Genomic DNA, 144,179 nt, shown 5'->3' with positions numbered 1-144,179 from the left:
ACCCAGATGCAGCAGTGGCTGGTGGAGCAACCTTGTAGATACCCCTGCCAGCAATGAGATGTTTACCCATTCACTGACTCAGTTTTCCTCCTGCAGTTAGCATCATTGTGTCTGTTTTGTGAGATAGAAGAGGTCTTTGTGGACTGGTGTTGTGCATATGGGTTAATGGGTTAATGTTGGACTTTGGGGTTTGGACAGCACTGGGTTGGGATGTTTTCTTGATGTGAACTTAACCTTTATATAAAACTCTCTTATACATGAGTTTCTGTGGATTTCTTTCTCTAAAGTACCCAGACTAACACAAGAGTTTAGGTTCAATTCTTTCCAAAGGAAGAGAAAATGACTTAAAGCACACTTCTATTCAAAATAATTGAAGCAAGAAAGTAACAGGGTTATTTATTCCATGGGTTTAAAAGAAAACACTTTATTGGGGGCTTATGAAATTCATCACAATTTATACATATATATATTGTGTCAAGCACATTTGTACATTTGTTGCCATCATCATTCTCAAAACATTTGCTTTCTATCTGAGCCCTTAATACCAGCTCCTCACTTTTTTCCTCCCTCCCCACTTTCCCTTCTTCATGAATCCTCGATGATTTATAAATTATTATTATTTTGTCATATCTTACACTGTCCAATTTCTCCCCTCACCCACTTTTCTGATGTCCATCCCCCAATGAGGAGGTTATATGTAGATCCTTGTAATCGGTTCCACCTTTCCACCCTACCCTTCCTCCACTCTCTCTGTATCACCACTCACACCACTGGTCCTGAAGGGATCATCCATCCTGAGTTCCCTGTGTTATGAGTTCCTATCTTTACCAGTGTACCATCTCTGATCTAGTCAGATTTGTAATGTAGAACTGGGATCATCATGACAGTTGGATGAGGGAAGGAAACACTTAGTAACTACAGGAAAGTTGTATGTTTCATCATTGCTACACTGCAGCCTGACTGTATCATCTCTTCTCCCCACCCCTTCTATAAGGGGATGTCCAGTGTCCTACAGAGATGCTTTGTGTCCCCAGTCTGCACTCCCCCTTATTTACAATGTTATGATTTTTTTGTTCTTTGATGCCTGGTACCTGATCCCTTTGACACCTCGTGATCTCACAGGCTGATGTGTTTCTTCCATTTGGGCATGTAACTTCTGAGCTAGATGGCCGCTTGTTTACCTTCAAGCCTTTAAGACCCCACATGATATATCTTTTGTTAGCCAGGCAACATCAGCTTTCTACACCACTTTTGCTTATGCACCCATTTGTCTTCAGCAATCGTATTGGGGAGGTGAGCACACAATGGTATGATTTCTGTTCTTTGATGCCTGATACCTGATCCCTTTGACACCTCACGATCACACGGGCTGTTGTGCTTCTTCCATGTGGACTTTGTTGCTTCTCATCCAGATGACCACTTGCTTACCTTCAAGTCTTTAAGACCCTAGATTCTAGATCTTTTGATAGCCAGGATCCATCAGCTTTCTTCACCATATTTGCTTATGCAATCGCTTTGTCTTCAGTGATTGTGTTGGGAAGGTGAGCATCATGGAATGCCAGTTTAATCTAACAAAGTATTCTTGCATTGAGGGAGTACTTGTGTGGAGGCCCAATGTCCATATGCTACTTAATACTAAACCTATAAATACATGCACATATATGTATTTCCCCATCCTCACATATAAATATATATACATATGTACATGCCTTTATTTAGACCTCTATACATGACCATTTGCCTCCCAGTTCTTTGCTCTGTTTTTAATTTCCTCTTGTCCCACTATCATGCTCAGCTTTTATTTGGTTTTCAGTAATTCCTCTCGGTTACATTATCCTTGATCATGCCCTACCAGACCTTTTAAACCCTCCTCACCACAGATTTGGATCCCTTGTTGTTCCCTTGTCCCTGGGTTTGTTAACAACACTTCCTTTCCCCACAACTCACCCTCTCCCATATCCCCCAGGAACTGTTGGTCCTGTTGTTTTCTCCTCCAGATTATTTATCCATCCTATCTTATTTAGACAAACCTGTGGAGATAATAACATGCACAAAAACAAGACAGAGAAAACAAAACAACTACAAGAACAAATAAGAGCCTGTAGTTAGTTCAAGGACTCTTTGTTGGCCTTTAGGAGTATTTTCTGGTGGAGTCTCATGGGGTGCCACACCCTTGTGCCTCACCCCAAAATCTAGTTTTGCTACTGTGGTAGTTTGGACTTCGTTGCTCTGTTCCCCTTGGTGTTCTGTTGCATTCCATTTGAGTTTGGCCTCAAATCCGCACACTATGTCTCCAGTGTTGTCCTATGTAGGGCTATGAGTCAGTGAGGGATGTCATGTCTCATAGTGGAGCCGGCCCTATGTGCTTCTCTGTGGATTGGCCGCTCTAAGTGGGAATATTGTCCTCAAGGATCAGTGGGTCAGGATGTGCTCCACTTTCTCTTCCTCCCCCTTTATTTGCTCCCATGTGCTCTGATCAGACATGTCCATCTATTTATTCCATGTTAAGGAGGACATTATCGTGTCAGAATTCTATTTCATGGGTTTCTGTGATGTGTGTGATAGGAAATTTTACAGCTATTGGCAATTTTTGAACACAATAATAATGTAATGCCACTGAATTATGCAGGAGAAGAATGTTGAAACTATTATTTTGTTGCATATACATGTACCATGAGAAAAATAAGTTAAAAAGTGAAAGATAATTTTTCACATATAATCAGAAACTGATGGAAAGCCTTGATTTTACAAGAACACTTTAAAAAACAAGCTGAAATATTGAACCAGAAAAGAGATGATTATATAAGCAGAATTTGAATTTAAAATATTACTAGCAATGGAAAAGTCCTTATTTATTTATTTATTTATTTTTACCCCCAAACCATTTTATTTGGAGTTAATAATCATATCAATTCATAGTTCAAGTGTATCAAGCAGTATTTGTACATTTGCTACCAAAATTAGTTTCAAAACACCCTCTTCCTTCTTGAACTACTTGGCATCAGCTCCCTTTTATCCCACCCCCCACTGTAGGCCCCAGAATCCCTTATTCTCTTTGCTATCTCTATATGTTCATGTATTCCGGGTTTCATCTAATGTAAAACAAAAAAAAATAACAAAAAAATCTAGAATGTTACCCAAAAGACAAAATACATCTGAGATAAACCCAAATAGGAATTGGAAATTGAGGAAGCAGGCAGTCCCAGTGCAGTTTGCTGTCCTTCCCCAGAGTCCATCATAGACCAAGGTGTGCTTTGTACCAAATGTGTCAGTGTAGCTACTGGAATCAGCCTTGCTGTCTGACTGCCTTTCCCAAGGCTTCTGGATCCAAAATCACTCTTTAGTCGCTGGCATCCTACAACGTACCTTTACTACTTTCTTCTGAACACATGCTAACATTCCCCAAACTGATTGTTATACACATTACATGGAATAAAAGAAAACAAGAACAATAACACAATCAGCTCACTGCCTTCCAGTAGATTCCACCTCATAGCACAACCCTGTTTTGTTATCTCTGTTAGTGAGGAGGGAACACTGTTCTTCAACTGCAGCACATACAAGGGATGCTTATACACCTCCAGCCATGCACTGGCCGCAGAGTGAGACCGCTGCCTGTGCAGACTGGTGGCCACTCCTGATGATGAGCTGACTCTGTCTCTTCCCTGGGTGAGCAAACTACTGTTGTATACAATGCCTGTGTGTAAGCTGAGCTTTTGCTGGTGACCTCGGACTTTGTTTTAACAGAAATATACTGTTAAGACATCCTTACAGTACAAAAGAAGGGAAAATACAAATGTAAAGAAAATATGGTTATTTTTATCAAGCTACCTTTTCAATTGAGCACACTAGAAAAATATATTTAAAAAGAAGACCATCAAAATGTTAGTAAAGGTATTATAATACCATAAATGATGCCGCAGAAAAAGATGGTATCATTAACCTAAAAACACAATGTAGGAAATTCTATGGAAACCAAAATAATGGGTGGAAAAGAACAATTCCTGACAATAGTATATTAAATATGATTAAACTAAATACAGAATACACAGAAAACAAAGTAGCTATTGGAAGGTCAATAACTATATCCCACTGGCACCAAGTGAATTCTGACTCATAGTGACCATCTAGACCAGAGTAGAACGGCTCCTTGGGGCTTTAGGCACTATAAAAGTTTTTAACTGAGAAATTGGCAAAAATTTAAATGAGATACATATTAGATAACTATATCAATGTTAGATTTATTATTTAATGTGTAATCTTTTATTAAAATAATTTTGAACAGTATTCAAAATAAAAATATTTTACATTTGTCCTGCAACTAATATCTTTGAATGTTCTATTTCTTTTTAAAAATCCTTTTATTAAGATCTAATCCAAACCTCATACCATTCTATAGTTCAATCGTGGAAGCAGTGTTCACAATCACTACGACAATCAGTTAGAAAACATGTTCTTCCTTGTTGAACTCCTTTCTATTAACTTCTCTTTTCTCCCCACCTCGCTTGCTGAAGCCCCAGGGAACCCTTATTCTACTTATTGTCTCTGTAGATTCACCCATTCTGCACTACATAAATTGAAAAACATAGAAAAATATATCAAGAGAGTCAAAAATGCAAAAACAATGATTGAACACAGCGAAAATAAACCCTAAATGTATAAAACAAAACCAGAAAATATTAAAACCCAGATTAATCACAAAGGATATCAAAGGGGAGATCAAATGACAAGTTTTTAACCATCCAAGTCAGATGAGTCATTCTAACCTTCTACAGTCATCTCTTCAATACTCTCTCTGGCCGCCAGCTTGTTCCATCCCTCAGTCATGGTGAGAAGGAAATCAGTGGAGGTGTATTCCCTGTGAAGATCCTGCAAATGTGTTTGAGCTTCCTCTGTCATCCACAGCCTTCTGTAGGTCAGAGTCTCACAGTTTAAGCTCTGACACTATTCCCTCTTTTGGATTTGGATTATGTAATTTACAGTCCGTGTAAAACTCTGGAGAGCCTCATGTGTCTCCCTCAGAATGTCTGGTGCATTTTATCTGCTGACCTTGCACTTAGCATCCCAATGTGAAATCCTCTATGCCACTAGGGAGAGTGAACTTTTATGTAATATTTATTTTTTATAATGTTTATTACTTATGTATTTCACTTTGAGTTGCTAATTATTTGCAAGGCATGTAGTTGTAACTTAATTAGAAATGATATATTAATTGTACTTTAAGTGTTAAATAATTTTAGCAATTTTTAATTTTAAAATGGCATAACATGATAATTTTAGGTAATTACACTTGACCGACCAAAATTGATCTCAATTTTCTGCACTTCACTCCATCAGAGATGTTGTTGGATGCTTTTGAGTCAGTTTTACTCACAATGGTTCTGTGCACAACAGAGAAAATAACTAAACTGCCAAGTCCTGAAACATCCTCACTTGCTCTTAAGTTTGAGACCATTTTTGCAGCTGCTCTATCTGTGCATCTAACTGAGTGTTTCCCTATTTTGGTGACACTCTGTCAAACAGGATGTCCTGTTCAAATATGTGAGAAATCTCGCTGCTCTCAATGAGAATAAAGAGCATTCTCACATATTGGTCTGCAATTTCCTCCTCTTGTGACTCATTTGCTATCTTTTGGAATCAAAGTTGTCCTTCCAATGATTGTTCCCTTCATTGTGACTCCTATGAATGACCTATTTATGAATTGCCCACCAGAGAGGTCATTCCAGTTCACCCCTTGTCAGTGTGGGGCTCTCTATGCCTGGAAGCATTGCTTCAGCATAAACAGGGACAAGGGGTAGCAGGCGTCACTAAGGACAGGTCACAAGTTTAGACCCAGACGTCTCCACAATTATTTTCTCAGACATAGAGAACATGAGTCAACCACTACCCACAATGCACAGGGAATAATGCAGACAGACACCTCCAGAGACCCGACCATGCACTTTAATAGAGCCATGAGCTCAGGGCATTTCAAATTATTCATTTCACTCATGAATCTGTACATGCCTGTATTTCGTTGTCAACAGATTTTGAGTCACAGATAGTGTGAGGATGATAATCTCTTTCTCACAAAGGAAATTGGGGCATAAAGGATGCTAATGAAGGTCAGTGTCACTTTTATTATTAGTACTGCAAACAAAGAATGCTAGTTCTTCCTTTCAACCTTGCAGCAAGGAGAAAATTTAGAGAAAGAGAAAAAACAGAAAGGCAAAATTGTCTCTGGAGATGCTGGGAGCAAAGAAAAAAGGCCCTAATTCCAACAGGAAATCCTCCCTGTAATCCATCTGTGCCTGTCTAGGGCTGGGTGTGTGTGTTCAGTGGGTCCTACGCGCCCCCTGCTGCCCAATGTCTCCTCTGCAGGTAGGTTTGTGTCTGGGCTCACACTGACTTCCCTTCACTGCGTTCCTTGCACAGTGATACATGTCCATGTCCTCAGCAGTCACAAAGTTCAGCTGCAGGGAGAACTGATTCTTCTATGTGTCTCTGGTGATGGAGAGTCAGCTTTGGAAGGATGGGTTATAACATGTACTACCCTCATAGCATATCTCTCCCATCCACTGCATCCCCTTCCCTGCGTGCTGGCCAATCCAGTTCCAGCAGTAACCACTGCTTGTGATGAACACACCAGAGACAGTGCAGGTGACGGACAACTTCTTGGAGAGCTTCACCAGTCCTGGACCTGTCTCTTGAAGCTGCACCTGGGACAGGACACCTGCAAACAAAACATATGGTGCCTGTCAGTCACTTGAAGTCACACCCATCCCCATATACCCAGGTCAGATATCTGAATCTCTCACCTTGGGGAACTGTCACCAGGCACAGGAGAACATATAGCAGTAGCATCTTTAGACTGCAGCTCTGATTCCCAAGAGACTCACAGCCGAATCTGAAGAGAACTGATAGCTTTCCAAGCCTAAGGGTGAAATTGTACCCTAGTGCCTGAGAATAATTTGCATGTGAAGGAGCCCAGGCCTTATAAACAGAAAGTGATAGAGCTCAGACTCCCCTCTTCCTACTGAGCCCATTGTAGGGTAACCATTTGTTTGAAATCATAAGTGTGTTAGTCAATAGGGAGAAGAGGTCTTCCCCAAGAAGTGTGTGGGAAAGGTCAAAGGAAATCCAAGGATTTCTGAGCTCAGTGTTCTTTCTTTCCTTCCAGCCCCTCATAGTCCGTGCCCTGCCTTGGGCTCCTCTATGTCCTGTGCCCTAGAGAGTGGGCAGGATAGAGTTTGTTGAAACCATCAATTAATTGGAAATTGGACCCCAAGAAACCTTCAAGCCTCACACTCTTCAAGATCCCTTATTTATTTTTCTGTACACCCATAGTACTTGGTAGTTTTCCTTGTGTGGAAGCAACATCTTTGAGAAGCATACATACCAGATTAGTCCCAAGGAGTTAGGGTTGATAATTCCTCAAGTGTCCAACTCTTCTATGAAGCTATTCAGTTCCAATTTCCACCCCTTCCTCCCTTGAGGAGATCCCCTCATGCTTCTGGGTTCCAAGAATCACTGCAACGTCCTACAGAAATTCATGAAAGTGAGGAAATTAATCACGTGGTGGTGGGTTCTATTCAGTCCAAATTCCAAAGGCCAGGAAAGGGTAAACCAGGCGCTAGGTCCAAAGGACACGCTCCACTCCTAGCTCTGCAGTTTATTTATGCAATATGACCTGAAGCCTCTGGCAGAATGTTTCCAGTCGGCATTGTCCCCTACTAATCTTATGCAACTGGGATTTTAACCACCTTGGGCATGGTCATCACCAACCCCACCGCTCTTACATGCAAAACACACACTCCATCCCCGAGCCTGATGATCGAGGTCAACCTCAGTGTAAATAGAGTTTCAAGTGGCATAGGGTCTCAGGGAAGAACATACCACCTAGAAAAGTTGGGCCCCAGGCAAGACAGTATTCAACTCTGTAGCCTCTAAAAATGCAAGATTCTGAACAGAGACACCCCCCTTTGTTTGCTGGAATATCCACAAGAGTGCAAAATCAGTCAGGTCATGATTTCAAGTGCAAAAATTCAGGAGCATAGTAAATGGAAAACAGTCATTTAAAAATAGGATCAGAATATGAATAAGAGCCAAGAACAGTATTTTACATCTTGAATCAAAAGACATTTTCACTCACCATTAAAATTACATCTGTCCATGCAGCTGATCCTCAACATTTAGAGAATGAGAGCAGACACTCTTTGAAATGTCCCTTACCCAGGGGTCTCTTGTTCAATTGAAATGTGAGCATCTCCAACCAGAGACAGACTCTCCATTTGTGCTCTGGGCACAGCCCCATCACGACTGCTCATTGGTCTCACCTTACTTTTATTCATTAAACTCAAGGATTGTCTAATTTTGAAAAATTGTTCATATTATTGACTATAGAAACTGTGACACTATCTGTAAACATGCAGTTTTAAAGCTCAATCCCATTAAGCTTCCTTCCTCCTAACAAAGTTGAAAACATTTTTTCCAGAATTAAGGTTGACACCACTCATTTCCTGGTGAATTAGAATCTGTATATCTCCAAATTAATATATCATTTTATAGTGGGGAAATCCAAGCACAAGGTGTTGGTCACCTGGACTTCTTTGGGCCAGAATTTGCTGAACCGCATAAGCAATTGTTTTGAAATGAAGATGCATTGATTTCACTAAAATCCAGTGGTTCAATCACAGGACACTCTAGCATTTTTTATTTGGAGATAATTGAGTCAATTCCCTTTTCACATGCACACTCGCAGTGCATCACTTGATCCTGTTCATTTCACCAAACTGCCATCATACCATCTGCTCTTGGTGCTTGTCTGACCAATTTAAGCTTGAGACCATGATGTAACTACACACTAGTTCAGGTCACCTCCATCTCTCGTTTGACTGCCACAATCGTCTCAGATAATTTCATAGCAGTGGTTAGTAGGGGTCTCCTTAAATGTCAACCTCATGAAATTACCCATCTGCACATCACTTTCCTAACAGGTTTGGTACATATGTTCTCAGTGAGCTCCTGAGTGTTCCCTGCACTGTGAAGATTCTGGAAAGCCAAAACGCTGGTGATGGAAGGCCTGCACATTTGTGAGTTGGAGATTAATCCCAGTAATATCCTCCTAACTAAATATCATCTCACCATAATATTTCACAACAATAATGCTACTATAAAATATTTCTTACAAGCTCATGTCTGGTCTTTATGTGGTCTAAGACTCATATATAGGAGCAGACATGTTTCTATTGTTCTCCCTGATCAAGGGGTGATCAACTCCCCTCTGCCTGCCCCAGTACTGGTATTGGGTTCCACCCACAATGAGCTCAGGAATATCTAGGGCAAGATACCACCCATGTTGTTATGTATATGATTGATGAGGTTTGCTAGCCCCAAGATTATTGAAACGTTTTTGGGAATACAAACTCTCTCTCTCTTGTTCCTGGCTTCACAGTAGAGGTAATGCCTTGCATGCTTTGTCTACTGCCCTTTATTATTTCCCTTTAATTGTGCAATTGCTCCTCAGGATGTGAGACTGGACCTTGCCAATGGCTCCCTAAGCTAGGGAGCTAGAGGAAACTCTCCCAGAGGAGAGCGCAAATTTATGCGATGGTTGTGCAACCCCCATCTGAAGCTAGAGTGCGTTTAGGGAATAGTTTTGAAGTGAGAATCTGGTTGGGGGATTGGTAAAAATTTAAACAAAAATGGGGCAAAATGAAAGCTAATTAAAAAAAAGTATGTTATTATGGTCACCCACTTACTGAACAAACAAACAAACAAACAAGGTGCAGCAGTAACAAAGAAAAGGATGCTGGGTTTTCAGCAAGTAGTGAAATGTATAATCCATGGTTCCTGGGGCGGGGTTGGGGGTGTGGTGAAGGGGCAGATATCTAGGAATCCGGCAAAAGGTTGCTACAAATTTAAGTAAGATACACAGGCAGGGGGAACATATCCTTATGGAGACCTGGGATGTGTGGACAAAAGTGAAAATGGTTTCAGAACCTCTGCAGACAGAGGAGCAAAAGAAAGACTATCCAGTGTAGTACAAAGTCTTGTGTGAGTTATCCACATTCTTGAAAGCAGACTAAGTCACTCCAAATGAGTATGAAATAGTCGGGGAAGCTTTAGCAGAGACTGAAAGAACAGAATCTGATTCTAAGGAGAACCTAGTGGCCAGAAGAGCCTCTGCACCCCCTGAGTAATGCTGCCCTGGGAGATCAAAAGCCATGAACCAACAGAGGAAGCCAGATTAGCTTTCCCTGTTCCTGTAATGGAAAGGCAGCCTAATGCAGACAACCCAAAGGATATGAGGAGCGCCATTCGAGTGGCTTTCCCTTTGAGCTGCTGAAAGACGTCCAGCAGGCAGCTGCAGGCGAAGGTGCTGACTCCCCTTTGCATTTAGCATAACTAAGTCACTAGCTGCGGTTGGGTGTCTGGTCACCACCAAAAAGAACACTTTAACCAAGTCTTGCCTTTCTCCATAAAATTACTTACAGCACCAAATTTGGTCATTTGAAATTGCTGAAGCACAGGCTCACTTGAACATAGAGACAGAGCAGATATTGGGGACTGGGAATGTTATCGCCTTGGAAGCGCAATGGCAGATTACTGAATAAGCATTGTCACAGATATGTAATGTTTGTCTCCAGGCCTGGAAAAACATAATGCCATTTGGGGAGAAGCAGCCCAGCCACACTTCTATACGCCTGTGTAATGAGGGGCCCCATATAGGTTTTATGTCCCTTTTTCGGGATGCTGTTCGTAAGAACTTCAATAATGAAGACACGGTGGATAGTCTAATACAGACTCTAGCTTAGGATAATGCTGATATCTGTCCCAGCAAAGAGTAGAGCAAAGCTTTCAGACTTCCTTAAGATTTGCAGAGGAATTGGGTCCGAGGTACAAAGAGCAGGCCTTCTAGGGCTGGTAGGCATAATTACAATAAGCCTAAGGTGGGGGAGGGTGTTTTAACTCTAAAACGGTTTGACATTTTCAAAAGGAGTATGAGCAAAGCCCATCATTTCGCCAGGCAACTGAAGGTGGCACCGGGTCAGGGCCCAGCTGGGTTGAAGAGAACCTGGACTTTGCCACCGCTATAAAAAGGGAATCGTTGAGCCATTGAATGCCGCTCAAAATTCAGCAGTGAGGGGGTTCTGTCAGTGAACACTACCCACCCACGAAAGGGGGAGATGGGTGTGCTGCAAGCCCCACCCAACAAAATTGACGGACATAGTTTCTACCCAGCCAGCACACACTGCATTGAACCTCAGTCAGAACCTATCACTGAGTTCTGCCACCAGAGGGAGCTCAAAGACATATTTGACTAGCCAAAAAGATGTTCAGCTTTACCAGAAGGACTATCAGCAGTTATTAGGACCTGTATTTGGGGACCACTGCCAAAAGGATCAAAAGGCTTTTCTAGGAAATCCACCCTAAATGCTCAAGGCATTTAAATTGTTACTAGGTTTGTTGAGCAGAATTATGAAGGGGAATTTTGAACTATGAGTTAATCTGAAATACCACGGATGATATATAAAAAGGTGATTGCATCGGCCAATTATTTTTGGTTCCTTGTGGTCCTATTGATAAAAACGGATCTTACTCGAGAAAGAGCACCAGAGGAGTCAAATGTGCCCACAGCTAGTGGAGTGTTGTGGAATGCTGTTCTGTGTAAGCAAGCGCGACCCTACATAGAATCGAGAATTGAAGGCAAAGGTTTTCAGGACTTTTAGATTCAGCAGTGGATATCACAGTTATGATCCATAAACAATGTTAAAAGCATGGTCCTTAACCACCCCTGGCTTCAGCATGGGCGAATCGAAGAAGTTAACCAGGATAAGGTATGGCATCGTGATAAGATCCTACAGTGCATGGGGCCTCAAGGGCAGTTTGGTTCAATTAATCTTGTAGTGACTTTTACCCCTATTAACGTAGGGGGAGGAATCTGTTGCAACAGTGGGAGCGCTAGATTGTGAACACGGGGGTTTCCATAAGACAAACGAAACAAAATGGGGAAAGCTCTGCTGGGCAGACCGTACATAGTGCACATCCCCATGCACCCACCCACCACCCTGCTAGGCTAGCATCAAACAAATTGCTCAACGTCAGTAATCCAAGTGCCTTGGAAAGTACTCTCTGGTCAGTGAATTTTTACGTAAAACCATTTCACTGGAACCTCGTTTTGTGTGATGGCAGATTTAAAAGAACACCGTGTGGCGGAGAAATTTTGTTTCTTCCTAGGGGAGGGGGCAGGGAATGTTGCAAACACTCATGATGTTGAACACAGCTTCCACGGGCTGTGCTATGGAAAAAGCTCAAGTGTGCGTGTGGTTTTCTCATTTCAAAAGAGTTGAAATGCTGATTGATGACACCTTGTTCTGATGACCATTAACTTCCCGAACGGATGAAAATGTCAGCTCACTGTGCACTTGGAGTTAATCAAACCAGATCAGACTATTAATCAAGCTTTCTAATCAGAAGTTCTGAAAAGATAGTGTAACATCTGTGACCAAAACAGGCCTGATCCTTGGCAGATAGGGGACTGATTCTGCCACTACGACAATGCACCTGCTCACGCACCCATTTCAGCGTGGCAGTTTTTGCAAAAAAAAAACAGCATGCCTCTCTTGCCCTACACACCTTGCTCACCTGCACTCGCTCCATGTGAATTCTAATTTCTGTGAATGCAGAGGGACATGAAAGGACAGGGATTTGATGACGTAGAAGCGGTGAAGGAAAAAAAATGAAGGAGGTACTTTCAGCCACCCAAACATGAGTTTGAAAAAGGTTTCCAAGAGTGAAATACAATTTTACAGTTATGAAGTATAAAGAAAAGTACACATTTATTTCAGGTATTACATGTAATGGAAAGTACTTTGAAGTTGATAAGGTTGCTTTGAGAAAAAAAATTAGAAAAAAATGTGTTATTTTGGTATACCCTCCTCATCCGGCCCTGGATTCCTCCACCAAATTACATAGCACAGAACATGATGAAGAGTATGGGTCATAAGGGAAGAGGCCTTAGAAAGAATGAACATGGAGATCTTTCTCTAATCGAGGTCACTCCCCAAAATGACTGCCAGGGCCTAGGATATTCAAATTTTTAATTGGGACTTCTCTTTTAAGACCTGAACACATTAAACTATCTTGGAAGTCAAATGACCCAATATGGATAGAACAAAGGACCCTTTATAAAGAGAAAGAACAGGCTTTGCATGCCTTAGTCCAAGAGCAGCCCAGAGGTCATATTGAAGAGATTCTCAATCCGCAGGTTAGTAAAATGTTACTTATCTAAATGAACACATTCTAAACCAAACCAACTGCCTGAAATTGCTCACAGTGCCTAAAAGCCTCCATTATTAAAACAGAAGGATGAGATGAAAGGCAATTATGTAGAATGCACTTCATTTAGCTTCATTAATGCATTTTTTTCTTTGCCCCAAAGCTTCTAACAAAACCAGTGCAGAAAAACAGCTCTCTGCCCCTACAGAGAAAGCAGATCAGGAGAGAGATGGCGGAGCAACCACAAAGGTGTTTGGAATCCCGGATTGTTCATCACTCTTGGGAGAGGCTATTGGCTTTCTGTCTTAGCAGGTAAGAGAAATTACAGGCAGATTCCTTGGCTGAGCATGTGATCCAGGAAGAAGCAGTTGCTGAAAGCATGATGTGGAGACCTCTTTCCAATTGCTGAAGCTTTCCAAAAAATAAAAATGTCCTTTCAGATTCTTGAGAATGGCAATTTTTCCTTTCTTAGACTTATAATCATTTCAAACATTGCTGATGTTGCCAGAGAGACACTTCCAAACTCTTCAAAAACTGAACACTTTATGCAAAAGTGACTGGACAGTTACAGGCTGTTTAATTACTAGAACATCAGAGCGTGGACTTGCAAACTCAATTGATGTTCAATAGTGACTCTAACATTGCAAATTTTATATACCCCCTATCCCTGTAATGTAACCTTACTTGTGCTTCAATTATAAATCATTTGTAAGAATTTAAGTGAAACATATCATTAGATAATAAACAGCTAAAAGATAGGTTCAGTACATTTAAGATTGGGTTAAAACATCCCCTGGCTCTAACATGATTAAACAATTGGTGGAGGAGCTGGAGGAGCTCGACTCAAGAGCCTGAGCTTAAAGTATCTCTCACCACTTAGGTTCTGATCGGACTGTATTACTTGTTGCCATTCATTTTGTTTTGGCAGTCAGAAGGCTTCTGATGTATATAGAGAAGCCATTTTGCGGCTGTAGCCCTTTTTAATTTAAAACATAAAAGAAAAGGGAGAGGGAGTTACCTGCAAAGAGATGGTCATTAGTTCCAAAGCAAACTTTTACAATAGGGACAAAGACTGGGAAGCCTAGGATCAGGGGAAGGAGAGAAGGAAGAATATTAGGCATGTGCAGGTAACCAATGCCCATGGACTGCCTCCTAGGTTTTCAAGACCCCTGAACAAGGCACTAGGTGTTATGTGTTCTGTTGCCCAGGTCACTGGAAAAGGGATTGCCCTAATGGGAATAGGCCACCATGAGGGCCACCTTATCAATGCAAAGAAATTGGCCATTGGGCAGCACTTTGTCCTATTGGAGACACCCAGGAGGGGAGGTGCCCCAAGGCTAGTGTGCAGCTGCTAACTGAGGATTGAAATGGTCTGGCCCAGAAGGCCCAGCAGCAGGAGATCACATTTACTGGGCTGGAGCCTCAGGTGAGCATAGATGTGGCAGGTAAAGGATTGAATCAGGGTTGTATCCTCTCAGCACACTTATTTAATCTGTATGCTGAGAAAACCATCAGAGTAGCTGGTTTGTATGAATAAAAGAGCAATGAGGAGAGCTAGGGTGACAGACCCCATCTTGCAAGAAGGATGGGAAGGAATCACAATGTTGTCTCCAGCTGGGTGATGAGGGTGCTTCCCCTGTGGAGGTGACCTGTGGGTCTAAAATGGATATATTCCACTTTGCATATTCCTGCCCTCCATGTCAGACACCTCCAGCCTTATAACCCTGGAAACCCAAGGCAGAGGGAGGTGCGGGCCTTGGGACTGCTGGGAGGGACAGAACCTGATCCTAGTAACATCCTGCAAGAGAGAAAGAGAGAAGACAGTCACTAGCACTAGCATCTCTCCCACGCAGAGCACTGAACGCTGGCTCTCCACTCAGTGCATCTTTCAGTCCACACCCGGGGAGGAGTGGTTTCAAACCCAGTGTGAATCTGCAGCCCAAGGAGAGGAGTCTGGGCCCTCACAGACGGTCTCTCCTTACTGTCTTGGGGGAATGATGTCCAGGATAGAAAGTACCTCTGTCTCCTTAGCGAAGACTTCGAAGAATCTGATCTCCCTAATGGCCCCTTCTCAGTAGACTCTCAGGTGCGTCCTAGCACCCAGGTCTGCCCTGTGCTTCCTGCTGCCTGAGGAGAGGAAACAAATCTCAGGAAGTGTCAGCTTTACTCGGAGTGTCAGACAAATCTGAGCAGATTAAAGCCAAAGATGAGTGTGTCAGTCTGAACACTCATGGTCAACCTGGCCCTTGTAACCGTCTATCTGATAGTGGAGCTCTGTTCAGAAGAGAAGTTACAAGTCCAATATGGAGAACATTTCACCTCCGTCAATTTAATAATTTTTCCCTAAACATTTCTCTGATCTGCTCTGATCTAAACTAAAGAAAACCATCAGTGTGTTAACTCTTTCTCTCTGAGGAGGAGGCCTTGGGGTTCAGGGAACACCAAGAACCGCTGACATAACAGCCCACAAAGTCAATGTCCCACATCTCGGTTTTAGAGTAGTGACTGGGGACTTTAAACCACACAAGGTGCAGCTAATTGTCTCTCCCTTTACAGAGTGATGATCATTGAAGACACATGGAAACCATTCATCCAATGCTGTAATAAATCATGGATACGAGTCTCCTGAACAGCAAGACCAGAAGAAATAGATGGTGCCTTGCTATCAGTACCCACTTCTTTGGAAAAGATAGTATTAGAATGTCTTGGGTAGAGTGGGATAAAAAGTGAAACAATGCACACAGAGAGAGAAATTAAAAACAAAAAAACTAGGCTTCCTGGTTGGGTAGACTTGTGGAAGTCCTGAGACCATGGCTACCAGCATCCCTTCAGGTGTGGGACTGAACTCACCCCTTGGAATAACTTCCAGTCAAATAATCCACAACCCGACCAGGGAGCAATAGTCCTGGGGAGATACAATTACCTTAGAATAATCCAACTTCTGCTATTAAAAGGACAACATTTATCCAGGGTAAAATTCACAATGTTTGGAAAGAAAAGGTAATTGTAGCTGGAGTTTGTGTGTATTACAGTCAATGAAATGAAACGAGAGTGTATGAATAGTTGAATTCGCATTAACCTTCTCAGTAAACCTTAGCGCAATCCACAAGAACGTGTAAAGATCAAAATAGAAAATAATAATAAAATGTTTCCCTTCAGTTCTCCTCTGATGGGGAGAGATTACCTCAGGTTGAGTTGACGGTTATGCTAAAAACATCTAAATCTCGATTCTCAGAGACAGGAAGAGGACTAAAAACCATGACACTGGGGAAAATGGGATAGGGGAGGCCCCAAATTCTGCTAGGAAAGCTGTAACTCCCTCCCCATGCACTGACTCTTGAATCAGGGTTATGTGTCTATTTGGCCTGAGACCCTGTGCCATACATCCCAACCTTCCCTTCATGGTGGTTACAATCTTGTCTCCCATAGCTTCCCTGACCTACTTTTATCTGCATCACCACATGCATCAAATAAGTGATATAGTCCTGTTGTGGGGACCCAGTTACTTGTGATAATCTCTTGAAGAGTGAGTCATTGTTTTATAACATCCTTACTCCTTATGACACACCTCATGTAGTAGTTTGTACATTTAGTCTTCAATTTATCTCAGGATAAACAAGAGTGTAGTCTGAACACCATGTGCCTGGACTCAACCCAAACCCCTAAACCTGAATGCACAATGACACTGGTGTCTGTTGAACAAGTTTCTCTTTCTCTCTGTCATCTATCTATACATTTTCCTTTCTCTGCTGTCTATCTATCTATCTATCTATCTATCTATCTATCTATCTATTTATCTATCTATCATAAATGTATTAATTGGTCTAAAACTATCGATTTAGCTATCAATTTTCTCTATATAGCCTGTCCATATCTTGTATCTCTCATCTATCTGTATTTCTATTATCTATCAATGTTTCTGTTTCTATTCATTACATGCTTAACTTTATTCCTCAAATAAATTCCAGCTTAATGGGAGCAGTATGTTTTGTTTTTGGTTGAGTATGCAATATATTGGTCATTAATTCTGGTTTGGTAGACCCATTTATTTGTTTATTTATTAGATTATTGATGTCCTCATGGCTTTTTATTTAAATGTTAAGACCATAATTGAAAATATTGAATTGAATTACTCCACTATTTGGTGGAGCTCTGCTGTCACTTATTTATTGCATTTAAAATATTAGCCAAAATTTGAGTGATATATTTTGAAGGAATAATGTTATATTCTCACCACCTGTCTGTTAGTTCATCATACTGTGGTGGCTTGTGTGTTGCTGTGATGCTGGACGATATGTCACTGTTATATCAAATGCCAGCAGGGTCACCCAAAGTGAACAGATTTCATCAAAGCTTCCAGACTAAGACTAGACAATGCAGAAGGACCCCCTACTTTCCTCTGTGGAAGAAGTTTTCAACATCTTATGCATAAATTTGAAGCATTGTTGAATACTGACAGCATAAGGAAAGGAATTAGGAAATCATTGAAGCTACTGCTAGAGGATGGGCCCCTCGGGTTCGAGGGCCCTAAAATGTGACTGAAGTGGAGCTGGTTTCTTGGAGGGGAGTCGGCCATGAGGACGTAATTTGGGTAAAGCCTCTGGGAGTGGAGCCGTCAGGATCTTCATTTGCTGATGGGACATGACTCAAGAGAAAAAAAGTCTTCTAATGACCCAAACTGATCATTTGCATACTATAAATTTAGGAAAATTGGAAGGGGCCAAAGATGAAATGGGATGCTTGAAGGTTGCTTGGTATCCTAGGCATTAGTGAGCATAAGTGGACTTAAATGGTATTGCAAGTTGATCAGGAAACCATAAGATTTACTATGCCGGGAACATCACAATGAAGAGAAGGGGATGGCATTCGTTGTCAGAAAGGATCTTGCTACACCCATCATGAAATAAGGTACTGTTGTGATAAAATTATATCCGCCTTCAAGGAAATCCAACCTATAAAACTATTATCAAACACCTGAAAAATGCATTTGCTGTAAACATCAACATAAAAATAAGTGAGGCATAACACTAATAATTAAAATTATATTATATGTGCTCCTTCCTCCCCACTTTCTGCTGTTCCTTGGGGGAAACAGTGCAATGGAGAAATATCCCCAGATCACAAGAAACCAGCCCTGAAACCATGCATCTGCATCTGCAACTGCTCCTGGGCCGTGACCTGTGATCTGTGGGTTCTGAGTGCCCCCTGCAGCGCAGGTCTCTCCCAGCAGGGAGTCTGTGTCTGGGATCACACTGACTCCCTCTCCCTCTTTTCTCACAGAGTACTAGATGGCCTTGCCTTCCATTTTCTAACCTTCTATTTGCCAATAAACTGTGTTTTTGTCATTGTCTCTGGAGGTGGTAAAGAGAACATTCATGGTGTCTGCATAGTTTTAAGTATGGAGATGGAAGTATTTACACAGAGAGCTAAGGAAAGGCTACATACCAAGGTATTTCTTTTGTGTGTGTGTCTGTGTGTGTGTCTTTTTTTATAACAATTTATAGGGGCTCATACAACTCTTATCACAGTTCATACATATGCATACATCAATTGTATAAAGCACATCTGTACATTCTTTGCCCTAATCATTTTTTTCTCCTCTTTTCTTTTTTACATTTTATTAGGGACTCATACAACTCTTATCACAATCCATACATATACATACATCAATTGTATAAAGCACATCCATACATTCCCTGCCCCAATCATTCTCAAAGTATTTGCTCTCCACTTAAGCCCTTTGCATCAGGTCCTCTTTTTTTTTCCCCTCCCTCCCCTCTCCCCCCTCCCTCATGTGCCCTTGGTAATTTATACATCATTATTTTGTCATATCTTGCCCTATCCGGAGTCTCCCTTCCCCCCTTCTCTGCTGTCCCTCTCCCAGGGAAGAGGTCACATGTGGATCCTTGTAATCAGTTCCCCCTTTCCAACCCACTCACCCTCCACTCTCCCAGCATCGCCCCTCACACCCTTGGTCCTGAAGGTATCATCCACCCTGGATTCCCTGTGCCTCCAGCCCTCATATGCACCAGTGTACAGCCTCTGCCCTATCCAGCCCTGCAAGGTAGACTTCGGATCATGGTAGTTGGGGGGAGGAAGCATCCAGGATCTGGGGGAAAGCTGTGTTCTTCATCGGTACTACCTCGCACCTTAATTAACCCATCTCCTCTCCTAAACCCCTCTATGAGGGGATCTCCATTGGCCGACACTTGGGCCTTGGGTCTCCACTCTGTACTTCCCCCTTCATTTTATATGGTATATATATGGTATATATATATATATATTTATGGTATATATATATATATATTTATATATATATTTATATATATATTATATTTATATATATATATATATATATATTTATATATATATATTTATATGGTATATATATATATATATATACACACGCTGTAGAAATCCACATCCTGAGAGCGTCAGGACACGTGAGGGGAGGGCAGCTGTACTCGCTGAGCCAGTGACTCAGAATATTTAGTTGAATCTTCTCTTTATTTACCAGTTATGAACTTAGAGATGAGAAACGAAGAAAATTACTTCTTGTGAAATTATCATTTCAATACCGTGAAATCAAATCAGCCCTTCGAGGGGGGAGGATAAGAAATACCTTGGTGGATGAACTATCTGGAGGAAAAACAACTGGACCGACAGTTCCGGCAGGACTTGGGGTGGGGGGGTAGGGGACTAAGGAAGTGGTGTTAAGAAACACAGGGACAAGGGAAAAACATGGGACCCCAAATGGTAGAGAGGGGGGAGTGGCAGGCCTGGTGGGAAATGATCAAGGGTAAGGTTACATAGAGAAGAGGTATACTCTAGCCCAGGTGGTGACGAAGTATGGTAGTAGGGCAGGAGGAAAGTCAAGGGAGATGGAGGAAAGAGCTAGGAGTCAAAGGGCATTTATGGAGGTCTAGACAAAGACATGTACATGCAAATATATATAGGAGGATGAAGAAATAGATCTATGTGTCTATATTTATAGGTTAAGTATTAAGGTGGCGGAAGGACCTTGGGCCTCTACTCAAACACTCCCTCAATGCATGAATACTTTCTTTTATTAAATTGGAACTCTATGATGCTCACTCTCCCAACACAACTGCTGGAGCCAAAGTGGGTGAACAAGTAAATGTGGCGAAGAAAGCTGATGGTGCCCGGCTATCAGAAGAGATAGTGACTGGGGTCTTAAAGGCTTGAAGGTGAACAAGCGGCCATCTAGCGCAGAAGCAAAAAAACCCACATGGAAGAAGCACAACGGCCAGTGTGATCACGAGGTGCCAAGGGACAAGGTATAAGGCATCATGCAAAATATATATATATATGTGTGTGTGTGTATGTATGTGTATTAAATATTCTAAGATAAAGAAAGGATGTACTGAAATGAAGGGAAGAAACATGGACAGGCTAAACTATAAACTACACCACAGGCATGAAGGTCAGAGCCTTACTGCCCAGGTGCTATAAAAGCTTCAGCCTCAATCAGAACACACAGAAACTCCCTGTTCTCCCACTTCATCACCATGTAGATTCCCAGCATCACAATCCTGCATTACAATTTAGAATGGGAAGAATCTGCTCCTCTGAGGAGAAACAAAACAAAACAAATTACATATAACAAACATGGCTATCGTCTAACTCTTGCCAGATTTGCATGAATCCCCGCAAAACTCAGTTCTGAGAAAAGGGTGAAAAATGTTTCTACCACGAGGAAACACTAAATACTAAGATAAATTTTCCTTTATCTGAGTACATCCATCTCATTTGTAGATTGGTTTTCTGTGTTGCCATACCTCAAATTTAACTCATTATTCGTATTGAAGGTTTTTAAATGTTATTTTATGTTGAAAACTGAACTGAGTATTTTTCAACCTCTCAACCAATTAATATTCTTTGTTAAATCGCTGTAGCTTGTCCAGTAGAAGTGCGCAGGACACACGGGTCTGGAAATGGAGTGCTGTGTGAAACAGAGTCCTTCTTCCTAGAAGAGGAGACCGTGGGACAAAATGCTCTGCAGAGCACATTGAAATCTGCAAACTGTGAGAAGAATACAATGGATGGATGCATGAATTGTGATAAGAGTTGTATGAGCCCCCAATAAATTGATTTTTTTAAAAGAAGAAAAGAAATGTCTAGGACATAATGATGGTGACAAATGTACAAATTATCTTGATACAATTGATGAGTGGGCACAAGAACTATAAGAGCTTTCAAAATGTTTTTTTTTTTTTCCAAATAGTGAGGAGACTTAAGAGATGATCACATTCTAATAGAGAGTAAGTGAGATGTAGCAGTGAATAAAGAAAACATAAATGACAATTAATTAATTTCAAAATATAATGAAAGTAGTATGTGAAGCCATAAGGTTCAGGAAAATCTTCCAAGTTTAAAAGACAAAATGAAAATTATTTATGATTCCACTAAGTAGCATCATAAAGAGCAAACTTGCCATTTTCCAAAAGAGTTCACTAGAACTAGAATTCAGATTAGGAGCCCCAGGAAGAAACATGTGTTTAATATCTTTTTAGGGAGAATCCAGGCTGCATCATATTTGAGAATGACGTGTTGTTTTGTATATATATCTCCCATTTTGACTAAAGGTCACCCTTTATAGAGACTGGAACTGCCCCCATCAGCATCTGTAAACTGTAATCTTTTTGGACACAGATCATCAGTTTAATTGTGCAAGGGGCCAGCTGGTGGGTGGTACCTGCTCACCTTTCCAATAGCATCCACGATCTTGAACTTTGTGTCACCAGGGATTGCTACCTCATCACTTACAAATATATAGAGAAACACAGTTTACAGAAACTTTTAATTGACATGGATAATGTTTAACTGTAAGCAAGGGTTTTCCCATCTCAATCCTATCCTCCACCTAATCTGGGCTGAGAACAGTAACCTCTGTCAACAGCTAAGAGCCGGAAATAAAGGAAGAACCTGCTTTCTGTGACATTCATAAAGATGACTGCATTATTTTCATTTCTTTTTTAGTACTGTTATACCTGTCTTACATTTATATTTGTGCTTATGCATAATGAACCACATAGATTTCAACAGATGAAATATTTTGTCTATCATACTGTTTATTAAGAGAACATGTATTCACAATCTATTGAAAAAACTGATTTGTTGGTCCTAGTTTGAATACAAAAGAGAAATTACTTTTGCCATGTTCACACTCAAAATCCAACATTCATTATAAAATACGTAATAGATAATGTAGACAAGAGTCTTGAATGACTACCGGGTATGTAATAAAATCCCCAGAAAAGGATAGAGGCAATGGTCTTAAACAGTATTGGAAGTTGTCTCACATGTGAATGTCAGTAGGTTGAGAAATACCCAACTCCATATAATCAATATTAGAGCTATATCTGAAACATCTATAGGTATGGTAAGAGGGAAAATAAAATAAAAAACTAGGTTTTCTACATAAAAATTTATCAAGAGTGTGCCAGGCCTAAGAATGGCTTGCCATTTTGTCAAACTGCAGTGGACACAAAGGATCACGGAACACATCGCCTATATTATGCAGAGATATCTAGCCCAAAGAGGAGCTCCACTTAAAATGAGGAGCACAAGAAATAGTCTGTCATCTCTAGAGGAGAATTTTCCAATTAGAACACCCAATGGCAATGCTGAACCTTCCTTGAAATGCAAAATGGTTAATATAATTTCTACCCAACATACCCCCCTTCTCCTTCCCTCAGGATCATAGTCTTCCAAAAGTTGTGAGAAAAAAAGAAATCTTGTTACTTTTTAATTACATTTCTCAATGAACTATTTGAAATTCAATTATCTTCTTTTAATCGATTAAAAGTTCTTCTCTCTTCCCTGGCCTCCTCAGAATGGTATGATTTACCTTTAAAATAGAGAGCCAAGAGGTCATTTCCTGGCAATATTCAGAAAAAGGATTGAGATCTTCTTTTCTATCATTTTTCAGCCGGATATTAATACACATTTTCTTCCTGTCATCACTTAAATCCAAGGAATATACAGAGATAATAGTATATGAGTTTATTAGCTCAAAAAAAGTAGATTGGCTTAATTCTGGAAAATTACACGTTACTACTGAAAATGTTCTCCGAAGGATATCAATTTAATAATAATAATAATAATAAGCCACCATTCCTTGCAGGTATAGGGCACATATGGGTAGGTCTCATTGAATAACAGGTAATATCATTCCAACATTTCTGAACAATGCCAAATACAAGAATTTAAAAATAATTACTGAACAATCCTGTACAATAAGTAGTCTACTTACATCAGACTATAAGCTAATGTTCACTTTGGATGAGGCAAGATAAATGATTTCTAACAAAAGCTGCCTCTGCAATCATTATATTAGAAATAATTATTATGAAAATATATAGATAGGTTCTAGTAAATGGCAAAATATTTCCAAAAAATTTTTATAACAAAAATAAGGGAGGGTGGGCACATTTAATATAAATACTGAATACATATTGTGATGGAATTCTAATAATGCTGGCTTCAGGGAATAACATACTTTCTTGAATGAGACTTTTTGGAAAATCAGGGGTTAATTTGCAGTTATTTAAACTGTTTAATGAAGACCAAAAACGTGTGGTTGAATATATAAAATAGCTATCAACACAGGTCATTTTAAAGAAGAAAACATGCATCAAATGAGATTTCAGCAGTTACATTCTCACTTCAGGATGCCTGCTGCGCGCTGAGTCTTTGCAGCTGCAGTCTCAGCCACAGCTGTGGTTCCTTTGGCGGGAACCGTCTCTCCCTGGCTCCTCCCCGAGCCCCGCCCCAGGCCCGCCAGGCCTTGTTGCCTAGTCAGACACCTGTGTTGGTGCCTCAGCAGAAATGGGCGGGGCAAGAGCTGCCTTGAGAGGAAGTGAAGGCAGAGACCCTACTGCTCCCTGACCCCGCTAGCTCCTCCCCCTCCGGGTCACGCCCAGAAAGGGCCGGAAGTGGCGGTGTCTTATACTGAAATGCCTCTCACCGTGAGGATCCACGTGTCTCATGCTCTCCTCACGGTGCCAGAGAAGCGCCCACAGCCTGAGCACCTTTTTGCCGGCGCTCCCAGGTGGGAGGCGCTGGTCTCCGGGACATGTATGTGGGCGGAGGACATTTTAGTCCAGCTGACTAGGGTGCAAGCGCCCTTTCTCTCCCCCAGGAACCCTGCCAGCGCTTCTCTTAGTGAGAGGTGGGCGGGTGTCCCTGAGGCAGGTCCTATTTCCCTGCTTTCGGATTGGTTGGGGTTCATGGTGGGAGTCCCTGTTGGAGAAAGGGGATCCCGGCTGGGGTTTGGGCCTTCGGGGTTCCCTGATTCTCTCTTTGCGGGTCTCCTAACTCCCCTCCTTCCAACAGCGGAGCTTCCTCCCGGACTCCTTGCGCCTCCTCAGCCCAAAGGTGAGTCCCGGGGTCTTGTTCTGCTGACCTCCCTCTGGACCCGACCAGAGTCTGTTCTAGGCCCAAGATCTCTTGCTGGTCCATGACAGAAACGTCTTCCCTGTCTTTAAAATATTGATAGTGGCCTTTTTTCTTACTCCTTGTTTATATTTTTATCTATATATTACTGTTTTTTTTCCTTCCCACTAAAATTTGTTTCTGTTCCTTGTGGTTTCTGTTGGGTCTCACAGTTTGTGAAGCACAGGAGTGGATCCCTACAGATAAGAAATGATGGGAGGGTTTGTAGGGGATGTCCGGTTGGGGTGGGTGGTGGTGGTGTCTGAGTTGGGGAAAGGGAGGGCATTTGGGGGGCAAACAATGAAGGAAGGAGGGAACTGAGCACTAGAACTAATAGTGACAACAGAAGTCTTTTAAAGGTGATTTAATCATGGTGGGAAAAAAAGACAATGTTCAATTGATTGTTGTACTCATTGTAAAGTTCTTCTTGAGACGTTTGAATTGTTGAATTGTGGGATATGAGCATTAAGTGCCCAAAAGTATTTAAAAAGAAAAGAAGGTCTCCATCATGAAAACTATCCAACTAAATAAACTATGCATGAGTCAAAAACTAAAGCGAAACAATCAAACCAAACACTAGGTAGTGCCAACGTGTTTGACTTCTTTCTCTGGGATGATAACGGAAGTGGCCCTGAAACGGGCCCTTGGGTTTTGAAAGTTGTGAGGCTGAAGGACAATTTACTTGGAGATGGTGTGGTGGGCGTTGGCCTTGGTGCCCTCGGTCACGGCGCGCTTGGCCTGCTGTCCAGGTAGTAGCAGGTGCACAGCTGTCTGGATGTCCCAGGCCGTGATGGTCGAGCAGTTTGGAATATGTCGTTGAGCTGCCTGGTGGGTGATGTGCACGAAGGTGTCAATGGTCAACGAGTTCACGATGCCCATGGCCCTGGACGAGATGCTGGAGTCTGCGTGGACCTAATTGAGCACCTTGTGCACATACACAAAGTAGGTCTCCTTGCTCCTTCGCTGACATTTCTTACTGTGCTTCCTCTGAGCCATAGCTGCAGCCTCCTTGGGGCCCCTCCCCGGGCAGGCAGGGACTTAGCGGGGTCAGGTGGGTTGTTTGACTGGGACTGAACACCTGGAAAATGTAACACAGGTGTCCTAAGGCGAGCTCAGGGAGGACAGAAACTCTTGTGGAGCAGAAGGGCAAAAGCTCCATGGATCTTGATTTTCAGTACGAATACAGACCGTGAAAACGGGACCTAACGATCCTTCTGACCTTTTGAGTTTTAAGCAGGAGGTGTCAAAGTTAACACAGGAATAACTGGCTTGTTGCGGCCAACCATTCACAGCGACTTCACTTTTTGTTCCTTTGATGTCAGCTCTTTTTATTGCTGTGAAGCAGAATTCACCAAACATTGGATGATTCGCCCACTAATGGGATACGTGAGCTGGGTTTAGACTGTCTTGAGACAGATTAGTTTTACCCTAATGGTGATGTGTTGTTTCTATGGTCACCTTGCTCAGAAGGAGAGGAACCTTAGGTTTCCATTGTGTGTCTGGGCTTAGTTGAGGAGCCAATGAGGCGAAGCTGCCTTCTGTGGGATTAAGACAGAAAGATTCTTAAACTGCAGGAAGGATAGGACACCACCAGGGAGCCTCCATTGGGCTTGGATAACCTCCAACCCTGTTGGCCTGGGCTGTGGCTGTCTGTGGATGTGAGTCCCTACTGTATGCTGGGACCAGAAAGGTGGCAGCTCCCTCGCCCGCCTGTCACTCACCTCATGTTGTTGGGGATCGTGGTGCTAATCTGTTGGTAGACAACCTGTTCTTTGTCGGGGTTTCCTATGGAGCACAGCAGCTCCCTCCCTGTGATCTATTGCTGCCCTAACAGGACCTTCCAGTTGACCTCCCAAGTGGCAACGAGAAAAATAAGTCCCCACTCGGTCCCAGTGGAAGGGGACAGGGCTCCTAATAGAGGTGCCCAAGGCGCATGTGCTCATCGCAGCATCTCCAGCCAGTTCCCGGAATGGGCCTCCTGGTCAAGCTCCCAAGTGGTGGAGAGAAAGTTGACAAAGCCCCACCTGATGCCAGTCTATCCACCTTTTGCAACAGGAGCAGCCTAAGGTCGCAGGTGAGGCCAACAGGGACATTGATAACAGGTTATTCCTTGTCTCCTAGAAAGTATTAGTAAGGGTTCTTTCAAAACTACTTTTATATGTGAGCCCAATAACTTAAACAAAACAGGGGGGGAAAGTGTGTATTCATCCTATGTGAATAATCTGGTCTCTAGATGCCAGAATCTTTAATTTTTATTTCTCTTACAATTAGGCTGGAAGGGTCTCATGAAATTTTATTTTGATTCAATTGCACATAGACCTTTTAAGCAGCCTGAAACCCACTCAACTATCATTAGTCTCTTGTTCTGCTGGATCCTTTGATCTTCCAGCTGACCCCTCAATGTAGAGGCCTATATGATTTACACTTCCCTTGAAAGACAAAATGTCACAACCGATGACTGCGTGCTGTCCTTACACTAGAGCCCACATTCATGAAAATGCTCTGTCATATGGCATCCCGTGTGGAGCTTAGAGAATTGCCTTCAGCTGACCTCCAAAAGAATGGTATAATGAGGGGTAGGAAGTCCTCACTGATTTTGTTGTCACCTTGTTTGTTCCTTTTCTTTAACCTAAAGAAACCTCTTCCCTCTTTTAATAAGAGAAATAACTTTGTAAACATAACTAGCACACTAGCATGTCTTTGTGCATGTCTTGGGTGTTTATTTGTGGTTTCTGGGAATGGTGTCATATTAGCTGTCATGGAGTCAGTTCCATCTCACAGGGACCGAGTGAACAACAGAACAAAGCACTGCACTCTCCTGTGCCAACCTCACAATTTAGGATGAACCCATTGTTGCAGTCACTTTGTTAGTCCATTTAATAGAGGGATTCCTATTTTTCACTGCCCCTCTACTTTACCCAACTTAATGTCCTACTCCTGGGACAGTTCTCTTGATAACTTGTACAAAGTATATTATATGAACTTTCACCATCTTTACCGCTAAGCAGTCCTCTGATATTACTTCTCTGATATTGCTTCTGCCAAGACAGACTTGTTTGTACCATGGCTATTAATGGTACTTGGGGTGTTCTTGGCCAGAACTACAACTCAACCGCATTGATTATTCTTCTGCCTGCGTAATTCAGTGCCCACCTTTCACATGCAGAGGAAGCCATTGACAATAGCATGTTTTAGTCAGGTGAACCCAATCCTCAAGGTAATAATCTTTTAAAAATATATCATTTTGTTGGAGGCTCATGCAATTCTTATCACAACCACATTACAAGCACATATGTGCATTGGTTGTCATCACCATTCTCAAAACACTTGCCTTCTACTTGAGCCCTTAATATCGGCTGCTCATTTCCCCCTCCTTCCCCACTACCTCCTACCTCATGAACCCTTCATAATTCATAAATTACTATTTTGTCACGTTACACTGTCTGATGTCTCCCCCCCACCCTCTCTGCTGTCCATCCTCCAGGGAAGTGGCTATACGTAGATTCTTGTAATCAGTTCCCCCTTTCTACCTCACATTCCTTCCACCCTCCAGGCATTGCCACTCTCATCACTGGTCCTGAAGGAATCATCTGTCCTGGATTCCCTGTTTCTAGTTGCTATCTGTACCAATGTACATCCTTTGGTCTAGCCAGATTTGTAAGGTAGGATTGGGATCATGATAGTGGGGGCAGGAAGCATTTAAAAACTAGAAGAAAGTTATGTGTTTCATCGTTGCTACCATGCACCCTGACTGGCTCATCTCGCCCCCCACAACCCTTCAGTAAGGAGGTGTCCGGTTGGCTACTGATGGGCTTTGAGAGTCCCCTCTGTACTCACCCACATTTACAAGGATATGAGTTTTTTTTTGTTCCTTGATACCTGATCCCTTTGACAACTCGTGGTCATACAGGCTGATGTGTTTTTTCCTTGTGGGCTTTTGTTGCTTCTGAACTAGATGGCCACTTGTTTATCTTTGAGGTTTTAACACAACAGATGCCATATCTTTTGATAGCTGGGTACCATTAGCTTTCTTCCTCAATGTAATATATTTCCAACACTGTAAAGAGGTGTTGTTCCCCTGATTCATCCAATGCAAAGTAGCTGTAGATCTCCTGACTTACTATCACCATATGGGTGTTTTGGGGGGATTTTTTTTCATAAACTAACTTTTTCTGGAAGGAGTTAAAATTACTCAAGCTTAGATTAAGAATATTGATCAAGGTAGGATTCAGATCATGACAGTGGAGGGGGGTGAGAGGAAGGTTTTTGGAACTTAGAGAAAAGTTCTATTTTTCATTGTTTCTACATTGCACCCTGACTGGCCCGTCTCCTCCCAAAGACCCTTCTGTAAGGGGATGTCCAGTGGCCTACAAATGGGCTTGCAAACCTGGCTAGACCAGATGATGTACACTGGTACAGATAAGAACTGGAAACACAGGGAATCCAGGGCGGATGATCACCTCAGGACCAGTGGTGTGAGTGGCAATACTGGGAGGGAATTGGGAGGGTGGGTTGGAAAGGGGGAACTGATTTCAAGGATCTACATGTGACCTCCTTCCTGGGGGGCAGACAACAGAAATGTGGGTGAAGGGAGACATGGGACAAAGCAAGTTATGACAAAATTATAATTTATAAATTATCAAGTGTTCCTGATGGAGTGGGGAGTGGGCAGGGAGGGGAAAAATGAGGATCTGATGCCAGAGGCTTGGGTGAAGAGCAAATGTTTTGAGAATAATGAGGACAGCAAATGTATAAATGTGCTTTACACAATGGATGTATGTACGGATTGTGATAAGAGTTGTATGAGCCCATAATAAAATGATTTTTTTTAAAAGAAAGAATGTTGATCAAGTACGTCCAACCTTGTTCTTTAACCAGCCTGCCTCAGAGCTCTGAGATTGAAACCTGGACTTAATACCTAGGGGAATGGTGAGCCTTATATTCCAAATATTTATAACAACTAGATATGACAGAGTCAAAGATAAATTGTGTATTTTTCTAGTAACCTGACTTGCATACTATTTTTATAGGGGCACAAACATACACCCCTGTCAAATAACTGCCACTTCACAACTCCCTGACTAAGAAACTCTCTGAGGGTTGAAAAGGGCAATGTCAGTGACATCAAAGGAGGATATCCGACTAGCCATGTCAGGCTAATGTCTCTCTAATTTATCACAGCTTAGCCTCTTCCCATCACATTCGTTTTGTGTTCCTACCCCTCCGGGCTCCTGGTTGAGCAAGTTTCACAAGTTGTGCCAAGATACTAGCTTTTTATCTCTCCCTAGATGTCCAAAACTATGGGTGAGATGTGGGTGTTATAGTGAGATAATCAGGGGAAAGGATAAAAAAATGTAAAGGGGAAGAAATTGTTGTTAGAAAGGTACACAGATAGTATCAGCACTGAAATCATTGATCACACCTCATAATTCTGTAAAATTTTAAAGTACATTGTAAATGTTTTTATAGCAATAAAACTAGCATAAGAATATTATAGCAATGAGTTTACTGACTTGGCTTGAAAACAGATTCTTCCTGAAAATTCACCTATTTTGATAACAAATTAAAGTGTGTGGGTTCCTCTTTGAAGTCAACCTTTCAAAACCTAGGTCAACACTCAACTTAAGCATTGAACTCCCAAGGCTATACAGTAATCCAGGTTCATAATTGCCTTTCAGGAACACCTGGAATCCATTCATCCTCTGAGACTAGGAAATACCTGCTTCTGTTACAGGAATGTCAAGGAAGGGGACCTGATGAAGAGAAGAATGGACTCTATTAGGATAGCGTGGGCTCTGTCTTTAAAACAAATACCTCAGTTTTTATCCTAATCTTCAGCTCAGGGGCACGGGGTGGTCACTCCTTAGGGCAAGAAGTGCAGGCCAACACCCTGACATACCTAAGTGATCACTCCTCTTCAGTTTCAGGTTGCAGATTGGCCACACATACCAAAATACAGTCCAGTCTAGGGAGCCAGAAACCTGGGACTGCTGTCTTGCACACTTAAGCATCACAAGGATTTGAACTTCCGAATGGTTGTGAACCAAATTCATTCACCTGACTCCAAATTTCCTCGTGTGTCTGCTTTTTATTTGGAGAGTGCATCGATTTGACTTCCTGAAGCTGTACTACAAAATGGTGAGTACGACAGACACCTAGGGCATTTGCATTATACAGAGTAAGGTCAGATAGGAATCACTGGAAACCTTGAGGTCAGATTATAAGGTAAAAGTGTGATGGGCAGGGGACAAGGGATGGAGCTTTCTGAAGCAGTCTATTGCTATCAAATGCATATGTGGTTCCAAGCACTGGATAACTGGTCTTCCTTATGTGCCTTGAGGCTTGTTATATAAGGTATCAGTATACCAGACTGGGCCTTGGTTTTTTGAAATGTGCAATAAACTTCCTGAGTAGAGTCCAGATATAAAGGTCTACCAGAGGACATGAATTCTTAGCTCGTTCAGAGTCACCATTGCTTCTTCACTACAGTTTCCTTTATTCCATCAGGCAGTGAAATATTTTCTTTAGATTTTTAATGATGGCAGATTTGGCTCTTACACTGTTGGACGTATCCTCTCATGGCTTCATCAAAAGAATGAGTCTGATTGAAATGTGTTCAGTTGGTCAATAAGCCGGAATTCCTATTCCTCATATTTATTTATGTTGATAAAAAGCCCTGCAGAAACATTCCTCACTGGTAATGTCCCTTTGTACAACAGATAAAATCCTTCCTAGGCTTGCAGTTTCTTTACCTTGCCTTACATAATTAACACAATTATTGTGCTATTATTAAAAACACAGCCACTGAAGGTGGTTTATTTTTCTTGAACTTTAAAAAAAAAAACAAACAATTGTGTCTCTTTCTTCAGAGGATCCCATTCATAATATGTCCTATGTATTGAGGATGATACATCATTATCATTGCTTTTTAATAGCATTTGTCCTGTACTTCTTCCAAGAGACCAAAAACAAAAGATACAAACTCACTGCCATAGAAATGATTCCGGGAGGGACCGCTGGGCCAGTCGGGCTGCAGGAGCAGATGAGGGTGATGAGGCGGTGCAGAGGCCAGGACGGGCGGCCCCTTCAGGCCCCACTGCTCAGGGCTGGCCCCCAGCTATCCCCGCCGGCTCCCAAGGGCCCGTGCTGGAGCCCGCAGCCTGGGGGTGTGCACCCCGCCCTGGGGGCTGCTGTGCTGCTGCTGCTGCTGCTCGGTTTCTACCTTCTTGACCCAGACCTGGACTACGGGCGACTGCGAGGGCCTGCTGTGCTAGACGGAGCCCTGCCGTGGGACCACAACAGCTCGGCCTGTGTCCCACTGCGGTCGCTGCTGCCCAAGTGCGAGCTTTTGCAGGTGGCCATCGTATGTGCAGGCTCTAACTCCAGCCGGGATGTGGTCACCCGGTCAAATCCCTACTCTTCTACAGGAAAAACCCCCTGCACCTCCACTTGGTGACAGACGCGGTGGCCAGGAATATCCTGGAGACACTTACACACGTGGATGGTACCTGCCATCTGAGTTAGATTCTACAACGTTGATGAGTTCCAGTCCCAGGACTCCTGGATCCCAAACACCCACTACTCTGGCCTCTATGGACTCTTGAAACCAGTGCTGCCCGGTGCCCTGCCCTCTGACCTGGCCCGGGTCATTGTCCTCGACACAGACGTCACCTTCGCTTCTGACATCACGGAGCTCTGGGCAGTTTTTGCTCACTTTTCTGACAAGCAGATGATTGGTCTTGTGGAGAATCAGAGTGACTGGTACCTGGGCAACCTCTGGAAGAACCACAGGCCCTGGCCCTCCTTGGGCCTGGATTTAACACAGGCGTCATCCTCCTGAGACTAGACCGGCTTTGGCAGGCTGGCTGGGAGCAGATGTGGAAGCAGCTGCGAGAAGAGTGCTTCTCACCCTGTTGGCCACCTCTTTGGCTCACCAGGGCATCTTCAATGCTGTCCTCAAGGATCACCCAGGGCTGATGCTGCTGCTGCCCTGCACCTGGGACGTGCAGCTGTCTGACCACACGCTGGCTGAGCACTGCTACTCTGAGGCGTCAGGCCTGAAGGTGATGCTTGGAACTCGCCAAAGAAGTTCCGGGTGAAAAACAAGCATGTGGAATTCTTCCGCAACCTCCACTTGACCTTCCTGGAGTACGACAGGAACCTGCTGCGCAGAGAACTGTTGTGGCTGCCCAAGCCAGCCCCCACCTCAGGCTGCGCAGCTGCAGCACGCCCTGGCACAGCTAGATGAGGACGCAGCCTGCTTTGAGTTCCAGCAGCAGCGGCTCACTGCTGCCCGCGCGCACCTCACCTTCCTGCCTTTTGAGCTGTCACCGCCCAGGCGCCACGACATCACCCTGGTGGCCCAGCTCTCCATGGACCGGTTGCAGATGCTGGAAGTCCTGTGCAACTGACCTGGCCGACGCCGAGGCCCAGCAGTTCCTGCGCTTTGTGTAGGGCTTGGTGTGGCGCGACGTGGCCTACCACATGGTGTACCCGGAGGGGCCCCTCTACCCGGTCAACCATCTGCGCAACGTGGCCTTGGCCCAGGCCCTCACGTCCCACATCTTCCATAGACTTCCTGCTGGCCCACTCCCTCAGGGCCTCCCTTGAGCAGCTGGAGCTGGGGGGCCGCCCTTCGAGAGCCTGCACTACCGCCTCCACTTCGCTACTTCCGAGGCCGAGCTGCTGGCCCTGCTGGACGCCGGCGCTCTCTTCACCTTCAGGTGCGACGTGTGGCCCCAGGGTCATGCGCCCACAGACTACGCCCGCTGGAGGGCGGCACAGGCCCCGTACCCAGTGCAGTGGGCAGCAGACTACGAGCCTTACGTGGTGCTGCCACGTGACTGTCCCCGCTACAATGCTTGCTTTGTGGGCTTTGGCTGGAACAAGGTGGCCCACATGGAGGAGCTGGACGCTCAGGAATATGAGTTCCTGGTCCTGCCGGAAGCGTTTGCCATTCACGTGCCCCACACGCCCAGCCTGGGCATCTCCCGCTTCCGCTCCAACCCCACCTACCGCCACTGCTTGCGGGCCCTGAAGGAGGAATTCCACCAGGACCTGTCCCACCCCGTTATGGGGCCTTTGCCCTCAAGTACCTCACTGCCCTGAAGCAGCCCCGGGGTGTCTTGTGATCCCCCTTGCCCCCGGGCTAGGCCTGCACTTGCCTGGCTCAGCTGCACAACTGCATGCCGGGAGCTGCCCCTGCCCCTCCCGAGGACATTGCTATTAAGTTATTTAAGGTCTTCATAGGGAGGGCTGGGGCAGGGCCATCTGTGGTGGGGCCTGAGGTCCACCCATGCTGCTACTCCCCCATTGGGGTCCAGTCTCCCCTTGCCCCAGCCGGTTTGGGGCTGGTGCCCCGTCCCAAAGACCTATAGCTCTTCTTTATAATGAATGTTTGTAAAAACCCCTCGTATGCCCCTCTCTCTTGGTTTGGGGGTGTGGACTTCTCAGGAAGCCTTGTGCAACTGCAATCACGGGAGGGGCAGCAGTGTGGGGGCCAAAGAGGACGGAGGCCACCCACCCCCTGCCCTCCCCTGCCCCAAACCCAACACCTTGAGGCCAACAGACTTTATTTGGCTTTATTTAGTAAAATGTTAAAATAAATACAAATTGATCAGCTAAAAAGAAACAAAACAGCAATGATTCCAACACAGAGTAACTTTAAAGTTGTGGGTAGAACTGCCCCGGAGGTTTCTTGCACTGTAACTATGTGTGGGCATAGAAACTTCGTCTTTCTCCAGTGAAATGACTGATACTTTCAAAGTACTGACCCAGCAATTAGCTCACTGCTCCATTATCCACGATAGGTTTGTGATAAGAATTGTACGAACCCCCAATAAAATGATTTGAAAAAAACCTGTCTCTTAATTTCCAATGAAAATTCTGGATGTCCTGCTTCTGCAACAGGTCTTTTTGAAGATATTATTATTACTTATTTTAAGAGGGACACCACTAACTTCCTTTTCTATCTCTTCATTCAGGAACATACCACTTAACAGGCTCATTGTTTTTTATCCATCTTTACATACAGCTTGGTGGTACTTTAGAAGACATCACTGAAGACCACATTTTATTTAGTATGTTAATCCGGAGACCACAAATCTGGGATGATTTCCAAGCTCAGCCCCTTCAAACGCCTTGTGAATAACTGCCAGCCTGCCTTTAGGAGAACACAAGTAGGTGATGATCCTGGTAGTATATACACTGAGCTTGTATTCAGTTAGTTTACCTAGTAAAATGCAGAACCATGAAAGGGAGGTCATCGTGTGCTTCAATATTTTCAATCTCTCTTCAATTCTTATTTGTCTCATTCATATACAATCCTTGTATGAATATCCTGTGTGAAAACTTTGTATGAATTTTGTGTAACCATAAGTTTCCCAGGATATAAGTATCAATAGGTATTTGTTTCAGCATATTTGTTAGTCTGTGTAGACTAGAGAAACAAATTCATAGACACTCATGTGTATTTGAAAAAAGCTTTATATACAAGAGCAATTGAGTATTAAGAAAACATCCCAGCCCAGTCCAGATCATGTCCATAAGCCCAATATTAGCCAAGATGTGCAATACTAGTCCATAAATTCCTTGTTACACTCACACAGCCAAGTAATGATGGATGCAGAAAGATCGCAGGCCAATGTGTGAAACGTCTTGTGAATCCAGTAGCAGAACCACCTCAGCGCTGGCAGGGGTCTCCACATGACTCCTACAACTCCTAGGGTTCTGGCTCCCATCAGCCTTTCTCCATGTGGCTTGTCAAAAGCGATGTCTAGCTGGAGGTGGGGAGGGGTAGGTCCCACCGCCAGTGATCTATTTTGTCTCCTTAGCACCTCCAAAGAGGTCATCAAGCTCCTACCTGATTGACAGGCTAACCTCCACCCCTTTCACTCTTAAGTATGTACTTTTTGTTTTTTTAGGGTTAGGTCAGTTCATTCATTTCCAACTCTTAACAACCCTATACGCAAAAGAAGAAACCAACGTACAATATTGAGTCATCTTCATTATGGTTCATAACTCTGAGCCCATTATTAAAGCTATTGTCATTCCATCTCCTCATGGGCCTTACTCTATTTGACTGCCCTGTACTTCGCCAAGTATGATACCCTTTTCCAAGTACTGGGCTCTCTTGATACCATGTTCAAAAAATGTGAGATGAAGTACCATCATCCTGGTTTCTAAGGAACATTCTGGTATACTACTCCAAGAAAGATTTGTTTGTTCCTTTGGCCAAACCAAAACAACTAGCATTAAGTCAGTGCTGACTCATAGCGACCGCCCTGTGAGTTTCCAAGACTGTAACGGTTTACAGGAATAGAAAGTCCAGTCTTTCTCCTGCGGAGCTTCTGCTGCTGGTGGTTCATCAGTTAACCTTTACTCTGCGTCCACATGTTTGGTTCCTTTGGCAGTCTATGGTAATTCCAGTCTTCCTCAATAGCACCACAATTCACATGCAATGAGTCTTTACTCTTCTTTATTCAATGCTCAACTTTCACAAGCATATGAAGCAATTGAAAATACCACCACTTGAGTTAAACTTGGTATGAAGACGTATGGCAGTAAATTGAAGTAAAGACATGGTTACCCAATTTAGCTTTTTTTTTTTTTTGGTGATTTGGATGTTCTGTGATCACACTACAACATTCCATTGTTTAAATATAGACTAACGTAGGTGTCATGAATCAGAAGAGATCTGGCCCTGGTGTGTGGTGATATTTTCATTAGCTATCTATTTACATAGTCATTTATCCTCCTTTCTGTCTGGCTGTTTGTTTCTCTCTCTGTGTTGATATCTGTCTCTGCCTATCACTGGGAATAAAAATGTCCTCGATATGTGGCTGCTTATAGCTCCCAGAACAGACTACACTCTTGTGTGGATTAAGAGAACTCTGCAGCAGATAAAGTGAAGACTTCAGAAGAAATCTGGGTTACCCTAAAGGCGCTGCCAGCAGCATTCTTTGAGTGGGAGGGGGAGCAGACCCAGGGCCCTCACTTTATCCTGTTCACCTTGATGTACAAATGCACCTCCAACACCCAAATACCTTGTTGGCAGCCACATGAAGCCACAACACGTGTATACTTAAATTCAAAATCCTCATCTTTCTGGAGAGCATTTTGGGGTGTCCTAAATCTTACCCACATGAACATGAAGCATGTGTGGGTTTTCTTTTCTGGTGGCAACTCTGGGAGGTGAGTGCTTCAGGGATTCCTACATGAAGTCTAGGGATGCAGCATCTGAGCACATGACTCTGTTTCTCTACGTCCTTAGGTATTCTGGCTCAGGTGCAGGTATAGGAGCCAGGCCCAGGAGTGCTGAAGCCCTCACAGACCTTGTTTCTCACCTGTGCTATCTGGATTCTCTGTAGCTATTATGTGCACTGGATTGCCAAGCTCTAGGAAAGGGCCTGGGGTGAGTTGAGGTAATAGCATGATGGGAAAATATACTACAATCCAACTCTCCAGTCACGAGTATCACCAAGGGCATTTCCAAGAGCCAAGTTATTTAAAACAGCTCTGTGAATCCTGAGAACACAGCATGTATTGTTGTGCTAGAGACACAGTGATGGGAAGTCAGTGTGAGCCCAGACACAAACCCCCCTGCAACAGGCCATGGTTCCAGGACATGCACGAGAGAGGAGTCAGGGATACTTTCCTCTCAGAAGCTGCAGTTTCCCCCACACTTTCAGCACATCTCTAGGGATTGTCATGTATACACTCTGGGAAATCTTCATGTATCTGAAAGTGCCTTTTTTTTCATTGGAATGGGCTTTGTCTATCTTTGACCATATATATAACAGAGTTCACACTTAGATGTCTTGCTATGTCTGCAATTGACTGTACTAACTAGAAGTATTTGTTGTCAAAGCCAGAGACATTCCAAAACACCAAACACTACCACAGAGTCTATGCCAACTCACAGTGATGCCATTGTGAGTTTCTGAGACTATAACTATTTACAGGAGTAAAAAGCCCTCTCTTCCATGGAACATCTGGTTGTTTTAAACTGTATACATGGAGATCTCAGCCCAAAGCATAACTACTTTAATCAAGAGGGATCATCATAGAAACCTTAATGCAGGAAAATCTCTTATGAGTCCCAAATTTTCTCTAAGCAATCAGATGTATTTATTCATACATGCTCACACATGTATATTTATGTAATAATTTTAACTTACCGTGACCTGGATAATATTGCATGTGTTGATATTATTAGGTACGCTTGAGTTAGCTTTAACTCAGAGGTCCTATGTACAACAGGATGAAATGCTGCCCGATGTACACTATCCTAACAATCATTCCTCTGTTTGGACTGATCATTTGCAGCCTTCTCATTGAAAGTCTCTCATTTTCTTTTAATTTATTTTTTATTTATTTATATTTTTTTATTATTTTTTAAAACAATTTATTAGGGGCTCATACAACTTATCACAGTTCATACATATACATACATCAATTGTATAAAGCACATCTGTACATTCTTTGTCCTAATCATTTTTTTCTCCTCTTTTCTTTTTTTACATTTTATTAGGGACTCATACAACTCTTATCACAATCCATACATATACATACATCAATTGTATAAAGCACATCCATACATTCCCTGCCCCAGTCATTCTCAAAGCATTTGCTCTCCACTTAAGCCCTTTGCCTCAGGTCCTCATTTTCATTGACGTTTTACTTTACCAAGCAGAAGACCATTCTCCGGGGACTAGTTCCTCAAAATGACATGACCAAATAAGTGCAATGAAGTCTTACTCGAATGCTTCCAAGAGATATTCAAGATGTTGAACAACAGAAAAGTGGGTGGGGAGATGTCAGACAGTGTAAGATATGACAAAATAATAATTTATAAATTATCAAGGGTTCATGATGGAGGGGGGGAGCAGCGATGGAGGAATAATGAGGAGCTGATAACAAGGGCTCAAGTAGAAAGCAAATTTTTTGAGGATGGCAACAAATGTACAAATGTGTTCCAGACTATGTATGTATGGATTGTGATAAGAGTTCTACGAGCCTCCAATAAAATGATTTTTAAAAGAGAAGTATTCAAAATATGCTTATTTCAAAGCAGACCTGCTTGTCCTTCAGGCCGCCATGATATATTTAATGGTGTTCCCTAGCACCATAACCCAGATGCATCAATTCTTCTTTGATATTTCTTACAGGGTCTGGACCATTATTGGAGTCACTCTTAGTTTTCACAACTGCAGCAGCTGTTTCTGGCACTACAGATAGAGTCCAGGGTGCTTCTAAAATCATGCAATGCATAAGGCAGCACCACTCAATAAACACTCAGGAGCAGAAAATAGCAATAGTGCTGACATGGAAGAAATTTATATCATGTCTAAACATGGGCCAACAAGAAGATAAACATTCATCTGCAAAAAATAAAGGTCGATGCATGTAAGTTATACTTAGGTGAACCTGGACCACAAAATTATTTGGCACAATGATTAAATGCTCACCTTTTAGCCAAAAGGGTGACCATTCAATTTGTTAAAATTGATTCAATTTGTTAAAGACATGATTACTTTCTCCCATGAGTATTATGGAAAAGAAAATCCTTTTCAGCCAGTTCTTCTCTTTCATGGAGCGTCTAACCACCATCCTGAACCCAGACAACCTTGGAGCTTCTAACCACCATCTTAAACCCAAACAAAGTTCTATAGAAGTTGAAAAGACATTTTCAACCACCAATTAGCTAAGACACAGTGAGCTTCAACATATGGGCAATGATCAAGACAGTGTATTCTGTTACAAATTTTCTTTGTTAGGTGTATTTCCCCACATAAAACATCTACCCTTTCCCCCGGCATTGTTATTCAACCTGAAAGAATCTTGTGTGCTTTGATTTGTTTTGATGTTGTTAATGCCAAAGTCCATTCCAATTCTAAGTGATTCAATGTGCAACAGAACAAAATAATGCCTCCTGAGCCCATTGTTACAGCCACCGTGTCAATCCATCTCATGATGTAGCTTCTTCATTGATCCCCTACTTTATCATGGAGGATGTCTTTCTCAAGGGACTGGGATCATGATAACGTTGCATGAAACAAAGTCTCACTGTCCTTGATTCTAAGGAACTCTGGCTGTATTTCACTCAAACATATTTCTTTTATTGAAAGGCTGTCCCACGGTACTTTCATCATTCTTTTACAACACTATAAGTCAAGGGTCATCATTTTATGGCCTTCCTTATTCATATTCATATAATAATTTTAAAAATTATGACTTGGCTTCTAAAAGTAACATTTAGAAAACCCTGTAATATGGGCTCCTTGGTGCAGAGATATAAAGGGCTATGGTGGTGCTGTGGGATAAGATTTGGTTGCTCACCACAAGGTCAGGGATTCAAACCAGTCAACGGTTCCTCGAGTAAGATGACGTTTATTCCTGTAAATAATTACAGTTAGCGAAAGCCTAATGAGCAGTTCTCATCAGTCTTCTAGGGTTCCCATGGCTCAGAAGAGATGCCATCACAGTGGGTTTGTTTTTGGAGGAGGAGCTTGTTCATTTCCTAGCTCGGTTGCTTACCTTATTGGTTTTCCCTCAGTGCAGAAGAATGTTTGGTGTGTTCATAACTCTCAGATCCCACAAAGAATAAATTAGTGCATGAATTAGTGGATGCATATGTTCAACTCAAACCATAATGCTGCACTGGAATTCATAATTTTCTCATTGAAAATATTGGAATCTGAGGAGCTTACTAATTCAAGGCATACTTGTGGGTCACATCACTCCCATCTCTGTCATCCAACTTGTTTCAACAACCAGCTCTGGAGACACTTTGTTGTGGAGCTGTGGTGCCTGTGCATTAGCACACTGTTGATAGTCCCCCACCTCTTATAAAAGCCAGAAACACTCCTCGGCAAATGCCTGTTGTGATTTCTTACTTAATGAGACCACCACTATCACCGCGCTGCAATCGGGAATCCAGAGCCATCTGAGTTAGGGATCCTTTGATACAGAAATGTCTGCCTCCCTTTTCTTCCTCCCCCTGATGGTGCTGGGTCTCCCATCGGGCCAGTGGCAGGGAGATGCAGTGGGTCACACAGATTCAAAGCCCCATGGGTCCTTTAATGTTTGTTCTGACCTTATTTATCCTGGGTCTATTTGACTGTTTTTTTAAACTTGAGTAATTTCCATGTCCTTAAAGATAGAGGCTGGGATCTTGTTCAGAATTGAGTTATAATTATAGATCGCTTAGAGCAGTGGTTCTAAACCTGCCTAATGCCGCAAACTTTTTACACAGTTCATGTTGTTTTTCTTGCTACATCATAACTGTAATTTTGCTACTGTTATGAATCAGGAGAACCTTGTGAAAGGGCCATCCAAACCCCAAATGGGTTGTGACCCACAAGTTGAGAACTACTGTTGTAGACCATATTAACCTAAATAATTTTATGTCATAATTTTAATTTAAATGAAAATCAATCACTTTTTATATGGCTTTGACTTTCTTTATCTCATGACTTTCAGGAGACACTCAGGGACCATGTTGGGCAGAATCTCAGTCCAAAAGAGAGATCCAAGTTTTAGGTCAAGGCCCTGGCCCTCAACCCTGTATGTATTCCTAGCTTATAGCCAGGACAGCATGCCAGTCTTAAGGCAAAGCCATCTTGGAAGAAAGGCTCCATTCATCTGTTGAGCTTTTCAATCACGCACTAGATAAGATCTGGAATGGGATCTTTTCCTCCATGCCATCTCTTAGTCATACAGTCAGAAAAACAAAACAATAACAAAGTATTTAGAATTTTAACCTACTAAGTTTTATTCTTCTTTACCAATTAACAGGACACAACTGCAGCCAATTGGATTGTATTTTCCTTTGAATCATATTTCCTACCATCATTTCCACATTTCAGAATATTGGGGGGTTTAGTGCCCCTTGAGGATGCCTGACCTAATCTAAGTCCAAGCAGTGTTTATGACTATTGTATGCAGGTTCACAGGGAATCAGAACTGACTACAGGACCCCTAGCAATGACACAGCATCATCAAAACAAGACCTGCTATGTCTGAGGAGGCTAGCACTGCAGTCACTGTATCAATGCATCTCCTTGAGGACTTTACAGAAGGAAAGGTCTTCTCAATGGTTAATTCAGTCAGCACAGGACATCTTCAGATTATCAGACTGCAGTCTGAGGACACTGCCACCTATGACTATGTAAGAAACAGTGAAAACCCACATCCAGAAAATGCCAGAATCCTGGAACAGAGGGAATAACTTTGACAATTTGTTTGCTGTCCTTCTTTGACACAAATCATACAAGTAGGCCATAAGCACAGTCACCAAGTCAATTTGAACTCACAGGGGCATTTTAGAGTATGGGTTGTAAATTTTTGGGAAGCAGACCCTTTTATCATTCTTCCTGGAAGCTGGATTTCAGGCAGTCAATGCCCTACCACTGTGTATCCAGGGTTTCTGTATGTTCATAGCTATTAAACAAACCAAAACCAACTATGTACGGCTTTAGATTCCATGGAGGTGATTCTGATTCACTGTGTCATGTTGTGCAAAGAGTAGAACTGCATTTCTATTTTAAAGGCTTGAGACCTGTGAGAACTCATTCACTAAGCCTGACTTCCAAGGCATCTGGGTGAGTTTGAATCACCAGGCATTTGGTTCGCAGTGCAGTGCTGTAAGAACTTCTCTTGACTCGTGTGCCCCGTTAAAGAATTTTGAAAATGCTGTCCAGGTCTCTTTCCTCACTAAAGTATGTAACCTCTTTCTCCTCCACACCTAGTTTTCCCACGTTGCAGTGTATTATTACCCAAATGTCAATATCCTCCAGCTCTCAGTATGTGCCTTTTGTCCCATACCCCATTCCACCCTGCCTCAAAAAGTTAAAAAGATTAATGCTTCTCTTATCTGTCTAAAAAGTTTGCTGGAGGGAATGTAGAACCCCAACCCTCCCCTGCGTACCCAACGAAAGAAATGTAAAATTCTCAACCCCTCCTGATAGCCAAACCAGCTTTGGTTTTTGTCCTTATAAACCCACCTGAATATCATTGGGCCTTGAGTCATTTTGGAGAGAATTGAATCACCCCAAAAGCCACCGTTTAGAATAAAGACTCCAAATTTGGACACAATGAAATTACACCACTTATGCCCATCAGAGGACTGCATGACAAGAGAGAAATGAGAGCCCATGGGTTAGGAAATGATTTTTACCAACGACACATCAGACAAAGGGTTAAACACAAAAATATAAAGAACTCTATAACATCTCATTAAGAAAATAAGACCCAATAAAAATGGGAGGATATGAACAGATCGTTCACCAAAATGAAGTACAAATGATTAACAAACATAAAAAATGCTCATGATCACCAGCCTTCAGGAAGATGCAAATTCAAACCACAATGAGCTAGCACTTAACTCCTATAATGCCATCCCAAACCAAAGAATCAAAACAAATGCTGGAGAGGATCTGGAGGGATTGGGATTCATACATACTGCTGGTGGACTTATAAACACATATAGCCACTGAGGAAACAGAATTTGAAATTCCATATGATCCAGTAATATCACGATTAAGCATCATGGAATTCATACACAGATAAATATATTTTAAAAAGGAACAACAAAGTTAAACAGAGATAAAACTCAATCCAAAAGAGGAATATTAAAAACTACAATAGGTTTAAAATGGTCAAAAAGGATCTCAAAGGATAAAGGGATAGATTTTAACTTAACTGCATCTGCAATAATCCACCTTCCAAAGAATTCTGCATGAGAACAAGGCTATTCACATTCCTGCTCTATGGTCACAGTGTTTCTCCAGTTAACGTAGTTAACATGGGTCGAAAGAGAGCTCAAATGTAAAATTACATATTGGTCTTGACATCAATGTACATATGCACACATGATAAGTCTATCAGGCTTTCTCAGTTTCTGTATTCATGATTTCCTGCAGGATTTACATTGCAGTCATACAATGTAAGTACAGACATTTTGTTCAGTCCTTTTCTGTCCAATTAGTGCATGTTTATCCAATAGAATTTGGGGGACATAAAAGAAAATGAAATTGGATACTGGAGGCACTGCCAGTCACTGAATTCCTATGAACTGCCACATTCCCTGTATTCATATGGTTTCTCTGATGTACAAATCCTCTATTGTCACATGACTACTTTCAGGCTAAAGGCCAGCCAACTTGAACTACATTAGTTAAAATCCTAATGCAGTCTACTGACACACTGAGAGAAACGAAAGAGGGTATTTGCAAGGTCACTATATTGCCAGAGCTTTCCTTCTGCATGAGTTCACTGGTATGTAATGCCACATAACTTCCTGTGGAGTTTCCCATCTTGACTGAATTTAAGGCTTGTCAATTTTGTGTGTTTATGTTAATAAAATTTAGAAACACAGGTAAAAGTTTGTTAAAGTTTGTTACATTACAGCTACATGGTAACTGTCCTACATGAAATCATTGATGAGGCATGAACTCTTCATTTTTTTATGATTTGAAACATTACAGAGTAAATTGGTTTTCAATTCAACAATTCATACATTGACTGTGATCCCCAAGATATATCGGCCTTCTTCCCACTTCCACCCTCCCTTAGTTTTTATGTTATTCATCCTTCTTTCCTGTTCCTTCTTGTGCAACAGTTTTGATCCATAAGCAACTGCTGTTCCTTTGATTTTGTACAGTTCATCTTCCAGGGAGTGCATGTTATTCTTTGATGTTATTCTTCCTCTCCAAGCCTGTATATTGTTTGGCTGAAAGCTGAAGCAGAGGAGTGAGTGCAGGTCCAAGACTGAATGGCCACTAAAGGCCATAATCTGCGGATTCCAAGTCTCCTTCAGACCAGTAAGCTGGATCTATTTTATGATTTTGGTTTTGTTCCACTTTTTTCTCCCACTCGACTCAGGGACCCTCTTTTGTGATCCCTTTCAGAGTAATTAGTAGTGGAAGCTGAACACCATCTAGTTCTTTGGTTTCATGGTTGTGGAGGCTGAGGTTTGTTGTGGTCCATTCATCCTCTGGATTAATTGTTCCCATACATCAAAGAGCATGCAGGTGGGGAAGGCTCAAGTGGAATCAGGGTGGGCACTCTACTTCTTGGTATAGCTGTGATCTGGAAACACCAGGTTCAGCTCTCTTCTGGGCACTGAAAGCTGGAAGAGAAATGAGGTCCCCATGTACCCTGTAGAAGTCTGGAAGATCCTCTCCCCACAAAGGTGGGTCATGCCAGCAGTGCCAAACATGGGTACCCATAAGTCACAATTGTCTGTTCCTATGCTTGGCCCAGGCCAAACTCTAACACCTCTTCCTCGGTTTTAAAACCTTTGTTACACTCACCCCAATGAAAGTTTTTCTTGTGGGGAATTTTCTCATATTTAACGAACTCAGACTTTTACATATAAGATTTTCCACATTTAATTCATGCAAAGGGCTTTTTTCCTTTGTGAAATCTCTGATGTGATGTAAGGCATCACATCTGGCTGAAAGCTTTAACACACTCACCACATACATAGGGTTTTTCTCCTGTGGATTTGTAGATGAGTTTTGAGATTTCCTTTTTGAATGAAGATTTTGCCACATTCACTACATATATGGGGTTTATCACAAGTATGAGTTCGCTGATGAACAGTGAGAACATCCTTCCTGATAAAGGCTTTGCCACATTCACCACATACATGGGGTTTCTCTCCAGTATGAGTTCGCTGATGAACAGTGAGAGCATTCTTCCAGATAAAGGCTTTTCCACATTCACCACATACATGTGGTTTCTCTCCAGTATGAGTTCGCTGATGAACAGTTAGACCCTCCTTCCTGAGAAAGGCTTTTCCACACTGACCACATACATGGGATTTCTCTCCAGTATGAGTTCGCTGATGAACAGTAAGCTTACTTTTGCTGATAAAAGTTTTTCCACATTGACCACATACATGAGGTTTCTCTCCAGTATGAGTTCGCTGATGAACAGTGAGAGCATTCTTCCAGATAAAGGCTTTTCCACATTCACCACATACATGTGGTTTCTCTCCAGTATGAGTTCGCTGATGAACAGTGAGAGCATTCTTCCTGAGAAAGGCTTTTCCACACTGACCACATACATGGGATTTCTCTCCAGTATGAGTTCGCTGATGAACAGTAAGCTTACTTTTGCTGATAAAAGTTTTTCCACATTGACCACATACATGAGGTTTCTCTCCAGTATGAGTTCGCTGATGAACAGTGAGAGCATCCTTCCTGAGAAAGGCTTTTCCACATTGACCACATACATGGGGTTTCTCTCCAGTATGAGTTCGCTGATGAACAGTGAGAGCATTCTTCCAGATAAAGGCTTTTCCACATTCACCACATACATGTGGTTTCTCTCCAGTATGAGTTCGCTGATGAACAGTTAGACCATCCTTCCTGAGAAAGGCTTTTCCACATTGACCACATACATGGGATTTCTCTCCAGTATGAGTTCGCTGATGAACAGTAAGCTTACTCTTCCAGATAAAAGTTTTTCCGCATTCACGACATACATGGGGTTTCTCTCCAGTATGAGTTCGCTGATGAACAGTGAGAGGATTCTTCAAGATAAAGCCTTTTCGACATTCACCACATACATGGGGTTTCTCTCCAGTATGAGTTTGCAGTAGAGCAGTGAGATCGCTCTTCCTGGTGAAGCCTTTCCCACATTCACTGCATACACAGGACATTCCTGCCACATGAGGTTCCTGATGTCCCTTAAGGTATGATACACTGTGAACACTTTTTCCACATTGCAATGATTTTCCTAGCTTTTGCCCTCCATGACTTCTTTGATAATGTGCATTGAGTTTGAACAGTTTCTTGAATTTTTGCCCACATTGACTGCATTCATAGTTATTATCTAATATACCAATAATCTGCTGCTCATAGAGCACAGAGTCCTCGATGAAGGTTATCCCACATTTATCGCCTGTGTGTGGTTTCTCAATTTCATCAGACTCCTGATGCTGATTGCATTGTGACTTCATGAGCCTGGGTGGTTCACACTCAGGGAATTTCATTTCAGTACAAAATTGCTCTTGTTCAATATGGCGAAAAGTTTTCTCATCTTCACTGAGCACAACTGACTTGTGTATTTTGTTCCTTCTGTTCTGATTTGATTCCAGAATGATTAAATCTAATTTTAAGATTTTTTCATGTAAGCCAAACATGTCATAATTTTCCTTTGGAAGAAAATTGTTTTTGTGCTGAGAAACAATACTTTCCAATGTATTGCATTTATAGCACCATTCCGTTCTGTCCATGCGTCTTTCACATTGCAAGTGGTCAAGCAAATGATCATCTTTCTGGATTTCTATAAAAGGAAAGAACATTGACTCTTTTCAACATCTTTACAATGGACACCTTAAAAATATGCATTGAAACAAAGTTGATCTTTAGTGACATCCCTGTTATATTAATATAAATAAAAGGCTATGATTAATGTTATTGCCCACTGGAAGAAACACAATTTTATAACAATTCAAATGGTAAAAAATTATTGTAGAAATCAGTTTGGATATGAAAGTGATGAATTAACACGGATTTGGTATTTGCTTAAAGAAGTACTTGAAAATGTTCAACAAACGTAATACAAGGAAGACAAGGAGACCAATAGACTGCAGGGGTGCTAAGGCTTGATAATTCCAGTTGGTAGAGGTCAGATATATTCACTCCATCACTCTTTACTGAAAGACAACTGAGTACTACATAAAGTTGGGAATGTGAAAAACGCAGAATGTTCAACTTGGGAGAAAACAATTTTCACAGGTATATGTGAAAGTTATTATGGTACGGAAACATTCTTTTTTTATGGAGCCTGTATTCTAGCTCACACCACTCATCTTTCAGTGTTATCTTGTGGTGGCTTGCATGTTTCTGTGATGCCAGAAGCACTGCCACCCAGTATTTCAAATACAAGCAAGACCACCCATGGTGCACAGGGATTAGTGGAATCTCCAGAAATAGGGGCTGGGAGGAAGTCTTGGTGATTTATCTAATTCTGGAACATGAACCCTTCAGATTTAATAGCAATGGGATAACACTGAAGAAGTACTAAATCCTCAAATTACAGTCAACGGTAATGATGTGGATGGAGGGGAGCTCTGGGGACCCTCAGTGGTTGACATGCCTTGACTGAAAATGAGAAAAAAAATAGCTACAAACATCCTCTAATAATTGGAAGTTGGAATATATGAAATTGTATCAAGAAAAAAGTCAAGTTGTCAAAACAAAATACAGTGTTTAAAAATTGATAATGTATGAGTTATTCAACTAAATAGACTGGAATTGGCTATTTTTAATCAGATAATCAAGTGCTTTATAAGGCTGAGGCTGACAAATTAAAGAAGACTGGCATCATATTCATCATCCAAAAGTACACTGCAAGATCTTCCCTGAAGTACCATTCTGTCAGTGGACGCTTAATACTCATATGCCTGCAAGGAAGACCAGTTACTACAAGTGTTATTACATTTGTGCACCAACTGTTTAAGCAAACATAAAGCATGGGATCCAGCCCCACAGTCGAAATGGCTCGTAGGAATAACGTGTGCAATTAAGGATGATAAAGCAGACAGCAAAACAGGGTAGAGTGGCTTCATCTCCGATGACGGAGTAAGATAGCGAGGTCATTTAACAGTGAGTTCTTATAGTAGCCAGGTGTGCAAGCCTCCAAAAGGCACAGGCACAACAGAACGGACAAGTGGAAATGTGGGCATATGTTGAACTCTTTTAGAACACTTTTTGAGAAGTATCAGGCTGTGGGAAACTGAAGACCAAGAAGGGAATGGATGCAGACCGATTCTTTATTCTCAGAATTAAAGAAGATTGCAAGGCCCGGTATCTGGTTGGAGGGAGGCATTCACATTTGTAAGTTAGAGAAGAGTCCCAGTCACATTGTCTTAATTAAAAATCATCCTCACAATATCCTCTCATTATCGTGCTACCTTAATGATGCCTCATACAAGCATCATTGCTATCTGCCACCAGCTTTAACTACAAGAACAGAAATGTTGTTATTGTTCTCCCTGCTCAGAGGCCAGTTTCTCCCCTTCACCTGCCCTCAGCCTCAGCACTGGTCTTAAGCTGCTCACCCAAATTAGTTCAGGGACCTGCAGGGTAAATATACTGCCTACCTTGTTATATAGGTAGGTGTCTGTAGGTGTAGGGGTGTGTGTGTGTGTGTGTGTGTGTGTGTGTGTGTGTGTGTGCAGGAGGTGGCTGCATGCCCTGAGACTATATAAATTGGTGAAATAATACAAAGCCTTTCTATATCTGCCCTTCAATTCCACAGCCATCCCTTAGGACCCATCCAGATGGCATTAAAGAGACAAATGGACAGTTGATTTCTTGAGTGATAGCGACAAAGGGAATCTGATTACTTTTAAAACTAGGCATCTTTTAGCTGAGTAGCAATAAGAAAGGCACCTGTAGGGGCTGTATACTAACATTTTTTTGGAGGGCAGTTATAGTGAAAACTCTATCTGGAGATTGTGCATTATCAGCTCTAGCTTTATCCTTGGGGCTGTGGAGGTTTTCTTCTAACATTAGTACTGGTTGTCCAAGCCCTGTGGTCAGGATATAGGGATAAGGCTCCTTACACTTTGATCCAGGTTGTTTTCCACAATAAATAAATTGAACGTGGGGGAAAGAGGGGATAAAGCGGAGCTAATATCAAAGAATTTAAGAAGAAAATGTTTTGAAACTGTGGTAGCAATTGGACAGCACTGCTGGATGTGACTGAACTGTGGAATGTTGTGATATCATTAAGATTTAAATATATATATAACATATATTTATTAAAATATATATTTAAGATTTAAATATATACACATATAATACATACATTATGTATAATATATACATACATAAATATATATGTATGTTTAGAATATGTCACATAACTTTTGCAGGCTGACATTGATCAACCATACAATCATGTACACTGATGATTGTAAAATTTGGGACCGGTATTAGTAATTGGAAAATTTGCCCTTACTGACAGAAATGACACATAAGTTTACTGATAAAATTTTGAGACCAATGATGAATTCACAGAAAATTCCTCATTAAACAACAGAAATGGAAACTGAACACATGGATCTTTCTGAATGGAACAAACAAAAATCAAATCAACCACATCTATTGAATGAAATGATGAAGAAGCTCATTAGTCAAAAAAGGCAAGACTGATGTCTGAAGACTAATGACTGAAACAAGGTGAGTTGTGGGATGACACCAAGGACAGCATCACACATATGGAAACAGAAAGACTACTCAAAAGATAGAAAATGAGAGCAATGTTGAATAGACAGAAAATGAGAGGACAATATTGAATATACTGTGCATTATATGAATAACAACCAAAAATATCTGTTGGAAGACATACAGCCGAACTGCTCTTTAAAAGCAGCAGAGGTCATTTTTCAGGCATTGGACCTGTTAAGAAGAAGGGGTGGGCCTAAGGAAGGCATACTTTACAGTAAGGAATATATAGCAGACATGCATTTAATAAAAAAAAAATGAATGCAGGATATTAAAAATGCCCTTTGCACTTACAAAATTATTGGAGAAACAAATTTTTTAAAAATCTTACAAGTAGAAAAAAATTTGAGGTACAATGCTAAAATATGTCCTAAGCTGATAAGACTTTTCTTGCTAGAAAGATGATTTTAGATACTTGAAAATAACAGAAGTTATAAATTTGGTTCACCAAAAGAAGTAAAATATAGAGAAATACGTCCATTAAAGAATTCCAACAGAGAAGGCAATTTGACCATCTCTATTAGAAAACAGAAAGAACTTATTTCACCAGAATGAAGAAAACTTTAAAGGGACAAGAGAACCAATGAGAAAATGGACACCAAAACCTTTAGGGAAAGCTAAGGAAGCACAAAGGAGACCCGTTTATGGTGAGAGCTCAAGATGCAAGATGGTGCTGCATACTACAAAGGGCAATCTGTTCTTAGTCAGTAGGGGAGGAATGTGCTGTATTCAGAGGACAGTTACAAATTCAGAGATCTCTGGAGAGAAGTTTGCAAGATGGATTTTCATAATAAGGTAGAAGCATGTAAAAGGGGAAGTTTTGAGAATCTTAAAAGAAAATTATAGAAGCAAACATACAATAGTATAAATCAAATAAATGGAAATCTAATCTCATAAGAGCTACAGAAGTACTTCTCTCAACTTCTAGGAAAAGTGACCTCTCACGCTTGAAGAAGCACACACTTTTATGCATTTTCCAATACCTACCATGGATGTGAGGCCTTCTGCCAGATGAATCAACTCTGCCAGCCAATTTCCCTTAAGGTATTTTAACCACACCTCTGAAAAATTCCACTACAGCTTGTTTCTAATACCGACCAAAGTTTCTCCTTGTTGGAAGTGAAAGTTTCTCAGTGTCAACCAGATAACAGGTTTATGAGAAATTACAGAATATTAGACACACCAAAATTAGCCTAAAGTTTGTAAATCCTGAAGAATGTTGTATTTCTAGGAAGCTCATATTCAAAGGAACAAAATAAAGGGTGCTCTCTCAAGGATAGAAGACCTTACCCATTAACTTAGGACCAGAGAATGCAATGAGAATCTACTTCCTTGGGAACACCACAGACATTGGTAGGAAAAGCCAGTGACGAGATCAACGACTTGAGAATTCTCCTCACCAATGAAAACCAGGTTGCAATAGTTCTCCAACATCACATCCTGATATAGGGTCTTCTGAGCAGGGTTCAGGAGCTGCCATTCCTCCCAGGTGAACTTTACAGCCACATCATTGAATGTCAGTGATTCCTGTAGTACGTGGAGTCTATTTAATGATGTATTTTTCATTTGAAGATTTTAAAAAAATATCTTACAGTAAAGAAAGCAAAACAGTAATGAAAACTGTACATTCCATAATGTGTAGTAAACTGAGAACTTGGTAGAAAGTGTATTTGACCTTATTTCGACATTGGCAACCATGGGGATGGAAAACTAGCCCTATTTTCACAAAGATCTCCATTGTTCTAGAAATTAATGTTTTCATATACACATTCTCCAGGTCAAATAATGTGCTCCCCTAACAATAGTTCTCCATTAAGGAGCAGTCTTAAAGGAGCTCCCATAGTAGATGAATCATTTCTGTGCCTGGCTACTTCATGGCGCCTCAAGGTTATCTGTAGATCAGAGCAATCAGATTCTGAGGCCAACCCATCATAAATGTAGCAAATACCTGGGGAGGGCTCAGGGAGGTTTTGAAGTCAACTAACACTAGGTAAAGATGGTGACTCACCATCTTGCTTCTTTATTATGTTACCCACTTATGATATTACCCATTGACAACGTATACACTAATTCCATGACGTGCATTCCTTATGGAAAGATCTGTAAGCTCAATTATATAGACCCATTAGAAAATACATTCACTTTCTCAGTCCTCACATGGATGAGGAGCCCCTGTACCCCACTGTCTGCTCTCTGACTTCAATATTTGCCACAATTGCAATATCACTCCTGAGGATCACCATTTGAGTGCTGGAACCACCATGCTCCAAAATAATGCACCCACTCATAAAATTAGAATGTTGAGTACCAGTGAAATTATCTGAATGAGCTAGATATGGCTCAGATTTATATTCACACAAAGTAGATAAAAATGCCTCAGATTTATTTCACACAACGTAGATTTATATTCTCTATATTAACAAACAAGTTTACAGTACATTGCGAAATGGAATGAGGAGCTCTAGCAGTATCACCATTATAAGAGGCTCTGTACCTTCAGTGGCAATAGGTATCAGGAACAGTTCAGATGGGGGTGGTCAACCATACCTCAGCTCTCCCACATATTTGGTCAATGCTCACACAAGTCATTCCTCCCACTCCACTCTTTGTCTGATACCAAATTACATGTTGTTACCAAATAAAACTTTACCAAATAGATCAAAGTCGTCTAAAATGAACAAGGTATAATCTGGGATCAGGAACAAGAAGCTATAACTCAGAACCATTATCAGAATAATCATAGGCAATACCTCCCTTCCTGAATGCAGAACAACTTTCTACATTCTTAAAGGACAGCTTAGCAAAATCTACTCTTGACAACATTAGGACAAATTCTTCTCAGACAACTCTGTCTTAACTTTAATTGTAACTTCCTCTTGAACCTGCCATCTTTGACCACATTCTCTCCAAGAGTCCCCTACTAGCTCTAATGCCATTGGGTGGACCTCTGGAGCCCTCATAATATTGCCTAAGCAGGGAAGGTGCTAGATTTGGCCAAGAAGCCATCATCTCAAGAGGGAGAGATAGAATTTCCTGCAGGCATGCTGTGGTGAGAGAGAGTGAGCCACATTTGGTTTTGTTAGCCCCTGCAGCCACAGAGTTCAGAATGAACTCATGGATTAGGGATTTGCCAGCTTCAAAAAATTTATGAGCCATTTTCTTGAATGGCATCTAGAGCTGCCTGTGTGACCTGACTTGAGAGCTTCCTCCACTCCATGGATTCCTCACTCCCTGCAACCTATTAGCTGACCAGATTCAACAACTTCATTTTGTGATGCAGTGGACTGTTGTCTGATCTGATGATGTGGTTCATCAGCCTTTGCAAACACATTAATGAGGAGAAACCTCCAGAGTGATATCTGATCTGTGTATAGATTTGGGACACACCATCTTCCACATCTTGAAGAGGGGTTTATTTACTTTGTGACTATTTAGTTTTTTGAGATGCTGCAGAGGAAATCATGGACCATCTTGAACCTCTACCTCGTAGGGACTGGTCTACTGCTGCTCCTTCAAAATGATCTGTACTATTCATGGGTCAAGAGCTGCCCCAATGGAGACAATGACCAGGGTAGAAGGGACTCAGTGACAGAGCCAATGGTGACAGGTCCAGAAAGGGCTTTTCAGTGGGACAGGCAGGCAAGATCAAGAAGAGGATATCCAAAAGGAGTTGAGAGGAGCCTATAAAGATAGAACTAACAAATGAGGCTATGTTTAGAAGGAAAAATGTCTAATAGGGGAAAACAGGGAAAACAGACCTTCCCTGAAGAAGAGCAAATGTGCCTACATGGTCCTTTAATATGAATGCCAATGTGTAGCCTATTAATTCTGATACCAAATTACATTGTTACCGAACAAAACTGGTACCTGTGACTCTGGACTGTAATTAGTCCATGGCCACTGCATAAAATTAATGAGCTGAGTAGGAGAGGGCTGTGACAAAGATACTGGTGTCATAACTGGAAAACTACTGTAGGGTACAAGTGTGTTTAAACACTGCCTCATACAGGTATGTTTAAGCTCTGCCTCATTGATGGTTGATGCTGCATCTATAGTTAGAGGAGGTGAGATGCTGTCAACTATTTTTAAGCCAGTATTGCTACAAGACCCATTTTAGTTGCATTAATGAGAATGTTGCTGTTTGGGAGAGTATGTAACATATCACCTCCAGAAAGAAGCATTAAAGAAACTTAATCAGACAAAAATCCCATGGAATAGTGAACTCTCCTAAAGAAGTGAATTTATTTCTCCTTAAAAAGTATGCATAGCATAAAACTTCAATGATTTTCAGGAGCTGGCCATAGAATAATGAATTATGAGTTGGAAGATGTCATCCAAAGCATCCTCAGTTATGTATTATGTTGAATATCAATAGTTCAGTGTTAATCCTATGATCAATATATTCCTAATCTTCTCTAGCAAAATGTTGAAGTCAGAGTCAAAGTTTATCTCTAATTTCTAATATTTCAAGTCTCCACTTTTCCAATGAACCGAATCAGTATTATAAAGGTTCTTCAATTCCAGTAGGAAATACAGAAAAGGATAAAACACATCAGAATCACCTGAGCCTTGGTCATTTTCTTTGGTCCTTAGGGCACTGCAGGCAACTGGGATGTTCTGTTTGTCTTATCTGGATCAGGTCTAATGATGCTCACAAATTTCAATCTCTAATGAGGACATCCCAAAAGTAATAATACCAGGCACTTCTTCCTCCTTCTTCTAAGCTGCTGGTGATGCACCATCTGCAGGCTGATGGGAGAATACAATGTGAGTAACACATAACTTGTAGTTCCAGATGCTGTTACTGTTCTCTCTTTCTTAACACACAATGTTCTCAATACCATTAATGGTGCCCTTATTGTGTGAGGGTAAGCATGCTTATACCACGAGCAATAAAATCTAAAACTAATAATTTTCAGACATGTGAATAAAAGATGAATTTACAACAAATAGAGATTGGGTAATCAAATATAAACGTCAGCAAAATAAAGAAAAAAGATCAATTACCTCACAGCATACAAAAATATCAATTCCTTACTGTGTGACTCTCAAGGAGAATGGCAAATTAGGGAACCTTGAAGATGATTGTTAATTAAAGCATCTGGAAACATTTAAATGGGTTATATAAAGAGCTATTATGAACTAAAGATTGACCAGAGGTACTATGTAGAATTCAGCCCAAGAGAGTTGCTTAGAGGGAAATTGAACAATGCTGGAGCTCAGGTGGTACACCATAAAGAAAAGTAGGCACAGACTCACAGGGTTTTGAGGGGCTGGGGGATTTTGGCTTAACTCAGTGGAGGCCAGCTGGGGCTTGACCTAGGCCCTACCACTTTTTCTGCTGGAGCCCAGGACCATTTGGATAATGTAGGGTGGATTGCGGCAAGGACTGGACCCTTGCGGCTCCTCTCTGTCCCCCACCCTCGGGCTTGGAGGGCTGTAGGGCTGTGCAGGGACCTTTTCTAAACACAGCCATGGCTTGCCAGCTGCCTCTTAGGAGCAGGGACAAAGCGTGTGCAGCTCCATTGGAGGGGATTGCAACTCAGATACATTGTTGTTTTGTTTCCATCTCTTCCCTATATCCCCCTTCCTCCACCCCACACAGGCCCAGAGGGCTTGCCTTTTAACTATTTTTCTCCTCTTTGTCTCTTTCTTGGTCTCTCACACACTACTGCTAGCCTCCAGACCACCCCCCTTAGCCTATGCTGCAACACACCCAGGTAGGTGACCTCCACCAGGGGATACTCTGCTCAACTCCTTACTGGGGAATTACTGCCTGTGTGCCAGGGGACATAAGACAGCACAGCCAACACTCCTTAACGCTGAGGCAGAAACCCAAAAGCAGGGAACCCTTCTGGGTCACTCCCCAGAGAGGGAAGCCACAGGAGGATAAAGTGGTCGTTTAATTCCATAGTGAAATAAGCTATAAGCAGTTCAAAGAAATACTCCCACAAGTCTCCCAGAGAGAGCCAGTGGCCTTCGACTCCCTGAAAAATGGCACCTGGCTCATCTAAAACAGCACAATGCAAACAGCCATTAGCCCCAACGACCTCAATGTAAAAACGGGAGAAACTAAAGGCAATGCCAGAAGATGTCCTAAACATAATGACACGCATAGAGGAAACAGGCATTGAGCTGCCACGGAAAGAAATTTTCAGAATGCTACTTGGAGTCATAGAGGATATGACTGAAACAATACAGAAAAAGGGTGAAATGACAAAAGAGATAAAAGCCATAAATCAAAGAGAAATACAGGAGCTTATGGAGGAGATAACAAAAACGAGTAGCAAACTCACGGATGTCGAGAAGCGACTGGAGGAATCAGAGAACCACATCAAACGCGAACAAAACTCTGATCAGATTATCAGAGAAGCTGGGGGTGAATACTTGATGGCAAGGGGAGGGACTAAGGGTATACATGTGACAAGAAAGGCAGCTCCCTAGACTCAATATGGTAGCCTAACCTTGATCTCCCTTCAGTGGCTTGACCTCCCTGGGTTCTCCTTCAGAGAGAAACAATTTACTACTCTCCTTATCAGAAGGGACTTGGCTCTGCTTGTTGTGGGATAAACAGTGGTGTCTGCTTGTTCTGAATGGCTGATAACCCTTAGGGAGAATATCCCCTGACCTATTTCTGTTGACCCCCAAGTGTAGTCATTTGACAGATGTAACAAGCAACTAAGTTTGGCATTTATTTGGGGGAGACAACTTGGGAGAAATCCTCTGTTCCCCTCCAGACATTGTGCTTGGTAAGGAAGAGAGAAGTAAAAAAGAGAAAGGCCTTCCAACAAAATGGATCGACACAGGGGCTCAAACATTGGAACATTTGTGAGGGTGGTGCAGGACAGGGCAGTGTGTCATGCTGTTATATAGAGGGTTTTAGGGGATTGGAATGGACACAACGACACCTAACAACAACATGGTAGAGGCTGCACTTGGATGCTAATATTTCACAGCATCGCCAACTAGCTATAATATAAAGTCACATGAACTGCATGGTCAATCTACAATTCTGCTACAACAGTGTAACATAATGTCGATCTAATAAGCCTTTCAAAATCTCATCTATAGCAATGCATCAGGTGACATGTTTTAAAGCCAAAATTTCATTCCTTTATGATGAACAAAAACAAAGTGCAGTGCTGTCAGTTAAATTCTACCTCATTTTGACCTTCTAACAGGGAATGAAACTGTTCATTAGTTTTTCCAACACTGTAAATCGTTATGAGCACAAATAGTCTCACTTCCCTCCCTTGATGGGTGTGGTATGCTGGAGTCTCAGAGGGTCTGACCAGCAAGGAATCGATTAAACCAGTGAACCACTAGGGTCTCTTTCACACAACACGTTCATTATAAACACTGCATTTATTCAGCAACCACGATTCTGAAGCAATTTCCAAAGAGATTTCGACACATTGGCTCATTTAGTCCTCTTGTCTCTTGTGGCTTCCAATGGGATACAGCTGAGGAAAGTCACGAGCCATTAAGTCCATGTTCTGTATTGCTCAAATGGTAAGTTGTTGAATCAAGTCAGCATGCAGGTCCATGTGTCTACCTACAACTAAGTGCCTGGCAACTACATTTCTGTTCACATGCCAATAGTTTATATTCTGTAAGTCATCAGTTACAGAGATGATCTAGACATCTTCTGAATAGCACAAAGAGGAGACAAAGAAAACAATCTATTCAATTCAGGTAACTGGAACTCAATTTCCTGGAAAAGCCAGGACTCTCAGACAATACTGCTTACCTCAGGACCGTATAACTGGCTCTTGCATTTATTAGACTGATTGAAATAATATAACACCCAGGCAAAGCATGGAGGAAATCAAAAGAAAACAAGACCAATCTGCTCAGACAGGGCACACCATTCCCAAACCAACAGAGTTCCACCCTGGACACAGGAGGTGGCTATGAGTTAAAAATGACTCCACAGCAACTACTAAGAACAGAAGGACAAGGTCAAATAGTAACAACTTGTATGAGAAATGCAACAAAGGTGGAGCCTGAGCATTAACACATGCATATTTACATTTCGTGAGCTAGTGTAGGAGAAATAAAATGATCACTTTAGGAAACACTAGCCAGAAAACCCTGGTATGATAAGTAAATTCTAACAACATGGGACGGTTCTGTGATGAGTTTTCAAATGCTCAGTTAGATTTCCGTTCCTCAAACATACAAGCAAAGGAGTCAAAGAGCACCAAGGTCTTCATGGGCAGGAGAGGGAAGCTCCATGGTCACCCACCAAATGAAAAGCTCATTAGCAATAAGCATTCATGGAAGATTCTGCACAAGAAAAATAAATGGAGCATGAAGAAGCACTAGCAAGAAAGTAAAACAAAAGAAACAATAGTGCACTATTTAAAAGAAATTCAAAGTAGGACTTATGACCAATACGTGAAGAGCCCCAAGTCACCATTCCAGTCTCAGAGAAAAAAAAGCAGACCATGTTGAAGTCAGAGTATGTCACAGGGCATGTTTTTCTTTCTGTTGCACATTTAAAAAAAAAACAGTCATTGGGTCAATTCTGACTCAAAACATCCCTAAAGAGCAGACTAGAACAGGCCCTATATTTTTCTGAAACCACAACTCTTTAAGGGAGTAGAAAGTCTCATCTTTCTACTGTGGACCAGTTAGTGGCTTTGAATGGCTGAACATGTGGGTACATGTTCAATACATAGCCCCCTACAACACCAACTCAACATAGTCCACTACATCACCAACTCAACACATAGCCCACTACATCACCAACTCAACACACAGCCCACTACCTCACCAACTCAACACACAGCCCACTACCTCACCAACTCAACACATAGCCCACTACCTCACCATGGGTGCACACTGTTGTTATAAAGCAACAGTGAGAAAACTAGATGGCAACTAACATCAAGAAAGGCATTCTCTTCAATGCCTCGAATTAATTAGTCTAGTTAGGACCCAGAGCAAACATCTGTCCTCAAAACAGAAGGGAGGTGAACATAGGTACTCGCTCAGCTGATTTCCACTGTGAAATCATTCTCTGTACCTGCCTATGGGGCCCTTTTGTTCAGTGGTGGTTTTAATCATCTGCCCTTACTAGTCTAATCAATTGAATTCATTGCTAACAGTGATTTGAAGGACGTGATGGACTTAACTAAGGGATAGCCCAAAAGACTTTGCTCCAGGAGGACAAAATACCAGACCACAGGGCATCAGGTGGGGGTGTACTTGTTATGTTTTAAGGATAGGCAAACCCCAGGTTGACCAAATAAATTTTAATAAGGATAAAGATGTCAGAAAGGTGTATCACTGATACTTCAATGAAGAAATGCAAACAAGACTAAAATCAATTAAAAAAGTAGCATGTTCCAAAACAACTCTCCTCCACAAATAATCAGTTCCTAAAACTATCACAAATTTTTTTTGCACTTCACAAGAGTCCACAAAAACATGAATCTAATTGCATTTAGCCTCAAATAGCTAATAAGGGGTCAAGAACAAGGGCTGGCGTTGTCCACACATAACTCCCTGCCACCACATCTGGTCCAACTCACAGCAGAGCTATCACACAGCGCAGAACTCCCTGTAGGACTCCCACGCCTGCACATCTTTTCTGGAGCAGGCAGACTCATCTTCTCTGCACATTTCTGGTGAGTGTGCACAGCTGCCCTTGCAGTCAGCAGCCCAATTTTTAACCCACTGTGACAAAAGCGTTCCTTTCTTCATATACCCCATATGCAATAAAGTATCATTATAGGAACACATGAAAGACCTACAGAAAAAGAAAAGCAGCCCCACAAAGGCCCACCAATTTGTAAGGGAAGCTAATTCCTGAGACATCAGGCCACACAGGGCTCTGCCTGCAAGCACTCACACTTCAAGATGCAGGTCCTTAAATGCAGTCCCTGAGTAGTGAGAGCAACTGAGTGCTCAGCTACCAAACAAAAGATTAGAGACTGAAGGCAGCCTTAGAAGAAATCAGCCAACTTATGAAGTTAGCCAATGAAAATCTTACGGAATATAATTTTACTCTGAAACCACATATGGTCACCATATAGAATCATATAGTAGGCAAAATGATTGATATTTACCAAACTATTACCTAATTGAGATACAAGGAGCTCATTGGTAGCCAATCATTCATGCCATATTCATGAAAGCACAAGGGGCTTTCAAAAAGTTCATGAAAAATGGAATAAAGATTATGGAATTTATCCATGAAATTTTTGAAGCTACTGCATAGCTGTTCCTAATAGATTATGCTAAACAAAATAATGTAATACATTTGTAATAATTTCTCAAATATTGTACATCTTAAAAATCTTTAGGATACCTGTTCATCTTCCATGAAAATTCAGGAAGAATATTAAGCTATTTACATATAACACCTCTCTTGAAGATCTATTAAAGTTGATATTAATTTTAATCTCTAGCTATGGTAAAGAGACCAGTTAGGTTACAGTATAATTGTAGAATTCACATACAAACTTGATAGTTGAAAATTAACAGAATGACTTTATTTTTCTGGGTCCTGCAAATTTTACAAATTCAACTCTGTGGTTTCTCATGTTATAATTAGAAACTCAAACACATTTTTTACTTTAGAGTTTTTCTTCTCTAAAAGATTTCCAACTTACAGAGGTTCTGGCTTTCCTAAGTGTGTGTACATGCACGCATGTGTGCCTTGCTTCGTTTTTGATGTCCCTGAGCATTACAGATGGTTAACATGGATAGGTGTTCATGGAGAGATTGGAAGTTGGTGTCTCATCAGAGTCTCCAGGGAAGAAAGTCTGAGTGAGGCACTTTGAGAAACCAGTCACTGAAACACCTCTGCAACATCCCTGTGCTCTGACACACCAGGAGTCTCCAGGAGTTGGTGTGGATTTGATGGCATCTGCTTGATTTGACTCATTCCCAGGGGGGAAAATGAATTCTGGCTTCATTTGCTACCCTCAAGGCTGGCAGTTCAACCCCACCAGCAGATCTAAAAGAAAAATATGAGGCTGATTGCTCCTTTATAGATCTCAGACACCTATAGAGGAACACTATGAGTCAGAATTGACTCAGTGGCAGTGAGTTAGTTTTGGGGGGTTAGGGACAATGAATGTTTCTAGGTGGCACCAGCAGATTGGACTGTTCCACTGAGGATTGATGAGGTAAACTCAGCCTGCATTACGGTGGAAGAACAGATCTGCCTCCACTATCATGATGTTCGAGAAACAATATAGAACTGTTCTGCTCTATAACACATGACATAGCCATGATATGGAACTAAATCCATGGCACCTAACCAAAGGGGAAATGGAACATGATGAGCGCATATCCTGTCTATGTATGCACATGGATATTGTGTTGAAAATATGACTAAATCAGAAACAAACACAATTCCCATTAAGAATCACCATGTCTATAATGAACAGCATGTCAGTGTGGCCTATCTAAGTTAGTCCGTGAAGAAGCCCCACTGCTCCAGTGGTTAAAGGACTGGGAGGTCCATGAAATGAAAGCAGTTGTGTTCTATGAGGTGGCCATCTGGTAACACACGATTATAGCCTAGAAACCCCAAGGAGGAGTTTAAGGTGCTATGGCATCACTCACAGAATCCACCGTAGTGCAGTGGACAAAACAAGCCTCTTATCAAGAACATGTGGATAAAAGACTAGAACATTTAAGCATTACCATGCACGGACACATAGAAAATGGTATCTTATTTCAAATAAGATCCTATCTTACTATATATAAGAGTTATATATTTGGATGTTGCCTTGTATTAGAAATAATTAATGACACAATTTTAAAAATGAAGAGCTACTAGTAGGACACATTTCTTGTACAGAAATGCAAACAAATTGAAAAGACAGCTAACTTATGAAAAAAATAAATCAAAAGGATAAAAATAATTTATATACTTAGAATTTGGTTCCAAGAAACTGTTATATCCAGGTCTGAAGACTAATCAGGGCCACACAGAAAAGGATGAAATCAAAAGCTTTACTGGAGCTGGCCGCCAGGAAACAGCTAGGGTTCCATACATCCGGGCCCCAAGCACACTACTCGAACTCTGGTTTATAAAGCAACAAACCCTGGGCAGGTGGGAACACTTTCCGCCTCCAATCACAACTACACAGGCTGACGAGGCGGGATGGAGCAGCTAGGAAACTTCCTGCAGGTATCCAATATGGGCATAGGCAACAGCCCACTAAAATTTTGAATCTAGTGGGTCTGGGGACCAATGTAGAAATAGCAAGCTTAAGTAATGGAAAAGTAGAGAGACGAGTGTCAGCAGGTTAGCAAATGAGACTTAAGTATGCAGCCCTTAGGATGTGGATGTATGTCCACCATTAATGATTTCAAAATCAGTCATGTGGGGAGAGGGGTGGGGTGGGGGATGGGGACCAACTCAATTAAGCATAAGCAAGAAAATACAAAGCTAAATTCAACTGGTTAATTAATAAACACCAGGATATTTCAAAACGTTTTCTGTATCCACTAGGATAAATGACCGATTTAAATTCTATGTAACTGTGAAAATAACTCAAATTTTTTAAAAAGTGCTGATCTTGAGGGCATGTGCCACTAAAATATACCAATTCTCACACATAGTGACACTATAGGGTAGTGTAGAACTGCCCGGTGGATTTTCAACACTGAAACACTACAGGTGAAGAAAATCTATTATTTCTCCAGATTAATACAGAGAAGGACCTGAAAATAAATAAAATAATTGCTAGATTCTGCAAATCAAAAGGATGACAAGGGAAACCAAAATTCTCTATTAAGAAAATTAGTGGATATTAAATCTGGGCCAGCAATACTCTAAGAGCGAAGAGGGATGATAACGGGGTGTTGGCAGGGGTGGAAGAGCGCAGTGTTAGAGAGATGAGCCATTAACACAACCAATCTCTGAGGTGAGGCTTATTAGGGGAAACATCCCCACGTGGGACTCTTCACACTCCAAGTGGAAAGAAAGCTACAGCAGCAGCACACAAATCTCAGGAGCTCTATTAGAGATAGAGCACCCTGAGAGGTGAAAACTGAGTTGCAGAGCAGAGATTGAATTCAGCCAGGAATGTGAAGTTAAGAAAGGCTTTATTTAGGCAGGGAAAGAAATTGCAGGCAGATTCCACAATCCAAGGAGCTAGGTCAAGGAGTATGTGTTGATAAGGGGAAGGCTTTTAGCGCTACAGCTGCAAGGCCTTGAGTCAGGATGTCTCTGTGAATAAATCATGTTGGTTTTCTGCAGACCTGCTTCCCAGAATGCTGGGGGAAGAGGCTTTGTCTCTTGTAAGACTTAATAAATGTTCACCCTAAATGATATTTGAGATTGGAATTCCATTTTACAGTCTAAAGCAGAGCACAAGCTAGCCTCCGATGGGCAGAAATGGTTGAGGGACATGCAGTCAAGATCAGGGTAAAGAGGAGATCCTCTTCAAATAGAGCTCAAAGAGAACATTTATTAAATCTATGAGACAAAGACAACGCAAAGACACACACACATCCTCTGGATGAGGGAATTCACCACCAACAGGAAGTGGAAATGGCTTCCCTGGTTCCCAATTCAGATGTGAGATGAAGAAGGGGAGGGGGAGGGGGAGGGCAAAGGAAATTGTCACAAAAGCATGATTGGTGGCCAATCAGTCCATCACACTGATAGACATTCCATCCTTAGATAGCGGGTTTAGAAGATGGGTCCAGGGCCTCCTGACCAATGCAGTCCAGGCAAGGGGGATAGCACATGGCTCCCTGTCTAGGAGACCCCCTGTACTGTCTCCAGTTTGGTGACCGCCATCAAGGACACACACAGGCAAACCTCCAAGAGAGACTGCCCCTCCCTGGTCTGAGTGGGGAGGTGAAGGTCAGCCACATCCCAAAGCCCTCTGCCTGAGGGCCAGACTACCTACTACCTTGTTTCCTGGGCAGAAAGCATTCAGTGGAGGCTTATTCTATGTGGGGCTCTGCAATCCACATGAGGACTTAATCTATGCGGGGATTTGGGGCTGTCACTGCTCTGGTGCCCTTTTGCAAAGCAAGGTGCTGAGAAGTTAAGCTCTAATACAGACCTCGGTCATCAGTGGGGTGGCCTGATGACTGCAAGGCTGCCTCTCCTTTCAGTAAAGGCCACTCTGGGGTCCCCATGCTCTCATGCCCACGACCTGACATGGAAGGGAGCGACCCCAGGCAAGAACCCATTCCCAATCACGTCTTTCTGGGGTAGAGCTGAGGGTGCAGGAGGAGCTCTGAGCAAAAAAAGACGCCCGAGTATTCCCAGCCCCAAAGGCTGAGGCCTGTAGCCAGCTCAGAAAGGATTTAACAGGAATTGTCCCAGGGGTCGCAGTGAGCTGGAACACTGGCGGACAGGGTGCGGGAACTGTAATTTCCCCTGGAACCCAGACACAGTTGGGGACGCCAGGCCTGCGGGGATTCCGTGCCTGGGATCAGCCCAGAAACACAGAAACTCACTTACCCTTAGAAACTCATGGATGCTCACAGGATCCTTCTCACTCAGAGGAAATGGAGTCAGCAGGAAACTCTTATCACCTGGGGAGGGGGTGGGGTGGTGTCTGTGTGAAGGGGCGGGGCCTAGAGATAATGAGGGCGGCCTGGAGGGAGGGGCCTGGAGGGAGGGGCCTGGAGGGAGGGGCCTAGAGGGAGGGGCCTGGAGGGAGGGGCCTGGAGGGAGGGGCCTGGAGGGAGGGGCCTGGAGGGAGGGGCCTGGAGGGAGGGGCCTGGAGGGAGGGGCCTGGAGGGAGGGGCCTGGAGGGAGGGGCCTGGAGGGAGGGGCCTGGAGGTGAGGCTCAGGGCTAAGGATCCATTCTTAGTTTCTTCTTAGTCTGGAAATCCTGCAGAAACCTGTGCCATTTGGGTGCTCCTGCTTGTATTTGAAACGCGTTTGCTTTTGAATCACAGCAACACACAAGCCCAGACAGAAAGACAAACTGTAAGAAAAGTGGTGGGTGGAAGGCATACTTTCCAAGTGGAAATTACCCCTGAGAGACACTCCAGCACCTAGGGCCACAGAGACACCCACTTCACTTGATAGGATCTGATTCCATCTGCTGCACTTGACCACCTCAATTCTGGCGTCCACCTGAACGCCTCTCAACCACCCAACTCAAAGAACAGGCCTAAGCCCTGTAGAATCAAGAGGCACAACGGGGAGACCCTTCTCAACCTGCTTCATCCTCAGACACGGATTTCAGGTCCTGCTCCCTGTGCTACAACACGCACCCGAGACTCCTGTCCCTTGATGCATGCCCAGTGAGCATCAAGATGGGAATTCCTGAAAATGCCACAGTTGTCCAGTTGTCATCTCCTCTTCCTCTCCTTCTCCTCCCCAGCTCTCTCCCTCTCCTCACTGCTAAAGATCTATTTCCCCATAATCTGTGGGTTCTGTATGACTCTTTCGATGAAACTTTCTGTGTGAATAAGTGTCTTATTTTCAGCAAGTTCCAGTCAACAATTTGTCCTTCACGGACAGTGTTTCCTTTAATACATTTCATATGTTGAGGTCTCTCCTAGCTACTTCTGTGTCATTGAGTGTTTTTATCAGGAATGGGTGTTAGATATTGTCAAATGCCTTTTCTGCACCTATTAATATGATCGTATGGTTCTTATCCTTAGTCTGTTTATGTAGTTGGTTACATAATAGTTTTTATAATACTGAATCATATTTGCGTCCCTGGTAATAATCCCACTGAGTCAAGTTGAAATATGAACTCAAAGTCAAGGACAGGTGCTCTCAAACTCAATCCATCCCATTTCCACAAATGTAGATATACACTGCTCTGATATATGATCTAATCACTCTTCTAATCCAATAAAATTGTGTAATCATGAAATATGTTGCTTTAGTATTAAAACACCAGTATAATATATCCTGTTGTGGTGTGTTTTATAAATAATTTTACCCTATATACTCTGTAGTCTTAAAATTTTCTTTTGTAGTTCCTCAGGCATTAAAGTAATAAATAAATAAAGTTTCTCATACCAATCTACTACCCTTGTTCAATTTTGTCCTTGATTATTGCTTCATCTTGCAGGTATATATATTAAAATCATGATTATATATTTTCAACAATGATTCTAGAATGATTATTACTTTATTGCTTATTTAAAGAAGAAGCACTCTAACATTTCAGTACTTATACAAGGGAGGTGGTCGTTAGGGGTCACTCAGTGAGTTCCAAATCATAGTGACCCCATGTGCCACAGGGAGAAACACTGTCCTGTCCTGGATCAGCCTCAGATTGTTCTTATATTTGAGCCCGTTGTTTTAGCCTTTGTCAATCTAAAAAGTTTTCCTCTTGTTTGCTTCCCCTCTACCAAGCACCACGGTTGCAGTGATTTATCTCTTGTATTTGTCTCTGGTTTGCAAATACACAAAAACTCTAAGGTTTTACTTATATGGCATAAGAGAATGCATTTAAAAGAACAATAAAGTCAGAGCTGTCATGTGAATTCTGACTCATAGAACCATAGGGAGCAGAGTAAAAGCTCCTTAGGCTTTTGTTTTTTATATTTTATAAACCATAATGTTTCATCTTTACCACAGCAGGTAGTGTCCTTATAAAAATAGTCCAAAACCAAGCAGGTGCTGTAGTGGTTTATTTTCGTGGTCCTCACACGTGGGTAAGCTCCAAATGGAAGTTAAATTGTACTTGAGTATCCAAGAGATGAAGAAAATATTCCTTTTATTTTGTATAAAATTAAAATTGTGTTGTATGGTATGAGTTGGGGGGTGCCAGCCCCCCACAAGTAATCATGGGTTCAGTAAGAACAATTGCATGGTTGAGATATATAAGTATTATATTAAAGTCATCAAGAACATGAGAGCTAGAAGAGAGAGTCAAATAATAGAGTCAGACACACATTTCATGGTAGCATTGCTCACCTCAGTGCCTCTTGGTGATCCACATGGAGAGAGGGGGAAGGGAAGGAAGACAGAAGGACAAGGGGAAAGGGAGGGAGGATGGGAGAGAAGAGAAGAGCAGAGAGAAAGAGAGAGAGAGAGACAGAGAGAGAGAGAGAGAGAGATCACTGCTAATCCAGGCCTATATACCTTTTGGGGGCATGCAAGCCCACTGATTACAGGTAAAGACATACGTCACAGGAAGAATTTGCCCTATAGGTTATACAGCAGTGAGAAGGGGTGGTCTAGGGACATACACCCAACAGGAAGAGACAGGAAGAGAGGGATTGGGGTATACATGTGACAAGATGGGCGGATCCTAGATTTAGGATGATCTGTTCTCTGGATCTCCATAGGAACCATTATCAGTAGGGTGTGAACTCCACCTACAGGAACCAAATAGGTGACTGCAGGTGTCCATTGTCTTTAACAGCAGGGAGCTGGGCCTACTGGTTGGTGACTGACTTTCTTCAGGGAGGATGTCTGTAAGCATCTGACCTCCCCCCACAGTGTTGATATGGTTGATGTATATTAATTGTCTTTCCTGGCCCTATGCACAGCTGTGAGGATTGTAAGACAAGGATTGTAAGAGACCCATTTTTAAAGTGACTGAGGAATCACCTTATAGCGTCTGGGGTCTTAAAGGCTTAAAGATAAACAAGCGGCCATCTAGCTCAAAAGCAACAATGCCCACATGTGCGATCACAAGGTGCCAAAGGGACCAGGTATAAGGCAACATGCAAAAAAAAAAAAAGAATATATACACACACACCATGGTGAATGAAGGGGGATGTGCAGAGTGGAGACCCAAGGCCCATTTGTCGGTCACTGGAGATTCCCTCATAGAGAGGGTTAGGAGAGGAGTCAGGGTGTGATGTAGTACCGATGAAGAACACAGCTTTCCCCCAGATCCTGCATGCTTCCTCCCCCCAACTACCATGATCCGAATTCTACCTTGCAGGACTGGATAGGGCAGAGGTTGTACACTGGTGCATATGGGAGCTGGAGGCACAGGGAATCCAGGGTGGAAGATACCTTCAGGACCAGGGGTGTGAGGGGCGATGCTGGGAGAGTGGAGGATGAGTGGCTTGGAAAGGGGGAACTGATTACAAGGATCCACATGTGACCTCCTCCCTGGGAGAGGGACAGCAGAGAAGGGGGGGAAGGAAGACTCCAGATAGGGCAAGATATGACAAAATAACAATCTATAAATTATCAAGGGCTCATGAGGGAGGAGGGATCAGGGAGGGAGGGGGAAAAAAGAGGACTTGATGCAAAGGGCTTAAGTGGAGAGCAAATGCTTTGAAAGTGATTAGGGCAAAGAATGTATAGATGTGCTTTATAGCTTTATACAATTGATGTATGTATATGTATGGATTGTGATAAGAGTTGTATGAGCCCCTAAAAATATGTAAATATATATATATATATAAAATATATTCTTATTGCTATATATACGATGTGCACATTAAAATGCTTAAAGGGTTTTGTGAAACTGCAGAAGTCGAATATCTGAAAATACTTGGATACAGTAAAACGTGCTGGTTAGCTGTTTTGCCCGCTGTCAAAAGAATTTTGAAAATATATGATCCTTTGAAATCTTACTTTCTATCACAGGATAAATGTCCTAGAATTTTAGAAGAATTTTTTTAAAAGGAATCTTCAAACATTTGGCTAGAGTTTTCACACAATCAAGCAGCTCTTTTTCAAAATACTATAAAACTTATTAAAGGTGACAAAACTTTGGTAATCGAAGTAGCAAATGAAGTTAATAATTTAGAATTTCAGTGGCAAGAGCAGTTAGAGAATATTTTTCTTCCGTTAACAATCCATAATAGTATAAGCCAACTAGAAGAGCACGGTGCAATAAATCGTGCAAATATCATGAATCACGCTGAAAAGTTCTATAGTAACTGCATAGATTATTTAGAAGAGTGGACAGTACATTATAATGATATTGAACATTTTCATTGGGTTTCATTAAAACAAGAACTTAAATGGAATTATGTGCAAAAATCATTCGATCATATTACTCAAAATTTCCCATATAGTATTATTTCCGAAAACGATCTTTTTAATGAGGTATTATTATTAAAAATATATTGATAAGGAAAAGGTTAAACCTTGGGCATCAGCAAAACTCACAATAGAGAACAAATGGTTAGAAATATTTCAACATTTTGAAACAAACCATGTTCCATACAATAATGCACTATAAATTGTGAAATACCTGCTGTCCTTACCAGGAACTAATGCTGCGACTGAATGTGTTTTTTCTATGTTAAATAAAGTGTGTACATCAGAAAAATCACAATTAAGTGTTGAGACTTTGAAAGCAATTTCATGTGTGACATAATTTTACAAATTCTTGGGAAAAATTTCATGACCTTTTAAACAACGACAGCAATCTACTCAAAAACTTCAATCAAATGAGAAATGTGTCCAAGAAAAAAATAATACTATACATAATTTTAATGTGTTATATTTGTAAATTGTACTTATGTTGAAATTTGAAAAAATATATTACAATACTGTTTTTGCATTCTATGATCGCTTCTCGGCCTTTTGGCTAAGATCAAGTGTAGTATCTATTCTTATCAATTTAATATCTGATATGTTCTCTATCCGAGGACAATATATTAAATGGATTTTTGGAGCAGGGAGTTGGAATAGGAGCTTGCTCCGTCCACTCCACGCATCGACCTGGTATTGCAGTGCTTCCAGGAACGGTGCACCAAAAAAAAAAAAAAAGAAAGAAAATTTTTGTTGCTCCATATAGACCAAATTTTGATTCAAGAACCCAAGAACCTCCCCCACACCCCACCGACCTTCCCCATAAGTCACTTTATCAATTATGCTGGAAACTGAGAGCAGCATAGTAAAACGCTTAGACAAATAGACATAAGTTAAGAAGCAGACTAAGACTTGGGACAAGAGAAAAGAGGGAAGAAACTGTTGTTGCTGGTTTTTAAATTGCAATATGCTTTCTTCCAGAGTTGATAAGGAACACATTCCCATGGCAGAGAAATTCATTCTATCTCAGTGTCCAATAGAAATTGTCCTCTGTCAAAAGTCTTTTAAGTCCTTTTTTTCCGTGGTTGCCTGATGATCACTGACTACTTTTCATTGTGAGTCCAAATTCTGCTTTTTCACTTGCTGTTTCAATAGCAATGATAAACAATCCTGGCCACACTAAAGATTGGGAAAGTAAAAATTTTGTGGATCATTGACTGTCAAGGACAGACCAATGTCCATAAGGTATTGAATGGGACATTAGATGAATTCAGATAAAGAAAAGACAACCCATGTGATTATAGGTGAAACAATGAAATAGATCAGAAACCTCCTCAGCTAATTTAATGAGGTGTTCTTTCTCTCTGAATTGCTAATTTCAATCATTCAGTGATGTGTTCTATTGTCACTAAGACAAGGTCCATTTTTATCAGGTTTGTGCTCACTTTATTACCTCTGTCTACTTAGAACTGTTCTTAAAGGAAAGACTTAGCCCATTCAATTTTTTTTGTTTTAATATGATGTACTTTTCCTGAATTGCTAATTAACAAAAGTCTAAGAAGTTGGGAAGCAAGCCCTCCACCCACCACTTTTCTGTCAGGTTGCCTTTCTCTCCAGGCTTGTGTGTTATTGTGATTCAAATGCAAGGTGTTTCAAATGCAAGCCGGGTCACCCAGAGTGAACAGCTTTTAGCAGAACTTCCAGACTAGGAAGATACTACAAAGGGAATGGTTGCCACTCCAGGCTTTGAGCTTCACTTCCAGGCCCCTCCCTCCAGGAGGCCCTCATTACCTCCAGACCCCGCCCCTTGGGAAACACCCCACCCCTACCCAGGTGACACAATTTCCTGCAGAACTCACTTCCTCTGACTGAGAAGGTGCAGCCTGAGCGTCCCCCAAGAGTAAGTGAGTCTCTGTTTCTATGCTCAACCCAGGCTCTGAGTCCCCTACAGACCCTGCATCCCCAGCTGTGCCCCGATCCCCACGGATATTACTATTCCTGCATCCTGTCTGCCTGCGTTCCAGGTCGCCACGACCCCCTGGCATATTTCCAGTTAAATCCTTTCTGAGCTGGTTACAAGCCTCTTTGCCTTAGGTCTTGGGAATATGCCGGTCCCCTTTTCCTGCCCAGAGCCCCTCATTCACCCTCACATCTCACGTCAGAAAGGCCTGATTGAGGGTGGGTTCTTGCCTGGGGCTCGTTCCCTCCTTGTCAATCATCAGGCAGGAGAGCAGGGGACCCCAGCGTGGCCTTTACTGCAAGGAGAGGCCAGCCTTGCAGCCATCAGGCCACTCCCCTGATGACCGAGGTCTGTATTAGAGCTTAACTTCTCAGCACCTTGCTTTGCAAAAGGGCACAGTAGCAATGACAGCCCCAGATCCCCGGATAGATTTAGTCCTCACATAGGTTGCAGAACCCCACACAGAGGAAGCTTCCATGGAGTGCTTTCTGTCTAGGAAGCAAGGTTGTAGGTAACATGGCCCTCAGGCAGAGGGCTTTGGAGTGTGGATTACCTTCACCTCTCTCCAGGCAGCTGGGGAGGGCGGTCTTGCTTATAAGCTTACAAGCCTGTGGATCCTTGATGGAGGTAACCAAACGAGACTGTACAGGGGTCTCAGAGGCCCTGGACCAATATTAAAGAAGTGTCTGTCATTGTGAAGTATTGATTGGCCACCAATCATGCTTTTATGACCATTTCCTTTGCCCTGCCCCTCCCCCACACCCTCTTTAGCTCACATCTCAATTGTGAACCTGGGAAGCCATTTCCACTTGTAGGTGGCTTCCCTCACCCAGATGATGTGTTTGTGTCTTTGTGCTGCCTGTATCTCTTAAGAGTTAACAAGTGTTCCCTTTAAACTACACTGAAAATGGGTCTCCAGAACAGATCTGTCCTGTGTGAGCCTCCTCACTCATTTCTGCCACCAGAAACTAGCTTGTACTCTGTTACAAACTGCAAAAGCGACTCCAATCTCAAACATAATTTAAGGAGAACATTTATTAAGTCATAATAGAGACAAAGAATACAAAGACACAAACAGAAGTCACCCGGATGAAGGAGATCATTAGTGGAAGTCAAGGTGTTTTACATGAACCGGACAAGAACAACTCAGTCTCTGGTAAGAAGCTAAACAGTTTATTTAAGGGGGACCGAAAAGAGAAAAAACCTGTGCAGGGACCAGCTCCCTGAAGAGAGGGTGAATGGCTGGTCTCAATCGCTCACGGACTTGGGTTTTTATAGGGGGGGTAAACAATGGGGCCTTTTCAGCTGTGCAAATATGCAAGAACAGAAGCAGACTTTGCAGTTAGCATTGACATTTTAAAAACGTTTTTTTTTTTTTCCTTTGAGATAAATGTGTGGCCTTATCTTGCAGCTGCTATTTTCTGGCAAATGTTTGCTTGACCTTAACCTCAGGGGACTTTCCATAGCTTGACACAAAATGGAGACTGCTACGAGATGGTTCCACTTAGGCTAACTATCACATTCCTCCCTGTGGTTATTCCACCTGTGAATCTTCCAGGTGCAAGCGTTCAGAGGGCTGTGGAAAGGGTTCACTCTGGCCTACCCGGTCATATGATTTACTTGGTACCATCAACTTGACAGATTGCACTCGGTCTTGTACAAACTGCACTAATTTATTGATGATTAGCGGGCCACAAGTTTGTCCTATTAAAAGCAAAAGCAGAGGGCCTACTAGGCTGGAAGTTAGGGTGGTGAGTCATGGAGACCAGCTAAACATTTGCTGTCTTGGCTTTTTCTGTTTTCTTCTCGCTTGCTTAATCTTTTTCTGACTAAAGCTAAGGTATTTTGATTATTCCTGAATGCTTGGCATAAAAGCAGCAAGTTTCACCCAGAGCCATACAAAGGCCGCCTTGCTTAAGAAATAAAATGTTTAATCCTCGCCTGTTTTGTAATACTACTTTAGCAAGGGAATTGAGGGATTTTTCTAGATAACTGAAAGACTTCTTTAAATCCAGTAAATCATTTTCATTTCCTTGTATAAAGGCCACCATTCCTACTGATGCTGACCCAGTTACACCTAGTCCCACAAATAAAGGAACCAAAATGGGGGCTCTTTTGACTCTGGAATAAGTGTTAAAATGCTGCCACCCAGCTTCCCCTGAATACAGAAATACTTGGGGTAAAATATGAACCAATATACAAAGTCCTTTGTGGTTAGAGGTGAGTAAGGTTGTAGAGAACTGGCAGGGAGTGATTCCAGTAGAACAAGCAAACCACATTCCTGGTGGGGCTTCTAACAGAAAGGGTTCCTTGGAACTGGGTATAACAGAAACACTGGCACAATACTGACTGTACCGTTGGGGTTTCCAGCTGGTTTGGTAACAGTGTCCTTTCCCTTGTCAGTCTTCCAGAGTTAAGGTGGACCTTTCCCCAGCTTCCTTCCACCTGCACACACTACTGTTATTTTTATCATTGGACAGTGTGATGTTGGCTACTGAGGAGGTATCGTTAGATCCAATTCCTACAAAGTAGGGTGGTGCTGGGTTACGACATAGCCAACCATCCCTGGTGAAGTTTGGGTTAGTAGCATTTATAAAAGCCAAAAAAGGGTTCTAGGGTTTTTACTTCTACTAACACAGAGGGAGAATGGCTGGTCTCCATCACTTCCAGACTTGGGTTTTTATAGGGTGGGGTAAACAATGGGGGTTTTTTAGCGGTGCAAGCAAGCAAGCAAGAACAGAAGCAGACTTTGCAGTTAGCCTTGACATTTTGAAACGTCGTTTTTCCTTTGAGATAGATGTGTGGCCTTATCTTGCAGCTGCTTTTTCTGGCAAATGTTTGCTTGACCTTAACCTCTGGGGAATGTCCATAACTTGACACAAAATGGAGACTGCTACAAGATGGTTCCACTCAGGCTATTACACTTTGTCTTTCCCTCCAAATGAATGCGTAAGGCCATGTAAATAAGGTATACGAAACTAGAACAAGTGGGACACACACACACACACACACACGCACACACACCACCACCCCTTTACGGCCATGCAAATAAGGTGTATGAAACTAGAACAATCTAAGCATGGCGCCCTCCTCCAAGTCTGTGCAGGGCAGGGCCGGAAGTGCGTGTCACCAGCGTCTGGCGTGTATTTTGGCCTTTGGCGGCCGCCTTAGTCACACACACCGTCCCCGGACACTCGGAGCTGCCGCGGGAATTTGAAGAGGGTCCTGAGCACCGGCGGGGCGGTGGAGCCTTTGGGAAGTAAGTGTAAGTTGTCGGGACGGTGGTGAGTGAGGAGAACAAGTGCGTTTCTGTCTGAAACTGGGTGAGTGACGCGGGGACGGGCAGCGTCAGGACCCGGGCTCCTGAGGGCGAGGCTGGGCAGAGGAGCTCGGTGGGCAGCAGGCGGGAGCCATGCTTTCTGGGGTCCGACAGGGAGAGCACCCACTGCAATCGCCGGGCTGTCCTGCCCGTCAGGGCCAGAGGGCTTTGCGCCTCTCCCTGAACGACAGAATTCACTGGATGGACAACCGTTTATAATTTTATGAGAGCTTCTTAAATTCTGAGCGCTCCAATTTGCAAAAAGTGGTGGCCTCAGTGGTTACAGATTGGGCTGCTAACTGCAAGGTCAGCAGTTCAGGATTATGAGCCACACCTGGACAGAAAAGCAGGGTTTCTACTCTTGTCAAGAGTTACAGTCTCAGGAACCCACCCGGGGCAGTTCCAACTGCTCCTAAAAGGTCGCTATAATTGGAATCCACTCAATGGCAGTGAATTGGGTTTTAGGTTTCTATTGCTGATGACAGTGATAACAGTGTCCATTTGCTGCACCCAACTTTGATTAAGCCGCCATTAAATTCTCTCTGATCATTAACGAAGTATATAGATCATCCCTCCCACTGGGAAAATGCATTAGAAAGTAGATCGTCTGAACTTTGCAGCCAGCCCTCTTTGCGGGCCTGCCTCGGTGTATGCCTGATGCAGGTCACCTTACTGAGCACAGAACAAGGTACATTGTCGTGACTGTTGCCTTGACTGGCTTTGTATGAAAGCCCTGGACCAGTCTTGTAAGTCCTTCTATTGAATGAGGTGCATGTCCTACTCATGGTCCCTTTCCTGCTTCTGAAGTCCCACCTGTACCTGTGATGTATTGATCTGCCTCCAGTCATGATCTGCGACATGCCTTTTGTTCTATGCCCTGTTATCCAGGGTCCAGGCTGTGAATCCTCAGGTGTTATTTTGACCTCGTGCTAGTGGTCTCCCTTATCCATATGGTGTGTGTCTTTTGTTGTCTCTTAAAGTTCCATAAATATTCTCCTTAAATTATATTTGGCATAGGGGTAACTTTTGTACCCTAATACACAATGTGGATCCTGAATGACTCAAGATACAGTTCTACTTTGGGACAGCATCTTGACAGCCATACCTGCAGCTAAAGTGCGGCCCTGCAGCCCCTTGGCTTCTGTCCTGAATGGGCAAGTGTTACAAAGGTCTTTTAGTTCTGCAGATAAGTGCCCACTCTGTCCCTTAGACTCATGGACCTCTATGTAGGTTGGCAGATCTGGTTCCCCAGATAAATACTCAGATGTATGCCACTTCACGTATTAACCTCCTGCCCAGAGGCACTCAGCTCTCTTGTTCTGTGGTCTGGGAATTGCACTGCTCTGTTTCAGTCTCTTGGTTCTGCTGCCACCATGTCTCTGTTGCTGCTTCTCCCCATCACTTCCTCTCTTGTGTCACAGCTGCCTGTCTGCTGGATTGAAGAGTTTCAGTCAAGAATCTGAGTTTCAAAGGCCCCTACTCCTGGCTCTTTCTCTCTCTTTTTTTGATGGTAGTGAGATCCCAGTTTCTGTCTGAGAAATGCCTCAGTTAAACCTAACAGACGTCCAATGTGACTCATTTCCAGGTTGGGTTTTCAGGCAGCTTACTTGCATAGCCCCAAGTCTCAAGGGTACCAATCTATTGTTTGGCAATTTTCACCATTCTCTTAAACCAAAAAAACCAAACTCACTGCCATCAAGTTAACACTGACTTATAGCGAGCCTGTATGACAGGGTACAACTGCCCCACGTGGGTTTCCAAGACTGTCACTCTTGACTAGAAAGCCATGTCACTCGTGAAAGAAGAAATCCCCATCTTTCGTTCGAGGAGAAATTGGTGGTTTCCAACTGCTGACCTTGCTGTGAGAAGCCCAACAGTAACCACTATGCCACCAGATCTCCTTTTCCTCATTCACATTGTCAGATGACACAGCCACCTAAATATTTGGAAGGAGTTAAGGGACCATCGCTAGAAAGACGTACAGGTAAACTAACTGCATTGGGTTACTGCAAATAATACTACAATTAAAATGTCATTTGTCTTGGAGTTCAAAAGTGCACCCACTATGGGGGGATATTTACTTCTTCATTCTTATATACATACATGTATATAGATTTTAAACTAATAGATGATGTATAAGTGTTTAATTTGGAGCCCTGGTTTTGACATGTGTTAAGTGTTGGATTGCTAACCTCAAGGTTAGAGGTACAAACTCATCAGCTGCCTGCCGTGGCTTTCTAGTCTCAGAAAGTATAGAACAGTTCTCCTCTGTCCTATCGGTGCTTATATGTGTAACTCTCCTTGATGGTGACTTTGAAAGTGTTTCTAAAGTGATTGTACAATTTACAGCTCCTGTAGAAAAATAGCATTCCGTTTATAATAGTTCTTTATATAGCCCATTTCAAACTTTCCAGATGCTTTAATTAACACCATCATCATAAAGGTTCATTGATTTGTCATTCTCCTTGACAGTCCCACAGTAAGGAATTGATAGTCCATGTGCTTTGAGGTAGCGGTCCAGGTTTATTGTTTCTTCTTTTTGACATGTGTATTTGGTTGTCCAATCTCTATTTATTATAAAGTCATCTTTTACTCATAGGTCTGAAAATTATGAGTTTTAGCTTTTATTGCTCATGGTGTTAACATGTTTTCCGTCACTCAGTAGGAGACCGTTAACAGTATTGGGGACTGTGTTAAGAAGACGGACAGGAACACTTACAGCATCTGGACCTAAACTACTCACATTGTATCCTCCCATCAGCCTGCAGGAGGAAGAAGTGCCTGGTTTGGGTATTACTATTTGTGAGATGTCCTCCTGAGAGACTGAAATTCGTGAGCATCATTGGAGCTGATCCACATAAGACAAACATAGAGCATCCCAGTTCCTGGCAGTGTTACAAGGACCAAAGAAAATGACCAAGGCTCAGGTAATTCTGATGTGTTTTATCCTTTTCTGTATTTCCTACTGGAAGTGCAGAACCTGTATAATAACTGATTCGGTTCCTTGGAAAGTGGAAATTTGAAATAGTAGAAGTTAGAGATGAACTTTGACTCTGACTTCAACATTGGGATGGAGAAGATTAGGAATATATTGATTATAGGAGTAACACTAAACTACTGACATTGAACATAATACATCACTACGGATTCTTTGGATGATATGAGCTTTCAACTGATAATTCATTATTCTATGGGCAATCCATGAGAATCATTCAAATTTAACACTATGCTTTGTTTTTTAAGGAGAAATAAGATCACTTCTTTAGGAAAGTCCATTATTCCATGGGTTTTTTGTCTGAGTAAGTTTCTTTCTGAAGGTGGTATTAAATAGTCTCCCAAACTGCAGCATTCTCATTAGTGCATCTGAATGGGCCTTGTAGCAATACTAATTTAAAAATGGGTGACAGCTTTTTACCTCCTCTAATTCTAGATGTAGGAGAGAGAATCAACCATCAGCTTCAGCCCTGATTCATGTGAGGAAGAACTTAAACATACATGTACTCTCCAATGGTTTTCCAGTTCTAACAGCAGTTATCTTTACCACAGTTATCTCCTTCTCAGTTCATTAATTTTTTGCAGTGGGCACATATAAATTACAGTCCACAATCATAGGTACAAGTTTTATTAAGTAACAAAATGTAACTTGCTTTCAGAATCAATAGGATAGACATTGGGATTCATATTAAGGAAACATGTAGGCAGATTTGCTCCTCTTCAGAGCAGGCCTGTTCTTTCTGCCCCTCTCAGCCATTGTGCCTTCTCAATATAGGCTCATTTCTTAGTTCCATCTTTACAGTCTCCTCTCAGCTCCTTGATGATATGGTCCTCTTGATCTTTCCTGCCTGTCCAACAATCTTGGCTGAAAAGCTCTTTGTGGATCTCTCACCATTGGCTCTGTCACTGTGTCCCATCTGCCCTGGTCATTATCTTCATTTGTATATCTCTTGCGCCATGAATATTACAGTTCATTTTGCAGGACCAGCAGTAGACCTGTCCCTATGAGGTAGAGGTTCAGGATGTTCCATGATTTGCCCTGCAGTATCTCGCAAAACTAAATAGCCACCAAGTAAATAACTCTTCAAGATGTGGAAGCTGGTGAGTCCCAAATCCATAGGTCAGTTATCACTCTGGAGCAGTGGTTCTCAACCTTCCTAATACGGCAACCTTTTAATACAGTTCCTTACGTTGTGACCCCCAATCATAAAATTATTTTCCTTCCTTCTTCATAAGAGTAATTTTGCTGCTGTTAGGAATCATAATGTAAACAGGATGTGTTTTCATTGTTACAAATTGACCATAATTAAAGCATAGTGTTTAATCACAAAACAATATGTAATTAGATATTGTGAAATATTTGTTTCTAATGACAAATAAATGAAATTTTGTTTTGAAGCAATGTGTAGTATGGGTAATAGTCTTCACACCTGATACTCATATGTGGGAGTATCTGCACGTGGGTGGACCTGCCTGGATACAGATAGAGGAGCGGTGTTTTGGTTCCTAAGACATTGGAAATATGTGTTTTCTGATGGTCTTAGGCGGCCCCTGTGAACGTGCCATTCGATCCCCAAAGGGGTTGAGACCCATAGATTGAGAACCGCTGGTCTGGTGGATTCACCTCATTGATGTGTTTACAAAGGCTGATGAACCAGATCATCAGGTGAGACCACAGTCCACTGCCTCGCAAAGTGAAGTTGTTGAATCTGGTCAGCTAATAGGTTGCAGGCTGAGGAACCCAAATGGGAAGGTCACATAGCAGGCTTTTGGTTCACAGAGTGGTGGAAACTCTGAAATTAGGTCACACAGGTGACTCCCAGTTACAGGGATGTCAAGGAAATGGCTCCTGCATTTCTGGAAGCTGGAAAATTCCCAATTCAAGAGTTCAAGCTGAACCATGTGCCTGCAAGAGCTAACAAAACCAAACCAGCAGGTCAGATGACAGGCCAATATTCCACTGTCTCTTCTCAACCATGCCTGCAGGCAGTTCTTTCTATCCCGCCCCTCACTCTTTCTGTCTCTCCATCTTGACATGATGGCTTCTTGGGCCCATCTAGCACCTTTCCCGCCTAGGCAAGATTAGAATGGCAACAGAACTAGGAGAGGCCCATTGGAGAGCATATAGTGAAAGATGGGAGGTCCAAGAGGACATTGTAATTAAAGTTAAGGCAATACTCTCCAAAGGTGTCTGAGAAGAATTTGTCCGAAGGTAGGCAAGAGGACCTTGTTCTAAAGTGGCCTTTAGGAGTATAGAACGTTGTTCTGCACTCAGGAAGGTAGATATTGCCTATAAACTTTCTGTTCTTGGTCCTGAGTTATAGCATCTTGTTCCTGATCCTGAGTTGTACCTTGTTCATTAATAAATCACTTTTATCTTTGAGTTTTGTGTGACCATAGCAAAGGATTAATAAACCCAGAAGAGAGACAATGCTATGGGCAGAATGACTTATGTAAGAATTGACAACAAATTTTGGACAACTGAGGTATCTTTGAACTTCCATCATAGGGATCAGTTCTGAATCGAGCCAGATACCTGTCAGCACTGAAGGTATAGAACATCTCATAATGGAGATGCTGTTAGGACTCCTAATTCCATTTCACATATACTGTTAACATGCTTGTTAATATAAACAGGTCTGTGTTTATCTACTGTGTGCGAGTATAAATCTGAGCTCTTTCTAGATCATTCAGATAATTTCACTTCTGAAAATTCTAGTTTTATGAGTGGGTGCATTATTGTTGGGGCTTGGGTGGCCCCAACACTCAGACGGGTCCTCAGGAGCAACTTTGCGATTGTGGAAAATATTAAAGACAAGACAGACAACAGGCACAGGGACTCCTCTTCCCATGTCAAAACTGAGAGTGAATATATTTTCCAATGGGTATAAATAAAGGGGCTTACAAATCTCTCATAAGTCAAGTACATGTTACAGTTAACTTATATAGTCAATGGGTAATATAAGCAGGTAACAATAAAAAAATGGAGGTGAGTCACCACTTTGACCTAGTGGTAGCTGACCTCAAACCTTCCACCCCCACTCCCAAACCTTCCCAGGTTTTGCTACAATTATGGATTGTTTGCTATAGAACAAGATTGCTCTTATCTGCAGACAGCCTTCAGGCATAGCGACTTCTCCAGAGACAGAAATGAGGCATCTACTATGGTAGCTCCTTTAAGACTGCTCCGTAATGGAGTGCTTTTGCAGGGGGCACTTTATTTGGCCTGAAGAACGTGTATTGAAACCATTTTTATCTCAGAACAATGAGATCTTTCTCAAAATAGGGCTAGTTTTTTGTGCCCGTGGTTGCGAGTTTAGCGATAAGTTCAAATAGTTTCTCCCAACCTTCAGTTTACCACAAATTATGGAATGCACTATCACAGAATAGTTTTTATTACTCTCTTGCTTTCTTTAATGTAAGATACACTCTTTTAAATCTTCAAATGGAAAATACCTCATTAAATAGTCTCCTCTTTCTACAGGAATCACTGACATTCAATGATGTGGCTGTAAAGTTCACCTGGGAGGAATGGCAGCTCCTGAACTCTGCTCAGAAGACCCTGTATCAGGATGTGATGTTAGAGAACTATTGCAACTTGGTTTGCATTGGTGAGGAGAATTCCCACCTTACGTATTAAAATCTTTGCAGTGTCTGTAGTGAACTCAAGAGGTAGATTCTCATTGCATCCTCTGGTCCTAGGTTAGAGGGTGCAGTCTAATACACTTGAACGAACACCCTTTGCTTTGTTGCTTTGAATATTATTTCCCCAGAAATACACCACTACAGGCTTCACAAACCTATGTTTAATTTTGGTGTGTCTAATATTTTGCAATTTCTTATGAATTGGTTATTTTGTTGTCAACCCAGAAGCTTTGTCTCAATTGGAACAAGAACAACTGTGGTATGAGAAAAAAGCTGTAGTGGAAGTTTTTCAGGTGTGTGAGCAAAAAACCTTAAGGGGAATTTTCTGGGGGAGTTGATTCAACTGGCATAAGGCCTCGCATCCATGCTAGGTATCAGATCATACACTGAAACTCCATGCTTCAATGTGAGTCCTCACTTTTCAGAGCTGTACAGAGAAAAACTCCTCTAGCTCTGTGAGATTAGATTTCCATTGATTTGTATGTTTGGTTACACAATTTTCTTTCTTGGAGATTCTCAAACCTTTCCCTTTTTTATGTTCTCCCACCTTACTATGAAAGTCTTAACTTGCAAGCTTCTCTCCAAACAGAGAACTTTTAAGTCTTTTTTTTTTTTTTTAGAACTTTTAATTCTTAACCATCCTCCAAATACAGCACATTCCTCCCCCATTGAATAAGAATGGATTTCCCTTTGTAGTATCTCTCCACCCCCAGCTTGGAGCTCCCGCCATAAACGGGTCTCTCTTGTGCTTCCTTAGCTTCCCCACTTGGATTTTCCCTAAAGGTTTTCATTTCCATTTTCTCATTGGTTCTCCTGTCCCTTTAAAGTTTTCTTTATTCTTTCCTTTTTTGAATAGAGATGGTCAAATTGCCTTCACTGTTGGGATTTCTTAACATACACGTTTCTCTATATTTTACTCCTTTTGATGCAACACGTTTATGACTTGTGTTATTTTAAGGTATTTTTTTTGTTTGGTTTGATATACTATTTTAAGGTATTTAAGGCCATCTTCCCAGCAGAAAAGTTATCAATGTAGGCTATCCCTTAGCATTCTACCTTCAATGTTTTTCCACCTGTGAGATTATCTTTAAAGTTGTTTACTTCTCTGATAATTTTGTCAGTGAAAATGAGACATTTTAAAAATCCTGTATTCTTGGTTCTGTCATTAAATGCATGTCTGCAATTTCAGTCTGCAAAAGTCAGGTCAAATTTTGATTATATTTTTAAATCATTCTATTGGGAGCTCTTATACATATCAGAACATTCTATAGTTAAATCACATCAAGCAGCATTTTACAACTGATACCACAATCAGTTTCAAAACAATTTCTTCTTGAACTCCTTGATATCAACTCACCTTTATCAACCGCACCCCACCCCTTAAATTTCCTTTTTGTGGAAAACAGAACCTGGATAATAGACTAAACAGGTTCCCTTTGTTGCTGTCACTCTAGGAGTCAACTGTTTCTTTGTCTCTTAAATGCCTTCTGGATGAGTGCTAAGGGATAGTTGTGTAATTGAACCGCAGCTCTAAAAAGGCAGACAAAAGCATGTAGGCACTCCCCACCTCCTTGATGCCTGGTCTGAGTGGGATAGAGAAAGAGACTGTATTCTATCACCAATTTACATAGTCTAGGGCCATGCAAGCCATCCCCCCACCCCAAAACAGGTGTCTCCCTTCCCCCAACCATATATAAACTAGTTTACTATACAAACTTACATACACATACATACCTAACAAGGTGGTCAGTGTCTGACCATGGAGGTCCCTGAACTAGTTGGTTGAGTTACTTAGCCCCAGTGCTGAGAGCAGATAGAGGGGAGTGACTTATTCCTTGAGCAGGAAGAACAATAACACTTCTGTTCTTACAGAAAAAGCTGGGGCTGCTCGTGATTAGCCATGCGCTTTTATGAGATATCATTAAGGTATCACTTTAATGGGAAGATATTGTGAGGATGATGGTGATGAAGTTTAATAGAAAAATTATGACTGCGAGTCTTCTGTAGCCCACCGATGCGAAGGCTCCCTCCACCCAGAATCCTGGTCTTACAGGCTTCTTTAATTCTGACAATAGCGAATTTGTCTGCTTCTATTCTCTTCCTGGTCCTCAATTCCCACAGCTTGATACTTGTCATGAAGCGTTCTCCTAAAAGAATCAGTCTATCCCAGATTCATATTTTGCCCATTTTGTTGTATATGCCTGCTGAAGGCTTGCATGCCTTGCTACTGTATAAATTCACTGTTAAATTGTCCCGTCCCGCGGGACGTTCACTGTGGGTCCTGGAGGAGAGAGTGGGAATTGGGGGGTACAAGAGGCACAGAGAATGAGGACAAGACAATATCCTGATCAAGTCCTGTTTTAATGAACAAAGAGTCACAGCTTATAAGGGCCAGCCAAGGGGGCAGCCTCAGCTGCACATGCAGATTAGGCTACAGTGGCAACAGGCCAATCAGGGAGTTCAGGGGAGCATGCCCTGCCCATGAGTCAGTTAGGGCTTACAGTCTTCAATTAGGTACGCAGAGGAGTGGCATGTACATGCAAATCAAGCATAGGGGAAGATGATCTTTTGCCCAATCAAAGGGATGCAGGACACAGGTGCTTATCTAAAGAGCATCACCCCTTGCTTGCTCAAGCTTTACAGCTGCAGTGCTCTGTCACGTAGGCTGGGGTAGAAGAATGCCCAGAGCTCAGGCTAATAAATTCCAAGTAATGGCCGGGCCTCATGGCTCCAGGCAAGTCCTAATAAATTCCAGGCAATGGCCGGGTCTCACAGCTCCAGGCAAGTCCTAATAAATTCCAAGCAATGGCCAGGCCTCATGGCTCCGGACATTAAATGAACTCAATCACTTATTCGGCATTGCAGATGAGGCCTCAGTACCCTGTCTTTGCTGTCTGCTTCGTCTTCCTTAATTTCACATGCTGCTCCTAAGGACTCATTTGACTATGGGGCTTGATCCCACACTTTGATTTAACACTTGGTGAAAAAATTTAAATAACACTTGTAGTAACTGGTTTTGCAGGCACATAACTCTTAACCTACCACTGACAACATTGAACTTCAGGAAAGATTTTGCAATGTTTTTTTTGATGTTGAGTATAACACTAGTCTTCTTGAATTTGTCAATCTCAGCCATATAAACCACTTGATTATCTAATTAAAATGGCTACAACTTAATGTCCAATAATACATATACTGTAAGCATTTGAACATTTCATTTTGCTTTTGACAACTTAAAATTATTCTTGATAATACTTCATAAATTTCATCTTCTAATTATTTTCACTCATTTTTTCTCATTTTCTTTGATGCCATGTCACCCACTGAAGGTCCCCAAAGCGTTACTCCATTCACATCATTGCTGTTGACTGTACTTTGAGAAGTTAGTACTTCTAAAATGTTATTCTGGTGCCAGTAAACCCGAGGGGCTCATGTTCTAGAAGTAAATTACCAGTTCCTGCTCCCAGTCTGTCTTTCTGGATATTCCACTAAGACCTGGGCACCATGGTTGATCCTGCTTGAATTTGAAATACTGGATGGCATTGCTTCCAACATCACAGCAACATGCAAGACACCACAGGACACTGGAAATTGAGTTTTGTAAGCTAGAGTGTAGGCTCTCCATTAACATAAGGAATATATTTGTGTACTATAATAACTTTCATATATACTTATAAAATTTTTTCTCCTAACTAGAACAGTCTCCATTTTTCACATTCCCAACTTTGTCTAGTACTTAGCTGTCTTCCAGTAAAGATTGGTAGAATGAATATCTGACGTCTAGCAACTGAAATTAGCAGTCCTTACCACCCCTATGGTCTAAGGGTCTCAGTGTCATGCTTGTGTTACGTTCTTTGTATATTTTCTTGGGCATATTTAAGCAACTACTAAATATCGGTTCATTCATCATTTTCAAATTTAACCCGGTTTCTACAGTAACTGTTTTTACAATTTGGATTGTTTACACAATTACATTTGTAATGGTGGGCAAGAAGCATTAAGCATAGTATTTTATTGACATTCATATGAGCGTTGTCACTAAAGATCTACCTTACATCAATGCATGTTTTAGGTTCCATTGTAAATCGAGATGATGAAAAGATTCAATGTTCTTTTCCTTTACAGAGATCCAAAACGTTGATGATCTTGCGCTGCAGCACTCGCAACATAAAAGAAATCTGGACAAAACCAAAAATGCTATAAATTTAATACATTGGAAAATATTTTTCATCACAAAATAATTTTCCTCTACAGGAAAATTATGAGATATTTGGCTTACATGAAAAAAATGTAGAATTAGGTTTAATCATTCTTGCATTAAATCTGAAGAATAGCAGCAAAATAAAGAAGTCAGTTGTGCTCAATGGGGATGAGAAACGTTTTCTTGAAATTGAACAAGAGCAATTTTGTACTGGAATGAAATTCTCAGAGTGTGAAAAATCCAGTGGTATGAAGTCACAATGCATTCAGCATCAGGAATCTGACAAAATTGAGAAACCACACATAGGTGATAAATGTGGGAAAACCTTCATCAAGGAGTCTATCCTCTGTGAGCATCAGTTCATTCATATACTAAATAAGAATTACGAATGTAGTCAGTGTGGGCAAGAATTCGACAAAGTATTCAAACTCACTGCACATTATCGAATAACTGATAAAGGAAAAAAACCATATGAATGCTTGGAACGTGGCCAAACTTTTCATAGAAAATCATACCTCAAGAAATATGAGAAAATGCATGTGGCAGGGATGCCCTGTGTATGCAGTGAATGAGGGAAAGCCTTCAGTACTAACAGTGATCTCATTGCTCATCAGCGAACTCATGTTGGAGAGAAATCCTATGAATGTGGCAAAGGCTTTATTCAGATAGCACATCTCAGAACTCATCTAGGAACTCATAATGGAGAAAACCCTTATGTATGTGATGTGTGTGGTAAAGCTTTCAGCCAGAAGTGATACCTTAGAGCACATCAGCTGTGTCACACAGGAAAGAAACCCCATGTATGTGGTGAATGTGGAAAAGCCTTTACCTGGAAGAAGGGCCTCACTCTTCATCAGCGAACTCATACTGGGGAGAAACCCCATGCATGTGGTGAATGTGGAAAAGCCTTTATCCAGACATCACATCTCAAAACTCATCTACGCATTCATTCTGCTTAAAAACTTTATATATATGGTGATGGTGGTAAATCTTTCAGCCAGAAACTGTGCCTTACAATACATCAGATTTTTCACACATGAAAACCTTTAAATGTGGAATATCTAATATGCAGAAGTCAAGTATAATTCAACATGAGAAAATTCTTAATGAGAAAACCTTTCAATGGGGCAAGTGTAACAAATCTTCCCAAACAAAGAGGTCCTAGGGCTTGGTCTGGGCTGATTGTGGGACCAGATAATTGTAACTTACCATGTGACTACACATTCTCTGAATGGCTGTCACTTTACTGACATGGCCCACTGTTGTGGAGAGAGGGTCTTCCAAAGTTCTGCACAGCGCATGGGCACCTCCTTGCTCTTCAGGCTTTCAGTACCCAAACGAGAGCTGAATTTGGTGTTTCTGGATCACAGCTATGCCAAGCAGCAGAGTGCCCTCCCAGATGTCAGTAGTGTCCACTCCATCTGCATGCTCTTTGTTACCACCCAGACACAGCACAACAGTATCATAAAATAAGACTGGAGAAAATAGAAGATGTATGGGACAATTAGTTCAGAGGCTGAATGGACTACAGCAAACCTCAGTCTCCACGACCCTGAGACCAGAAGAACTAAGTGGTACCCAGCTACCACTGTTAATTACTCTGAAGAGGATCTCAAAAGAGGGTCCTTGTTAGACTGGGAGAACAAAGTGGAACAAAACTCAGTATCATAAAACAGACCAGACTTACTGGTCTGATGGAAAGTAGTGGAATACCAAGACTATAGCCCTTCACTCCTAGAACTGTCCTCACTCCTCTGACTCAGGTTTAAACCCAACAATATACACGCTTGGAGGGGAAGAATAATATCCAAGAAGTATACACTCCTTAAAAAAATCAATCATTCCAAATAAAAAGAACAGCATTTGCTTATGGTTAAAAAATCTTAAAAGCAAGACAGAACAGAAAAGGATGAATAATGATGGTAAAACACAGGGAGGGCGAAAGTGGGGAGCATTCTGGTACATCTTGGGGATTGCAATCTACATAGGAAGTTTTGAATGGAAAACCAATTTACTCTCTAAAGTTTTTTTAAAAATTAAGAGTTCATGTCTCATCAATTATTTCTTGTAGGATAGTCCCATGTAGCTGTAGTGAGTGTAGGTAAACTTTTACCAGTGTTCTTGACATAAACACACGACAGTGAAAAGGCTTAAGTTCAGTCAAGATGGGAAAACTCCCCACAGGGAATCACTTGACATCACATAACACTGATCGCATGCAGGAGGAAAGCTCTGGCAATATAGTGACTGCAAATTTTTTGGCCTCATCTGTCAGTAAACTACATTAGGATTCTAACTGACATAGTTCTGGTTTGGGATTTGTATAGCAGACACCTCATGAATACATGAAACGTTACCATGCATATGCTTTTGGTGACTGGCAGTGCCTCCAGTATCCAATTACATTTTATTTTATGTTCCAGAAAGCCCATAGGAAAAACTGTGATGTAATAATTGGACAAAAGGCCTGAACAAAATGTCTGCCACATTGTTTGAGTACAATGTAAATCCTGCAGGAAACCACATGAGTACAGAGACTGGGAAAGCTGATGGACTCATCCTGTGTACATATGTACCAAGTCCAATGTCTGATTTTACATTTGATCTCTCTTGACCCATGTTAATTCCGTTAATTGGAGAGATACTGTACTATTAAACAAGAATGTGAATGGCCTTGTTGTCATGCAGAATTCTTTGGAAAGTGGATGATTTCAGATGCAGTTAAGGTAAAATATAAACCTTTATCCTTTGAGATCCTTTTGACTCATTTAAAATATGTAGTGTTTAATATTCCTTTTTGATGGACCTTTATCTTTTTTCCTTTGTTGTTTTTAAAAATATATTCCTCGGTATAAGACTTCCATGATGTCTACTAGTGGTATTGCTGGATTATATGGGATTTCAAGTACTGGTTGTTTTAAGTAGTGAGATGGTTTTTCACAGTGGATGCATGGTACTTGTGTGTGTCTGTATGTATTTATAAGTCCACCCGCAGTATATATGACTCCCAATCCTTCCACATCCGCCAGCATTTGTCGTTTTGCTTCTTTGGTTTTGGCTGGAATTAGGTGTTAAGTGCTCTCATTGTGGTTTGAATTTGCATCTCACTGAAGGCTAGTGATCATGGGCATTTTTTTTTACATCTGTTAATCATTTGTCCTTCATTTTTAGTGAACTGTGTTCATATCTTTTCACATTACTTGATTGGGTCTCTTGTTATTTTCTTTTTGAGATGTTGTAAAAATCTGTATATTTTCTTAATCAGCCCTTTGTCTGATGTGTCTTTGGTTAAAAATAAATAAACGTTTTCCTAATCCGTGGGCTCCCATTTCACTCTTCTAATGCTGTCTTTTGATACGCATAAGTGGTGTGATTTATTTATGTCTAAATTGGGAGACTATTCTAGCCAGTGAGCTCTGGGAAGATCCATGTGTCTCCGAAAGCCAGTTTGGCAGTCGAGGGGCTGAGGGTATTACGTTTCTTTCAGTGGGTAAGCAGGGAGAGGCTGAGGACTCGACTCTCCTTTTACAAAGGCAAAGGCAAGTTAATTTTTCCTAGCTTTTGGAGGGAAAAAAACTAACAAGGGTTGGTGTTTTTGGTGCTGGGTAGTGCCTCTTTCAGGCACTGAACTTGGACATTGTGAGGGGCCTCACTATGGGTGTGTAGAGGAGACAAACCCTGGTCTTTTGATTCTCCAGGAGTCAATGGGGCACTTCCTTCCTGCAGGGTTTAACATAAGGCTGGGGAAGGTCAGACTCCCTGGGAAGAGTAGGGTAAACTACCTTAGGGATTGGATCCTGGGCTAGCTACTGCACTACCCTTAGTTGTCAACAAAGGTCCTGTGTGGGAATTTGCTAAAATCACATGGAGATCTTTCTGCTTGGCACATTTTAAAAAATCATTCCAGGATTCCATACATACATCAATTATATAAAGCATATCTGTACATTCTTTGCCCTCATCATTTTCAAAGCATTTGCCCTCCACTTAAGCCCTTTGTATCGAGTCCTCTTTTTCTCCCTCCTCCCTCATGAGCCCTTGATAATTTATCAATTATTATTTTGTCATATCTTGCCCTGTCCGGCATCTCCCTTCACCTCCTTCTCTGTTGTCCATCCCCCAGGGAAGACGTCACATGTAGATTCTTGTATTTGGTTCCCTCTTTCCAACCCACTCACCCTCTACCCTCCCCTTATTGCCCCTCACACCCCTAGTCCTGAAGGTATCATCCACCCTGGATTCCCAGTGCCTTCAGCTCCTATCTGCACCAGTGTACCTACTCTGCTCTATCCAGATTTGCAAGGTAAAATTCGGATCATGGTAGTTGGGGGGGCAGGGGGGGCGGGGAGGAAGCATTTAGGAACTAGAGGAATGCTGTATTCTTCATCTGTGCTACATCGCACCCTGACTGACTCATCTCCTCCAGTATACCCTTCTGTGAGGGCATCTCCAGTGGCTGACGAATGGGCTTTGGGTCTCCGCTCTGCACGTCCCCCTTCATTCACTATGGTAACATTTGTTTTGATGATGCCTTATACCTGATCCCTTCAATACTTTGTGATCGCACAGGCTGGTGTGCTTCTTTCATGTGGGCTTTGTTGCTTCTGAGCTAGATGGCTACTTGTTCACCTTCAAGCCGACCCCAGACACTATCTCTTTTGATAGCCGGGCACCATCAGATTTCTTCGCCTCATTCGCTTATGTACCCGTTTGTCCATGACGATCGTATCATGGAGGTGTGCAGCCAATGATATGATTTTTTTGTTCTTTGATGCCTCATATCTGTTCCCTTTGGAACCACGTGATCACACTGGCTGGTATGTTCTTCCATGTGGGCTTTGTTACTTCTGAGCTAGATGGCCGCTTGTTTATCTTCAAGTCTTTAAGACCCCAGATGTTATCTCTTTTGATCGCCAGGCACCATCAGCTTTCTTCACCACATTTGCTTGTTCACCTGCTTTAGCTTCAGCGGTTGTGTAGGGAGGGTGAGCATCATAGAATGCCAATTTAATAGAAGAAAGTATTCATGCATTGAGGGAGTGCTTGAGTAGAGGCCCAAGGTCCTTCTGCCACCTTAATACTAAACCTATAAATATAGGCACATAGATTTATTTCCCCATCCTCATGTATATATTTGCATATGTACATGTCTTTGTCTCGTCCTCTATAAATGCCCTTTGCCTCCTAGCTCTTTCCTCTATTTCCCTTGACTTTCCTCCTGCCCCACTAGCATGCTCCATACCCACCTGGGTTACAGCTATACCTCTTCGTTACCTTACCCTTGATCACTCCCTACCAGGCCTGCCACTCCCACCTCACCACCAATTTGGATCCCTTGTTGTTCTCTTGTCCCTTGGTTTGTTAACACCACTTCCTTACCCCCCACCATCCCCTATCCCCAGTCCCCCCGGAACTGTCGGCTCCGTTGTTTTTCCTCCAGATAGTTCAGCCTATCTTATTTAGACAGACCTGTAGAGATAATAACATGCACAGAAACAAGACAGAGGAAAACAACGCAACTGTATACAACAAAACAACAACAAACCACTGACGATCAAAACAAAAGACATCGAGAAAGAAAAGCTTGTAGTTAGTTCAAGGATCGCTTTTTGCCCAGATCCAGGCTTTTTGTCAGGCATTTTGATCTTCTATCAGCCATTTTCCTTGAGCAGCATTGTTTCTGAGCTCAATATATATATTAACATTCATATTTTGCCATTTCACACAGGAATAACCAAAGGCTACAACCAAATGTAATAATCAAAACTTTAACCTCATATTTCCAGAAAACGATTCAGTAAACTGCTTTGATATGACTTCTGGCTAACTAAAGTAGAAGCACATCCACTCTCCATCTTTATGATTTGTTTCTCCAGTATCCCACTCCTGAAACCATAATGACTTAGTCTAGGTAGACTATAGAAGCGAATCCACAGAAACTCATATGTGTATAAGAGAATTTTATGTAAAGGTTAAGTGTACATTAAGAAAACATCCCAACCCAGTGCTGTCCAAGCCCATAAGTCTGACATTAGCCCATATGTCCAACACCGATCTACAAAGTTCTCCTTAATCTCACAAAATACACCTAATGACACCGAATGTGGGAAGAAAGCCAAATCAGTGAGTATGTAAGCATCTCAGCACTGAGAGGGGTCTCCATGAGGCTTCTCCAGCATGAAAACTGCATCAGGGTAGGTCCATGTGGCTTCTCAGGGATATCTCAGGAAGTGAGCCTTGCCAGCTGAGGCAGAGAACTAGGTATGGCAGCTGCACATTTGTCCGGTCATCAGAGAACAAGGGACAAGATGGGCTAGGATCACCAAGCCATTTATCTCTCTGCCCTTCAATTAAAGTACCCTTTAATCCCACTTGTGTTTATAGGCATGTTGGAACAATAAACCTTAACTATCACACCTCCTATAGCAGTGTTTTTCAACCTTCCTAATGCCTCGATCCTTTAATACAGTTCCTCATATTGTGGTGATCCCCAACCATAAAGTCATTTTTGTTGCTACTTCATAACTAACTTAGCTATTGTTATTAATTGGGTGGCCCCTGCAAGGGGGTCATTCGACCCCCAAAAGGGGTCATGACCCACTGGTTGAGAACAGCTGTCTTACAGGGTTGTCTTGCTGGAGAATTGAATGAGTAGCTGAGAATCTGAGTTTTCTTGAAAACCAAAGGGACACTTCTCCTATTTTCTATAAAACTGCTCTGACTAGCAATAGACAAGATGGCAGTAAATTTGTGCTAAGTGCAGAGGCCAGATAGATAAATATTCAAAATGTCAAAAGCATATGGCATGAGATTCCGTTTGATAAAGCTATTTCTGGAAGGGTATTGCTCACACCTCCTTCTCTTTCACATTTTTCTGTTACTTAAACCACTTGGGTTGGTAATGTGTAATGCCTGAGGCTGGGTATCAACTTCTCTAGGCCAGGATTCTCAGAGAGTTAGCAATTATGATAACAGCAGCCCGGGTGACTATGCTTGATATAATGCCATCACTTCAATGAAGAGATTTTCTGACAGCAGCCAAAGAGTTGGAGGTGTTATCCTGGTGGGTGTGGTTTTCCCCAGTAGATTGGTAAGTGAATCCTCTCTGTTAGCTGTGTAGCTTTTGGCCATGTCCAGGACCTCACCAGATGGGTGGATCGCCAGACATGAGACAGCATCTTGCCATATTTCCTATTTAGCTTGGATTCATCCATCTGCACAACCCAAGAGGAAGCAGCCTGCCACCTGATCCACCCATTTTGGGTTCATGAGGCACTGGACTTACTTGAATCAAGACAAGGGTCCAGACTGATATCTGAGCCTCTCTGGCCTCTACAACTGTGAATTGAAAAGGTGAGTACTGTGAATAGAATTCTTCCTATTTGTGAGACTCTGTAGGCATGGCGGGACAGGAGAAAACAGGGCTTTGTTTTGGGGTAGAGGCTCAGAAACTCACATGGGGCCATTTATCTTTTCTATAGGGTTTTTATGAGTAAGCATTGACTCAATAGAGTGAATAAGGATGTTGAGGGCAAGATTATGGAGGGCCGCAGTAACCAGCTTGGCTCTCTCTGAGGTCTCAGAAGACACAACTTACCATTCACAGGTCAGGATTCCTTTTGGAGCAGATTCATCAGAATGAGTTCAGGGACCCAGTATTTTGGAATTTGCCATCCTGTGTTTGTTGAAAAATGAGGCTTTACCCATGGCCTCTCTGGAATGGCTGACCATAGAACTTTCCCACCATTGTTCATAGCAGCTGTTGCCCAGAGATATAGGGAGACAGTGGAAGTCACGGTGGAGTCCTGGCCCTTCATCTCGCTGCCCCTGGTTGTTCTAGTGACATTCTCACAGGCCACCTTTTGCTTGTGAGAGGCAATTGTCTTCGTATTCTCAGTTTAAGAGTGTTTAGATAACATTTGACATTCAGTTGCTTTTAATTTATGTTTGTCAGAGAAGAACCATGCCTCATAGTGTTTTCAAAGGTTGATTTTTCAAAATAACTCACCAGACCTATCTTTTAAATTTTCTCTGAGGAGAAATGCACCAACTTCTCAGTTAGCTGTTAAATATGGTAACTATTTGAATAATTTGGGGCTCCAAGTTTAAAGAATTACTATGAATTTCAAATTTATTTCAAGAAGGAAAATGACATATTGTGATGCTTTAATTTGAAGGGGGTGTTAACTTTTTCTAACAAAGTTGTTCCATTTAAGATTTTTGTGTTTGCATTTATATTTGTTTGATTGTCTAGTAAAATTCTCCAAGGTTTTAGGAAAAAGACGTTGCATTCAGTTTGCTCTTACTAATGTTTCTGAGATGCTTGTTAGGTGTGGCATAAGAGTGGAACAATTAGAAGGTGGGTGGAGATAACATAGGCTTAAATAAGACACTGTGATAGAATTTTCACATTAGAATCTGGGTAGGTGTAACCCAATAAGAATTGTGTTAGGAAATTTGAATTAATGTGGTGAGAATATTTCATTTAGAAGCATAATTCATATATTGAATTCTATTTATGGATCCTAAAATGCCTATCTCTGACACAGTGCTTTATGCATTTCTTGTTAAGAGCCATGGACTTTGTCCTGACTCATCCTTATCCTCAGTTCTGACTCACAGTCAGCCTTTGTTAAAGTGGAGACAATACTGTCCAATCCATTGTCGCTCATAGGATCCTAAAGGATAGTATCTTATGGCTTTCAAAACTGTCTTTCTGTAAGCAAACAGCCTCATCTCCCTTCATTACAGTAGCTGATGTGTTTAGCCCACTCATTTGGCTGTTTTTGACTTAACCCACTAAGACAGCAGATCTCCTTTCATTAGTCATTAGAGAAATATAAATCAAAATCAGGGATTAGATATCATATTACACCAATTCAAATGGCAATCACGTTTTAAAACGTGATTACAAGTTTTGAAAAGGATGACTTAATAGTGGGACCCTTATCCATTACTGATAGATTATAATAGGAAAATGCATGATATGGATAAGTAGAGGCTGTGGTGTTAAGAGCATTTGAGCAGCCCTGTGAGATGGAACTAGTGGTAACTGCTTGAGAAAGGAGCAAATGAAAGTCTCAGAAAAGAAACTAATTGACAGGAACAATAGTCAATAAAAACAATAAAAAGATGAGGAAAACTGATGATGCTGAATATCACTACAAAACACCCTGATAAGATCAGTATGGATCAGGATGGGAGAGAAAAATGTATAGCAGAAATCAATTTCTTTACCACTTTCAGAATTATTTCACCTCTCTTTAAAGTTGGAGGACACTGATATGGTTTTCTCAAATTCTCTTTCGAATTTGAACAGAAATTGCCCCCTGGAATCAACTTTTGTTGAAAAACAAACAAAGATGGCACAAAAATAAAGAATATTACTATTTAGTACAGGACTCCATTTAAAATCTAAAATGATATGTACACACATGGGTACAGAAAGCAAGTGATTATTATAAGGAAAAGATGAGAAGAGCAAGTGGAGATTAGCAAGAAACAATAACAACATGGTAATAATTTATATAATTAGTGTCCCTAAATATGTGTGAGAAAAATGTCAAATAAGAATCTAATTTGCTGAGTTAACATCAAAAACACACTAAAATTTTATCTTTATAAAGAACTACAGAGAGGAGAGTAAGACTGGGAAGTGGGGCAGGTGGAGGGAGAATTGGGGTGGGGAGAAACTGAGTTGATGTCACAGGGGGAACAGGGCACTAACCCACCCAAGGGGAAAGTATTGGTTGTGTCCCCAAAGAACTGGAATGTGCATATAGATCCCGCCATGACACGCCAAACCAGGAGGGCAACGTAACACGTGGAAGAATCCACAAAAAGACTGGACCATACACCCGGCCCTAACCAGAATCAGCCCGACCCCCACCATGGATGGGAGTGCCACAGAAAATGAAAACAGACCGTCTGGTGAGGGAAAGGAACTGACCTACCATACCCAGAAGGAAGCTGAAGTAAATGAAGGAGGTGGAAGGGGTGGAGCACACCTGGGCCCACCAAGCTCAGAGGATGATAGCCCAGCTAGAGTGCCCAATGCACAGAGAGGACCATGTGGTCTGCCCCACTGCGAGATGTGACATGCTGCACTGACCCATGCCTCAACATAGGACAGCACCGGAGACATTATGGGATGTGTGACTGAGTTTGCCCCACCACACTGAGGCAAAACACTGGAGCATGTAGTTGAGTGTCGGGGAAAGCAGAGCAAGGAGGCCCCGGGGGAGTGTAAAGGATGGACTTTGGGGCCAGGACTTGACACCCTATCAGACTCATCCAGAAAACACTCCTAAAGGTCAGCAAACAGACCTTGGACTGTTAGCAGGCTTTTATTTCTTTTTTTGGTTTTGTTTTTTGTGGTGTGTTTTTTTTCTCTTTTAAATTTTGTATGTCAGTGACTTTTTTGTTTGTTACTTTGTCAGTGTTGCTGCTGTCATTGCCATGTTCTTATGTGTGACTTTGGTGTTGTCGAAGCCATCCGCAATTTATGCACACATTATTATTTCTGCAGGTCCATCTAGATAAGATAGGCTGGATAAGCAATATGAGAAGAAAATAATGGAACCAATGGTCCTGTAGGGACATGAGAGCATTGGAGGTGGGGGAAGGGAGGAGTTATTGTCCAACCCAGGCACAAGGGAAAAACAAGTGGTTCAAAGCCAGTGGCAGAGAGGGATGAGAGGACTAGTAGGGAGTGACCAGGAACAATGTAAGTGAGAGGAATTACTGAAACCAGAATGAAGGATGAACATGGTATTGGGACAGGAGGAAAGCATAAGGAAATAGAGGAAAGGAGTAGGAGGCAAAGGGCATACTTACAGGCCTAAATACAGACATGTACATATTTAAATATATTTATGATTATGGGGGAAATAGACCTATTTGCATATAATTATAGCTTTAGTAGTAGGGTAACAGGTGGACATTGGGCCTCCTCATACACATTCCCTTAATACAAGAGCACTTTTCTCAGCTAAACTGTCATTCCGTGATACCCACCTTCCCTACATGATCACTAAAGACAAACGTGTGCATAAGCAAACATGGTGAAGAAAGCTGATGGTGCCTAGCTATCAAAAGATATAGTGTGGGCTCTTAAAGACATGAAGGCAAACAAGCACAGAAGCAACAAAGCCCACAGATAAGAAACACACAAGCCTGTGTGATCGCGAGGTATTGAAGGGATCAGGTAGCAGACACCAAAAAACAAAAACCATCATTGTATGATCACCTTCCCCATATAAACGTTGAAGTCAAATGTGTGCATAAGTAAGTGTGGTGAAGAAGGCTGATGGTGCCCAAGTATCGAGAGATATAGCATCTGGGGTCTTAAAGGCTTGAAAGTAAACAAGTGGCCATCTAGCCCAGAAGCAACAAAGCCCACATAGAAGCAGCACACCAGCATGTGTGATCATGAAGAATCATAGGGACCAGGTATCAAGCACCAAAGGTGAGGGGGCGGGATTCATATCATCATGAATGAGGGGAGCGTGTGATGGGGACCCAATGCCCATTTGTAGACAACTGGACATCCCTTGCAGAAGGGTAGTGGGGAGGAGATTAGTTACTCAGTGTTCAGTGTAGCAATAATGAAACACAACCTTTCTCTAGTTCTTAAACGCTTCCTCCCCTTCAACTATCATGTTCCCAATTCTGCCTTGTAAGCCTGGTTAGACCAGAGGATATACAGTGGTGCAGATGGGAACTGGAAACACAGGGAAACCAGGACAGATGAACCCCTCAGGACCAGTGGTGAAAATGTCAATTCCAGGAGGGAAGGGGCAGTAGAAAGGGGAAACCTATCACAAGGATCTACATATAACCTTCTCCCTGGGGGATGGGCAACAAAAAAGTAGGTGAAGGGAGACACTGGGCAGTGTAAGATAAGATACAATAATAATTTATAAATTATCAAGGGTTCATGAGGGAGGCAGGGGAGGGATATGAGGAACTGATTCCAGGGGCCCAAGTGGAAAACGAGTTTGAGAATGATGAGAGCAAGGAATGTATAAGTGTGTTTTACTCAATTGATGTATGTGCAGATTGTGATTAGTTGTATGAGCCCCAATAAAATGATTTAAAAAAATACTACAGAGAGAAGATTGAGACAGTCTTCAGGAAATGACATGAAAATCCCAAGCAAACAAGAGCAGGATATTGTTTGGAAACAAAGTTAGAAATTATTACATATGAGAATGCCACTAATGAGGAATGATTTCTTTCGATCTAATCCAGTACAAAAGACATCCTATGTATCTATTTATGTTACCAGAAAAATATGAACATGTTTTAATCTCTAAAATATAGCAACATAATCAAATCTGAGAGTATAATTCCATTTCAACCACAATGAGCATAATGAGACATGGAAGAAACATTGCTTCTGAATTCTGCTGCTTAGTTTTTGCAGAAGACTGGTCTTCTGAGGGCTAGCACAAGCCAAGGCCAAGAAGAGCAGATTCCGTAAACGAAGCATAGACATGCTTATGAGAAGTGAGGCGGTTCTCTAATGGGTGAGTTTGTATTCAGGTAGCCTGGTAAATTTCCTGAACATTTGGGGGGGTCCACTGATATAAAAGAAAGTTCCTCCTACCTCTTTTTTTTTGTGTTACTTTACTCAGGGTAAGAAGACTTGCATCTGAAATGAGTGATTCCAGTTTCTATGGTCTTCTCTGCACTTTCTCTCATAAACATTTCCCCAATTAACTGGATACCCTTAACCCCTGCTGAGGCTAGCATGCATATATACATATATACATATAATTTTTATAAAGCTGTTTCAAACCTTTATTCTTTCATTGTAGAATCAGTTTGTCGAGTTATAAAAATATATGCTGGCCTCTTGTTTGAATGTGAATTGAATTTTTAGATGGTTTGGAAACAAATGACATTTTAAAAATTCACTTTAATGGAGGCTCTTACACTTATAACAATCCATACATCCGTTTTGTCTAGCGCATTTGTATATATGTTGTCATCATTTTCAAATCATTTTCTTTCTACTTGAGCCCTTGGTATCAGCTCTTCATTATTTCCCCACCCTTCCTCCCTCCCTCATGAAGTCTTGATAATTTACAAAGTACTATTTTTTCATAGCTTACACTAACCACTGTCTCCCTTCACCCACGTTTCTGTTGTTCACCCCCCTAAGAGGGGATTATATATCTATTGTGATCGGTTTACCCTTTTCCCCCTCACCTGCCTCCTACCCCTATAGTGTAGCTACTCCCATTATTGTTCCTGAGGGGGTTACCTATCCTGGATTCCCTGTGTCAAGAGCTCTTATCTGGACCAGTATACATGCCAGATTTGTAAGGTAGAATTGGGGTCATGATAGTTGGGGGAAGGAAGCATTAAAGGACTAGAGGAATGTTGTATGTTACATCGGTGCTATATTGCACCCTAGCTGGCTCCTCCCTTGTACATATTTTTTACAAAGTTTTTAAGCATATGAACACACTTAGTAATGTAAACTGGAAAAAAAGAACCATGGATTAGGTGAATTTACTGAATTAGGGGTAAAGAAAAAAAAAACTACGTAAAATAGTTCGCATATGAGTAGTGTGTACACATCACTGCTTGCCCTCCTGTTTTCCTGTTCCTGTAGTTCATCCATTTCCCCCCTAGTGCAAGTCATGTGAGAGGAAGAATTGAGGTTTAGGGTGAGGGATGATGAGCGCGTAGGCAGCTAGAACTGTGATATTTTGCAGCCATGTAAAAGATCAGGTACACTATCAAGTGTCAAAATGGGGAAGAACAAAAATTTAATCAACATATGCAAATGTGTTTTCCTAGATAGGACGTTCCATAGGATTCACGAACTTGAAAATGTATCATTGTTAGAATCAGTCTGTAGTTAAGATAAGAATCTAGGTTCTGGGATTAATCAATGTTTCCAGTTCAAGAAAAAGACTCAAGGGATAGAATTAGGAGTTAAGTGTCATGAGTCAAGCCAGATTAAAGGGTTTTATCATTAGAAAATGCAGTGCTTAAAAGATTATGTTTTGAGTTGATTAGGAGCATATGTGTTAAATTGTAATGATGTAGAATCTTGGCTTTAAGATTAGAAATTTGAGGCTTTGGTTTCTGAATTTCAGATTAAGGGTTATAAAGTTAGAATTAAGATTCTAGAATATATTCAAAGTTGTGATGCCGATTTAAAGATTTGGCTTACATGCATTAGACTAGATTTAGAGTGTATGGTCATAGGATTTGTGAAGCATGTTGAATTTGCTGTGGGTAGCAGGGAATACTGAGGGTGTTCATAGAAGTTCTGTATGCTAAGGGGCTTTTCAGGTGGTTAGGGGTGCAGTGCGTTAGGACGTATCAGTGATTTGTAAAGATGCTAGTATGTTAATGTGTAAGGGTTAATGGTTTGGAAGTTGGTGATTAGCAGTTAACAGTTAGGGATTTAAGTATCAAAAGTCATTCTGTGTGTTCAAATGCAGTCTACAACTTTTTTTTCTTACATTTATCAACTATAGTATTTATGGCCTATTTGGAATCTTTTATGTATGAAATCATTAATTTTTGATGAGCAAGGAATTTTTACTTTGGGGTAGTTTTTCTTCCTTTAAAAAAATCTTTTTCAAGTTTGTTTAGCTAGTACAGACAGTACAATTTTTTACTGAGTGGTGAAAATGAATATGTATGTTTTGCCTGTTTCTGAGGTGGGGTAATGCTTTTGTCTTTCTACTAAGCCTGACATTTGCAATGTTTGTTGTTGTTCTCATGAATGTATATTAATATATTGGGTTATACCTGTTTCATGTGCGATTTGTAACTGTTTTTTTTAAAACATTTTATTAGGGGCTCATACAACTCTTATCACAATCCATACATATGCATACATCAATTGTATAAAGCACATCTGTACATTCTTTGCCCTAATCTTTTTTTTCTTTTCTCTTTTTACATTTTATTAGGGACTCATACAACTCTTATCACAATCCATACATATACATACATCAATTGTATAAAGCACATCCGCACATTCCCTGCCCCAATCATTCTCAAAGCATTTGCTCTCCACTTAAGCCCTTTGCATCAGCCCCTCTTTTTTTTCTCCTCCCTCCCCACTCCCCCCTCCCCCATGTGCCCCTGGTAATTTATACATTGTTATTTTGTCATATCTTGCCCTATCCAGAGTCTCCCTTCCCCCCCTTCTCTGCAGTCCCTCTCCCAGGGAGGAGGTCACATGTGGATCCTTGTAATCAGTTCCCCCTTTCCAACCCACTCACCCTCCACTCTCCCAGCACCGCCCCTCACACCCCTGGTCCTGAAGGTATCATCCACCCTGGATTCCCTGTGCCTCCGTGAAACGCCTTTGATTTTGTATAGTATATATTCTGTGTCTGTTTAAATAATTGATTCTTTTTTTCCATCAACAGGTGTATTTGAGTACTTATTTTCTTGTGTTAAATCAATTATGGGAATGGGATACATTACAATTAATCATGATGTATACTTAGTTACATAAATTGTTTGACTCAGTTTTCAATTTTTGAAAGAACTCATTCTAGCAGCCTCATTATCAATATTAGACTACAGTTTTCTTAAAGTATCATTTTCTGACATTGGTGTCAGGTTTATTTCTGTTCTCATAGAAAGAGTTATCTTCCAAAATTACTGTTGTGTTTGAACCCAATAACTTGAACATAAACAGCAAAAAGGTGTTTATTCATCCTATGTAAGTACTCTGGTTTCTAGCTGCCAGAATCTTCAGTTTTCATCTATCTTACAGTTAAGCTAGAAACTTCTCATGAAATTTTATTGATTCAATTGATTATAGACTTTCTAAATGGGCTGAAACCCACTTAAGTATCATCAATCCCTTGCTCTGATATTCCAGCTCACCCCTCAGTGTAGAGGCCTATATGATTCATGCTTCATTCAAAGATAAATAGCTGCTCACGACTGAGTGACTGTGTGCTGCCCTTACACTAGAGTCCATGTTCTGAAAATCCTGTGCCATAAGGCATCCTGTGTGGACTTTAGAGAATCTTCTTCAGCTCACCTCCAAAAGAATAGTTTTCCGAGGGGTAGGAATTCCTCAATGCTTTTGTCGTCACCTTGTTTGTTCTATTTTTTAAAAATCAAACAAAAGTAACCACTTCCCCCTTTACATAAGAGAAATAATAACTTTTGTAAACACAACTAATATACTAGCATGTTTTTGTCTATGTCTTGGGTGCTTATTAGTGGTTGCTGAGGCTGTTGTTATGTTAGCTGTCATTGAGTTAATTCCATCTCACAGGGACCCATTGCACAACAGAACAAAACACTGCACTCTCCTGTGCCATCCTCACAATTTAGGATGAACCCATTGGGGCAGTCACCTTGTTAATCCATTTAGTAGAGGGATTCCTATTTTTCAATGCCTCTCTTCTTTACCAAACATAATGTCCTACTCCCGAGACTGTTCTCTTTGATAACATGTCCAAAGTACATAATTTGAACACTCACCATCCTTACCTCCAGTAGCACTCGGACATTACTTCTGCCAAGACAGGCTTGTGTGTACTTTGAATGTCCATGGTACTTGGGATATTGTTGGCCAGCACTACAATTCAAACACAGTGAATCTTCTTCAGCCTTCCTTATTCAGTGTCCATCTTTCAAATGCATATGAAGCCATAGACAATAGCATGTTTGGGTCAAATGAACCCAGTCTTCTTAGTAATATCTTTGTTTTTCCATCACTCTAAAGAGGCATTCTTCAGCAGATTTATCCAATGCAATATATGTATTGATCTCTTGATGGTTACATTCACCATTCAAGGTTTTTTGGGGGTTTTTTTCTTCATTTTTTGCTTATAAGCTAACCATTTTTCTGGAAGGAGTTAACATTTACTCAAGCTTAGATTAAGAACTTTGATCAAGGAGGGGCCTGGTATCCAACCTTGTTCTTCAACCCACCTGCCTCAGAGCTCGAAGAGTGAAACCTGGACTTAACACCTAGGGAAATGGTGAGTCTTACATTTCAGATATTCATGATGACTGGGCAGGAGACAGTCAAAAATAAAGTGTGTATTTTTCTAGTAGCCTGACTTGCAGATTAGTTTTATAGGGGCACTAATCTACACCCTGTCAAATAACAGCCACTTTACAACTCCTTGCCTTAGAAACTCTCTGGGGCTTGCAAGAGGGCAATGCCAATGATATCCAAGTAGCCACTCAGGCTAATGCTGCCTACTTTATCATAGCATAGCCTCTTCCCTCCGCACTCATTTTGTCTTCCTACCCCTCCAGTCTTCCTGGTGGAACATATTTTACAAGCTCATGCCTCCACACTAGCTTTCTCCCCTCTCCCTAGAAGTCCAAGACTATGGATGGGACATCCTAACCCAAATCGATAAGTTCTCTCCCACAGTTTGTGTTATTTATCATCAATCAGCATTACTTGGAGAGATTGAAACCCTTGCTCTAGGCCCAGATGACATAATGGATAAGGCATATCTTTCCTTGATCCATCTCATGTAATTTTAAGCTTCTGCCCTCACCCTGGCTCTTGGCATCACCTATCTACCTACCCTTAGCCATTCCTTGAGTGTAAGTTGTAGTCTTTTACAAAGGCTTTACCATTGGGCATCCTTAAACACAAGAGCTGCAGAGAAGAGAAAATAAACATCCCTTTGTGCTTGTTCCCTAGTTAAGGTTGTCTCTGCATTGACAAAGTGACCTCTAGGATTTGCTGCTCATGTCCTTCTGTCCCTTGTTATCCACTTCTAAAGAAGTTTCTCTGGCTACCACACTCTGCTGTGCATATTATTATGGGCCTTTAATGGACTCCCTCAACCGTAGTCATTTCTTTTTATTTCTTTCAGTTTTTTGTTTTGTTTATTTCTTTAAAAATTTTTTTAAAAACCATTTTATTGGGGACTCTTAACAGCGCTCATAACAATCCATACATCAATTGTATCAAGCACATTTGTACATATGTTGCCATCATCATTTCCAAAACACTTTCTTTCTACTTGGGCCCTTGGAAACAGCAGTCATTTCTTAACACACAATAGATATTTTATCTAAGGGCATGGGTGGTGCTAAAGTTTTATGAAGAGCTCAGCATGGGTTTCAGCGGCATGGATGAGCATGATTCAGTTGGATTACTTTCGCCAACCATGCCAAGAGTTACGGACAGTGGTGGAGTGTGGTCTGGTAAATAACTTCCTTTATAACATATAACTTCCTTAAATTAAATGTCTTGTGAAAAGAGTTGTTTATCTTTAATGGGGCTTGAGGTTATTTATATCTTAAAAACATCCGATTTACTCTAACATTGAATATTATATGTAAACAATATGTATTAAATGTGCTAGACAGGGTTCTCTAGAGAGACAAAACCAGATTGCTAGTAATTTTCTATATATATTTATAAAGATAGATATATAACACAAGAAATGAACTATTAAATTATATACAGATAGATAGATATATAACATAAGAAATGAACAGTTAAATTATAAAGCAATACAAATGACTCAGTGCAACTCACTCCCCTGAGAGTGTTGGGAGACACTAGCAGTCCTTTAAGTCTTGAGGGCTGCCAGTTCCACCTCTGTAGAGCTGGGCTGTATATCCCCAGGCAGCAAACAGCAAAACAGGTCACTAACTGTCACCAACTTTCGGTCCCCAGCTCTAGAGATGTACATTCCAATCATGTGGGCTTAAAGGGACCTCAACTTACAGTGACACAGTCCACTGGCTATGCGTCCGACAGGTAGTTTAGCCTCTAAATTGAGTCACAGAACAAGCAAGGCAGCCGCACGCTGGTCCATTGATCAAAGAGGAAGAGACAAGAAAGGCGAGGCTCACCGAGGGAGCCACGTATCTCTCCGGCCTTCAATTAATCTCACTTGAGTTTATCAGCCAGGCTGGCACAATAAACTATCGCAATCCACCCCTTGGCAACCTTTCCAGACATTGCTGAAAACACACTTATACTTATCATCAATCATCTATCATATATGTAAATAAAAACACACGAAGTCCAATTGTATCTGATATATCATACCTGAACAAAGGAAAGATTTGCAGTAAGCACATAAAAAGAAAATACATTGACAATTACAAACCTCGCTTTTGCAATTGATCACGTGGTCGTAATTGATAGGTAGAACTACCTTCTACTACTACCAATTCTGTGTTACCTTTGCTCTCAGCAAGCACCTCAGCTGGTTGCGGTTTTTTTGCCTGGTGGAGTGACCCAGGCCTTCATTCCTGAGGGGTCTGGGTCATTATAAGTCCTGTCGGGATTGGATTGCTATAATTTACCATTTACTTTAATAACAGGGCATGTTAGCACTAAGAGTCGGCCTATGGGATCTCCTGGATTCCAGACATACACTTCTTTACCTCCATTATGTAGTACCAGTCCAATTTCTCCTTGGTAATCAGGATCAATCACAACACTTAGTACCGTTACACCCCTTCCTGACCTGTTGATCCAAAGGCCTGAGAAGCCCAAAGTGGCCAGGGGACATTATAAGCTGCCAGTTCAGTGAAATCCATGCTGTGTTTCCAGGTGGGAGAGTTCCTTCCCTCGGGACCAGGACCTCCAGGCCTGAGGAACACAGGGTTGCTGGGACAGGAAGCAAAAATGCTCCAAGTGGATCACTAGGAATAATAGTGAGTGGTGCCATTCCAGCTTCCACCATTTGGTTCCTGGACCCATGAATTCTGGATATTGGAGACACAGCACCATATATTGACCGCTGGTTTAGAACATGTACTAACATTGACTTAGTACATTAATATCTTACTTGATCTATTAAGATATATATTATTCTGGCAGACCTGTGATTTACATTGTCAGTGAACATTATTATAAATTTTGCCTGATGACCAACCCCATTGTTTGTGTAAATAGCTTCCAGTCATTGAAAGATTAATTCTGTACAGGTAAATAACTCAGTTATTATAATGTGCAGCTAGGCTACACTGGTCCAATATCCATCCCTCAAGAATGTCTTAAAAATTGGTATTAGGCTCTAATCAATGACACTATTAATGGAAGACTCTTAAGCTCCAAGTTGATGATTAATAAGATTCTCCACCATTAATTCACAAAGATGTATCTAAGGGGAACCAAAGGCTGATTAAAAAAACAATGTCATTCCTCTTCAATTCTTATTTCCTAGCATAGTAAATCATATGACTGCATGATTGAAAATGGCCTGTGCAAATCCATTTTTAATGACTTCTAATTTTCCAAGACTCATATTTTGTACATACCACATCATGATTAATGGATGTTTCAATGGTTTCTTCTCAGTTTGAGTTATGCCATATTACCCAAGAAAGGTCACGAAAAGACTTGCTTCATCTCAATCAGAGGTTCTCAACCTTCCTAATGTCGTGACCCTTAAAACAGTCCCTGATATTGTGCTGACCCACCCCAACCATAAAATGAATTTCATTGCTACTTCATGACTGTAATTTTGCTAGTTATGAATTGGGCAACCCTTGTGAAAGGGTGGTTCCATCCCCGTGAAAGGGTCATTCAACCCCAAAGGGGGTTGATCTGCTGACTAGATCATTAAGGTCAACTCTACTTAGAGAGAATATTGGAAGTGACCTGTCAGAAGAATAAACCATATCCATCATGGAGGAAGAACAGCCAGAATACTCCTAAGACGTGAGGATGGTAAGCCTTAGTCTCACGTATCTAGACATGTCATCAGGAAAGACCTGTTACTGCAAAAGGTTATCACACTAGGTAAAATGGAGGATCATTGAAAAAGAGGAAGGTCCTGCATAACAGTGGCTGTCACATGGGCTCAAACACAAGGGCAGGGGTGGCACAGAAATGACCAGTGTTTTGTACACAGGGTGACTATGAGTTGGCGCCAACTTGAGGATCTCTGAGGACCTATCTTTTGAGGTGGCAACTCTTCCCTAATCCTAGTTTGAGTGTCGTCCTACCTGAGGGATCATCTTCTGGCACTGCATCAGATGATGATCTGCTGCTATTAATACTGTTTTCAGTAGCTAATGTTTCAGAGGCGGTCTGCCTCTCAACCTTAGTCTGTGTGAGTCTGAAAATGCTGAGTCCTGACTACCATGGGTGGTATTTGACAAAGCAGCTGGCATAGTTTCCAGCATGACACAGACCACCACATTCTGACCAACTGACAGATGAACAGTGACATCCACTCTGATTGTGTATAGACCCAAAAGACTTGAAAGCAGATCCTCATAGAGGGACGGGGATACCATTGTTCATTGCAGAAATGTCAGCAATAACCAAACAGCTCCAATAAATGTTCATCAACAGATGAACATACAAACAAAATGTAAATACAAGTACTGCTGTGCGGTAGAAGAAATGAAATCTGGATACAGTAAGGGCAGAGCTTGAAGACATGCTGAATGAAACAAGCCAATCACAAAAGGACACATATTGTATGACTTCACGTATATAAAAAGACAAGAAAAGGCAAATGTTTAGATATCAAAGTTTATTAATAGTTACTAGGGTCAGGATAGAGAAAGTGGGGGGTGGAGGGAAGGGGTGATGGAAAAACTACATGGATCATGGAATGTTAGCTTGCAAGCAGATTCTTGTAATTGCTGTCAATAGGCTAAAACCTGGAAATAATAAACAGGCAAACGTTGTGTGATGCAGATACAAGGGGGCTTCAAGAAGTTGGTGGGAAACTTCCATTATTTTCAATTTTATTTGCAGTCATCGCTGGGGCTAATTTTTGCTGCTGATTTGTTTGCTGGCCTGCTCTTGCACCTGCATAACTAGGACCAGGGCCTTCCTGAAAGCTGGAATAACATGGTCTACTGGGGTGACCAGTGTTCCCCAGGCCCCATGCTCACTCAAAGCAGAGCTGCCAACACCTGTAGTTGTCCAGGAGCCAGCAAAGGCCCCCCACACTCCCTACCCCCAAAAATCCACACCCCCTTGCAGCCAGCCCCACCTTGCAGGAATGCGAGGTAATTGGGAAGCATGGCTATGGTAGGATCTTCTTTGTTCTCAATTTTCTCCAGATCACAGTCCGGGTGCTTCGTCATTTGGGAAAGCTTGCTGCAACATGGAGGGAAAAGACCCAGCCAGTCAACTTAGCAAGCTATTCCTGGGGCCCTTGCTCTGGTAAGCAACACAAATGCCTGCATAAGATGCCCACATCCTGCCTCCTGATCCACATCCTGGTCTCCAAGCTGGACTCCATCATCTTCCCCACCCTAAAACTGTCCCCTCGGTCCGATCTGTTCCAATGACCACATCACAAAGTTGAGTGTCAGCTTCATTCTTTCACCTTATATGCTACCAAATCCTGCCAGCACCTCCCACCATCTGCCCCCACCCCAAAATGGCCCCAGTATCTCCCATCAGCCCCCACTCCTTTCCCTTGGCCATGGCCACACCACATTCTTGAACTATCCCAACAACCTCTTACCTGCTCTGGCTGCATCCACACCTGCACCTTCTCCACGTGCCTGCACCAGGCTCCACACTGAAGCCCCAGTGACGTACCTAATATTGCCCTGACCACGTCACTGCTCCACTCAACTCCCCACAAAGGTTCTCTTTCCTCATCAGGAAGCCTGATAGGAGTTATTGGAGCCCGGTTAGCACCAGGACCTGGCTGGCCTGTGTCCAGCTCCTTCTTCTTGTCCTTTCAAATGCCTGTGTCCCTGAGGCATTTGAAAGGGAGGACAGGCCCCAGCAATGTTCCTGCACCTTCATCCTCAGTTGTAGGGCCCCATGACCTTGATTTCCACTCAGCCCAGCATCATTAGGATGTGTGTGCACACCTCTCGGTCTCTCGGCAGCACAGGTCACAGCAGCAGCCACAGACTGCACGCCAGACCTGCACTGAGTCACTTAACCCTCAATGCAAACATCAGGCTCACGTTAAAGACCAACCACTAGAGGCCCAAGGAGGCTCAAAGACTTTCCCAAGGAAATCAGCTAATGAATAGAAGACTAGAATTTGATCTGTAGCTGTAGAATTCTCACTGTAGGGACCTGTCAGCCTACACAGACATATTGGAGGGCTTTGGTCTCTACACAGGAGCTGGCATCTTGAAAGTACAGGGTGAACCTTCACGGAATGAACAAGAGCAGGTCTCTGCAAATGAATCACCCTCCAGACTCAGGCAGGGACTGGAGCAGAACTTCCCCCTGGCCAGGGGCCTGTAGGGATTCCCATGTGGCTTGGGGATGGGGAAGTCCCATGTGGCTTGGCTTTCCTAGACCAGCTAGATTGGGAGGTGGAGAATTAAGACTACAGTAGAGAGCAGGTGTCCTGGTGTCTGGTGGGTTGCATGCTGGGCTTCTAACCAAAGAGCCATCAGCTGGAAACCACTGGCTGCAAAAAGATGAAGCTTTCTACTCCTTTGAAGAGTTACAGTCTGGGAAACCCTCAGAGGCAGTTTTACGCTGTCCATAGGGTCCCTGGGTCAGAATCGCTGGCAGTGAGTTTGGAGGGGAGTGCTGCCTCTTGTCATTTGAGCACCTATTCAGGAAGTGGTGTGGGGCACCAGGGCCAGCCCCTCAGTCTCTCACTGGCAGAGCCACGCTGCACCTGGATGATTTCCTGGAGCAACTCTATGGCCTCCCGGATCTGGGTCATGGCTTTGTTAAAGCTGGAACTTTTTCTAAAACCGCTTATTCAAAAACAAAACAAAACCAAAAAGAAGCCCCCAAACCAAGCAACACACTCAGGGAATTTTTATTAAAATAGAGATAAAATGACTCCAGGTGGGAATACACAGTTAAAATGGAGTCTGCATACATCTAAACATAGGACAAGCTACCAGAAACTTCTTCAGAGGCAACAGAAACGGAAATTTCCCTGAAGGCAATAAGCAGGAGCAGCTCCCACACTCCCCCACACTAACAAATTTGCAGAAATGTGGATCCAGTTCAACTGCCTGGATGTCTTTTACTGGCTACTTTCTCTGCATGAAAAGCAATTAATTATTGAGGGCAATTTTCTCCTGTTCCTCTTAAAGAAACCTTCCCTCCAGCTGTCTGTCCTCCACGAGGAACGTTTTCCTCCGGCTTCTTTCTACTGCTAAACACAAACAAACGGTTTGGTAAAAATTAAAGAAACAACAGGCACAATTTTTGAAGACTGGATGTGGGACCGGGAGATCTTCCTTACTGAGGGGGTCTTGCCCTTCTATGGAGACCTATACACTTTCCCAAAGAAAGACTAGCCTTCACTTTGGCTGAGTTCCTGCTCACTGAACCCCATCTTTGTACAGCTGGGCCCATCTCTTTCTCCTTTCACTTGCCACCTGCCAGACTGTTGACTGATAGCAACCAAACTGGGTCACCTCCCTTGAGGCCCCCAGTCCTGGAAGGACTTAGCCCAGCAACCTGGGAATGCCAATCATGTCTCAGTGCGCGGTGGGTGTGCTGGAATATCACTTCAACACCCTCAAGGCTGGGTGTACTCGCCGCAGACGCCCTACTGGCTGGCAAGGAGCCAGGGTGTTTCCAGACCGGGTTCTCCCCCCGCCCTGCTCCCGGGGGAAGTCACTGCACAGGTGATAACACTGGGCAAACCTCAGGAGGAAGCCCTAACGTTCTGTGCACCAGCTGCAGCCACTCGCTTCCTGAATAACGTTCAGGAATACGTAGCGAGAGAAGAAAGGCACCCGGGGCTCACCTTTGAGCTGAAGATGTTCCAGGAGTCTCGGGGAGGAGGCACCGCTGTATGGAGACAATGTAGGGGGGTTAGGAGAGACCTGAAAAGCGACTAATCGGGAACACTGACACCCCAAACCAGTCTGGGATCCCCCTTTATCAAACGGATTCTCACAAGGAATCCCAACTAATCCCCAAACAGGGGGATGGGACCAGTCTCTCCGACAGCCTCCCACATCTCACCATGCAAGGAGTGAAGCACAGGGCAAGGGGGGGGGTGAGGGGAGAAAGGTGCTTGCACCCCGCCCAGGCTGCTGTGTGCGGCAGGGTCACCCCAACTGGTTACCAACGCGACCGCAACGTGGGCGCACTGACTACACAGATCTCAGGATGCAGGCGCTTCTCTGGCTCCACACAATGTGCACAGCAAGTAGGAACCTAGCTATGACCCTCACTTCCAGCTAGGACACCGCCACTTCCGCCCTGTCGCAGCGTGACCCAGAATAGGAGAAGCATAGTCATGGGTGTGATTGGGAAACACATAAGTGAAAATTCAGTCAGGACTTAGACTTCATTAAGTATAGCTATTCAGGAAAATATGGATGTGGCAGAAATTAATATGGATGTGGCAGACATCAAAAACAGTAGTTCTTGGTGCTTAAATTCCCACCAACATATTTGAAAGTTTGTTCTTAATAACACTGACCATACAGGAATGAATTCAGATGAATTGGAAATAATGCAATATATAGGTCTTAGTGGTGGTGGGGGGGAACCCACCAGATTCTTATCCTGATAAACGGCTAGATTATTATCAGATGTATGATCAAAGTCACATACCCCATACAGCACTGAGGTAAAAGCACCAACCTATCTGTGACATTGAGTATCCACATGGTAAAAGGTGACGCCTGAGTCACTGTGATAGTGGGTCAAGATGTGATTCTCTTACAACCAGAATCTCACAGCTGTGCTCAGGGCCACATAAAACAATTAACAATACACTTCTACCATATCGACACAGTTGTATACAAAACAAACTGAATATGTTCTTCAGCTCTTGGATACTCCAGTACATTTTAACTTCCATATGGTGCTTCTACATGTCTGAGACAGAAAATCAACCACTACATCACCTGTCTAGTTTTGGACTATTGTCTATAAGGACACTACTTGCTGTGGTAAAGATGAAACATGTTCTATAAAATGTAAAAAACAAAAGCCCAAGGAGCTGTTACTCTGCTCTCTATGGTTCTATGAGTCAGAATTCACACAACAGCTCTGACTTTATTGTTCTATTAAATGCATTTTCTTATTACATATAAGTAAAACCTTAGAGTTTTGTGTATTTGCAAACCGGAGGGAAAAACAAGAGATACATCACTTCAACCATGGTGCTTGGCAAAGTATAGGGGCAGCAAACAAGAGGAAACTTTTTAGATTGATAAAGGTGAGACAAGGGGCTCAAATATAAGAACAATTATGGGGACGGTTTAAGGCAAGCCAGTGTTTCTCCCTGTGGTAATAGGGTCACTATGATTTGGAACTAACTTAGTGACACCTAACAACAACCTCTCTTGTACAGGGACTGTATGTACAATAAGTACTGAAATGTTAGAGTGTTTCTTTTTTAAATAAGCAGTAAAGTAATAATCATTCCAGAATCTTGTTGAAAATATATAACCATGTTGGTTTTTTTAAGGGTAGAATTAATATTTTATTGTCATTTACAATCAGATGGTAATTGATTATTCCTTTTTTAAATACAAAAAGATTTACACAGCTGATGGCTAGTTACATTTTCAGGAAGCATAATTAACTCATTAATGGTAGCTTCAAGTTTTTCCTTATTAGCACCAGAAAATTCACCCACCTTTATACAACTGAAATGCTGGCATACATTTGACTTCGCACTCAGAAGCGACGTCCTAGGAGTCATCCACATCAACTTCAAGGCAGGCCGCATTGCCAGACTTTGCACACAGGGAATGACAGAAAGGCCCCCACTACGAGGCTGAGAAGTGAATCACACCAAGCTTCTCTCCAGCACTGTTCAGGGCAGCCTGAGAATCCTCCTTGCTATCACTCTGCTTCACTATTTTGACCACTGGGCTTTGTTGAGTGACCAGGGTCACAAGAGGAACAAAACAGGACAAGGCACTGGACTGAGCTTCACATATATATCTTAATAGAGAATACATGCTGATGATTATCAGACAATATCTACAAGATACAAATTATTATGAGAGGCAGAGGGTTGCATGAACAAATCTCAAATTCCCTTAGGATATTTTTCCAACCTTGGGCCTCTACTCAAGCACTCCCTCAATGCATGAATAATTTCTTTAATTAAATTGGAACTCTGTGATGCTCACCCTCCCGACACAACTGCTGAAGCCAAAGCAGGTGAACAAGCAAATGTGGTGAAGAAAGCTGATGGTGCCCGGCTATCAAAAGAGATAGTGTCTGGGGTCTTAAAGGCTTGAAGATAAACAAGCGGCCATCTAGCTCAGAAGCAACAAAGCCCACATGGTAGAACACACCAGGCTGTGTGATCACATGGTCCTGAAGGGATCAGTTATCAGGCATCAAAGAACAAAAAAATCATATCATTGGCTGCACACCTCCATGATATGATCGCCGAAGACAAACGGGTGCATGAGCAAATGTGGCGAAGAAAGCTGATGGTGCCAGGCTATCAAAAGAGATAGTGTCTGGGGTCTTAAAGGCTTGAAGGTGAACAAGTGGCCATCTTGCCCAGAAGCAACAAAGCCCACATGGAAGAAGCACACCAGCCTGTGTGATCACGAGGTGCCAAAGGGACCAGGTATAAGGCATCATGCAAAAAAAAAAATGTATACCTGCAAGATGAAACAATAGTGAAGGACAAAATTCAATACATGTCGATTTCTACAAGAAACCTTATTTATTATTTTAACGCATGAGAAACTTTAAAAGAACATTTTATGACTATAGAGAATATGGGGTAAAATTATAAAATGGACTCTACAATAGAATGTGTTATACAGGTGTTTTAACAATAAAGGAACATATTTGATGATTACATAACTCTATTGGTTTAGGAGAGTAATTAGATCATACATGAGAACAGTTTATCTTTACATTTGTGGAAATGGGATCGATTGAGTTAGAGAGCGCCTATCTCTGACTTTGAGTTCATATTTCAACTTCACTAAGTGGGATTATTACCAGGGATACAATAATGTAACCGACCACATAAATAGGACAAATAATATGATATGGTGAAGACCCATATCATATTAATAGATGCATAAAAGGCATTTGACAACATCTACCACCTATTCCTGATAAAAACCCTCAATAACAGAAATAGAAAGGAGAGACCTCAACACATAAAATATATTAAAGGAAACACATTCTGTGTAGGACAATTAGTTGACTGGAACGTGCTCAAAATAGACACTTGTTCACATAGAAAGGTTTCATAAAAAGAGAAATACAGAACCCACAGATTGGGGGGAAATAAATTTTAGCTGTGAGGAGAGGGAGAGAGCAGGGGAGAAGAAGGCAAATGGACAACTGTGCTATTTTCAGGAATTCCCATCTTGATGCTCACCTGATCATACACAGGGTGCAGAGCCTGAAATCAGCGTCTGAGTTTCAGAGGCGTCCAGGTGAAAAGCAGGAGAGACGTGGTCAGGTGGAGCAGATGGCAGCAGATGCTGTCAACTGTGTGTCTCTGGCCCTAGCTGCTGGGGTGTCTCTTGGGGAAATTCCCACTTGGGAAGCATGCCTTCTACCCACCACTTTTCTTTTTTTTCTTCCACCACTTTTCTTTCAGTTGGTCTTTGTGCCTGGGCTTGTGTGGTGTTGTGATTCAAATGCAAACGCTTTTCAAATGCAAGCAGGGCCATCCAAAGTGATCAGGTTTCAGCAGGGCTTCCAGACTAAGAAGAAACTACTAAGAATGAATTCTTTGCCATTCCAGGCCCAGAACCTCACCTGCAGGCCCATCCTCCAAGACACCCTCATTATCTCCAGGCCCCGCCCCTTTGCGCAGACACCACCCCACCACCTCCCCAGGTGATACAATTTCCTGCTGACCCACTTCCTCTGAGTGAGAAGGATCCGAGAGGGCGACCCACGAGTTTCTGCAGGTGAGTGCGTTTCTGTGTTTCTGTGCTGACCCCGGGCGCGGAATCCCCCGCAGGCCTGGAGTCCCCAGCTGTGTCCGGGTTCCCGTGGACGTTACACTTCCTGCACCCTGTCCGACAGCATTCCAGGTTGCCGCGACCCCCTGGGGACATTTCCAGTTAAATCCTTCTTGAATTGGTTGCAGGCTTCTGCCTTAGGGCGCGGGAATACTCTGGTGGCTTTTCCTGCTCAGAGCTCTTCCTGCATCCTCACCCCTCCCTCCAGAAAGGCGCGATTGCGGGTGAGTTTTTTTCCTGGGGCCTGTCCCTTCGTGTCAGGTCGTGGGCAGTAGAGCATGGGGACCCCAGAGTGGCCTTTACTGAAAGCAGAGGCCAGCCTTGCAGTCATCGGGCCACCCCACTGCCGACCGAGGTCTGTATTAGAGCTTAACTTCTCAGCACCTTGTTTTGCAAAAGGGTACCAGAGCAGTGACAGCCCCAAATCCCCGCACAGATTAGGTCCTTGCATAGATTGCAGAGCCCCACATGGAGTGAGCCTCCATTGAATGGTTTCTGCCCAGGAACCAAGGTAGTAGGTAATCTGGTCCTCAGGCTTTGCAGGGTGGCTTAGCTTCAACTCTGCAGGCAGCCCATGGAGAAGCAGTCTCTCTTGGAGGTTTGCCTGAGTGTGTGTCCTTGATAGAGGTCACCAAACTGGAGACAGTCCTTCCAGGGGACTCCTAGGCAGGAGCCATGTCCTATCAGCCTTGCCCTGACTGCATTGGTCAGGAGGCCCTGGACCCATCTTGTAAGCCCGCTATCTAAGGATGGAATGTCTGCCATTGAGATGCATGCTTTTGTGGGTTTCCTTTGCCCTGCCCCTCCCCCACACCCTCTTTAGCTCACATCTCAGTTGTGAACCTTGGAAGCCATTTCCACCTCCTGTTGGTGGCTTCCTTCATTCAGGTGATGTGTTTGTGTCCTTGTGCTGTCTTTGCCTCATAAGATTTAATAGATGTTCTCTTTAAACTATATTTAAAACGGGGTCTCCTTTTCACTCTACTGCATGTTCTTAACCATTTCTGCCCATCAAAAGCTAGTTTGTGCTCTGATTTAGAGCAAAAGGAACTCCAATCTCAAATATAATTTACGGAGAACATTTATTAAGTCTTAAAAGAGATGAAGAGAATCCAAAGACGCAGGAGATCATAGTGCAGTTCAGGGAAACAGTCAAGTCGGGAATCTAATGAAATAAGATTGCAACAGAGGAAACGGTCACACGTTTCTCATTGGAGGAGCATCAATACAGCATTGTTATCAATGGGACTACAGAAGCAGGGACAGAACCGTAACTGAGCCACCTTCATTGCCAGATAGAGCATTTTACAAGATTGTTCCAAGTCCTTCTGACCCAGGCAGTCAGGGCTCAACTGCTAAGGCATGGCTCCAGACTATAGGACCCCCTGCATTGCCTGGAGATAGGTGGATGGTGTCCACTTTCCAAGTTCTGCTGCCTCTGGGCCAATTTAATCTATTTCCTTGCTTGATGATCAGAAAGAATTCAATGGAGGCTTAATCTACAGCCATCTATCCTATAGCGCTTTACTCACCGGAGTGCTAAGACTTTAATCTCTAATACAGCTCCTGAGATTTGTGTCTGCGGATGCTGGACTTTTCCACTTGGAGTGTGAAGAGTCCCAGAGGGGGATGTTTCCCCTAATAAGCCTCACCTCAGAGATTGGTTGCATTGATGGCTCATCTCTCTTTAAACTGCGCTCTTCCCCCCCTGCCGCCGCCCTCTTATGATCCTTCTTGGCTTTTAGAGCTTGCGGGCCCAGATTTAATATCCACTCATATTTTTAATAGGAAATTTTGGCTTCCTTTTACATCCTTTTGATTTGCAGGACCCAGCAATTATTTTACTTACTTATTTTCAAGTCATTTTATGTATTAATCTGGAGAAATAATAGGTCTTCCCCTGTAGTGTTTCAGTTTTGAAAATCCACAGGGCACTTCTACTCTGTTCTGAGGGTCACTGTGAGTCAGAATTGATGTAAGTTAGTGGCACATGCGGTCAAGGTCAGCACTTTTTGGCAATTTCAGTTATTTTATTTTCACAGTCACATAGAATTGAAATCTATCATTTATCCTACTGTATACAGAAAGCGTTTTGAATTATCCTGATGTTTATTAATTAACCAGCTGAATTTAGCTTCTGTATTTTCCAGCTAATGCTTAATTGAGTTGGTCCCCATCCTCCCCAACCCCCTCTCCGCACATGATTTATTTTGAAATCATTAATGGTGGACATACATCCACATCCTAATGGTTGTATACTGTGACTGAACGACCCTAAGTCTCATTTGCTAACCTGCTGACACTGGACTCTCTTTATTTCCATTGTTTATGCTTGCTATTTCTGCATTGGTCCCCAGAACCACCAGATTCAAAATGTTAGTGGGCTGCTGCCCATGCCCATGTTGGATACCAGCAGGAAGTTCCCTAGCTGCTCCATCCCCCTTAGTCAGCGAGTACTGTTGTGATCAGAGGAGAAAAGTATTCCCACCCGTTCGTGGTTTCTTGCTGTATAAACCAGAGTTCGAGTAGTACACTTGGGGCCCGATGGATTGAGTGCCAACTGTGTCCTGGCGGCCAGCTCCAGTGAAGCTTTGCATTTGATCCTTTTCCGTGTGGCCCTGATTAATCTTCAGACCTGGATATAACATTTTCTTGGAACCGAATTCTAAGTGTGTAATTCTTTTTATCCTTTTGATTTACTTTTTTCATATGTTAACTCTTTCTTCAATTTTTTTGCATTTGCTGTTCAAGAACTGAGTCCTACTAATAGCTCCTCCTTTGAAAACTTGTGTCATGATTATTTCTAATACAAGGCAACCTCCAGATATATAACTCTTAAATATAGTAAGGTAACATATTATTTGAAATAAGATACCATTTTCTCTGTGCCCCACTGCATGGTAATGCTTGAATGTTCTAGCCTTTTATCCACGTGTTCTTGATCAAAGGCTTGTTTTGTCTACTGCGCTACAGTGGATTCTGTGAGTGATGCCACAGTACCTTACACTCCTCCTTGGGGTTTCTAGGCTATAATCGTCTGTTACCAGATGGCCGCCTCATGGATCACAACTGCTTTCATTTCATGGAGCTGCCAGTCCTTTAACCACTGGAGCAGTGGGGCTTCTTCACGGACTAATTTGGAAAGGCCACGCTGACATGTTGTTCATTATAGACATGGTGATTCTTAATGGGAATTATGTTTGTTTCTGATTTCATCACATTTTCAACACAATATCCATGTGCATACATAGACATGATATACACTCATCATGTTCAATTTTCCCTTTGGTTAGGTGTCATGGAGTTAGTTCCATCTCATGGCTATGTCATGTGTTATAGAGCAGAACAGTTCCATAGTGTTTCTGGAGCATCATGTTTGTGGAAGCAGATCTGTTCTTCCACAGTAATACGGGCTGTTTACCCCATCAAGCCTCAGGGGAACTGTCTAGTGCAAGCTGTTTGTGCCACCTAGAAGCATTGATTGTCCCTAGTCCCCAAAACAAACTCATTGCCACACAGTCAATTCTGACTCATAGTGTTCCTCCATAGATATCTCATATCAAAATCTATACAGAAGCAACCAGCCTCATTTTCCTTTTGCAGATGTCCTGGTGGGGTTGAACTGCCAGCCTGCGGGGTAGCAAATGAAGCCAGAATTCATTCCCGCCCCCCCCCAAACCCCCCCCCCCCCCCCCCCCGCCAAGGAATGAACCAAATCAAGCATATGCCATCAAACCCACACCAACTCCTGGAGACTACTCCATGTGAGTCAGAGCACAGGGATGTTGCAGAGGGGTTTCTGTGACTGGTTTCTCAAGTGCATCACCCAGGCTTTCTTCCCTGGAGACTGAGTAGACACAAACTTCCAGCCTTTCCATGAACACCTATCCATGTTAACCATATCATGCTCAGGGACATCAAAAACTAAGCAAGACATACACGCATGCATGTACACACATGTCAGAACCTATGTAACCTGGCAATCTTTCAAAGAAGGAAAATTCAAAACTATACAATGAGGTTGAGTTTCTAACTATAACATGAGAAACCACACAGTTGAATTTTTAAAATTTGCAGAACACAGAAAAATAAAGTCATTCTGTAAATTTTCAGCTATCAAATTTTTATGTGAATCGTATAGATACACGGTAACCTAACTGGTCTCTTTACCACAGCTAGAGACTAAAATTAATATCAGCTTTAGTAAATATTTATGAGCGATGTTATATGTAAATAGCTTAATATTCTTTCTGAATTATGGAAGATGAACAGGGATCCTAAAGATTTTTAAGATGTACAATATTTGAGGAATTAAAAAAGATTTATTACATTATTCTATTTAGCATAATATTGCACTGTTTAGCATAATTTATTAGGAAAAGATATGCAGTGGCTTCCAAAGGTGCATGGAAAAATTCCATTATCTTTATTCCATTTTCCCATGACCTTTTTGAAAGCCCCTTGTGCATTCATGGCAAGAAGGATTAGCTACCAATGAGCTCCTTGTATCTCAATTAGGTAATACTTGATAAATATCAGTCATTTTGCCTACCATTGGGTTCCATATGGTGACCGTATGTGGTTTCAGAGTAAAGCTATACTCGGTAAGATTTTCAATGCTAACTTCAGAAGTTGGTTGGTTTTTTCTAAGGTACTGCTACCTTGCCTTCAGTTTCTAATCTTCTGTTTGGTAGCTGAGCACTCAGTTGCTCTCACCACTCAGGGACTCCATTTAAGGACCCGCATCTTGAAGTGTGAGTGCTTGCAGGCAGAGCCCTGTGTAGCCTGATATGTCAGGAATTAGCTTCCCTTACAAATTGGTGGGCCTTTCTGGGCTGCTTTTCTTTTTCTGTAGGTCTTTCATGAGTTCCTGTAATGATACTTTGTTGTATGTGGGACACGTGAACAAAGGAGCCCTTTTGTCCAGTGGGTTAAATATTGGGCTTCGACTGCAAGGGCAGCTGTGCACACTCACCAGAAATGTGCAGAGAAGATGAGTCTGCCTGCTCCAGTAAAGATGTGCAGGCGTGGGAGTCCTACGGGGAGTTCTGCTGTGTGTGATAGCTCTGCTGTGAGTTGGACCAGATGTGGTGGCAGGGATTTATGTGTGAACAATGCCAGCCCTTGTTCTTGACCAATTATTAGTTATTTGAGGCTAAATGCAGTTTGATTCACATTTTTTGTGGACTCTTGTGAAGTGCAAAAAATAAAATATTTTTGGTGACAGTTTTGGGAATGATATATTAGTGGAGGAGAGTTTTTTTGGAACATGCTATTTTTTTTTAATCATTTACTTTGGGCTCAGACAACTCTTATCACAATCCATACATCCATCCACTCTGTCCGATGTCTCCCTTGACCCACTCTTCTGTTGTTCATCCCCCATTTGTCTTTAGTGATCTTATTGGGAAGTTGAACACACAATGGTATGAAATTTTGGAACATGCTACTTTTTTATTGATTTCAATCTTTTTGTATTTCTTCATTGAAGTCTCAATGACACACCTCTCTGACCTCCTTCATCCTTATTAAAATTTATTTGTTCAACCTGGGGTTTGACTATCCTTAAAACATAGCAAGTACATTCCTTCCTAATACCCTGTGGTCTGGTATTTTCTCCTCTAGGAACAAACTCTTTTGGACTACCCATTAGTTAATCCCATCACATCCTTCAAATCACTGTTTTCAATGAATGCAATTGATTAGACTACTAAGGGCAGATAAGGAAAACCACTTGTAAACAAAAGGGCCCCATAGGCAGGTACACAGAATGTTTTCACAGTGGAAATCAACTGAGAGAGTACCTATGTTCACCTCCCCTCTGTATTGAGGACAGATGTTTGCTCTGGGTCCTAACTAGCGTAATTAATTAGAGGCATTTAAAAGGATGCTTTTCTTGTTGTTCGTTACCATCTAGTTTTCTCCAATATAATACAACACTGTGCACCCATGGTGATGTAGTGTGCTATGCGTTGGGTTGGTACCCACATGTTCAGCCATTCAAAACCACTCACTGGTTTACAGTAGATGAGGCTTTCTACTCCCTTAAAGAGTTGCAGTTTCAGAAGCGCACAGGTCCTGTTCTACTCTGCTCTCTGGGGATGCTTTGAGTCAGAATTGACTCAATGACTGTAATTTTTTTTTTAATGTACATCAGAAAGAAAACCATGCCCTGTGACCTCTGTACTCTGACTTCAACATGGTCAGCTTTTTTCTCTGAGACTGGAACCGTGACTTTGGGCTCTTCACATATTGGTCATAAACATGAACATCCTCATTTGCATTTCTTTTAAATATTGCCTCTTTTGTTTTACTTTCTTGCTGGTGCTTCTTCATGCTCCACTTATTTTTCCAGTGTGGGAAGTTCCATGAATGCTTATTGCTAATGAGCTTTTCATTTGGTGGCTGACCATGGAGCTTCCCTCTCCGGCCCATGAAGTCTTGGGTGCTCTTTGACTCCTTTGCCTGTATGTTTGAGAAACTGAAATCGAACTGAGCATTTGCAAACTCATCACAGAACCTTCCCATGTTGTTAGAATTTCCTTATCATGCCAGGGTTCTCTGGCTAGTGTTTCCTAAAGTGATCATTTTATTTCTCCTACACTAGCTCACGAAATGTAAATATGTATGTGTTAATGCTTAGGCTCCACCTCTGTTGCATTTCTCATACGAGTTATTATCATTTGACCTTGTGCTTTTGTTCTTGTTAGTTGCTGTGGAGTCATTTTCAACTCATAGCCACCTCATGTGTCCAGGGTTGAACTGTTGGTTTTGGAATGGTGTGCCCTCTCAGAACACATTGGTCTGGTTTTGTTCTGATTTGCTCAATGGTTTTTTATTTGCTCAATCAATCTAAAAATCTCTTATATGCAAGAGCCAGTTATATGGCCCTGAGGTAAGCAGTATTGTCTGAGGGGCCTGGCTTTTCCAGAACAATGAGTTCCAGATATCTGAATTGAATAGATTGTTTTCTTCATCTCCTCTTTGTACTACACAGAAGATCTAGATCATCCCTGTAACTGATGACTGACAGAATAACAAACTCTCGGCATATGAACAGAAATGTAATTGCCAGGCATTTAGTTGTACACACATGGACCTACATGCTGACCCGGTTCAACAAGTTGCCATTTGAGCAATACTGAAATTGTGATTAACGTTGGTGACTTCAGCTCTATCCCATTGGGAGCAACATCTGCTTAAAAGTGACAAAAGGACTAAATGAGCCTATGTGGCCAAATCTTTTTGGAAATTGCCTCAGAATCGTGGTTGCCGGATAAATGCAGTGTTTGATCATGAACATGTTGTGTGAAAGGGGCCCTAGTGGTTCACTGGTTTAATCGATGGGCCACTGGCCAGACCTTCTGTGGCTCCAGCATTCCAGGCCCATCAAGGGAGGACAAGGAGGCTGCTTGGGCCCGTGAAGATTTACAGACTTGGAGACACTAGCGAGCAGTTCCACTCCCTGTTTTATGGTCAAAATGAGTTAAAATGTACTTGACAGCAGTCCATTTGGTTCATCATGAAGGAATGGGAAGGCTTTAAAACATGGCACCCGATGCACTGCTGTGGATGAGATTTTGAAAGGCTTATTGGATCGACATAAGCTTACATTGTTGTAGCAGAATTTTGGAGTGACTGTGACAGCTCATGTGACTTTATGTCATAGCTAGTTGGCCATGCTGTGAAATCTTAGCATAAAGTGCAACCTTTTCTATGTTGTTGTTAGGGGGCTTCGTGTCCATTCCAGCCCCTAAAGCCCTCTATGTAACAGCGCGACACACTGCCCTGTCCTGCACCATCCTCACATGTTCCCACGATGGAGCCATTGTGACAGCCCCTGTGTCGATCCATGTTGGCGAAGGCCTTTCTCTTCTTTGCTTCTCTCTCCCTTACCAAGCACCATGTCCTTCTCCAGGTACTGGTGTCTCCTCAAAAAATGTGGGAACAAAAGGATGACAAGTCATGGAGGCCAGTCCCACAGCTGAGAGAATGCTAGTGGTCATCATGTTCAGCTAGTCGACCTTCCATGAGCTGCAAATGTGAAAAAATCTTTAAAAATCTAAAATGTGAAAAAATCTCAAAACCCGGTGTAAAAGTACTAGGATCCTAACACAGTTTAACAGTCAAATGCACTGAAGTTCATTCAAATTATAAGAAAATTGGAATCTAACTACATCTTCCCAATCAGCAAACAGGACATGCTATTATGATACTGAACATATTGTGCTCTTTTTTCAATATATCCTACGAGCTTAGTGTATATTTATGTAAGTATCCAGTATTCTTTTAGGGGAGCAGTCCATAAGAATTACGTGACAGTAACTTTGTCTCAGAGTGGGAAAATTTTCAAGATATCTACATATAGTCTTCTTTTTAAAAATTCTTTTATTAGGGGTTCATTACAACTCTTATCACAATTTATACATACATCAATTGTGTAAAGCACATTTGTACATTCATTGCCCTCATAAATCTCAAAGCATTTGCACTCCACTTAAGCCCCTGACATCAGCTCCTCATTTTTCCCTCTCCCTTCTCACTACCCCCTCCCTCATGAACCCTTGAGAATTTATAAATTATTATTTTATCATATCTTATACTGTCCAAAATGTCCCTTCATCCACTTTTCTGTTGTCAACCCCCCAGGGAGGAGGTTATATGTAGATCCTTGTAATCAGTTTGCTCTTTCTACCCCACCCTCCCTCCATCCTCCTGGTATCGCCACTCTCACCACTGGACCTGAATGGATCATCCACCTTGGATTCCCTGTTTCCAGTTCCTATCTGCACCAATGTACAGAGGGTATCTATATTCTATTGTTACCTTTCACTCTTGCCCAGTTTCCCCTTTTCAATAGCTTGTCCTATCTCCTTGAAAGTACAAAATACACAAGAGTGCAACTGCAGAGTGACTGGAAAGTAGGCGAGTAACATAGACACACTACAGAAAACTTCATAATTCCCCAAACAATCATCTCTATCACCAGGTAATATGTCACCTCTTGATCATCATGTAGAATTCTCCAAGGGGATACCATGACTCTAGGGCTTTGGGTTGCTACTTTGCTAGTTCACACCTGCAGTTCTCCAATGGTTAAGGAGGGGCTAAAGGGAAAAAAACAAATTCTGCAGTGTTTCCTAGTTGTTATCTTGCTTTCACCTTGTGTTTCACGTTCTGATAAATATTCTGGTTGGTCCTGTGCAAGGTGGTGAATTGCTTTTTTTAAAAAATATTTTATTAGGGGCTCATACAACTCTTGTCACAATCCATACTTATACATACATCAATTATATAAAGCACATCTGGACATTCTTTGCCCTAATTCTTTTTTTTTTTTTACATTTTATTAGGGGCTCATACAACTCTTATTACAGTCCACACATATACATACATCAATTATATAAAGCTCATCCATACATTCTTTGCCCTAATCACTCTCAAAGCATTTGCTCTCCACATAAGCCCTCTGCATCAGGTCCTCTATTTTTTCCTCTCCCTCCCTTCTCTCCCCTCCCTCATGAGCCCTTGATAATCCACAGATTGTTATTTTGTCATATCTTGCCCTATCCGGAGTCTCCCTTTCCCCCCTTCTCTGCCGTCCATTTCCCAGGGAGGAGGTCACATATGGATCCTTGTAATCAGTTTCCCTCTCCAACCCACTCACCCTCCACTCTCCCAGTATCACCCCTCACCCCTTGGTCCTGAAGGTATCGTCCACCCTGGATTCCCTGTGCCTCCATCTCCCATATACACCAGTGTACAACCTCTGCTCTATCCAGTCCTGCAAGGTAGAATTCGGATCATGGTAGTTGGGGGGAGGAAGCATCCGGGATCTGGGGGAAAGCTGTGTTCTTCATCGGTACTACATTGCACCCTGACTGACCCATCTCCTCTCCTAAACCCCTCTATGAGGCAATCTCCAGTGGTCGACACTTGGGCCTCGGGTCTCCGCTCTGCACTTCTCCCTTCATTCACTATGGCATACACACACACACACACACACACACACACACACATATATAAATATATATTCTTTTTTTGCAGGATGCCTTATACCTGGTCCCTTTGGCACCTCGTGATGGCACTGGCTGGTGTGCTTCTTCCATGTGGGCTTTATTGCTTCTGAGCTAGTTGGCTGCTTGTTCACCAAGGTGGTGAATTTCTATCCTCCCTCCAATGGAAGAGAGGATATGAATGTGGAATCAAGGCTTTTATTTTTGATCATTCATCTGATTTATTTGTTCTGACTGTTCTCTATTTCTGAAACAGCTAGATAGAAATATGACTGCAGTTGGTCAAAGACAAATTGTACAGAGATAAACTCATTATGCTAGAAGCATGCAGTCCTTGGGAAAACATGTAATTAGTGAGGAAGTGTGTCTAGTGCAGTGGTTCTCAACCTTCCTAATGCTGCCACCCTTTAATACAGTTTCTCATGTGTGGTCACCCCCCCCTACCATGAAATTATTTTCATTACTGTAATTTTGCTACTGTTATGAACGGGAGACCCCTGTGAGAGGGTCATTCAACCCCCATGGTGGTTGCAACCTACAAGTTCAAAACTGCTAATCCAGTGGGTGAAGTGGGTTAGCTAAACCCTGATGGAAATCCTTAGAACAAGACCCCTGTGTCTGCCCATGTGAGGTCTGTTTCCCAGGACTGTCATCTTCATCCTTTCACATAATGGAATGCATGATACCTTGCCGAACCAGAATCTATGGGATGTTTTAGGACACTGGCTGTTGAGGAGGCGGCTCTGAATTTCTCCAAGGAAGAATGGGCATTGCTGAACCTTTCTGAGAGGAAAGTATAGAGACATGGGATGATGGAAACTTTTAGAAACCTGGCCTCAGTAGGTATGATTATTTTCATTTTAAAAAAAATGGTGTGTGTGTGTGTATATATATTTGTGTGTATTTCATACTCATTGATGCTACTGCAGTATGTGGGCTGAGTAATGGGAATACTCTGTTACATAAACAAGTGTAGTACTTTCCTCTCAGGGGCATGCATGTCATGTTTCCCCCATGAATATAAGGCTCTTAGTGTTATACTGATTTCTTATATCAAGTGTGACTGTATGTCTACTAAATTTCCTTACGTGTTACAAATGTGAGTGTTGACCTTTTGTGCAGAGAGGCTATGTGTGTGTTGTGCCTTGTAAGAGCTCTGTGTTTTTACAAGGTTTACATGATAGCTTTATCTATTTATTATCTCTTTATCCATTGTGTGTCAAGCACATTTCTACATGTGTTACCTCATCATTCTCAAAACATTTGCTTTCTACTTGAGCCCTTGGTATCAGCTCCTCAATTTCCCCCCTCCCTCCTCACTGCCCCTCCTTCATGAACCCTTTATAATTTATAAATTATTATTTTTTCATCTTTACACTATCTGATGTCTCCCTTCACCCACTTTTCTGTTGTCCATCCCCCTGGGAGGGGGTTTTATGTAGATCCTTGTAATCGGTTTCCCCTTTCTGCCCCACCTTTCTTTCACCATCAAGATATCACGACTCTCACCACTGGTCCTGAAGGCATCTTCTGTACCAGTGTACATCCTCTGGTCTCGCTGGATTTGTAAGACAGAATTGTGATCATGATAGTGGAGGGGAGGAGGAGCATTTAGGAACTAGAGGAAAGTTGTATTTTCATTGTTTCTACACTGTACCCTGATTGCCTCGTCTCTTCCCTATGATCCTTCTGTAAGGGGCTGTCCAGTTGCTGACAGACGGGTTTTGGATCCCCAATCTTCACTCCACTTCATTTACAATATGCCCGATATTGATCCCATCGACACCTTGTAATCCATAGGTTGTGTGCTTCTTCCATGTGGGCTTTCTTGATTCTAAGCTAGATGGCCACTTGTTTACCTTCAAGCCTTTAAGATCCCATATGTTATATCTTTTGGTAGCTGGGCACCATCAATTTTCTTCACATTTGCTTTGCACACAATTGTCTTCAGCTATCCTCTTAGGAAGGTGAGCATCATGGAATGCCAGGTAACAGAACAAAGTGTTCTTGCATTGAGGGAGCACTTGAGTGGAGGCCCAATGTCCATCTGATCCCTTAATACTAAACCTATTAATATATGCACGTAGATCTATTTCCTCACTCTCATATAAATATATTTACATATGCACATGTTTGTATTTAGACTTCTGTAAATGCCCTTTGTCTCCTAGTTCTTTCCTCTATTTCCTTTTACTTTCCTCTTGTCCCACTATCATGCTCAGTCTTTAGTTCAGTAATTTCAGGGTTTCAGTAATTCTTCTCAGTTACATTGCCTTGATCAATCCCTACCAGGCATCTTACACTCTCCTTGCCACTTATTTTGTATCAGGGGAAAGGCCAGCCCCTAACACATCACAGCAGGTCAGTTGGTGCAATTGTGCAGTGATAATAAGTAAAGATTATAGTAAAGTCATAGGGAGCATGAGAGATAGAAGAGGGATTGAAATAATGGAGTTAGACACATTTCATAGTAGCATGCTCACCTCAGCCTTACTTGGTGGTCCACATGGGGAGAGAAATATTTATTGCTAACCAAGGCTTTTATATCATCTGGGGATGTGCAAGCCCCCTAATTACAGGTGAAGAAATCCATCACAGGAAAGTGTTGTGCTATAGGCAATATAGTAATGGGAGTGGGGTGATGTAGGGGTTCATATGCTGTTGGAAGAGGAGGGAGTAAGGGTATGCATGTGACAAGATGGGCGGACCTGAGATTCAGCATGGCAGCCTAACTTTGGATGTCACTGAGCAGGTTTGACCTGTTCTCTGGCTCACTATAGAAATCATTATCAGTAAGGTGTACTGTAAACCCATCTTGCAGGGTCCAAATTGAAGCCTTTAGAGGGAAGTATCTCATTGTCCTTAATGGCAGGGAGTGGGCCCTATTTGTGGTGGGACTAGACAGTCCTCTGGCAGCTGACTGCCTTCAGGGGTATAACTTGACAATCATTTACCATTAATTGTGAGCAGTGTCCTAAGTCTAACATATATTTGGGGGAGATGACTTGGGAGAAACCTTTATGTTTCCCACAATTTTGGATCACTTATTGATTATTCCCTTTTCCCCAGGTTGGTTAACACCACTTTCTTTCCCCCACCTCCCCTTCTCCCATGTCATGCACCCCTCCCCAACCATGGGTCCTGTTGCTTTCTCCTCCAGATTGTTTATCCGACCTATATTATCTAGTTAGAACTGCAGATATAATATGCACACACACACACACAAACAGCAAAACAAAATGACAAAAGAAAACAAAACAACAGCAACAAAAAATCAATGGGAAAAAAGAGAAGAGCCTGTAAAAAGTTAGAGGTTTGTGTGTTGACCTTTAGGAGTGTTTTCCTGTGGAGTCTGATGGCGTGCCACACCCTGGCCCCTAAGTCTAATTTTGGTACTCTCTTGGGACTTCCTTGCTCTGCTCCCCTTGCTGTTCTGTTGCATGACGCCCTTAGTGTTTTGCCTGGGTGTGGTGGGGTCAGATCAGATGCAATTCCCACACTGTGTCTCCAGTGTTGTCCCCTATAGGGCTGTAGGTCAGTGGGGGATGTCATGACTCATAGGGCAGCCACAGTCCCTCTTTTTGCATTGGCTGCTCAGAGCAGGCATTTTGTCCTCAAAGCTGGGTGGGCCAGGATGTGTGCTCCACTCTCTCTTCCTCCCCCTTCATTTTCTCCCGTGTGCTCTGATCAGGCATGTCCCTTTCCCTGAGCTGTAGCTTCAGTGTTGTCCTCTGAAGTAAATTCTTCTGTGGGGAGGGGCAGCTGTCCTCTTAGTTGGGATTGGGGCTGGCCCCTCTGATACTTTTGTTGTAAATAGATTTTCACCCACCAAAATTCCACAGACCTAGAGGAACATAGGACTGGCTCAGTGTCAGCAAATTGTTGATTATCTTTTCACACTTTCCTTGTGATGTGTTTTTCTCCAAGAGCAGCATGTCAAGGTACACCTTTTCGGCCTCATATGACACTAATGTTATGGGAATCTGCCTTAGGCTGGGTTCTCTAGAAAAATAAAACTATAGACACTGACATATGCATAAGAGAGAGCTTTTCATCAAGAGAACATCCCAGCCCAGTCCAACTGAAGCCCATGGGTCCAATGCTACCTAGAGCATCCATGGCTCAGTGTGTTCAAGTCCCCAAACTTCAGTGTTTGGCTGAGCATCAATCCTTTCTGCTGTCCAGCTTAATATATGTGTATCACATACATATATGTGTGTCTATATGGTCACTCTAATATTATATGTGCACACGAATGCCTTGGTTTAGTTTATTAATTCATCAGTATATGAGGACCTTCAGCACTACAGAAAACTACAGGACTCTAAATTCATGACTTTCATCACAGAATGGGTGTGAAAAAATTCCCTGTTTCAGGGTTTAATCTGAATAAGTTTGCACTTCCTTTTCTGTGAGATAAATGCTATAATTTTGATCATGCTGTATTTTCTTTTTTTATTAAATCATTTTATTGGGCCTTGTAAAAGTCTCATAATCCACACATCCATCCATGGCGTCAAGCACATTAGTACATGTGTTGGCATCATCATTCTCAAAGCATTTTCCTTCTACTTGAGCCCTTGCTGTCAGCTTCTCATTTTTATTCCCCCCTCCTCATGAGCCCTTGATAATTTGTAAAGTATTATTTGTTCATCTCTTACACTGCCCGATGTCTTCCTTCACCCACTTTTCTGTTGTCTATCCCCCTGGGGAGGGAGTTATACGTAGATCATTGTGATAGGTTCCCTCTTTCTCCCCCCACCTTCCCCTTCCCCTCCTGATTAGCAATTAATAGTTAGGGAGTTAGGTACCAAGAGTTATTTCAGCGTGTTTAAATGTAGCCTACAACATTTTAACATTTATTAGCTATTCATGGCATATCGTGAATATTTTATGGATATGATAATAAAATTATGATTAAAGGAATTTTATTTCTTTTTGGAAGCCTCTTCTTCCTTAAAAAATGTTAACCTGGTAGCTCTAGTTAGAACATACAGTCAATTTTTAATATCACTGGTAACAGTGGACATTTATGGTTGACCTTTTTCTGATGTGGGGTGAAGTGTTTTCAATTATGACATTTTGACTTTTGCTTTTTAGGAATGTATATTAGCATATTAACATATTGAACTATATCTGTTTTATGTTAGATTTGTAGAGGTATTTTTCCTTAGCATGAAAAGTCTTTGACTTTGTTTAGTATGTTTTATGTATCTATTTAGATTATTAATTCTTTTTACATTAATTGGTATGTTTCTTTTTTTAAACGTTTTATTAGGGGCTCATACAACTCTTATCACAATCCATACATATACATACATCATTTGTATAAAGGACATCCATACATTCCCTGCCCCAATCATTCTCAAAGCATTTGCTCTCCACTTAAGCCCTTTGCATCAGGCCCTCTTTTTTTTCCCCCTCCCTCCCCGCTCCGCCCTCCCTCATGTGCCTTGGTAATTTATACATAGTTATTTTGTCATATCTTGTCCTATCTGGAGTCTCCCTTCCCCCCCTTCTCTCCCGTCCCTCTCTCAGGGAGGAGGTCACATGTGGATCCTTGTAATCAGTTCCCCCTTTCCAACCCACTCACCCTACACACTCCCAGCATCGCCCCTCAATTGGTATGTTACAGTGCTCATTTTCTTACTTTAAATCAACTCTAGGATAGATTCTAATTAATTATCGTATGCAATTATTTTAATGTGTTTTCTGACTATTCCCAATGTTTTCAAAAACGTTTTCATGTAGATCCATTATCAATATTGCTCTACATTTTTCTTGAAATATCATTATCTGACCTTGTTAACAGGTTATTACTGGTCTCATAGAAAATATTAGTAAGGTTACTCTGATAATCATTGTTATGTTTCACCCAATAACGTGAACTTAGACAAAAAGAATAAAGTGTCTATTCATATTGTGTCAATACTCTGCTGTCTAGCTGCCAGAATCTTCAACTTTAATCTGTCTTACAGTTAGCCATGAAATTTCTCATGGAATTGAATTGTTATTCAGTTGATTGTAAACTTTCTGAACATCCTGAAACCCACTCAATTCTCATAGATCACTTGCTCTGGCTGGATCCTCTGGCCTTGCAGCTGACCCCTCAGTGTCGAGTGATAAATGATTTACACCCCTCTTGACGGACAAATCGTCACTCACACCTGAGACTATGGATGGAACATCCTTGAACCTAAGCCAATAAGCCCACTACTACAGTGTGTGTTGTTTGCCATCAGTCAGCATTACCTAGAAAGCTTGGAATCCAAAATTTAGGTGAAGATGACAAAATGGTTGATCAGTCATCTCTTTTCTGGATCCATCTTGCACTTTTAAGCTTCTTCCCTCACCTTGGCTCTTGCCACGACCCATCTACCTGCCCCTTGCCATTCTGTGACTGTAGGCTACAGTCTTTCCCAAAGGCTTTAAAATCAGGCATCTGTAAACACAAGAGCTTAAGAGAGTAGCAAATAAGGTTTCCCTTGGCTTTTTTTCGTGTTTAGAATATCTCTGTCTTGTCCAAGGTACCTCTAGGATGTCCTATTGGTGTCCCCCCGTCTCTTGTTGTCCACCTCTAAAACAAGTTTCTCTACTTACCTCACTATTGTGCATAAATGGACTACCCAACCATAGGCTCTTCACACACAATAGGTATGTTGTAAAGAGTACCAGGATGCAAGGGGATTGGAGCAGGTCAAACTTGGGGTTACACTTGGCTGAAGTGGCATATATGACCATGATTTAGCTTGCTCACTTTAGCCAAATATGTCAAGGGTTATGGTCTGAGGTACAGTAGAGGCTAGTAAAGAACATTCTTCATAAAATATTTCGTTCTTCAATTAGATTGCTGGTGAAAAGAAGATATTTACCTTTAATGGAGCTTGAGAAATTTGAGGCCTTAAATATTTCCACTTTATTCTAAAAATAAATATTATATATATTGGTTGTGGATCCAAAGTTGATAATGATATTTGGGAAATTAGTAAAATTGCTCTGCAAAGATAGAGTGGACTCTTTTTTAATGCAAACCCCCAGCTTTGAGCATAATTTTGATCCCAGGTGGTGGGGCTGGTCACTATTTAGCACAAGAAGTACAGGCCAAGAACATGATATGCCTTTTTCAACATTGCCTCCTCTTCTGTTTCAGTACAAAATTTGCCACAAAGAAATACAGTCCAGTCTAGGGAGCTAGAAATCTGGTACTAGTGTCTTGCACATTGAAGCATGACAAGGAAGGATTTCAACTTCTGACTGGGTCGTGACCCAAATCCATTCATCTGACTCCAAGCTGGGTGAGCATTCCTGGGGTTCCTGGGGTCAGTACTGGGCAGAGGAGTTTGAGGGGAAGCAGGAGGGATCTGAGCTTTCTGGTGTCTGAACCCAGGAAACACCAGTGTACAATAAACCAGGCTGCCCCATTGGTCAGGGTCCGAGCAATTTGTGCATCTCCCTGAATGATAGAATTTGCTGGTTATGTAACCATTTATAATTGTATTAGAACTTAAATTGTGAGCACTCCAATTTGCAAAAGGTGGGTGGCATAGTGGTTACAGATTGGACTGCTAACTGCAAGGTCAGCCATTCAGAATTACAAGTCACGCCTGAGTAGGAAAACAAGGTTTCCAATTTTGTAAAAAGGTATAGTCTCAGAAATCCACAAGGGGTCATTCTACCTCCCTTTAAAGGGTCACTGTAACCAGAATCCACTCTGTGGCACTGAGTTGGGTTTAAGGTTTGCGTTGCTGATGACAGTGACAACTCTGTCCGTTTGCTGCCTCCCCAGTTTGATTAAGCCTCCATTGAATTCCTTTTGATCATTAACCAAGAATGTAGATCATCTTCCCCTTGCGGAGAATGCCTTTACAAAATAGATTGCCTGCACTCCTCTCCATCTAGCCCCCTCTAAGGGACTGCCTAGATGTATCCTTGATGGAGCTCACCTTACTGAGGACAGCACAGGGGCCATTGTCATTAGTCCCGCCTTGACTGCCTCAGTTTGAAGGCCCTGGACCAATCTTAAGTCTTTCTATCTAATAATGTGCATGTCCCAATTATGGTCCCATTCCTGCTGCTGCAGTCCCACCTGTATCTGATGTATTGCTTTGCCACCAATCATGATCTGTGACATGGCCTTTTGTTCTGTGTCCTATTTATCCAGGGTCCCAACTCTGAATCCTTAGTTGCATTTGAACTGCTAATGGCCTCCTTTATCCATATGATGTGTGTGCATGTCTTTTGTTGTCTCTTAAAGTTTAATAAATGTTCTCCTTAAATTATGTTTGACAAAGGAGTCACGTTTCGACCCTAACACACAATTTAGGATCATCAGCGCCTCAAGGTATAGTTCTTTGGGACAGCATCTTGACAGCCTACCTGCAGGTGAGGTCAGGCCCTACAACCCCCTGGCTTCTGTCCTAAATGTACAAACGTTACAAAGTTCTCTTGGTTCTGTGGATAAATTCTCTCTCTGCACCTTAACCTCATACCAGATACACTCAGCTCTATGTGGGTTGGCAAATCTAGTTCCCCAGATAAGTACTCAGATGTACCCCCATTTCACCTCTAACCTCCTGTCCAAAGGCACTCAGCTCTCTTGTTCTGTGGTCCGGGATTCCCACTGCTCTGTCTCAGGCTCTTGGTTCTGCTGCCACCATGTTTCTGTTGCTGCTTCTCTCCATCACTTCCTCTCTTGTGTCACAGCTGCCTGTCTGCTGGATTGAAGAGTTTCTATGCAAGAATCTGGGCTCCAAAGGCCCCTACTCCTGCTTCTTCTTCTTTTTAAAAAAATCATTTTATTAGGGACTCATATAACTCCTAGTACAACCCATACATACATCATTTGTGTAAAGCACATTTTTACATTTGTTACCCTCATCATTCTCAAAACATTTGCTCTCCACCCAATTCCCTGGCATCAGGTCCTCATTTTTTCTCTTCCCTCCCCACTCCCTCCTCCCTCATGAACCCTTGATAATTTATAAATTGTTATTTTGTCATATATTTCCATGTCCCATTTTTCTGTTGTATGTCCCCCAGGGAGGAGGTCACATGTAGATCCTTGAAATAGGTTCCACCTTTCCAACCCACCCTCCCTATGCCCTTCCAGTATCACCACTCACACCACCAGTCCTGAGGGGATTATCTGGCATGGCTTCCCTGCATTTTTAGTTCCCATCTGCACCAGTGTACATCCCCTGGTCTACTCAGACCTGCAAGTCAGGATTCAGACCATGACAGTTGGAGGAGGGGAGGAAGCACCCAGAAACTTGAGCAAAGTTGTATTTTTCATCGTTGCTACATCACACCCTGATGTTTCATCTCCTCCCCAAGACCCTTCTGTAAGGGAATGTCCAGTGGCCTACAAATGGGCTTTGGGTCTCCACTCCACACTCCCCCGCTGATTCACTATGGTAAGATTTTTTGTTCTGATGATGCCTGATACCTGATCCCTTGACACCTTGTGATTGCACAGGCTGGTATGCTTCTTCCATGTGGGCTTTGTTGCTTCTGAGGTAGATGGCCGCTTTTTTAACTTCAAGCCTTTAAGACCCCAGATGCTATATCTTTTGATAGCCCAGCACCATCAACTTTCTTCACCACATTTGCTTATGCACAAATTTGTCTTCAGCGATCATATTATGGAGATGAGCATGCAATGTAACGACTCTTCTCCATCTATCTTGATCAATAATTTGGCTGGGTAGCATATTCTTGGGTTTGCATTGTTTTCCTTCAATTTTTTGAAAATGTTACTCCACTCTCCCCTCTTCTTCAGTTTCTGCTGATAGGTCTGATCATATTCTAATTTGGGAACCTTTATATATGATTGCTTGTTTTCCCCTTGCTGCTCTCATGATTTTCTCCTTTTCCTCAAAGTTGGATAATTTAACTATTATGTGCCTTGATGACTTCTTCTTGGGATCCAGTCTTGCTGGGATTCTTTCAGCTTCCTGAATAGTTGCCTTGTTTTAATTCACTAAGCTTGGGAAGCTTTCCTCCACGAATTCTCTCACTACTGTTGCAGATGACTTCTTTGTTGTGTCTACCTCCAGTAAGCCAATAATTCTAATGTTGTACTGCTTCATAGCATCAGACATAGCTCTTAAGTTTTCTTCAGCTTCTCTGATGATCTTATTAGATTTTTGTTCTCGTTTGTTGAAGTCTGCTTGGCTGTCCTCCAAGTCACTGATGCGGGCCTCTGATTCTTCCAGTTGCTTGTTGAGGTCCATGAGTCTGCTACTGGTTTTTGTTATCTCCTCCCTAAGCTCCTGTACTTCTCTTTGATTTATGTTTTGTACCTTTTCTATCATTTCATCCTTTTTCTGTATTGTTTCCCTCATGTCCCGACTCCAAGTAACATTCTGAAAATTTCTTTCTGTGGCAGCCCAATGTCTGCTTCCTCTATGCATGGCATTATGTTCAGGACATCTTCTGGCTTTGCCTTTTGTTTCTCTCCTTTTTTGGTTGAGGTTGTTGGGGCTGATGGCTGCTTGTGTTGCGTTGTTTTAGATGAGCAAGCTGCCATTTTCCAGGGAGTCGAAGTGCACTGGCTCTCTCTGGGAGACTTTGAACTGCCTATAGCTTATTTCACTATGGAATTAACCTACCACTTTGTCCTCCTGTGGCTTTCCTCTTAGGGGAGTGACCCAGAAGGTTGCCTGCTTTGGTGTTGCAGAGGTTGGGCAGAGGCTCCTGCAGCAACTTTTGTTGAGGAGTGTTGGCTGAGCTGCCTTATGCCCCCCAGGCACAAAGGCAGGAAGGAGTTCCCCAGTAAGAAGTTGAGCAGAGTATCCCCTGTTGGGGGTCAGTAGGGATTTCTCCAGCCTCACTAGCTACACAGGGTGGAGCTCACCTAGCTCAGTGTGGCTCAGGTGTAAATGCCCTAGGCTAAGGAGAGTGGTCTGGAGGTTAGCAGTAGAGTGTGAGAGACCAAGAAAGAGGAAAAGAGGAGAAAAAAAATTAAAAAGCAAGCCAAATGAGCCCGTGAGGGGCAGGGGAGGGGGAATATAGTGAAAAGATGGATATAAAGCAACAATGTAGCTGAGCCCTTATCCAGGCCAGTGAAGCTGCAAGGGTTTAATCTTTGTTCGTAGGTGGTAGCAGCAAGCTGTGACTGTGTTGAGAAAAGGCCGCTGTACAGCCCTCCAAAACTGATAGGGTGACAGAGAGGAGATGCAAAAGTCTAATGCCTGCCCCAAGGCAGGTGGTGGCGAACTGTGGCTGTGTTGAGACCAAGCTGCCCTACAGGCTCCAAATAGTCCTGGCTCTGGCAGAGACAGTGGCGGGGCAAAGGTCAAGCCCCAGCCAGCCTCCACTGAAGTAAGCCAAAAGCCCCCAGCCCCTCAAAACCCCATGGGTCTGTGCCTACTTATCTTTATGATGCTCCTCCTGCGTTCCACCAGTGTTCAATTATCTCTAAGTAACTCTCCTGGGCTGAATTCTGTGGAGTACCTCTGGTGTTTGTTACTCCTCCTCCATCTTGCCGGAAGTCCCCCTGGTTTATCTTTTTTGTTGGTAGTGAGATCCCAATTTCTGTCTTTGAAATAACTCAATTAGTTGTAACATGGATTCCAAAGTGACTAATCTGTAGGTTAGGTTTCAGACAGTTTATTTACATAACCACAAGGCACAACGGTACCTATGTATTGTTGGCCAAGCTGCCCAATCGTCTTAAACCAAGAAAAAACAAACTCACTGCCATCAAGTTAACAATGACTCATAGTGAACCTATATATATGACAGTGAACTTATATGACAGCCCCAGTGGTTTTCCAAGATTGTAACTCTATAACGGAGTAGAAAGCCATGCCACTCATGGGAGAAGGAAGCCTCATCCTGCTTTCGAGGAGAAATTGGTGGTTTCCAACTGCTGACCTTGCAGTTAGCAGCCCAACAGTAACCACTATGACAGACTACTTTGCCTCGTTCACATTGGCAGGCGACAAACCCAGATAAATAATTTGGAGGAAGTTAAGGGGACATAGCTAGACTGTGTACTTGTATAGGCCACCTGTCTAACACAGTGATCCTCAACCTTTCTAATGCTGCGATTCTTTAATACAGTTCCTCATGTTGTGGTGAACCTCTAACCATAAAACTACTTTTGTTGCTACTTCACGACAGTAATTTTACTACCGTTATGAATCAGGCGACCGCTGTGAAAGGGTCCTTTGACCCCCAAAGGGGTCTCAACCCATAGGTGGAGAACCACTGATCTAACTGCATTAGGTACTACAAATAATGATACATTAAAAACGTTATCTATATTGGGATTCAAAAGTGCACTCATGATTGGGGGATATATACTTCTTCATTTACATTTATATGTAATTTATATATGTATAGATATACATTTCAATCTAATAAATGTCATATAAGTGTTTATTATGAAGCCTTGTTTTTGACATGTGTTAAGTGTTGGACTTCTATCCTCAAGGTCAGAGGTATGCACCCATTAGCATCCTGTCATGGCTTTAGAATCTTGGAAGCTCTGTACAGCAGTTCTCCTGTGTCCTCTCTGCAGCTTATACATCTAACTCTACTTCATGGTGAGTTTAAAAGTGTTTCTAAAGTGATTTTTCAATTTATAGTTCTTCTATAAAATAATCTTTAGTTTATAATAGCTCTTTATATAGCCCATGTAAAATGTTTCCAGATGCTTTAGTTAACATAATCATCTTAAAGGTTCATTGATTTGTCATTCTCTTTGAGAGTCACACAGTAAGGAATTAGTAGTTTGTATGCTGTGAGGTAGGGATCCAAATTTTGTTTATTTTTTTGATATTTATATTTGATTGCCCAATCTATTTGTTATAAAGTAATCTTTTATTCACATATGTGAAAATTATGAGTTTTAGATTTTATTGCTCGTGGTATAAGCATGTTTCCCATTACTCAATAAGGGCACCGTTAACAGTATTGGGGACTTTGGGTGTTAAGAAGAGGGAAAGAACAGTAACAGCATCTTGACCTACTGGTTATGTGTTACTCACACTGTATTCTCCCATCAGCCTGCAGATGGTGCATCACCAGCAGCTTAGAAGAAGGAGGAAGAGTGCCTTGTATTATTACTTTTGGGATTTCCTCACGAGAGATTGAAATTTGTGAGCATCATTAGAGCTGATCCAGATAAGACAGAGCATCCCAGTTGCCTGTAGTGTCCTAAGGACCAAAGAAAATGGCCAAGGCTCAGGTGCTTCTGATGTGTTTTATCCTTTTCTGTATTTCCTACTGGAATTGTAGGAGCCTGTATAATACTGATTCAGTTCATTGGAAAAGCAGAACTTTGAAATAGTAGAACTTAGAGCTAAACTTTTATTCTGATTTCAACATTTGGCTGGAGAAGATTAGGAATATATTGATCATAGGATTAACAATAAACTATTGATATTGAACATAGTATACCACTGAGGATTCTTTGGATAACATTATCTTCCAGCTCATAATTTATTATTCTATGGCCAGCATATCTTTCAAATGATATGCTATGCATGGTTTTTAAGGAGTAACAAAATCGCTTCTTTAGGAGAGTTCAGTAAACCGAATGCTTCTTTCTGAAGGTGATATGTTAAATACTCTCCCACACAGCAGCATTCTCATGAATGCATCTAAAATGAGTCTTGTTGCATTAGTGGTTTAAAAATGAGACAGCATCTCACTTCCTCTAACTAGAGATTCTGGAGAGAGAATCAACCGTCAACATCAGCTCTGATTCATATGAGGCAGAGCTTAGACACACCTGTACCCTCCAATGGTTTTTCAGTCTGACACCAGCATCTTTGCCACACTCCTCTCCTACTCAGCTCATTCATTTGTTTTGTTTTTTTGCAGTGGCCATGGACTAATTACAGTCCAGAGTCACAGGTACAAGTTTTATTCAGTAACAGAGTGTAATTTGGTATCAGAATTAATAGGCTACACACTGACTTTCATAATAAAGAACCACGTAGGCACATTTGCTCTTCTTCAGGGAAGGCCTGTTTTCCCCGTCCCCTATCAGACATCTTTCCTTCTAAAGATAGGCTCATTTCTTAGTTCCATCTTTATAGGCTCCTCTCAACTCCTTTTGGATATCCTCTTCTTGATCTTGCCTGCCTGTCCCACTGAAAAGCCCTTTCTGGACCTGTCACCATTGGCTCTGTCACTCTGTCCCTTCTGCCCTGGTCATTGTCTCCATTGGTGCAGCTCTTGACCCATGAATAGTACAGTTCATTTTGCAGGAGCAGCAGTAGACCCATCCCTATGTGCTAGAGGTTCAAGATGGTCCATGATTTGCTCAGCAGCATCTCACAAAACTCAAAAGTCATAAAGTAAATAAATCCCTCTTCAAGATGTGGAAGCTGGTAAGTTCCAGATCTATATAAAGGTCAGGAATCAGTCTGTAGGTTTTTCCTCATTGATTTGTTTACAAACGCTGATGAACCAGATCATCAGGTCAGACCACCGTCCACTGCCTCACAAAGAGAAGTTGTTGAATCTGATCAGCTAATAGGTTGCAGGTGCTGAGGAACCCAAATGGGAAGGTCAGACAGCAAGCTAATGGCTCATAGAGTGGAGGAAGCTCTCAAGTCAGGTTACACAGGCAGCTCATAGTTGCCATTCAAGGAAATGCCACATTAATTTTTTGGAAGCTGCAAATCCCTAATCCATGGGTTCATTCTGAACTGTGTGGCTGCAGGGGCTAATAAACCCAAATCAACAGCTCAGATGACAGGATAATGCCTCACTGTCTCTTCTCAAGCCATGCCTGCAGGCAGTTCTCTCTCTCCCTCTTAATATGATGGCTTCTTGGGCCAACCCAGCACCTTCCCTGCCTAGGCAAGATTAGGAAGACTCCAGAGATCCACCCAGCAGAATTAGGCTGGGGGCGCATTGGAGAGCATGTGGTGAAAGATGGCAAGTTCAAGAGGACCTTGCAATTAAAGTTAAGATAATTCGCTCCAAAGGTGGCTGAGGAGAATTTGTCCTAAGGTTGTCAAGAGGAGCTTGTCCTAAGGTGGCCTTTAAGAGCTTACAAAGTTGTTCTGCACTCAGTAAGGGAGATAATGTCTATGAACATTCTGATCTTGGTTCTGACTTATAGCTTCTTGTTCCTGATCCCCAGTTGTACCTTGTTCATTAATAGACCACTTTGATCTATTGAGTGTTGTGTGACCACAGCAACAGATTATCAAACCCAGAAGTGAGACAGAGTGGTGTGGAAGGATTGACTTGTTTTAGAGTTGACAAAAAGTGTTGGAGAGTTGAGGTATGTTTGACCTCCCCCATCTGCACTGTTCCCGGTACTTATTGCCACTGAAGGTACCGAGCCTCTTATAATGGTGATGCCGGTAGAAACCCTAATGCCATTTAATAACAAATAGGTCTTTATCTACCTTGTGTGATTATAAAGCTGAGCTATTTCTAGAACATTCAGATAATGTCACTGGAACTCAAAATTCTAATGTTATGAGTGGGTGCATTATTTTCAGGCACTGGGGTCCCCAACACTCCAAAAGGGATCCTCAGGAGTGACATTGCAATTGTGAAAATATTAAAAGACAGAGAGCAGACAGCCGGTCACGGGGGCTCTCTTCCCATGTCAGGCCTGAGAGAGTGAATATATTTTCCAATGGGTATATATAATGGAGCTTACAGATCTTTCCATAAGGCGTTCGTGTCATGCAGTTAGCATGTACATAGTTAATGGGTCATATCATAAGCGGGTAAAATTCTAAACAAGCAAAATGCTGAGTTACCATCTTGACCTAGTGTTAGTTAACTTCAAACTGGCCCTGTGCCCTCCCCAGGCGTTTGCTACATTTATGTTGGGCTGGCTCTAGAACCTGATTGCTCAGATATACAGATAACCTTCAGGCATAGTGAAGTAGCCAGGCACAGAAATGATTCCTCTACTGTGGGAGCTCCTTTAAGCCTGCTCCTTAATGTGGAGCTAGCTATTGTTGGGGGCACAGTATTTGACCTGGAGAATGTGTATTTGAAAACATTTATTTCTCAGAACACTGGAGATCTTTCTAAAATTAGCACTAGTTTTCTCGGCCGATGGTCGTGAATGTAGAAATAAGTTAAATATTTTGTACCAAGTCCTCAGTTAATGACACATTATGGAATGAACTACCACAATAGTTTTTATTACTGTTTTGCTTTTTTTACTGTAAGATATTTTTTAAAAAAAATCTTCAAATGGAAAATACTTCATTAAGTAGACCCCTCTTACTACAGGAACCACTGACATTCAACGATGTGGCTGTAAAGTTCACCCGGAAGGAATGGCAGCTCCTGAACTCTGCTCAGAAAACCCTATATAAGGATGTGATGTTGGAGAACTATCGCAATCTGGTTTCCATTGGTGAGGAGAATTCTCAAGTCATTGGCCTCGTCACTGGCTTTTCCTGTCTTATATGTTAAAAACTTTGCCGTGTTTGTGGTATTCTCAAAGAGGTCGATTCTCATTGCATTGTCTCATCCTAGGTTAGTGGGTTAGGTCTTCTGCCCTTGAAAGGACTCTATTTACTTTGTTCCTTTGAACATTATTTTCCTAGAAATACAAAACTGCAGTCTTTACAAACATTACATTAATTTTGGTGTGTGCAAGATTCTGTAATTCTCATAAACAGGTTATCTAGTTGTCACCCCAGAAGCTTTCTCTCATTTGGCACAGGAGAACTGTGTTTGGTATTAGAAGCAAGCTATAGTGGAATTTTCTCATGCGTGGTCAAAATACCTTACGGGGAATTGGCTGCGGTAGTTGATTGAACAGGGAGAAGGCCTCATATTTATGAAAGGTGTCAGAAAATGCATACAAGTGTGTGCTACTTTGAATGTTAGACTTCACTTGTCCTAGATGTTGAAGGAAGTAGACCTGTAGCTCTTGTGAGATTGATTTCCATTTTCTTTTTTTCCACTATTGTATGTTTGCTTCCATAATTTTCTTTAACATTCTGAAAATTTCCCTTCTTTTATGTTTCCACTTTACTATGAAAATCTGTCTTGCACGCCTCTCTCCAAACGGAGAACTCTGAATTAGTAACTGTCCTCTGAATACAGCACATTCCTCCCCTACTGAGTCAGAATGGATTGCCATTTGCAGTATGCAGCACCGTCTTGAATCTTGAGCTCCCACCATAAACGGGTCTCCTTTCTGCTTCCTTAGCTTCCCCCCTTGGAGTTTCTCTAAAGGTTTGGTGTCCATTTTCTCATTCATTGTCCTGTTCCTTTAAAGTTTTCTTCATGCAGGTGATATCTGTTCTTTCTGTTTTCTTAGACAGATGGTCAGTTTGCCTTCTCTGTTGGAATTCTTTAACAGACATATTTCCCCATATTTTACTCCTTTTGGTGAAACATATTTATGACTTCTGTTGTTTGCAGGTATCTAAAATCATCTTCCTAGCAAGAAAATTATCAGCTTAAAGTATACTTTAGCACTGTACCTTACATTTTTTCTACCTGTAAGACTTTTTTAAGTTGTCTGTTCCTCCAGTAATTTTGTAAGTGGAAAGGGCATGTTTTTTTTTTAATTAAGCAATGTCTGCTATATATTTCTTACTATGTAGTGTGCCTTCCTTAGGCCCACCCCTTCTTAACAGGTCCAATACACGAAAGATGACTGTTGCTGCTTCTAAAGGACATTTTTGCAGTATATTCCAATAGGTTTTATTGCTGTTATTCAAACAATGCATAGTACATTCAATATTGCTCTCTTTTCTTTTCTGTCTCTTGAGTAGCCTTTTGGTTTCCATGTGTAAGTTGCCTTTCATGTCATCCCACATCTCATCTGGTCTCTGTCATTAGTCTTCAGTCAGACTTTTATTCCTCATGTTTATTCTTTACATAGTCTCTAAGCTGTGCTCTAGCTACTTTGGATAGCTTCTACTTGGATTTGAGCAATTTATGATCTGTTCCACAGTTAACCCCTGGGCGTGTTTTGACTAATAAGCTTCTCCACCATTTCTTTCTATAGATGTGGTTGATTTGATTTTCATTTGTTCCATTCCGGAAAATCCATATGTGTAGTTTCCATTTCTGGTGTTTAATAAGGAATTTGCTATGAATTCATCATTAGTCTCAAAATGTTATCAGTGAACCTGTGTGTCATTTCTGTTACTAAGGTCACATTTTCCAATTACTGATACTTTCCCAAAATTTTACACTTATCAGTGTGCATGATTGTATGGTTGATCAATGTCAGGCTGAAAAATTCATGTGAAAATTTCAATATATATTTTAAAATATTTTATTGGGAGCTCTTATAGATATCATAGCTTCCCATAGTTCAATTACATGGAGCAGTCCTGTACAATAGCTACCACAGTTTGAAAACTTTTTCTTCTTTAATTCCTTGATATCAGCTCTCCTTTATCCCTTCTCCCCTCAATTTCATTATTGTGGTGGAAAATAGAACCTGGATGAAAGTGTGAGCAGCCTTATCTCTATACTCCTTACCACAGGGCTTGGAAGACCAGTTCTAGTGTTGGAAGAAAACCCCCACAAGTCCCAAAGCTAGAACTGCTAATGAGCAATCTCCAGACAGAGTTTTCCCCCAACTGCCCGCCAGTAAGATGTTAGTATACAGCTGTTACAGGTGCCTGACTTCTTGCTTCTCAGCTGAAAGATGCCTAGCTTTGAAAGCAATCAGGTTCCCTTTGTTGCTGTCACTTAAGGAATCAATTATCTCTTTCTCTCTTAAATGCCCACTGGATGGGTCCTAAAGGACAGGTGTGTAATTGAAGGGCAGAAATAAAAAGGCTTTGCATTCTTTCACCAATTTATATTATCTCAGGGCATGCAGCTCCCCCGCCTCCCACACAAACACAGGCAGACACCTAGCTACCTAACAAGGTAGGCAGGATCTTTAGCCTGGGGATCCCTGAAATAATTGGATGAGCAACTTAAGACCAGTGCTGAGGGTAGGTGGAGTGGAGTAACTGTCTCCTGAGGGGGGAGAACAATAACAACAACATGTCTGCTCTTGTCGTTAAAGCTGCTGGCAGATAGTAATTAGCCATGCGCTTGTATGAGGTATCATTAAGGTGGCACTATAATGAGAGGATAGTGTGGCGATGATTTTTAACTAAGTGAATGTGACTGGGACTCTTCTCCAACTTAGTGAATGCTTCTATGTTTGCTTTAATTGGTGCACAAAACTGAATAACACTTGTACTAACTGGTCTTGCTGGCAGGCATATGAATATTAGCCTACCACTGACAAAATTATACATCAGGGAAAATATTGCAGTGTGCTTTTGGATAATGAATATGATGCCAATCTTCTTGAATTTGTCGATCTCAGTCTTATAAGCCACTTGATTATATAATTAAAAATAGCCAGTACCAGTCTATTAAAGTTGAATAATGCATATACTATCAATTTTTTACCATTCCATTTTGTTTTGACAACTTGCAATTTTTTCATGATAATATTGCATGTATGCTATTTTCCATTTACTAGAGGATATTAGCAGCTATTTTTTCTCATTTTCAGTCATGCCATGTCAAGCACTGAAGGTCCCCAAAGCTCTTCCTCCATCTACATCATTACGGTTAACTGTACTTTGAGGATTTAGTACTTGTTCAGTGTTATTTCATTGCCATTAAACCTGAGGGGTGCATGTTCCAGAAGTCGATCACCAGATCTTCCTCCCAGTCCCTATTTCTGAAGATTCCACTGAGACTTGTGCACCATGGGTGGTCCTGCTTGTATTTGAAACACTGGGTGGCAGTGCTTCTGGCATCACAGCAACCTGCACACCACCACAGGACAGCACTGTAAGATGAGTGCTGTGAGCTAGAATACAGGCTCCACAAACATAAAGAATGTGTTTCTGTACCATAATCCCTTTCATATATACCTGTAAAAATGGTTTTCTCCTAAGTAGAACATTCACCATGTTTTGCATTTCCAACTTTATCTAGCACTTAGTTGTCTTTCAGTAAAAATTGATTAAATGAATACATTTAACCTCTACCAAATGGAATTAGCAAGTCATATCACTCCTGTGGTCTATTGGTCTTATGTCTTCCTTCTGTTATGTTTGTTGTATGTATTCATGTACCTCTTTAAGCAAATATCAAACCTGTGTCCATTTATCACTTTCATATCCAACCTGATTTCTATAGTAACTATTTTTATCACTTGAATTGTTTACATGATTGTATTTCGTCCAATGGGCAATAAACATTAAGCATAGTCTTTTATTTATAGTCATAAAAGAGGGTTGTCACTAAAGATCTACTTTATATCAATGCGTATTTTAAGGGGTCCATTGTAAACCAAGATGTTTAAAAGAGTCAATGTTGTGTTCTTTTATAGAAATCCAGAAAGATGATGATCATTTGCTTGAGCACTTGCAA

The 144,179-nt window shown here is 41.9% G+C and overlaps 2 protein-coding genes, 1 non-coding gene and 1 pseudogene across 3 annotated transcripts in view; 3 read left to right on the top strand and 1 right to left on the bottom strand.

The window, feature by feature from the left end:
* The first annotated feature begins 31,768 nt into the window (after window positions 1-31,768).
* On the top strand, window positions 31,769-33,848 carry LOC142442226 (xylosyl- and glucuronyltransferase LARGE2 pseudogene; annotated as a pseudogene).
* An 11,317-nt stretch (window positions 33,849-45,165) lies between these two features.
* Window positions 45,166-130,568, bottom strand: LOC142442225 (uncharacterized). Its single transcript, XM_075543506.1, is given in 3 exon segments — window positions 45,166-45,220; window positions 45,222-46,579; window positions 130,500-130,568. Coding segments are annotated over 3 exon segments (1,482 nt in total).
* Window positions 69,408-69,598, top strand: LOC142443903 (U2 spliceosomal RNA). Its single transcript, XR_012783628.1, has one exon. It is a non-coding gene; the product is annotated as a U2 spliceosomal RNA (small nuclear RNA).
* A 13,587-nt stretch (window positions 130,569-144,155) lies between the features above and the next one.
* Window positions 144,156-144,179, top strand: part of LOC142442224 (uncharacterized) — a 1,828-nt gene continuing 1,804 nt past the window's right edge. The window contains 1 exon segment of the mRNA XM_075543505.1: window positions 144,156-144,179. This exon segment is cut by the window's right edge and continues 1,587 nt beyond it. The gene's annotated coding sequence lies outside the window, so the exon portion shown is untranslated.

Source organism: Tenrec ecaudatus, chromosome 3 (genome assembly GCF_050624435.1).
Source record: "Tenrec ecaudatus isolate mTenEca1 chromosome 3, mTenEca1.hap1, whole genome shotgun sequence".
Taxonomy (NCBI): domain Eukaryota; kingdom Metazoa; phylum Chordata; class Mammalia; order Afrosoricida; family Tenrecidae; genus Tenrec; species Tenrec ecaudatus.
Note: the sequence above shows the minus strand (reverse complement) of the source record. Positions and strands in the feature narration are given on the sequence as shown.